Here is a 136,449-nt window from a genome sequence, read left to right as displayed (position 1 = left end):
AAAAAAAAAAAAAAAACCCGGTGAAAATGATTTTTCGTTTTAACTGGTTAAACTTTTTCTGTGAAGGGCCAGATGGTCAATATTTACGCTTGGGGGCCAGATAGTTCTGTCTGAATGACTCAGTTGCCGTTGGAACGCGAAAGCGGCCATAAATGATGCTTAAATGGATGGGCGTGGCTGTGTGCCGCTGAAACTTTATTTATAGGCCCTGAAATATGAATTTTATATGATTTTCAGATGTCACAGAATATTCTTGTTCTTTTCATTTTTTCCAATTCAGATGACCAACTATATACTTCTTATATATATTTGGACTTTGTTCACAGTTTCTGGCTCATGGTTCCCCAAACCCGTGGAATTTCCTAAATGTTGAGAGCTTAAAAGTGTCTTTTATGTTAAGAAATGCCTTTTGAGAAGCATTTAAAGAGGACCTCCCCAACACACACACACACACACACACGCGCGCGCGCGCACACACACACACACACACACACACACACACACACACACTGATTGCCAGGGGAATCAACCACGAATAGAAGGTTGGATTCTTCAGTCCCACCCCTCCGACCTCTGGGGAGAGGAGAGAGGTAGAGGCTGAATCACCAAGAGCCAACGATTCAATCAACTGCGTCTATGTCACGGAAGCTTCCATAGAAACCCAACAGGATGGGGTTCAGAGAGCTTCCGGGGTGGTAAACACGGGGAGATGTGGGGAGAGCAGTGCACGTGGAGAGGAGAGGAAGCTCGGCGCCCCTTCCCACGTACCTGGCCCTGGGCGTCTCCTCTACATGGCCGCTCCCGGGTTCTATCCTTTTATAATAAATCAGTAATCTAGTGAGTCGATGGGTTTCCTGAATTCTGTGAGCCGCTCTGGCAAATTAACGGTGAGACCGTGGGTTGGTGGCTGGCATGTGAAGTCGGGGGCCGGGGGGGAGGGGGCAGTCTTGTAGGACCGAGCCCTCAACCTGTGGAATCTGACGCTATCTCTGGGTAGACAGTGTCAGAACGGAGTTGAATTATAGGACACACTGCTGGTGTCCGAGAATTGCTTGTTGGACAACACGCCCCCCCACCCCCGCCCCGCACACATACATGATGCAGGTGGGTCCAGGAACCAAAGGCATTCTTAGCTCGTGGCTATAGGAAAACAGATGGGCCATAGTTGGCCGCACGGTGGTTTTAAAAATACGACAGGTCAGCTATGGTTGGCTGTGTTCTCTCTCTCTTTAAAATGTTTTTTGGTGGGGGGGGCGTCTGGGTGGCTCAGTCGGTTATGTGTCCGACTTCAGCTCAGGTCATGATCTCCCCGTTTGTGGGTTCAAGCCCCACGTCGGGCTCTGTGCTGACAGCTCGGAGCCTGGAGACTGCTTTGGATTCTGCGTCTCCCTCTCTCTGCCCCTTTCCCACTTCCTCTCTGTCCCTCAAAAAATAAATGCTAAAAAATTTTTTTTAAAAATTTTTCCCCCTAATTGTACAGTTAGGGAACAATTATGCTCAGCTACAGAAAACTGGGAGAACACAGGAGAATATCAAGATGGGAATGACCCTCAATAAAGAGGTCTTAAACACCTGGGGAGTGAAGCGCCCCAGCAAAGCTGGGGCTGGAAAATAGGTAGGTCCTGAGGCTATCGCCTGACACCTGGCTACAGCCACACCCGAAGCCATCCCTGCATCCTGCAGCTCTGGTTCTGTGAACCTTCTGTGGGCTCGGCACCGTCCCAATGAACCGGACGCCCCAGTGACGGCCCACTCCCTGCGGGCTCACCTGCTTGCTTGCAGGAGAAGGCAAAGACGATGATGTCATCAAAGGACCAGGTGTAGTCGGGGTGAGGAGGGTAGAATGCCAAGTTCCTGGATGCCGCCTTCCGCAGGTCGATCAGGAAGGTCGAGTGCACCATGGGAACCGCAAAGCAGCCCTGACGGTCCCGCTTGCGGATGGGGATGTAGGCAGGGGTGCGTTTGTAGTAGCCCTGCAGGGAGAGGGGCAGGGTGCGGGGGTCCCTAAAGGTGAGGCGGGGGGGCCTGGGACAACGGGAGGCATGGAACAACTCGGAGAGCAAGACCCAGATGCCAGCCTCTGGCCGCAGTGGGTATTCGCTGAGTGCAGAGCTCTGGGTGCGGTCAGGCCTCATCTGCACCCCACCCCCCACCAGAACCTCGGCCACCCGGGGGTGGGGGTGGCAGATAAGGGAAGGGAAGCGGCTGTCCACCTCCACGCTTCAGATCAGGAGGGAGCCACTGGGGGGGCTCAGTCGCTTGGGCGTCCAACCTGGACTCTGGACTTCGGCTCAGGTCACGATCTCACGGTTCGTGAGTTCGAACCCCAGGTGGGGCTTTGCACGGATAGCGCAGAGCCTGCGCTGCATTCTCTGTTTTCCTCTCTCTCTGCCCCTCCCCTGCTAGCACTCTCCCTCTCAAAAATAAAGAAAGATTAAAAAATTAGAAAAAAAAAAAAAAAGAAGAAGAAAGACAGGAGACATTAGGGAAGGAGGAAATCAGAAAGTCAAGAAAGGGCTGGATCTTTGTGATCCTTTGATTTACGCTGGACAACTTCAAGGAAGTTGGGGGGGGAAATCTTCTAGAAAAGATGACTTAACAGTCGGAGGTTGGTCTCTCTCTTCGTCATACCTTTACAAACTGTAATTCTTAGAGTGTAACATTCAGGTTTCTACGACATATTTTTAACAAATAGAAACCATGAAATTGTTCACTTTAAAATGGTGAGTTTGGGGCGCCTGGGTAGCTGTTGGTTAAGCGTCTGACTCTTGATTTCAGCTCAGGTCATGATCTCACAGTTTGTGGGTTCGAGTCCCACGTCAGGCTCCATGCTGGCAGTGCAGAGCCTGCTTGGGATACTCCCTCCCTCTGCCTCCCCTGTTCGCTCTCTCTCTCTCAAAATAAATAAAAATAAACAAACAAAGCTGAGTTTTATGTTATGTGAATCACCCAACAATTAAAAAGACAGGCAGAGTCAAGAGGGGTCCCGGCTCCAGCCACCAAACCCCATTCCGCTGGCATGGTCCCCACTCCAGCACCTACCCTTTCACTCCCCCTGGAGTTGCCTGCAACCCCAGCCTCAACCCTGGGGTGGGACTTGTGGCCCAGGCTTGGTCAATCCGAACCTGGCATTTTCCTGGCTTCAGTAACTGGCTCAGGTGTAGGAGGAGACTAGACAGGGACCAAAGTGGACTTTGGCCAGATGGTGCTGGGATCATGCCTCAAGAGTCTGAAAATGAAGCCACCCAAAGGATGGAGGAAGACAGGAATGCTGTTTGAATACCTAGATCAAGCGGTGCCTGAAGTCCTATCCTGGCACTGCCCCTTCCTAGCTGTGTGAGCTTAGGCAAGTCAACTCCTCTCTGTGTTTCTATTTCTGCTTCAGTAACTGGGAAGAGGGTGGGGAGGAGAGGGCACAATCACAGCCCCTCCCCAGAGGGGCTACTTAAGGATTATCACAATGATGTTGTGAGATGCTCACATGAGGTGGTATGATAAGTTAGACTCTAGCCACAGCCCCCAGTTGCTCACCCCTCCCACCCCCGGCCCACACCCTACCCCAGAAGCCCCCTGACCTGGGAAGTCATCCCACACCAGAAGTTGGAGTACGCAGCCCGCGAATCCAGCATCGGGGCCACCACGGTCTTATTCTCGGCGATGAGGAGGCTCAGTGTGTCAGGGTTGAGGATCAGGTTGTCTGCATCCACAAACTGCAAAACACCCGATACAGCATCAGCATGCGTCACGGGACCGACCTGGGCTGGGCCACGGCTCTGAACAGCCAGAGCCCTACAGGGGAGGGGCATCTGGGGATCCCGGAGCAGCAGAGGGGGCCCTGGAAGCCACATGGTTCCTCAAGCGACAAGCCAAGTCATGCTCATACGATACACTACGCGGCAAGAGAAGGGACAGACCACACAGCACAAAGCAACATAAATGGGTCCCAGATGTAGCACTGGCAACTTTCAAAACGGGCAGCGCTGGAGGACGAGGACAGTCAGAGCAGAGGCCACCTCTGTGCGGGGAGGAACACACGCTTTTCCTAACGTCAATTAGATGCTGATAAAAAGCGTATAAAAATCAGACCTTCGCATAAGCCTTTTTTTTTTCCCTTTAATGCCTCGAATGTTGGGATAAAACGATGGTAACTTCCTTGCTGCGGCACCAGATGAAATCTACCAGCCCGGGAACAGCGTCACCATGGGGGGGGGGGGAGGGGTGCCTGCTGGTCCCCCCACCCCAAACCACGCGTCACCAACACTCTCCAGCAAGGCCACGCCAGGATGCTCACCACAGTGTTATTTATCACACAACCCGGGGACGACCCAAGAGCCTGGTGGTGGCGGACCAGCCAGGGGGGTTCGGGCCGCGTCCCACCGCGGAGTGAGCCAAGACGGCTGGGAATCGCGCCGCAGAAAACGATCAGGTAAGGGTGGTCCTGTCCACCGGGGATACGCAGGTCACGATGCGATTCCACAGTCCGAGGCGTGCTCCAGGACAACGGGGAACAGGGATGAGACATTTGCACACCCAGGTTCCCCGTGGCATTGGCCACAGCAGCCAAACGGCGGAAATGACCCAAGTGTCCGTCGATGGCAGAAGGGATGAACAAAACGTGGTCCATCCGTTCAAGGAACATGACTCAGCCACAAAAAGGACTAGAGTTCTGGCACACGCTACCACATGGATGGGCCTTGAGAACATGGTGCACGGTGAAGGACGCCAGACACAAAAGGCCACCTGGTGTTATGATTCATTTACATGAAATGTCCAGAACGGGCGCATCTATAGACACAGAAAGCAGACTGGTGGGTGCCAGGGGCTGGGGGACGAGGAGTGGGGAGTGATTGCTCATGGGGACAGGGTCTCCTTCTGGGGTGCTGGGAATGTTCTGGAACTGGACAGAGGTTGTGGTTGCACAACATAATGAATGTACTAAATGCCGCTGAGTTGTCCGCTTTAAAACAGTTAATTTTATGTTATGTAAATTGCACCTCAATTAGAAAACACAGAAAAGCAGCCAGAAAGTGAGTCTCCCTGGGAGGTAAGATTATAAGGTTTGCTTGGTTTTTTTCTTTCCTAAGTTTCTTATTTTTTTCTTGTGTATTTTCACACCAGTAACACCTACATCGCTTGCAAAAGGAGGAAAAAAGAAGGTCCTTTTCTTCTCCTTCCTTCCTCCCTCCCTCCCTCCCTCCCTCCCTCCCTCTCTCTCTCTCTCTCTCTTTCTTTCTTTCTTTCTTTCTAAAGAGGTCCTTTTCATAACAATTTTAAAACACCGGACAAAGGGGTCCACATCCCAGTATGGATTTCCAAAGGCCCCAGTCACAGAAAGACACTGGTATGCCGAAAGCGGCTTTGAGTTTTAAACTAACACACTGAGTTCCGCCCAAGTTTGCTGAGGGAGAGAAGTGCAAGCCAGCCAGCCTCGAACCTGGGGAAGCAGACAAGGTGGCTCTGTGCTAGATGGTTCCAGGAGGGGCCAGTCTCCTCTCTGCACCTCACTGGTTCCGAGACTCCACCCAGCACGTGGTCACCTACCTCTCTGAGCCTCCACCTTCCCGTCTGTAAATGGGCTGATAAGACATCAACCTACAGGGCTCCCAGGAGGAGTCTGTTCTTTTTTTTTTTTTCCCCCGTTTAAGAAAAGAAAAAGTAATTTATAAAGGGTGTTCCATTCTTTCTCCTCCACCCTCTCTGCAGAGCTCAGGTCAGGGACATGGGGTCCTCCTGGCACCCTCACATCTAGTCCCCGAACAGAGCCTGTCCCCTCAGCCTGAAAAAGCATCCCCAATCCATTTGCAGTCACTCCCCACTCCTCCTGCTCCATATTGGCCTCTACCCTGGCCTCCTGCTAACCCCATTCCTGCCCCAACAGACCCTGCTTCCCCATGGGGGAAGCCACGGGGCTTCTGAAAATCATAAATCAGAACACAGTTCTCCTGTGCTCACATACCCTCCATGGCTCCCCATTACCCTCAAAGTAAAAACGAAATCTCTCCCTTGGTCTGCGTAGTCTGGCCCCCACCCACCACTCCAGGACCGCCTCCATCACCCCTCCAGCCACACCGGTCTCCTTGCCAGTGCCTGTATGCCCCACGCTTGTGCCCTACTCTGTTCCCTCTGCCTCAGACACTCCCTCAGTATCCCCCCGGAGGCCGGCTTCCTTCTTCCTTCGGATCCACTGCCAGGGTCCCCTCCTAAGGGAGGCCCCCAACCCTGCTCACTCATCACAACACCCTGATTATGCCATCTGTTGTGGACTGAACGGGGGCCCCCAGAAAACGATATGTTGAAATTCTGACCCCTGGTGACCTGTGACTGTGATCTTAATAGGGTCCTTGCACATGTAAGTAAGATGTAGGTTAAGATGGGGTCAGACTGGAGTAGGGTGGGCTCTAAATTCAATGACTAACGGCCTGATAAGAAGAGACAGAGAGAGGAGTCCGTGTGACCCCAGAGGCAGACAACAGAGCGATGTGGCCACAAGCCAAGGAACATGCGGAGCCCCCACAAGCTGGAAGAAGTGAGGAAGGACCCTCCCCTAGAGCCTTCAGAGAGAGCAGAGCCCCGCGGACACCTTGACTTCAGACTTCTGGTCTCCAGAACCGCGTGACAATAAACTTCCGTCATTTTAAGCCCCCCCCCCCCACCCAGTGCGGGCTACTTTGTCACCGTAGCCCCAGGACACTGATCCGCCACCAGCTGCCTTTGTACGATCGCAGCACTGGCTGCCTTTCAGTATGTCCTCACTCAGTTTCATTTTCTGGTCACGTCCGCCTTTCCGGGGACGCTAAGAAGGCAGGGTGCAGCCCGTGCTGACCCTCACCGTGTCCTCGGGGTCCGGCCCGCGGACGGAAGGCAGGGGACAGGCTCACAGACGTCTGCCCACTAAGTAAATAAGGAAGGTGCAGACCGCAGCTCAGGGCCCGGCGTGTAGATGGAGACCAACCACAGGTACGTCAGGCTGGCACGAGTGCACTCAGCCTCCACGGGGAGCCAGGCCCAGCCTTCAGTGCCGTCCACCCCCACCCGCACCAGGGGGGAGATCACGTCCAGATCAAGGGGATGGGCTGACGGGGCTCGCAGGCCTGTGGGGAGATACCTTAACATCACTGCACTTGCGCCTGAACCGTCCCTCCCTCCAGAGGCAACGGCCGGCCCAGAAGGAAGTGAAAGTCAGGCCCCATCGCCAGTGCCCCCCAGCCCCCCACCGCATCCTCTAGCTTCTCGGAATTCGCCCAGAGGATGTTATCCTCGGGTGTGCAGGAGGGGCAATAAAAAGGAGACGGCCCAAGGGTCCCACCACAGGGGACGGTTAGGAACACAACCTGATGACTAAGAGCCCAGGGGGCCCTGCACTGAATCCCAGCAACTCTGCGACCCAGCTGTGTCACCTCTGACAACTCACTCCCCCTCTCAGAGCCTGTTTCCCTCCGTGAACGGGGGTGGGGTTAAAGTTGGTCTGTACAGCCCACTGCTCCGGCCTCCCTTGGCCACCCAGACCTCCCCCGCCATCTGGGGGCGGCTGGCCGAGAAACTCACCAGGATGTAATCGGCCCACATGTCCCGGGCAGATTTCAGGGCTGCCTGGCGCAACTTCATAACGTGCTCGTAGCGCGAGTCGGACCAGTGTTTGGGGCCCTCCTCGTCCGGGTAGGACCTGCAGAGAGGCAGCTGTGCTGTGGGAAGCGTGGGGCACCATCGCAACCCAGGGGGCAGTGGTCAGAGAGGGCTTCCTGGAGGGGGGGATGTGTGGGCTGGATCTGAAGGCTGCGAGGAAGCAAGAGGAGAAAACTGGGGGAGGAGGCCCAGGGCCAGCTGCAGAGGAGGAAGAAAGCCCTGGAGATGGGGGTCGGGGGCCTCTATGCCTTGCAGGGTCATTCCTGAGGGTAAGAGGAGCCGCAGAAGTAAACTTGCAGCCTGTCCTCCCAGACTGCAATCTGGTCTGGGCAGCAGACGGGTTAAGAAAAAAAACCTGAAAGGATTAAAGAAACCAGGGGTCAGCACTGCCCAGGGGATCATGGGGAAGCTAAGCAGTAGAGCTGGTGCCAGGGCACAGAGGGACACTGGGGACAAAGCAGTAGGTGTCCCCACCACCAGGAGGACAAGGGCCCAAGGGAACTGCGGGGAAGAGAATGTCTGGGGCAAAGGTCCAGCTGGAGGATTACGGCCCATTGAAGCTGAAGGCGGATCAGAGCAGCCAAGGCCAGCCCTTAAGGCTGCAGAGCTGGGACAATGGGGAATCAGGAAAGGTGTGTGAATAAGGGCGCAGCCCAGTCCGGCTGTTGGGGCGTCGGGGGAGGGGGGTGGGGGGCATCCGGGCAGAAGCCGAAGCTCACCTGGGCTCCTCTGCCGGCCGCCACTCCACAGAGTGGTACCAACTCTTTACAGCCACCAGCCATTCCCGCAGCACAGCCGACGTATTGTCTGAGTTGTGGTCCGTGGCCACCCTGCGGGCAGAGCAGGACAGGCAGCGTGAGGCCGGGGACAGTGAGGCAGGGCAGACCACCGGGGCAGCAGGGCAACAACAGACTCCAGACCCCAAGCCAGCCTCCCACTAGCTTATAGCCCCGGGCAAGACGCTTCCCCCCTCGCTGCCTGTTTCCTCATCTGAAATACAGGTGAGGGAGGACTGGACCCACTTCCCCGGGCTGCAGAGGGGATCAAACGAGCTCATTCTGGAAAAACACGTCAGACGTCATTAGTTCTATTGAGCATCTAGGATCTTATAACCACCCCAAGTACTAAATAGGTACAATTTAGTTTTACCATGTTTTCAAAGTTTATTCATTTATTTTGTGTGCGAGAGAGAGAGAGAGGGAAAGAGAGAGCCCCAAGCAGGCTCCACTGTCAGCACAGAGCCAGAGGGGGGACTCGAACCCACGAACCCATGGGAACCCATGAGATCATGACTGGAGCCAAAATCAAGAGCCGGACACTTAACTGACTGAGCCACCCAGGCGCCCCTGTGCAATTTAATTTTAAAATGTATCCAGTATATCACAGACCCTCACCCCCCCCCCCCCAATTGTCTCTTATGAGCAACACCACCTTATAGTGGGCTGTGGTTACTTATTAATTCAACAAACATTTCTTGGATTATCCAGGCCACGCAATCTGGGGTGGAGGAGCGAGAGCCATTTAAGAGTTCAGATTAACCATAAAGATGAGAGCTATCCCCCCACCAAAAAAAAAAAAATGTTATGAAGTCGCCAACAACAGCAGTGATGATTAGTAATGCCAACATAAGCATAAGAGTAACGGTCACAGCTCTGGCCCATCGGGCACCAAATCAGAGATGCCAGGCACAAGGGCTTCACGGGCACCAAATCAGAGATGCCAGGCGCAAGGGCTTCGCAGGCATTAACTGGTTAATTTTCTGAGATGGACCCAACCGCAGTGACATTAACGCCCCCCATTAACTGAGGCAGGAGGCGGGAAGTCACCAGCCAGGCAGAACTCTGCCCCATTCCCCTGCCACGAAAGAGTCACTTCCCCCTTTGGCCACTAGGGTCCGGTAACCCACCCACCCACGCTGGTTAGAGGGCAGGGAATCTGACTCCGGCTGGGTTCGGGATCCAAGGCAGCAGGAGCCGTGAGGTCTTTCTGTTAGCGGAAGTGCCGTGTGGGCCGCGGGGACCCCGGGTTCCCCTTCTTTGGGGCTGTGGGTGCTCCGAAGCGGGTTTGAGGGTTAGTCCCAGGCAGAGCGGCCCAGCCCTGGGCTGGGCGCGAGGGGTCCCGGATCTGCAGAGCGCGGTCGGTCAGTCCTAATGCGGCGGGGAAGAGACAGGGGGAGGGGCGGGACGGCAAAAGCAAAGGGCCCGCGCGCCCGGCCCGCCCCGAAGAGGGAAGCCAGCGGGGGCCACGCGTGGGTCCGGTCCGGCCCGCCCCGCCCGGTGCCGGGGCAGCAGGCAGCGCGTGGCGTGGAGCCGCCCGAATGGGGGCAAGCAGGCCGGGCGGGGGCCGAGCTCACCACAGCGCCGTGCGCTCCCGCGGGTGCCGCAGCCGCTCGAGCGCGCCCAGCGTGGCGGGCAGCGCGTGGGCCGCGTTGCGCGCCAGCAGCGCGATGAGGACTCGCGGCGCCTGCAGCGGCGACTCCGGGCTCCAGCGCTCCTCGGGGAAGTAGGCGGCGGCGCCCGGCGGGCCCCCCGGGGGCGGCAGCGCCAGCAGCAGCAGCAGCAGCACCGGGCGCGGCCGCCAGCCCCGCCTGCACGCGCGTGGGGCCTTCGCCATCGCGCCACGCGTCGCCTTTAAGCCGTTTTTTCTGCCGGCGGACGCCGACCGCGCCTTGAAGAGGCCAGTGGGGGGCCCCGCCCTGCCGCGCGCCTTAAAGGGGAGGAGCGCCTGGAGTGAATCAGCCGTCTGGGCCCGTTTCCCAGGCCCCGCCCTCAGGACGGCCTTAAAGGCACAGAGAGCCCGGAGCCTTCCAATCTGACGTGACTCTCGTGCCTTCAAGGTGCCGGAGCTCAGGACAAGCCCTGCCTCCCGACACCGGCCCCCGCCTGATGTGCCTCCAGGCGGAACTGGCTAGTTAGGACCAGGTTTCACGGGGACGTCGTCTAGGGCTGTTGGGTGTGAAGCGCGCGTGGCCCCTGGCGTCCTGCAGACCCGGCTTCAAATTCAGCCCCCACCGTGGGCTCCCAGTGTGAGCCTCAGTTTGTCCATCTGTGCTATAGGGTCTTCCCGACGCCTCAAGGCTGGCGGCTGCTGGAGCCAGATACTTGAAAATGCTGAGCACGCGATCTGGGGGCAGGGTGGGAGTTTCCAGAGAAATGCTATCAGGGAATTGTTTCCCAGGACCCTTATTAATGTACTTTACGTGATATTTGCCCTTCCTCCTCCCGATGCCCTTCTCCTTGTCCATCCCCTTCTTCCAAATTCATTTCTCTCCTTTCTTCTGTTCTCCAGTTTTTTCTACAATAATCATTTGTGCAAGTTCAGTTTTTAGCTGAATGTTTTGGAAGTGCAACCTAAAATTTACTGGTTACATGATTGACCAAGGGAGTGAGGAAGGGAGTGGAGGAAGGGGGTCCGGCCACACTGGTCACTGCTGAACCTGGCCAGAGCATTCATATTAAGTTAGAAAAACAGAGTGACAAGATGTATCCCATACCCTGCTAAACTGAGAAAAGACTAGAAGGTTTTCGGACCAAAGACAAATAGCGATTTTCTCCAGGAGGACTGGATGGCACATTCCTGTTTCTCCAGTTTTGCAGGATTAACATCACATCCTGGGTTTAAAAACTACAACAACAGCTGTACAAGGCTGCGAAGCCCAAATGTTATCTCAGAAGTTGGAGCTGGAGGGTGAAGTCAGGAAAAGTGAAGAAACTCTCTTTGGGGAGGCTGAAAACGCCAGGGCGGAAAGAGGCGGAACCATCTCCACGGGGAGTCTGCATCTCCCCCTCTGAAAGCTGAACCCAGAAGGACCCTGGGGAAATCCCTCCGGAACCTGCTCCGGAAGCAGCTGTAAGGCTTGTGATACAATGAAGCTGTCAACTGCCAGGACACAGGTGGCTTCTCTGGCAGGCAGAGGGAAGTCAATCACTGCTTCGCTCTCAGCTGAGAAACTAGATACCAAGTTAAGATTCGGAGCAAATAAATCCGAAAGGTCTATAGCATGCTGCGAATTAAATAGATAGATAGATAGATAAATAAATAAATAAATAATAACCTGTACCGTATAGCAAAGCATTAATATCTTCAATATACAAAGAGTTTTTAGGGATCAATAAGAAAAAGAGAAAATCTACTGAAGAGGAAAGTAGGCAAAGCCATGAACTGGCAATACACTTAAAAAAAAAAAAAAGCACAAAGAGAAAAATGGCAATAAGCCTATTTTTAGGTTCAATTCAATCATTAAAGAAATTCAAAATGAAACCATGAAATGTGTGCGTCCCTCCAACTGACTTTTTTTTTCTCTTATGGACATTCCTAGTGTTTGGAAAGGATACAGAGAACGTGCACAAATGCTGTTGGTGGGAGGGTAAAGAAACCCAGCGTTTCTGGAGAGGAATGAGGTAGAGATATGAGGGTTATAAAAGCCTCAGAGGGGCGCCTGGGTGGCTCAGTCGGTTAAGCGTCAGACTTCTGCTCAGGTCGTGATCTCACAGTTCATGAGTTCGAGCCCCGTGTTGCGCTCTGGGCTGACAGCTCAGAGCCTGGAACCTGCCTCAGATTCTATGTCTTCCTCTCTCTCTGCCCCTCCCCTGCTCACACTCTGTCTCTGTCTCTCTCTCAAAAATGAATAAACATTTTTAAAAAATTGTTTAATAATAAAAGAAAAATAAAAGCCTTGAAATGGTATGGATGCTTTGACTTATTTATCTGATGGGAACGAAGAGAGATGCGGTCGAGACGCAGCTGTGGATGTTCCTGGAGGAGGCCGTGAGCAGAGCGGCTGGACCTCGGCACCAGAGCCTGGTTGCCTGGGACAAGTCCCTCTCTGAGCCTCAGTTTCCTCGTCTGTAAAATAGAAAGCGTCATAAGGAAGACAAAATACATCAAATGCCTGACACATAATAAATGCTCAGTACATGTAAGCCTAGCAAAAGAAACTGAGCGGAAATTATAAGCACCCAGAAGATAAATGGGCCAAGGAGAGGAGCAAAGTTTCACCAAAAAGAAGCTAAAAACAGCTCATAAACACATGAAAAGATGCTGAATCTCCTCTCCAATTAGACATGCTCATTAAGATGACGACCAGACACCATTATTCGCTCAGAAGATCTGAGAAACCCCGAGTCAGCGGATAGCCTGTGCAGCCGATGGGGAAATGGGCCACCTGCATACAGGTGAGGGGCACCAGGTGGGACCACCTTGGTGGAGAATGGTCTGGACACTGCTGTTGAAGTAACAAACACAAATGCTCTAAACCGTGAGATTTCGTATTGGGGGATTTACCCTGCACTTGCTTGGAAAGTCTGTTCAAGGTCATTTCCTGAAGCAATAACAGCTCAAAAGACTAGAAGCAAAATAACCATCACTGGTTAGATTCTGGTTAAAAACATTAAGGGGCCCGTTCAACAAGACCTCAACCTCAATTGCACATCCCCAAATATTTTGACACCCAGGAGTCTTTCTAAGACTGTTGAATCTCCATTTACGCCAGCAAGTGTGAATATTCTTCAGTTTATCTGCGCTGACCAACTATGGGATGCTAGCCCAGATCATTGGTGTATCTGTTAGCTGCTGCTGTGTAACAAATGAAACCCCCCCCCAAAAGTGAGCAGCCAAAAACAACACACATGATCTCAGAGTTTCTGTGGATGAAAAATGTGGAAACTGCTTAGTTGGGTGGGCTCATAAGGCTCTCGAAACAGTCATACTCAAGGGGGTTGAGCTGTTAGCTCTTCCAGAATCCCTGCCCCTACCCCGGGTGCTGAACATCCAGATTATAGCCGTCCTGCCTCCTGGCCTGCTTCTGGTTGGATCGGTTGTTTTCTGCCCCATTTCAGGGAAGTCCCCATGACACATTTCCATCTCACAGCTGGAGCTGAGGGCCCCGGCACCTCCCAGCAGTGTCAGCCTCAGTCCTACATGCATTTACTGCTCCAACAAAGCGCTCGCTGTAGGATCCTGCAGTAGGAGGTCAGGCTCCCCCGGTGCTGAGCCAAGGCTCCCATCGCCATGAGCTCCCCTTGAAGTGTTGGGAACCGAGAGCTACTGGGAGAGGCTCCACAGAGGCCTGGCAATATGCGATAGGACACAAATTCATGTGCATGTCAGAGGGTACCTCTGGCTCAGACAAACACTGTGGCTCCCCACTGCCCTTGTTTACCGTGAGCTTGGCCAACCTGGCTGGGTCAGGAGATAAGGTATACGCCGTTCCATCCAGGAATCCACACTTAAGAACCATCCCCCCAACAATTCACCGGATGGCCCAAGAGCTTGTGAGATCCTCACCTGCTCCTGTTGGGTCCCATGGGGCCTCCGAGCAGCCATCCAGAGTGCAGGACATGTCACTGACACCAAGGGCCTTTTTCAGTTCTAAAACAAGAGATAAGCCTTTGGACCCATCTGGGGATTCCATGCGTTCTCTCAGAGAGGCCACAAGAGGGCAAAGGATGGCAGGAAATGTCTCAACCAGGAACCCAAAACAAGTGGCTCAAATAACCCTCTCTCCATACCTGTGGCCATGGCAGACATTGCTAGTTGATCACCACATCTTCACTGAGCCCCCTACCAACCCTACCTGCCAACACCACACTCCAAGCAGACATTACAAGTCAATTAAGGATGAAACACCACCAAGGACCCCTCTAGGAAGAGAGACTCTCTGAGGTTACCTGTTTCTGGATTTTTTTTTTTTTTTTCCAATTAGAGAATAGCCTTCTTCCCTTTAAAATGCCCCTTTTCTAAGGGAACTTAGTTCTTTTTGTCACCCTTACTTCCTGGCTCCTAGAACCCTACTGTCTTCGGGTCCCCCCCCCCCACCTCTCCAACTGCTCCTTCTGTGTCCCTACTTTCTGTTTGCTCCTTCAGATACAGGCGCTCCAGGACTCCACTCTTCCCTGTAAACACCATTCCCAGTGTCGTGGCCCCTCTTGTGCCCTCAGTGACGCCCAACAACCTCAGGCTCCCACCTCAGCTTCACGCCTGGGCTCTATCCCCTTGTTTGCTGCACCTTCAGTCCATCCTTTGCCTCTAGGACTGTGCCCTCAACCTCCTCCCCTGGCTTCCGGTGTGGCCGGTGTTGCCCTCTGCTCACACACCCTCCATGGCTCCCCATTGCCTGCCCAATAAAGCCTAACCTCCTCTGCCTGTTATTCAAGGCCCTGCACACCTGCCCCAGCCGCCTCCTGCCTCCTCTCCTTCCATTCCCCTTCATATCCTCTGTATCAGCCACGCGGATGCCATGACATCCCCTGAAAGTCACGTGGCTCATCCGAGCACACATCTCTTCAGCCACAGGCAGTGGGTCACGAGCAAACTGAAGAAGCAAGAAGGAGAAGAGATGGTTCTGGAACCACTTCCCAGCCCAGAAGATCCAAGGACTCTCGGGGCTTCAATGCCAGCCCAGAAAAAAACAAAAAAAAAAAAACCAAAAAACAAACAAACAAAAAAAGAAAACAGGGAGTGGTTGCTGAATGAATAAAGGTCAATGTGTCTTGTATCCCCAGTTTCTGAATTTTGCCTCCTTCCCTTCAGCCTGAGAACTCCTACACACCCCTTACAGCCTTGCCCCAATGCCCCCTCCTTTAGGGAACCGCCATCGCTGCCCTAGTCCCCATCTCGCTCACCCTAGTCCCCATCTGTCCCAGTCCTAACATTCAGTCAAAGGTTAGTGTTCACAGGAAGTAAGAGGTGATGGGGAACCCGGTGGAGCTTGGTATATACAGCCAGGGGGCACCAGGCTTCCTTGAGCCATAGAGGAATGGGGCTCACCTCCATGAATCCTCTGCAGCAGGACCCCCCGGACAATGTCTTCATAGATCCCCTCGATGGTCAGGGCCGGGCTACCCACGGCGAGGACCTCCCCTTCGAACTCAGGCAGCTCCTAGAACAGAGGTGGGTGAGGGGTTGGGCTGGAGGAGAGGGCTGCGGTCTTGACCCTGATCAGCTGGGGGACCTTGGGACTAAGTTTCCTCATCTTTAAAATGAACTCCTGGATCCATATGCCCTCAGGTTGTTGCGGGCATTGATGAACCACAGCACGGCACATCTCAGTGGGAATTGTGCGGGGATCTCTGTTGGCCAACCCCCCTCCCCAGCTTCTTCTTCTAGAGGATCCTGTGAGCGCCTGAAGCAGACCCCTGCCTGGTGTCCCCGTGTGACCGGGCCCCTGTGACCTTCTCTCTCATTGCCTTCCAACCCCCTCACTCACTGAGCACCAGCCATGCTTGCCTCCAACACACGAGGCATAGTCCTACCTCAGGGTCTTTGCACATGCTGTGTCTTCCCCAGGCCATGGCTCATGCCATCAGTTCACTGCTTGTCAGGTGTCATTTTCAGGAAGAGCCTCCCTGGCCACCTGGCAACCCCTCCCCCCCCCACACACACACATTCCCTCTCTGCCTCCTCCCTTCTCTGAGATACAATGCATGGCCCCCCCATCCAACACAACCACAGGGCTCAGGGAACAATAGTCTCTGAGAGAGAGAGCATTCTGCCCGCTTTTATAGAAAGACACAGGCACATGGCTGTCCTCTGGGCCCTGCGTGTATGTGCCCCATTTCTCACCGCTTTGCAGCTACTCTTCAGCTGGCTCAACACAAAGGGCAAGAAGATACAGAGCAACCATCCACGGATGAACCTCCTCCGCGCTGAGCTGCTGTCCGACTGGAACTTCTGCGGGAGGGGGGGGACAAGCAGCAGCGGCCAGTCCAGTGGCCCTCTGAGCGCCCGGGCCCACTGCCATCTGCCATCTGCCATGCCCTCCCGGTGGACCTCTCACCTTCAGCACACGCCCCCTGACTTTCTCCAACTGCTGGGCAGCCTGGGTGCAGTCCAGGGCTGCGGTCAGACACTGGTCCGCCAGCTGTAGGAAGGTGGCCACGGCGTCAGCCATAAGCTGCGGGAAGAGTAACCTGCTAGAGCCCCGAGAATCACGCTCCGGCCGACGGAGCCCTGTGCCTGCCTGGCTGACCCTTCTCAGCACGCAGACTGACCCGACCAGTCACTTTTCCCCAGCCTCCTTCTTGTTTCAGGAAACAGCATCCCCTTCCTCTCAGGACTGGGGCATCATCCAATCAGTGGGGATCTGTGTGTAATCTAGCAGAAAGTGCCCTCCGCTCTGGAGGATGGTGCCTGGGTGCTCGGCCTGGGGAGCGGAGAGCCGGTCAGAGTTCAGCCTCGTTGCCTGAGCGCTCTTGTGCAGCGTACAACTTGAACAACTGTACCAGGCAGCACTCGGTCTTCTCCATCCCCGTCTCCTTCACTCACCACGTCAATTTAGCAGGTCCCCTTCCCTTGGCCTTCAAACACACGCCACTTCTCTCCACCAACAGTGCCCGTTCTGCTTCAGGCCTCCTTCCTGCCTCCTCTATTCCTGCCCCCAACAGCCTCTCTTCCCCACAGCAGGTAGGGCTTCCTAAATTTGGAATCTGGTCACGCCCCTCCCCTGTTCACACACCTGCTGTGGCTCCCCATGGCCCTCAGGGCAGAGCCTGGCCCCTTCACCCCATACTCAAGTCCCTGACCCACCTGCCCCTCCACCTTGCTGGCAAATCTCCCGCCTTACTGCCCTCACTTGAAGCCTACAGCCCAGTGTCTCTAAATGGCTTCCAAATGCAGACGAACTCCCTCACCTCCCAGTGCTGTTCCCTCTACCCAGGACGTATTCCACCCCCCATTCCTCCCACCGCTGCTTCAGTTTGAAAGTCCTCTCCTCCTGGGGGGTCCTCCTAGCCCTGGAGATGAATCAAATGTCTCTTCAGAGCTCCCAAAGCACCACGGCCCTGTCCACCACGTGTGGTCACAGCCTGCTTATGGGCTGATGTCCGCAGGATACCCCCCACTCGCCCTCACCTGCTGTGCGAGATCCTGGGCCCCAAATACCAGGCTTCGTGTGCCAAAGAAGCCAAATGGCGCCACCAGCTGCCCCAGGCGCTTCTGGCTTCGCTCAGCCTCACGGTAGCAGGCGTGCATCAGCTCTGAGTCCCATGGCATCTCCCCAAATGAGTAAACCTGTGCCCCGATGGCAGTCAGGTGAGAAAAACACCATCAGTCGATGGAAAAGCAGGGCCAAGGACCTCACAGCCAATTCGCAGCAAGAGAAATGCAAACGGAAACACATCCCACCTCAGCCATTACCCCCAAAATGCATGATAAAGACAACAGGTATGGTGTAGGACATAAAATGGTAAAACCTGAAAGAAATGGATAACACGCCGTGCTGGCACGACTGAGGGGCAACAGGCACACCAGCCCTTGTCACACCCGCACCCATCACCTGATCCCCTCTCTGTCCTTGGCTCTGGGGCCACCGAAATGGAGTAACCCGATATGGTCTCTGCCCTCAAGGAGCTCACAGAAAAGCTGGGGAAGATAAACTATCGACAATCAACTACAGAGGTGTATAAGAGGAAGGAAGCACAGGTGGCTGTGGATGCAGAGAGGGAGCAGGGAAAGTTCCTAGAGGAAGTGATTCTGAAACGGAGGCCTAATGAGTTGAAGTTCTCCTGGCACTTAGTAGGTGTTCATTTAATATCAGAAGAACAGTGGTGACCTGCATGCAGCAGAAGTCACTGGCTTAGGGGATGGGGGATGGGCTCTGGCAAACAGAGGAACGGGAAGAGGAGGTATTTGAGGGTAGGTGATTCCAGACCCATGTTGCTAAAATGCTTCTCTTGTCATTTTGCTCCTCCCCCGACCGTGTTTTAAACTGTACCCCTCAACGACCAGAGCATGGTGGTCTACAATAAGAAAAAAGCACCCTAGGGCAGAGTTCGGAAACGGTTTTTAAAGGAGGCTTTCAAACAGAAAGTGAGAGGGTTCACGCAACTCTTCTGTGAGGTTAACACGCCGCACGTCCGTCGAATGAACCCCACCCCGGGAGCTCACCTCCTTGCGCAAGCGGGTGCTAGAGGGGCTCCCACGCAGGTGGCGAGACAGGCGGTCCATGCCCTGGGCTAGGAGGGTCTGCACTGTTGAGAGCACAGCTTCCACGGTGCTCAGCAGCTTTTGCGTGACCCGGGACAGCTGTGTGTCCACCCTCCCGCGCAGGCAGGTCTCCAGGGGGCCCTCGACCTCCCCTGGAATGGGAAGACACTAGCCCGGGTCTCCTCCGCAAGGTGATTCCGCAAAGGGGGCGCAGGCGGCCCGGGGCTCAGCACGAGGAGGACAGGAGCTCAGACTCTGAGCACCCTCTTCGACCATTTTACAGGTGAGAAAACTGAGGCTTTGCGTGCGGCAGCAATGAGCTCAAAGCCGTACGCCCGAGAGGCCAGAGTCTGGATTCCAAACCGGTTGTCTTTGTCACTGAGCAGAGTGGGAGCCTCCGCCGTCTGACCGGGACAACCCGGGTCAGGTCTGCCACTACCTGTGCCTCCACCCCTCTCCCGACTGGATGTCATTAGCCCCATCCCTAGCCCGCCGCCTTTCCACGGCCGCGACCTCGCTCTTGACCCCGCCCTTGTCTGGCATCCTCCAGCCTTGGCCCGAGGCCACGCCCATACTCCAACTTATACCCCGCCCCTCATGCCCCGCCCTTTCTTTGTCCTGCCCTGTCCCGCAGGGTCTTCGGTCCGGATTCTCGGCCCCACCCCTTACGCCCACCCAGTTCCCCGCCTACCAGTCAGGCCCCTGGCCCCGCCCCTCCCGGCCCTGGCCCCGCCCCTCCCGGCCCAGGCCCCGCCCCCAGGTCTCACCCCGCAGCCTCCGCGCCACGCGCGCCCGCAGCTGCAGAATCTGGTCCACGTCCGGGCGGATGGTCTTCTCCAGGGCCGCCAGCAGTTCGTCCTTTTCCGGCTGGAAGGCGCGGAGCCCGGCGGAGGCCCCGGCCAGGACGGCAGCGTGGACTGCGTCTAGGAGCTGCCCGGACCGGCCAAGGGGACCCCACCCGGGCCAGAGGCGCGACAGCGAGCCGAGATGGGGCGGGATGGGGGAAGAGAGAGACAGAGACGGAGAGCCAGAGAGACGCGCAGAGAGTTTAGGGGACAGTCGCGGGGAGGGGGAAGACGGGCCCCAGGGTCCGGCCCCTATCCCCCTGTGCGGCCACCCGCGTGTACCTCGGTCCAGGCCCAGGCACGGTTGCGGCTGGCCCCCCGCAGGCCGGGCAGGGTCTGGGCTCGCAGCGCCGGCAGCAGCTCCCGCATCAGCACCCCGGTCAGCACCTGCGGGAGAGGGGGCCGTAGGCGCCCGCGGCGGGCCTAGAGGGGTCCCAGGGGTGGCCTTGCACCGCACTGACCTCGGCATCCGAGCCCAGGGTCACGTCGTCCTCGCCGAAGTGGCCTCGGCGCTGCCGATAGAGTCTTAAGGCGTCCAGGAAGGCACGGGCTGCGGGGGCCTGACTGCGCTGCAAGACTGAGGGGGCAGTTCCTGAGTGCCAGCCCACTTCTCCCCTGCTCTCACCTCTGCCTGGCTCCCTCTCACCCGGGCAGGAAGCCCTCCACCTCCTCACCAGGTCCCCAGACACCTAAATCTCACCCATCTCCAGACGCTTGCACAAGCAGGGCCCTCTGCAGGGAACATGGTGCCCCAGGACCATCACCGGCCCATAAGGCACCTTGATACTCCGATTTAGGAAAAAGCATCCCCTGTGGGCAGTCACAGGCCAGGCTGCACGGCCCCTCCTGATAGGCGCATCTGGGCGCTCAACAGCCTGCTCAACATGCATGTTGGTCCTGTTCCCCTTCTTCCCCTGGCTGGCCCCAGCTTCGACACACCCTCCTCTGAGCAGCCCTCCCTGATCTCCCAGGCTAAGCTCCCACAGGGCCCTGTCCCCATCACAGCCTGTTGTCACGTCTGTCTCCCCCCACAAGCCATTTCGTAAACAAACTGGAAACTTGGGAGAGGACCCCACAGGCAGCAGGGGCAGAGCTATCTCGCCTCGGACCCCAGGACACGCAGCTGCCTGACCTTTCCCGGGACCCACCTGTCCCACGGAGCCGGATGCCACCCTGGAGGGCCAGCCTCCAAGCCCGCCGCGCTTCCCCCGTGGCCGCGGAGAAACAGAGGTGCCGGCGGAAGGGGTGCTGCAGGAACAGGGGGAAGTTCACGGGCATTTCCAGGAGGGGTTCGGGCTCTTCCTGGGTATGCTCTCCTGGAAGCAGACGGAGGAGGCTGTGTCATCCTTCACTCACTCACTCTACAATCAGTCGTTCATTCGCTGGAAGAAAACACCCATGAAAGCACCCCCACCCCCCACCCCCCCCCCCCCGCCCGCTCGGGCAGTTGCCAACACTATCCTTATTCTGGCTCGGTCCCAGGGGGAGGTGCGCCCAGGGGAGACATCAGCGAGCCATCCCAGCATCATTTCTGAGCCTCAGCATCCTCCTCAACACGGAGGCCTGGACAGCCACCACCAGTCTGTCTGAGTTGGCGCGTCGTCATCTGAGCCCTGCTTGCCCTGGGAGTCAGCCAGGGCCAGATTCAAACCCGGCCAAGTCACTTGCTAGCTCTGTGTGTAGGGCACGCTTTTCCTACCTGGACCTCGGTTTCCCTGCCTATAAAATGGGCCTAAAAGTGATATCGATGACCCGTTGGGAGAACTGTGGGGGAGCCAGGGTGAGTGAATTTGGGGGGAGGGGGTTAATTTATTGCAGGGGGAGGGCCCTAAATCCTCACTTTTTTCTTCTGATTTCCAGAACCGCAGCAAGATGCGGTAATCCAGAAGGTGGAAATCCCTGGGCATCCCGGCCCTTCAACGGCAGCCTCCGGAGGCAATAACAGCCTTTAACGCTTTGTTGGGGGGCATTACCCCAGATTTTAAAATCCGCACAAAGCGCATGATGTGCATCTGAGTGAGAAGATGAACTTTTCCGGTCTATAACTGGCCTTTTTGTTCCTGCATACGTCTGGGGCACCTTCAGCGGCTACCCAGCTTTCCTTTCTCAGGGCTGGGCCATAATTGATTTCATCAACCCCTGAGGGCCGGGTATTCGGATAGATTTTCTTCTTTCCGCTAGCACCAACATTTCTGCAAACTGTCCTTATTGCTACCTCTTTGCATCGTTTGGTGGCAGGATAGCGCCACAGGGAAGCAGAAATGCGATTCTGGCTCTGTCCCTTACTGTGTGACAGTCCTCAGCCTCAGTGGCCTCATCTGTGCAATGTGGTAGTTAGCGATGGGGCCGGCTTCTGGGCAGGCTCAGTGAGATCACACGAGCCCCGCGCTGAGCACTCGTCATACATATGCCAGTCCAATAATGCGGTTCCTTTCCCTATTCCTGCACGGTATTGTGGTCATGAAAGAGAGAGGGGGGTAGAGAGAGGAAGTAGAAGGAGGAGGGAAGGGAGGGAGGGTGGGAAACCCTCCTGGGAATGCTAGGCTGAACAGTACCCCCTGCAGCAAATCTGTGTGATAGTCCCGCCCACCCGTGACTATCTCCCCACATGCTTGCTAACATCGGGTTTTATTGTTTTTACCCTCGCTACTTTGATTCCGGTCCAGTGTCCCAACTCTCCTTCTCACTCTAGTAAGAGTGGATATTTCTCTTGCTAGAGCTGGGGTACTCACCCAAAGGGCAATGCTGCCCCCCGGGGACACTTGATAGTGTCTGGAGATATTTTTGATGGTCACACCTCGCGGGGGGTGGGGGGTGTCCTACGGGCATCGAGTGGGTGGAGGCCACGGATGCTGTTTAACATCCCGCAATGTATGGGGTGCCCCGCCCCTTGCAAAGAATGATTTGGCCCCAACTGTCAACAGTTCTGACGTTAAGAAACGTGCTCTTGAGATCTCGGGAACCTTACCTGAGGGGACTGGGCAGAGAGCATCCAACAGGCAGAGATAGTCACGCTGGGAAGTCAGGACAGTATATCCTGTCAAGGCCACGGAGCTGAGGGGATGGCCCCCATTCTCATATTCCTATGAAAGGCATCCAGAGAACCAACTTGGGACAGGTCTAAACCACGGCTTCCGTGTCCCAACTGTGGGATCAGGGGAAGGCTTGGGGTTAGCTAGGGAAGTCCCCCACCCCTCCTCCCTCCCTCCCTCCCTCCCTCCCTCCCCTGTAGTCGAGCACCCAGTACCCACTGGGTGCTAGGCCAGTCCTAAATATTATACGAAGGTTATCTCCTTGAATCCTCATGGCCCCATATGACATGGACCAGCACCAACCCATTTCACAGAGGTGGAAACTGAGTCCCAGGAGCACAAATGACCTGCCCGAGCTCCCCAGCCAGGCGTGATGTGCGAAGGCCTCTCGGTTTCAACCTCAGCTCTGCTGATGACCATGAGGAAGTCGCGACTCCTGGCCTGGACCTCGGTTTTCCTACCCAGCCCAGCGGGGGGTGGTTGCCCACCCCAGGCCCATCTCATAGGGACCCTCAATTCATACTAGGTGACTGAAGACAGGAGAGAGGACCATGTTGGGAGCTGGACCCCAAAACCCATGCCGAGGAGCGTGGCCCGGCGAGGCCAGGAGGGAAGGGAGGAGAGCCGCTTCCTTACCTCCCTATGGCTGAACCACTCCAGGCGGCCATCCCCCCGCAGGACACAGAAGATCGGCTGCCACCGAGGCGGGTGGCCCCACAGCTGGGTCAGAGGCCCTTGGTGCTCACGGACTCGGGGAAGCTTCTGCGGGAAGAGGGACCAGTGGGTGTCAGGGGCACAGACCGGTGTCCCCATGTCCAGACCGCCTGGAGAGCACCCCACTCCACACCCCCCATCCCAGGCTCTACCAAGTCCAGGGTGCCCGGGTGCTGCTGAAGTAGCCCTGTTACCTTTCTAAGCCTGCCCACGGCATGCACTTGTTTGGGAGAGCTCCAAATACACGTGGATTCAGTCCTCCCCACAGTCCTGGGGGCAGACACCTTGTCCCCACCTCCCCCTGAGCCTCAGATGACACCCCAGCCCTGGCCAACATCTTTTTTTTTTTTAATTTTTTTTAAGGTTTATTCATTTTTGAGAGAAACAGAGTGCAAGTCTGGGAGGGGCAGAGAGAGACGGAGACACAGAATCTGAAGCAGGCTCCACGCCCCGAGCTATCGGCACAGAGCCCGCTGTGGGGCTCGAACTCACGAACCGCGGGATCATGATCTGAGCCGAAGTCGGCCACTTAACCGACTGAGCCACCCAGGCGCCCTAGCCCTGGCCGACATCTTGATTGCAGCCTGTGAGAGACCCTGAAAGAAGGAAACTCAGGAGGCTGTGTCTGGATTCCTGACCCACGGCAACTGTGATACGTGTGTGTTGTTTCCAGCCACTGGTTGTGGGATGTTTTGTTATGCAGCATTAGCTAACTGATACAAGTGGGATTGCTGGGTCGTGGAGCCGGTGGAGTTTACCTTCATGGGAGAAACAGCCAGTCCTCTGCCCACAGACCCCTCCCTTGGGCAGGATGGGGCATCCCTTTGTTTTATTACCTTTGTTACTCTTCTCACTACCTGGCCACCTGAACCGTGTGCCTTTTATTTCATCACCGGGTCCCAGAGCAAGTCCCGGTAACCCAGACGGTGCTCGATAAATATCCTGTGAATACGCTAACTGCATTTGTGATGTTTTCATTCTTTGATAGAAAGTCACGTGTTGGCTAAATGACTCTCCAAACCTTTTCTGAGGTCTGAGATTTTTCCTAGTGATATTGTTAAAACATGATTATAGAAATGATATATGATAAGTGTTTTATAAGATGTTCAAACTGAAGCCAGGGGAAAGCCCCCACACTGTCAAACCCCAACGTCAACTGTGCCCTGGCCCCCGTGGCCGGAACCTACAGGCGGTAAAGGGGCAGGTGGGGACCACACCCGCGGTCCCATGATGCCTTAGGCAGGACAAGGAGAGTCCCGGGTGAGAGAGGGCTCTGTGTCCACAGTGTCGGGGAGCCTCCACCCCAGGGCAGGCAGAGCTGAAAAAGGAGTCATCTGAGAGAGGTAGGAACAACTCAGAGCCCTGATCCGGGAAGTGTCAATAACCAGCATGGGCTCCAGGTTCAAATCCTGCCTTGCCTCTTGTTTTTTGTTTTTTGTTTTTTTTTTTTAATGTTTATTTTTTAAGAGACAGCATGAGCATGAGCAGGGGAAGGGCAGAGAGAGAGGGAGACACAGAATCGGAAGCAGGCTCCAGACTCTGAGCTGTCGGCACAGAGCCCGATGCAGGGCTCGAACTCACAGACCGTGAGATCATGACCTGAGCTGAAGTCAGATGTTTAACCGACCGAGCCACCCAGGCGCCCCTCAAATCCTGCCTTGCCCCTCGCTGGCAGGGCGACCTCGGGTGCTTCAGTTTCCTCACTAGTCAGAGACTCATTTCCCAGGCTGGTGAGGACAGGGTGGGTGGTACAGGGCATGTGGAGTCATTTGTTGGCTTGGCAACATCTGGAGCTGGGGCCAGGCAGCTCTAGGCTCTTACGTCCTATCAAGAAACGTCCTGAGCTCCTACTGTGTGCGGGCACCACATGGACGCAAGGGATTTGGGGTGGGGGGTGGGGACAAAGCCTGGCCCCTGCCCTCCCAGGGCAGACAGATGGGGGAGGCAGACGTGTGACCCAAGGCTTCCCTGGATAAACAGCGGGACGGGGATCCCAGAGGAGGCACCCAGCCCAGGGAGGGGCTGTGCCGATCAAGGAAGGCTTCTTGGAAGAAGCGGTGGCCGAAGCACGAGGAGGAACCGGGAGGGTGCACCAGGCAGAGGGTGCCGCACGTGCAAAGGCTTGAGGGTCCAAGGGGCATGTTTCATGCCCAGTAGACAAGACGAGCCTTTCCCAACTTCAGAATTTGGCTGTGCCCTCCCCCTAGAATCCCCTTCTCATCCCGGGCTCCGCGTCCAGCAACTTCTCGTCCTGTACATCTCCGTTCAGAGGGGGCCTCCCTGCCCCCCGACTCCCCGCCCCCGCCCCCAACACTGCCTCTCATCTTGTCTTCATGGCACCTAGCGGCAATGATGCTGCAACGCGACACAGTAGTCTGTCATTCCCTCCCCGTCACGCTGTGAGCCGGCGGGGGTGGGGGGCGGGGGCGGGGAGGGGTGGCGCATGGCAGGACCCACCCCCACCGCCACTGTGTCCCCAGCGTCCGGCCTAGGACGTGGCATGCAGTAGGGGCCCAGCGCACGTTTGTTCAAAGGATGCATTTTAACAGTCTTCCCGGGTCTCGGCGCCAGCAGGGGCGAAGGCGTCAGGAGGGCCCCCAACCGAACCGGCGCCCCCTCCCTTTGTGGCACCCACTTTACTGCGCATCAGCTGGCATCCGGCGGGCTCCTGGGGCCCCAGCTCACGGGAGATCTGTCGCAGGACAGAGGCCGCCAGCTGCTCGCGGTAGCAGGGCAGGAAGTCCCTCAGCATGGTGTCCACCTGGCCTGCAGGGACAAGGGGACACTCAGGCGGTTGAATCAGACCTGCCTGGGGCGGGCCGAACAGGCGGGGAAGCCGCTTGTGAGCTCCTACCCTTGCCCCAAAGCTGCCCAACGAGAGGTGCTCCAAATTCCATTCACCCTTAACCCTCCACAGACTGTTTCCATCCACGTGGGAACAGGGGGTGGGGGAGTTGGGTGACCCGGGCTTAATTTATAACAGACGTACAATAAATTTTAATCGTATAGAGCATCCGATCTGATGAGCTTTGACACCTTTCCAGCCCAAGAAACCATCGCCACAATCGAGGCGGTGAACGGAGCCATCCCACCCGAGTTCCCTCTTGCCCCTTCCATGGGGAGGTTTTCAAAATCTTTTAAGAGCCTCACCCTAGCCCCAGGGAATTTTCCAGGGTGACCCCATCTAGGAAGCAACCACACAAGTGTTAAAGTCCGTCAAGCGGTTCCCCTAAGATGTGTGCACTTGGCTGTATGTAAACCATGAATCCATCCTGCTGCCTGGAATGTGGACCCAACGGCCGGAGCATCAGCAGGCATTATGCACCATGAGGTGGCCTTAGGCACAAAAGCCATGCGTGGGAGAATAATGAAGCGAAGGAGTTCGGGTGTCTAACTTGTATCAGCCTGCCTGCCACTGTACCTCCCTATAGGAGAGAGAAATGAATCTTTATCTTGTTTAAGCCCCTACAGGAAAAGAAAAAGAAAAACACGGCATAGAGTAACTTACTGAATCCTTACAATGGTTCCATGAGATAGGGATTGTTGCTATCCCTGTTTTGCAGATAAGAGAATGAGACCTAGGAGATGAAGTCATTCACCCAAGGTCACACAGTAAGCGGCCGTGGTGTGAACTTGGATGGTCTGGGTGTTGGTAAGACTTGCCACATGCCGGTGCACATGCTGTTCCCCCTATCTGGGATGCTCTTCCCACATCTGCCCACCAACTCCGTCACATCCCTCCAGCCCCGGCTTGGCCCTCATCTCAGTGGGCAGTTGCCCACCCCTCCTTCTTCCCCTGATGTGGGGAGCGTGGGGGTTCTCCACCGTGCTCATCAATCAACTGCCATTCTTGCAATGATAACTTGGCTTTCCTTCCTGGTCTAGATCACGAGTCCAGGAGGGCGGAAGGATTCTCGACCCCACCGTGTCCCCCGCAGAAAACTCGTCCCAGGAGGTCTGGCTGGGCTTGGGACACCTCCCACCTGGCCCCCCGCCCTCACCCCGAACCCACGCCCTGAATAGGGCTATCAGATTTACCGAGTAAAACTACAGGACGCCAATGAAATTTGAATTTCAGAGAAATGAGGAGTCATTTTTTCGCATAAGTATGTACCCCAGGCAAAATGTGGGACATACTCATACAAAACAAGAATATTCGTTGCTTATCTGGAACGTAGGGCATCCTGCTACGGTCAGCCACCGTGTCGGACAAACTTGGCCCTGAACCCCACCTGGCCCCCGACCCACCTCACCCCGTGCCGGCTCACCTCTCAGGTGCTGTTGCTGCCGCTTGTCCAGGGGGCTCGAGGGCCGCCCACCCATCCTGCTGCAGTCACTGGGGGCTCCCTCGAGAGCAAAGCAGACACTCCCTTCCCTCCCACCACCCCCAGGTTTCTGGGTTCAGGGGCACCCCGGGAGCAGGGCAGCCCGTAAGAGGCCTGGATGCCGCTGAGACCAGCCGCCTGGGCTCAGAAGCCAGAACATAGCCCCTGCGTGAGTGTGTGCGTTTGTTGGGCTCAGTGGGGAATGCCCACCCCTGCCCTGCCCCACCCTGCACCTGCATCCTCCTGGGACCAAGGCCTCCAGAGCTGCTGGTTTCTGCAGGGGCTGCTGGGGCAGCCCCGGGGGTGCTTTGGGGGTATGGCAGACAAGAGTCCCAGCTGGCTTTGGAGGAGGGACGCAGGGCAGACACCCGGTGGGGCCAGTAGCTGTTGTTGGGGTGTGGGGCAGGGATGGGTGATGGGCAGGGACGAGGTGTCTAAATCCTGGTGCCCGCTCCCACTCTGCCAACCCCTTGCTGGGTGGTGCCGGGTTCTGAGAGGATCCGGCCCTGGCCCAGCCCCCAGCAGCCCCCAGCCTGACAGCCTCAGTTCCTGGGGTCAGTGCTGGCGCAGGGGGAGAGGGTGGGGAGCTGTTGGTATGCCATGGACTGATGGGATATGTCCCTTGTGTTCCTGTCTTGTCAGCCTGTCCTCCATCAGTGCACATAGCACTGGACTGGGTTGGGTTAGTTGGGTCTCCCTACCCCTTAACCTGTCTCTCCAGTGCCTAGCAGACAGCAGCCCTCAGTTTAGTGAAGGGAGGGAGGGAGGGAAGAAGCAGAGTCGGCACTCCAGGCTGAAATATGATCAAATGGGAGTTTTGCAGGCTTTCAGATGAGGAGAGTGTTGAGTGCACGTGGCCAGAATGTGGATGTGATGGCTGGAGCAGGTGCAGTCCACCCTGGGCCATGAGGTGAAACCCACATACGGACAATGGCACAACTATGATGTAGGAACCGGGGATCCCCCCCAAGAGTTCGTGACATTGCTCCACCGGCCCTGGGTGGCCTCCCTCCAGAAAAAGAGCTAACCCTCCATTTGTTTAAGCCACCAGGGACATCTGATTGTAACCCTCACCAATGCCCCCGGATCCGGATTCGTTTCTTCTGTCAACGAACATCACTCCTTGCCTGCCTGAGTGTCATCCTTGAACTATGTGCCAGGGATGCAGAAGTGGGTAAAGCAGACCGTGGTCCAGCCCCCACGGACCATCCGTTGGCACACCAACAAAACTGTCAGGTAATGAGAAGGGTGAGGAAGAAAACTGGAACAGGAAGAGGTAGAAAATACCAGGAGTGGAGAGGGATCGGGGACGTGATTTGCGCCATGACCTAAAGCAAGTGACAGCCCGAGCCATGCAAAAAGCTGGAGGAAAAAGAATACTGGGGAGCAGGCACAGCACAAGCAAAGGCCCTGAGGTGGGAACGGGCTTGACAGGTTCCGATATAGCCCGAGGTGGGTGGGCTAGAGGAAGGCAAGTGAAGGGCAGACAAAACAGGTCTGGATCGCTGCGGCTACAGGGAGAGGAGCAGAGGGGAGAGGCCCCCCACATGGTGTCCCCATGCCCGTCTCCTCACTTCCCTTGGCTTCTTGGCACCCCCATCCTGCCTTCCGCCTGCAGCACTGGGGTCACGGCCACCTGCTGTTGCCCGAGCCCACGGCTGGGTTGCTTTCGCTGCTTTTCTTCATGTTTCCGCTCTGGCCCTGGCGCACTTCCTCACTCTCACATCTGAGTGACTGACCCAGACAAGATGTTGGAGGAAAGTTCAGTTTCTGTGGTTTTGGCTTCGGGGTTTCAATCCCCATGGCCCCGATCAGGTGCCTCTGCGGGACGCCCCCAGCCCCCAAACGTGGCAAAGCTCAAACACGGCTGAGAGGCACCCGTGCACCCACCAGCCTCCCCCACTGCAGCCTCTAACGCCACAAAGCCGACAGGTGACCCACGCGGGGTCACGCTCTGGGAAAATGCTACGGCGCAGGCACATCACAGACTGGGGTGTCTTGGCACATTCAAGGCTCTGAGAAGGTCCGCAGCCCAGGGGGACACGGCGGCTGCTGCTGGCCCCACGTGGGCCAGGAGAGCCCGGTCAAGTGTACAATGGGCTGAACCCTGTGCTCCAAAAGGATATGTCCACAGGCTACTATCAAAAAGCCCAAACAAGCGTTTGTGAGGATGCGAAGCAACTAGGACCCTTGCGCCCTGTTGGCAGGAATATAAAAGGGCACAGCCGCTACAGAAAACCCTACGGAGGCTCCTTGACATTCAAACACGGAATTACCATGGGAATCAATAATTACACTTCTAGGAATATCCCCAAAGAACTGAAAGCAGGTTCTGGAGGAGGCGTTTGCACACCCACGTTCACAGCAGCCCTCTCACAAGAAGGAGAGCGTGGAAGCAGCCCAAACGCCTCTCGGCAGACGAACGGGGAAAAAAACGTGACGCGTGCACGCAGTGGAAGAGGACGGGGCCCTAAAAAGGAAGGCAATTCTGCCCCAGGCTGCAACATGGAGGGACCGCGAGGACGTGACGCTGAGTGAGATAAGCCAGCCGCAAAAGGACAAATCTGTAGGACTCCACTCACAGGAGGTACCCAGAGTAGTCAGAGTCATAGGGACAGAAAGGAGAAGCGCGGGTGCCAGGGCCTGAGAAAGGGGAGCGTGGGGAGCTAACAGGGGTAGAGTTTCCCGTCTACAAGTGTTCTGGGGACGGAGGGCGGGGACGGCTGCACAGCAGTGTGGACGGACTTAAGGCCACTGCACGCGACACTTAAAAACGGTTAGGGTGAGGGGCGCCTGGGTGGCTCAGTCAGTTAAGCGTCCGACCCTTGATTTGTGGCTCAGGTCATGATCTCACGATTGAGCCCCAAGTCGCGCCGTGTGTGTGTTGACAGCAAGGACCCTGCCTGGGGTTCTCTTCCTCTCCGCCCCTCCCTGGCTCATGTGTGCATTCTCTCTCTCAAAATAAATAAATAAATAATAACTTTAAAAAATGGTTAAGATGGTAAATTTTGTTATGTGGTTTTATTTTTAAATGTTTTATTTATTTTTGAGAGAGAGAGAGAGAGAGAGAACAAGCAGGGGAGGGACAGAGAGAGGGAGACACAGAGGGGCACCTGGGTGGCTCAGTCGGTTAAGTGTCGACTTCAGCTCAGGTCAGGCTCTGGCAGTTTATGGGTTCGAGCCCCGCGTTGGGTTCTGTGCCGACAGCTCAGAGCCTGGAGCCTGCTTCGGATTCTGTGTCTCCCCCTCTCTCTGCCCCTTCCCTGCTCGTGCTCTGTCTGTCTCTCTCTCAAAAAAGGAAGGAAGGAAGGAAGGAAGGAAGGAAGGAAGGAAGGAAGGAAGGAAGGAAGACAGACAGACACCGTATCCGAAGCAGGCTCCAGGCTCTGAGCTGTCAGCACAAAGCCCAACATGGGGCTCAAACTCACAAACTGTGAAACCCTGACCTGAGCTGAAGTCAGATGCTTAACCCACTGAGCCACCCAGGAGCCCCTGTTACTTGGTTTTTAACACACACACACACAGGGTATGTCCATCCCTTAACCCCTAGAACCTCAGAATGTGACCTTATTTGCAGGTGTAATTCCTAAGGATCTTGAGAATTCATCCTGGATTTAGGGTTGTCCTATAGCCAATGACCTGTGTCCCAACGAGAACAGGAGAGGACACAGACACACAGGGGGGACACATGACAACAGAGGCAGACATGGAGCGATGTGTCTAGAAGCCAAGGACAGCCAAGGAGTGCCAGCAGCCACCAAAACCCAGAAGAAAGGCATGGGACAGATTCTCCCTCAGAACCTCCAGAAGGATCCAACCCTACCGACACCCCGATTTCAGACTTCTGACCTCCTGCTCTGGGGGACCACACATTCTGTGGCACTTTGCTCTGGCAGCCCAGGGTGCCCATCCCTGCCCTCCACCCTCTGGGACGAGAGCTTTAGGTCACACGCACAGCCTGGGCATCCCTGATCCCGCTGCCCACCAAGGACCACGAGACAGTGCAGACTTCAAGCACACGCTCCCTTTAATATCTGGTCACCCAGAGCCACGGCCGGTGGGCTGAGGGCCCCCGGGCCGGGCCGGTGGCTGGACCCCGGGGGCTTCTGGCGGCACCACGTGGCTTTTCGAAAATGAAGCCTGGAGCGGCGGCGGGGGCAGTGGGGCCCAGCCCAGGAAGGTCCCGGCCCACGGGGGGCCGTCTGTGGTCCCAGCTGCGGTGTCCCTCGGGGCCAGCTACAAAGTGGAATGCTTCTCAAAGGGCACAGTCAGGAGTCGCGCCGCGGCCTCGTCCAGGAACCAGCAAAGTTTCCCCGTGTGGGGCTGGACCAGGGCGGCAGGGAGGGGGTTCTCCTCCTTGGCCTCCAAAATGCGCTGCATAAAAAAGGCAGGATCGTGAGGCCCCCGACCCGCACCCCCAGCACCCCTCGGAGCTCCCAGGGCCCCCCACGGACAAGACTCTCCTACTCTCAGAATGTGATGTCACTCTTCCGGCTGTCCTGGCTTTAAACGATCAGCAGGGGACTGTGTAATCCTGGGGTCGGCACACACCTTTCCGGCACAGATCAGAGTCACTCTTTCGGCTCTGCAGGTCGTACCCTGTCTCTGTCACAACTACTCAGCTCGGCTGTCACAAGCGGCAGGATGTGGTCCCGTGGGCTGTGGTGTGCTGATCCCCTGATGTGACCTCACGATCGGTGGGAATTATAAATACTGCTTTCTGATGGCCAGGCCTGCCCCCATGCCCTCTGTCATTTCCTCTGACCATCGCCCTGTGAGGTCGCCTCATTTTCCACCCCAATTTTACAGTCAGGGAAAGCCTGAGGCTTGGGCAGTCTCACGTGAGCCTACTCTGAGCTAAAACCGCTGCACTGATCCTCAGGAGGACAACACGGAAGGGCCTTCCCCGACCCACCTTGCAGATGGGAAAGTTGAGGCCTGAGGGCTTAAGTGGCTGCCCAAGGCCATGCTGGACGTCACAGGCAGGGATGCTGGCCTGTTGGATTCTTTACAGTCTGAACCCTTAATCCCAACCCAAGCCACTCCTGTGAGGACATCTGGGCTTAACAGTTTGGGAGGAATAATTATTACTTATTAATTTAAAAAAATATATATTTCTGGGGTGCCTGGGTGGCTCAGTGGGTTGAGTGTCTGACTTCGGCTCAGGTCATGATCTCAGTTTACAAGTTCGAGCCCCAGATCAGGCTCTCTGCTGTCTGTGCAGAGCCCGCTTCAGATCCTGTCCCCTCTCTCTCTGCTCCTCCCCTGCGTGTGTGTGTGTGTGCACATTCTCTCTCGAAAATAAACATTTATTTAAAAAATTTTTTCAATGTTTTATTTATTTTTGAGAGAGAGAGAGAGAGAGAGAGAGAGAGAGAGAGGGAGGGAGGGAGGAGGGGCAGAGAGAGTGGGAAACATAGAATCTGAAGCAGGCTCCAGGCTTTGAGCTGTCAGCACAGAGCCCGACGCGGGGCTCAAATCCACGAACCGTGAGATCATGACCTGAGCCGAAATCCATTGCTTGACCAGCTGAGCCACTCAGGTGCCCCTCAAAAGTAAATATTTAAAAAAAAAAAAAAAAAGTAAAAGTAAAAAAATATTTCCTGTTTCTTCCATAATTGGACTTTTCCACTGATGGCAATTAAAATAGATTTTTTATTATTTAGTTTACTTCTTTTTTTTTATTAAAAAAATTTTTTTAACGCTTATTTATTATTGAGAGACAGAGAGACACAGAGCATGAGCAGGGGAGGGGCAGAGAGAGGGGGAGACACAGAATCGGAAGCAGGCTCCAGGTTCTGAGCTGTCAGCACAGAGCTCGACGCGGGGCTCGAACTCATGAACCGCGAGATCATGACCTGAGCTGAAGTCGGACGCTTAACCAACTGAGCCACCCAGGTGCCCCTTTTTAGTTTACTTCTAATATCTTATTTGTTTTATATTTTCCTAAAATATTAAGTAAACTTTTTTTTCTTATTCCTCCTTTTTTAGTTACTCCTCCTGCATAATTTCCCTCCCTGATTAGTTTTGCCAGGGATCTAACTTTGGGATCTATTACCATTAAGCTTTTAAGAATATTAACCAATCCAGGGCTGCCTGGATGGCTTAGTTGATTGAGTGTCCGCCTTCGACTCAGGTCATGATCTCATGGATCGTGAATCAACCCTCACATCAGGCTCACTGCTGTCAACACAGAGCCCACTTCAGATCCTCTGTCCTCCTCTCTCTGCCTCTCCCCTGTTTTCCTCTCTCTGCCTCTCCCCTGCTTATGCTCTCTCAAAAATAAATAAACATATAAAAAAAGAATATCAACCAACTCATTAATTTCTGACTTCAATGTCACTTATTCCTTCCACTGACTTTTCTTGGATTTTTGTTATTGTTCTTTTTCCTAAGTCTAGAGTAAAGCACTCAATTTGTTTAACTGTTTTTTTATTTAATAATTTTTTTAAAAAATTATATTTTTAAGAAATCTCTACACCCAATGTGGGGCTTGAACTTCCAACGCCAAGATCAAGAGTCGTCCCCTTATTTAATAATTTTTGAAAGTACACCTTAAAGCTACAAATTTACCTCTGAGTGCAGCTTTGGCCTCATCTCATCAATTTCACTTCATTTCATAATTATTTATTCCTAAGTAGCCTGTAATTATAGTGGCCATCTCCCCTTCAAACCAAGAATTACTCAAGTCCCTTGGGGCCTGGTGCTTCTAGCACAATAATGTCTGGGGCCATATTCCATCCCTGGGCCCACATGCCATGACCTTCCTGGGAATGGGGCCCTCAGCCATTACCTTCAGAACAGCTGCCTTGCCTTCTCCGGTTGCCACAAAAATGACAGTTCGGGCTGCATTTAGCACAGGAAGCGTGAGGGTCACACGCTCTGGTGGTGGCTTTGGGGAGTCGCTGATAGGGGCCACGATCTTCTCCCGCTCCTGGGGGAGGGAGGCCCCGGGGTGGAATGTCACTTCAATTTCTCGAGCACTCACATACACCAGGCATGATCTGTCCATCAGTCCATCACCCCGCCCCCACCATTAATCTTGTGGTGCTTGATTTAAATCCCCATTTTAAGATGGGTAAACCAAGGCTCCAGAGTTGGCTAAGGCTTGCTAGTTGGCAGAGGCTGACTCAAACCCTGCTGTGGGCACCTCCCGGTCCCCCAAAACTGGTCCTCCGTCCGGAAGTTCTAGTCGGCAGAGGCCCATGTGGATGTGCTCACCTGCAGGAGGGGGTGGTCTGGGAAGAGTGAGCAGGTGTGGCCGTCAGGACCCACTCCGAGAATCAGCAGGTCAAAAACCGGAATGGCGTCCCCTTGGAAGGCCTGGGTGGGGAAAAGACAGTCCTGAGAGGTTGGGGGCGGGGTGGGGCTCAAAGGACACAAAGAGACAGTGGTTGTAACACAGGGAGCAACAGGCAGCCTCACCTGCATGAAAGGGCCTCTGTGAGGCTCCACATTTCACCCGTGTGACTGGCCAAAAGCCTGGGGACACAACTGTCCCAGACCTGCTCCCAGAGTGTCAGAGGATGGGCTACCTTCAGGGACCCAACGGTGGGGCTGTGGACCCCCGGGAAGGGGGAGCGGGGGTGGTCCTGAAAGTCATCTGTCCAGGGTGGGGCCGTATTTGCAACCACCCCCGGGGCGGGGCGGGGGGGGGGGGGTGCTAGTTTTTGCTGGTGATAATCATACAGTGCCACCCACAGGCCTGCTCCATCACCACCGCATGGACCAGGCCTCCCTGGGGCCACACCATGGGACTCACCTGTCTCAGCTTCTTGGCATAGTCCTCGGCCGCCTCCTCCACAGGAAGCTGGGGGTTAATGGTGATCACCTGGCTGTCGGGAATGGGCAGCCTGGAGAGCAAGTGGGTCTGCAGCAGAGGGAGGGACAAAGTCACCAACAGCCACACATGGTTCCCAGAGGCACAAGGTTTGCACGCGTGACCACCTGGATTCTCCAGGTGAAGATGCCTCCAGGACAGGACTGTCATACACCCACCTCCTGGGTGAGTCGGGATCCCGGGGGCGTTTCCGCCAGGAGTCCTTCAAGGCCAGCATGATTGGGGGCCTCCTGGCCCCAGCCTGCACCTGTGTGGCCACATCACAGCCCTGTTTCCAAGTCCCCAGGGTCCCTTGGACCTCAGGATAAAACCCAGCCCCTCTCTGCCCTCCATGATGCCCAGCTGACCTTGTCCCCCTGTGATAGCACGCACCCTGGCCTCTGCAAGATGGGTTTAATTTCTGTGGAAGTGGCCGGAGTCGGGCCTCCTGCCAGGTGGAGGGCTCTGGCCTGTTCCCTCGTCTCCCCAGGTGAACCTCAGGGCCTTTGATCTGCTCTGGGATGGACCCTGGCGACCCCCACCTTGGTGCCTCCCACCTTGGTGCCTCCCTTCACACAGGATCTAGCCCATGGACGCAGCGCCAAGCTGAGTCACAAAGGAAAAGCAGGAAGCAGCAAAAATATAGTAGTAGAGGGGGAAAGTGACAGGGACATAGAGTAAACAGGCCAGGGGCGCCTGGGTGACTCAGTCGGTTAAGCGTCGACTTCGGCTCAGGTCATGATCTCACGGTTCGTGGGTTCGAGCCCTGCGCAGGGCCCTGTGCTGACAGCTTGGAGCCTGGAGCCTGTTTCGGATTCTGTGTCTCCCTCTCTCTGTCCCTCCTCCACTCGCACTTGTGTGTGTCTCTCTCTCAAAAATAAATAAACATTTAGAAAATTAGAAAAAAAATAATTTTAGAGAAAACAGGCCAGACACACAGTCCTGAAGAGTAAGAGCGATATACTGAGGGTAATGGGGAGCCAAGGAGGGTGTGTCAGCTAAGAAGGGACACGGTCAGATCTGTTCTCGGAAAGACCGCTCTGCTTTGTTTGTCCAAGGTCCCCATCTATACACACGCTCGGGGATTATACTAAGCAAGCCAGTGGGGAATATCAGGGCCCTATTTCCGTCCCACGATCGTCTCCTTAGCTGCCCTTCCCCTACGGGCTCACAGCCATTCCCTCCCCCTCCTGCTGGGCTCCTTCCAGGGAGCTCAGGGGTGGAGGGTCAGGCAGACAGGTTCCCGGAAGCAGAACTGCTGGTTGATCAGACTGTTTCTCTCTTGACATTCTGCAGGCACCGAGGCACCATTCCCCCCGAAGGCAGCGCCTGCAAATCCTTCCAGCGGAGACAAAGCCCTGGCCTCAGCAGCAGAAGACCCACGGAGCACGCAGGGTGCACGGAACACTCACACCGACAGAGCCCCAGGGTATGCGAGATCCGTCCTTGAGGACAGAAGAGCCTCTGCATCCCTATACTGGGTTGACCAGTGCCCCCCCCCCCAATTCATGCCCACCCAGAACCTCAGAATGTGACCTTATCTGGAAGCAGGTCTTTGCAGATGTGATTAGCTGACTTCATAGTAGATTGGTGTGGGCCCTACACCCAATGACTGGTGAGAGACTGGAGGCCAGGGGACACCCGGAGCCCCCAGAGGACGGAAGAAGCGAGGAAGGGTCCTCCCCTTGAGCGTCCGGAGGGAGCGTGGCCTCGCCAACACCTGGATTTCAGGTTTCTCCGGGGCAGAGAAAATAAATCCTTGTTTTAAGCCACCCAATTTGTGGTCCTTTGTTAACAGCAGCCCCAGGGAATTCACGTGACTCCCCCAGAAGGAGTAAATCCTGGCCCCACATTTGCTCCTGTGGCAAAGCGTAGGCCTTGGCCATAACCTCTGCCCCAGCTCTGCCCATGGCCAGGTCCTCATACCTCCAGGCCTCAGTTCAAACATCACCCCTCAAAGCTCCCCCAGCCCCCACCATCCTGGCTGAAAGGTCATCCCTGGGCTCTTTCTATCATCTCACACAATTATCTTTTGTCCACACTGCACTACGTGAATACTCTGCGGGGCTTCCCCTCATTTCCTGCCCTGTTAGTGCCCGATGCCCCACTAGGAGCCCCATGAGAGAATGGCCCAGCGTCCCATCGTGTCCCCAGCGTTGGATACAGAGACATACAAGGAACATCCCCGCAACACTTTTACCATTTTGTTAGAATTTTGTTACTAGAGCAAGCACAGTTTTCCTAATTTAAAAAGAGTAAAAGTTCTGGGGCGCCTGGGTGGCTCAGTTGGTTGAGCGTCCTGCTCTTGGTTTCGGCTCAGGTCACGATCTCAAGGTTCGTGAGATCCAGCCCCGCTGGGGACTCTCCCTCTCCCCCTCTCTCTCTGTCCCTCCTCCCCCTTCTCAAACTAAATAAACACACTTAAAAAAACAAAAGTAAAGTTCTTCAAATGTATGCAAACTAAAATGAAGAAACATGAGCCCACTTTTTAATTAAACTCTTGAAAAAGACCCACAGGGAGGCCCCCGCCCCTGAGACGTGTCCCAAGTGCTATCTGGGGCGTCCCTTCAAACTCTGGCTTCCCTACTAGTCTGGCACATAAGCTCTCCTCCTCTTCTCGTTCCGGTTTCTCCACCTATGAAATGGAGGAACTAACAGCCCCCACCTCATAGGTTATCGTGCAATTTCATGAGCTGATGTGGCTAAAATGTTTGGTAATCAGTAAGCCTTCCTTCTTGTGACAAAACAACGACAACAGAAAATCATCAGCTCCAACTTCTACCTAAAGAGGGGGAAACACACCCAGGACCTGAGGGACCAGAAGCTTCTGGCCACGCCCGCCCCTTCCACACCTCCCTGGGCGCGTTATCCACGTCTAGGGCAGGAGGAGAGAACTCAGATGCAGCTGGGGAACCCCAGGGCAGGCCACGACCCCCTCCAAGCCTCGGTTTCCCGGATTCTATAGGATCTGAGGCCACAAGCGAAGAATAACCACCCCTGCAGGTGATCAGCACCGAAAGCTCGAGGTAGCTCGAGGTAGATCACGAACACGTCCAGACTGGAGATGACAAAACCGAAGCCCAAGCTTCACACCAGATACCTCCTGCCTGGCCCTTCCCTACCTCTGCCCTTGCAAGTTGCCAGGCTGTGGCGCCTGAATTTCTCTAAGTCCCTGGCATGGGCCACTCTGTTTCACCTCCACGCCTTTGCCGGGCCACAGGATAAAGCATTATAGGACCTCAAGGTCCCCACGGGCCCACTCGGGTGGCAGTGGAGGTGGGAGTTTAGGGCACGCAGCAGACCCCTCCCAGACAGTGGCAGAGGGGACAGTGTGACCCTCCGTGACCCCCACAGCTGGGTTCAGGAGGTGGGCGCGGCCTTCTTGAAATGACCCCCGGCGGCCCCCGTAGTCAGGTTCAGGCGGTGGGCGCGGTCCTCTCGGCGGCATGACCCCCGGCGGCCCCCGTAGTTCTCACCCGATAGAGACCGTACGTGCTCTCGGCGTGCTCGAAGGGCACGAGGCGCTCGTCGCAGAAGCCTACGGTCCAGCGCGCGAGGCTGGCGGGGCCGGCGGGGGCGGCGGCGGCGGGCAGCTCACGGGCCAGCATCGAGACGAGGCTGCCGCCCGACAGGCCGAGCGCGAAGCGGGCGCGGGCCCCCGCCAGGCAGCACGCCGCCCGCTGCGCCACCAGTTGCGCTAGCGACGCGCCCAGCTCCTGCGGACTCGAGAAGACCGAGATGAGGCCCGGGGCCGGCGCGGCCATGGCGACGGCGGCGGCGGGGAGGCGGAAGCGCCCCGGGCAGCCGCCAGCGCGCCTGCGCGAAGGCTGGCCCGGCCGCACCGCTGTCAGTACCTCCGGGCGGCCGCCTACGGCACATGCGCAGTCCCGCGAGTGAAGTCGCGGCTCGTCCCGGCGGTCGATCCGAAGGGGCTCGTTGATTCTTTGCACGCTGTGCCTGAGCTCTTTGCTGGGCCGGGGCAGGCGGAACCGGTGCGGTTGATCTCAGCCTCGCGGTGTCAGGGCGGGGTCGGAGAGAGGACCCCACATCTGGGGTCCCCAAGAGAGTGGCGTGGGGGTGGAATGGAAGGAGGAGATGGGAGATTTCCTGAAGGAGGGTGCATTTTGGTGGACTTGGAAGTTCCTGAACCTTCTAACATACTGATCTCGTTGCTCGTTGTTGTCTTCCTCTTTCATTAAATTACAAACAACATGAGGTCAGGGTGCGTTTTATTCACTCGTGTCCCGAAAGCCCCCTGAACTATGCTTGTTGCAGAATTGGGGCTGGAAACATACTTGTTGAATTGCTTCTGAAAATGCTCCCTGGCGATTTGTGTGCCTGAGGACCCTGAGAGGCCTCTACCCTGGCTCTTGGCTGGAGGAGCTCCTAAAATGGGGCAAATGGGTCTTGGCTGATGAGAAAGGGTATTCCAGGGAATAGCATGGGCAGGGAAGCCTGGAAGCAGGAGACCTGGTGGGCCTGGCCAGCTGGGCCACTTATCCGGGTCAGAGAATTCAGGAGCCTGTGGTAAGTGCCATGAGACTTGCATGGGTAGTGCGTCTTTAAAATCAGTAACAAGTTAAGAAAACAGTCTATTTACAAAAGCACCAAAAAGAATAAGATACTTAGTAATGAACTTAATGAAAGAATCGCAAAACTTGTGCACTGAAAACTACAATACTTCACAAAAAAATGATTTAAAGATGATCTAAGTAAATGGGAAGACATCTTCTGTTCATGGACTGGAAGATTTAATAGCGTTACGATGTCAGTACTCCCCAAATTGGTCTACAGATTCAACGCAGTTGCTATCAAACTGCAGACTTCTTTTTTTGGGTAGAAATTGATAAGCTGATCCTAAAATGCGTATGGAATCGTAGGAGGCCCCAAGTAGCCACAATAATGTGGAAAGAAAAGCAAAGTTGGAGGACTCACATACCCTGATTCCAAACTTGCTTGCAGAGCTGCAGTGATCCAGACCTTGTGGTATTGGCATAAGGAGAGAGCTATCAATGTATTAGAACCTGGCAACGCAGATATAAACCCGTACATCCATGGTCAGTGGATCTTTACAAACAAGGGTGCCAGGGATCATTCAATGGGCAAAGAATGGTCTTTTCAACAAATGGCACAACTGGATAGTCACATGCAAAAGAATGAAGTTAGATCCTATAATGGCAGAACAGTAGGACACCCCCACCCCCACCCCACCGCTCCTGGCAAAGGTGTCTACACCATGATCCCCAGAACCTGGTGAATAACGTTAGGTTACTTGGCAAGGGGAAATAGTGGTTGCAGATGGAATTAAGTTGCAAATCAGCTGTCCTTAAAATAGATAGCCTGGATGGGCCCCATGTAATCACCAGGGTCCTTGTAAATGGAAGAAGGGAGCGGATGAGGGAGAACCAGAGGAATGACAGCATGAGAAAGACTCAACCCACTGTTGCTGGCTTAGAAGATGGAAGAAGGGGCAATGAACCAAGAAATGTGGGTGGCATCTAAAAGCTAGGAAAGGCACGCAAGTGGGATCTTTCAACCGCTCGAGGAAAGGCAGCCACAGGCCAATGCCTTGATTTTAGTCAAGTGAGCTCCATTTCTGACTTCTGACCTTCAGAACTAGAAGATGGTAAATTGGTGTTATCATTTTAAGCCAGTAAGTTTGTGGTAATTCGTTACATCTGCACTGGAAAACAAACACAGATCCCCCACCTCACACGATATACAAATTAAAATGGATCGGGGCTCTTGGCTGGCTCAGTCAATAGAGCATGGAACTCTTGATCTCGGGGTTGTAGGTTTGAGCCCCACGTTGGGTGTAGAGATCACTTTAAAAAAAAATGGATCGGGGGCGCCTGAGTGGCTCAGTCGGTTGAGCGTCCGACTTCGGCTCAGGTCATGATCTCGCGGTTTGTGAGTTCGAGCCCCGCATGAGGCTCTGTGCTGACAGCTCAGAGCCTGGAGCCTACTTCGGATTCTGTGTCTCCTCCTTTCTCTGCCCCTCCCGTGCTCATGCTCTATCTCTCTCTGTGTCTCTCAATAATAAATAAACGTTAAGAAAAAAAAAATTAAAAAAAAAAAATGGATCAAAGGCCTAAATGTTAAGGGCTGAAACGAAAAACCCTTAGAAGAAAACAAAGTCATAAATCTTTCTAAAAAGCGTATTTCTTTATTTTGAGAGAGCAGAAGGCAGGCATGTGGGACTGGAGACTGACCACCCAGGCCAGACTGGAGATGAGACGAGGAAGGGAAGGGCCACACCCCTTAGCAGATCCTCTGAAGGGCTTGAGTAGGGGAGAGGCCTGGGGTATGTTTTTAAAAGATCACTTTGGCTACCACGTAAAGGGATTGTGGAGGGATGGGGTGGGAGTAGGGAGGCCAGCCAGGAGCCACGTTTAGTGGGTTAGAGAAATCTAGTGCTGGCTGGGTTTGGTGGGTTTAGGGTCTGTCTTGGAGGCAAGGCTCCTGATCGATCCTTCCTTCCTTCCTTCCTTCCTTCCTTCCTTCCTTCCTTCCTTCCTTCCTTCTTTCTCGCATATCGCATTTTTTATTTTTATTTTGTTTTTAATTTTTTTTTCAACGTTTTTTATTTATTTTTGGGACAGAGAGAGACAGAGCATGAACGGGGGAGGGGCATAGAGAGAGGGAGACACAGAATCGGAAACAGGCTCCGGGCTCTGAGCCATCAGCCCAGAGCCCGACGCGGGGCTCGAACTCACGGACCGCGAGATCGTGACCTGGCTGAAGTCGGACGCTTAACCGACTGCGCCACCCAGGCGCCCCATATTTTTATTTTTTAAAAATGTTTATTTATTTTTGAGACAGAGAGAGACAGAGCATGAACGGGGGAAGGTCAGAGAGAGAGGGAGACACAGAATCAGAAGCAGGCTCCAGGCTCTGAGCTGTCAGCACAGAGCCTGACACGGGGCTTGAACTCACAGACCGTGAGATCATGACCTGAGGTGAAGTCGGATGCTCAACCGACTGAGCCACCCAGGCGCCCCATTATATTGCTTTTTAAAAGATCTACTTAAAATTCAAGGAAGCAAATGGTTCTTTGGATAGGTTAGCCTCAAATAGCCCCACTGTTAAGTTTGCAATATAGATCTGACTTCAGGATGGATGTTTTTCAGCGTCGCTTCATCATGGTGTTCAGTATGAAAGCTTTCCAAGTGTGTCTTCTTCTTCTTCTTCTTCTTTTTTTTTTAATTTTTAACCTGATCCTTTCTAATGGATGGGCCAAGGAGTATGAGGAAAAAGAGGAATCAGGATTGAGTCCCGAGTTTCGAGCTTACTGAATTAGATGCCTGGTGGAGCTTAAGCTAACTGAGACACGGAAGCAGGTTGGAGAGAACACGCAGGTCCATTTGTTGCCCGTGTTTTGTCTGAAATAGACATATTTCCCAAAGAAAGTGCTGGCAAGGACATGGGAAATTGGAACTCTTACACACAGCTGCTGGCGGGACCATAAAATGGTGCAGTCACTTTGAAAAACAGTCTGGCAGTCCCTCAAAATATGAAACAGTTGCCATATGACCTAGTATTTCCACACTTTGGTTTGTACCCCCACCCCAATTAAAAACATATGTTCACACAAAGACTTGTACACAAATGTTCACGGCAGCACTATCACAATAGCTAAACAGGGTAAATAACTCAATGTCCATCAACTGGTCGATGGTCAACATGTGGCCCATCCATACACCGAAATATTATTTGTCCATAAAAAGGAACGAACCTGGATGAATCTTAAAAACATGACGCCAAGCGAAAGAAGCCAGACATCAAAGACCATATGTTGTATGATTTCACTTACATGAAATGTCCAGAACAGACATCCATGGAGACAGAAAGCCAATTAGTGGCTGCCAGGGGCTGGGGAGAGAGACTTCTAATGGGTATGAAGTTTCCTTTTAGGGGAATGAAAGTGTTCTGGAACCAGAGAGAGGTGACGGCTGCACAACTTTGTAAACACTCAACACCACTAAATCGGACAATTTAAAAAGATGGATTTTAAGGTATGTGAATGACACCTCAACTGAAAACAAGTCAGTAGGGGCGCCTGGGTGGCTGAGTGGGTTAAGGGTCCAAATCTTAATTGCGGCTCAGGTTGTCATCTCACAGTTCGTGGGACTGAGCCCTGCATTGGGCTCTGCCCTGACAACACGGAGCCCGCTTGGGATTCTCTCCCTCTGTCTCTGCCCCTCCCCTGCTCTCACACAAGCGCTCTCTCTCAAAATACACAAACATTTAAACAAAACAAAACAGTAGGAGTTGGCCAGGCATGCAGCGGACGAACAATGGTTCAGGCACAAGAGACAGCAGGTGCAAAGGCACCGAAGGGAGACGCAAGCTGGGAATGACCACTCGCGGTGGAAAGAAAAGAGCCTATAGGATGGCAAGCTCCGGCCAGGGAGCCTGGACTCTTTCCAAAGCGAGGGAGACCCTCGAAGGGTAGGAGGCAAGGTCCCAGCCTACAGCTACCTCTCCTTGGAAGGCTCTCGTGCCCTCAACTCCCCCTCCTTCACACGCCCTCTCTGGCACGGCTTCTCCCTCCTTGTCCCTCACACACCACTGCTCGACCCCACGTGCCGATGCCAGACCAGGACGAGTCTCTTCCCACGTCACAGGGACGGACATCCCCTCCGTACACATCCTGCCGGGGCCCCTCCATGAAGGGGAGGCTTGAGGCCACAGATGGCCTCCTGATCCCAGCTCTTCCTCCAGACTTAACCCCGGTTCCTGGGGCAGGGCGGGGGTGGGGAGAGGGCGTCCCAGACCGACTCGTCTCATCTGGCATGAACAATACAAAGCTCTCAAGCCATGAAACGTCGTGGAGGGCGCCTGAGCGGAGCTTCATCCGGCTAAGTGAAAGAAGCTGGTCTGGAAAGGCTATCTACGTTGCGTGATTCCAAGCGCGTGACCTGGAAAAAAGCAAAACTATGGAGACGGGGAAAAGATCGGCGGCTGCCAGGGGTTGGGATAGGAGGGGCGGAGGGACGGAGCACCGGGGACGTTTAGGGCAGAGAAACTAGGATACTATCACAACGGATGCACGCATTTGCTGAAACCCACAGAATGCACAACACGGAGTGAACGCTAACATAAACCGTAGGCTTGAGATAAGAACGCACGGACACAAGGCCCATCAACCCTAACAAATGCAGGGCGGTGATGGTAAGAGAGACAGGGGGCGGGGTGACAAGAGTATATGGCAACTCTGTACTTTCCACTCTTTTTTTTTTTTTTTTTTAATAAACCTGACGTTGCCCCAATAAATAAAGTTTATTATTAATTAAAAAGACAGACACAGAGCCTGACGCAGGATTATTTTCTCGTCAGCTCGGAGCGTCTTACCCTTCTGGGGCTCACAAGCTTTGGACCAAGAAAGGTCCTGCTGGCCCGCTTTCGCACCGGGAGCCGCTGGCATTGACTCCATTCCCCTGCTTGTACCTCAGTTTCCTCATCTGCACAATGGGGACCACGGCGGTTGAGGTCTCGGGGCACGTTATACGGAATGCAGTCGTTTGGTCAGCACACCAGGGGCGCTGCACCCCCAGAGGCAGGATCCTTCCCCTGCCTTCTTCTCCTGGCCGGCTGTGGGCATCCAAGGACAGCCCCGCCCATCGATGGTTCATCCATTCTTGAGCCAACCAGGGCCTGATCCATCCCCAGGGCCGCCGCTCAGTGCACCCACCCAGCAAATGCCCAGTCACCACAAACCTTTCCTCCTCTGTCCCCTGAAGCGGAGACGAGCGGAGGCAGATGTTATAATACTGGAGGAACAGCAGAAGTTGGGGCTACGTGGATAGACCCTGGCGCTGGATGTCCTGGATTAGAACGCCAGCTCCAACAGCCACCTCTGAAGCTCTCACTCAGAGCTACGGCCACGCTGGGCACCCGCCAGAACCTACAGGCACCTCCTCTGGGACCGGGGCCGGCGCAGGGCTTCGTGAGGCCCCAGAGGCTGCAGGGAGGCAGTGAGAACGCTAACCCGAGGCCCCAGAGGCCGTGCCGATGGGCTTACAGGCAACAGGGGACAGCAAGAAAAAGCCATGTGTCTGGCTCTTGCCTGGTGAACATGAGTTCCCCAGCGGAAGTCCTGCCTTGTGAAACTCAGAAAGCGTTCTGTGCCACACGGGGACAGACAGTAAATAACTGGGATTCAGGCACTGGACACTCTGCAGGTTTATTTCTTCAATTCAACTAGGAAACAAAACCTTGGTGCTTGGAAAGGCCCATGCGCAACAGCACTGGCCCCAGTGTTTGAGGGGCTGGATGCTACTGCAGAATTGGGGGGCGGGACGGACAGTCTGAGTGGCCAGGAGTCCGGGATGAGTCCGGGATGAGCCACCAATGAGGCCGACCACCAACACGAGGTCTGAACTGTCACCAACAAAGCCAGTGGGGATATTCAATGGGCTGGAACTTCCAAGGCCCCGAAGTCCATCTCAGACACCACCCCCAGGCGGGAGACCTCCCCCTGCACCACCGCTGCCACTCCTGTGGGTCCCACCAGCAGCGGCATCAGATGGGGACCCCCTAGAGTCCTCTGCCAGGGTGAGTGTCTGGATGGGGAGCCGAACAGCCACCCAGCGCAGTCTTCAAGGCTCCTCTAGCAAGAGCTCCGTGGAGGCACCTAAAAGGAGACATCTGGGCAGGGGCAATGTCTAAGGGGTCACAGTCAATTCTGGAAGCTTCCGGGCATCAGGAAGGGCAGACAGGGGACAGGAGGGAGGCCCACCAAAGATGGTTAAGTGCAAAAGAGAGATTTCTAGCTGGCCTGGAGGTCCCTTGACAATGACCCCCCCCCCCCCCCCCGCACCTGGGTGGGCGGGGCAAACCACGTGGATCCTCTGCTCGGGAAGGGTCATAGAGGGTCTGTCTGGAGCTCAGACTGGCCTGTGACGCCCTGGGGCCCAGCAGCCTGGGGAGGCGCGGACTGTCGCTCCTTAAGGCACAGCTGAGACTCGGGAGGCTGAGAAGCTCCACTCTGGGTCCATGACCCAGCAGGGAGGACAGCTGCGCCCTGCATGCCCGCAGATCTCAGGAGAGAGCAGGGGAAAAGAAAGAGGGAAGAGGTGTGGGCATACGGGACAGCGGGGAGGCTGAGAAGCAGGGAGGAGAGAGACGCACAGAGACACAGGCACGGGAACTCAGGCAGGAGACAGCCCCGAGGAGGAGAGAGGAGAGAGAGGGTAGCAGAGCCGTGGGCTCTTCCTGGGCTACTCTGGCTGCTGAACACCAGGGTGGCCCCACCTGGCATAGCTGGGCCAGCCCCCCAGCCTCACTGGCAGGGCCGGGCTGGGAGTCTCTAGTGGGCGGAGGAGGAGTGTCAGAGGGCAAAGGCACCCGAGCAGATGCGAGTGTAGACACTCTGGTCGAGGGGCAGGTAGTGGCCCTGCTTCAGGTCCAGGAAGAAGAGCCGGTCCGAGGTCTGGCGTGGGTCAAAGCCCTCATGCTGCAGCCGAGTCTTCTGGATCTTGAAGGTGCCTGTAGGGGTGAGGATGGGGATACTCAGCAAGGGGGTTCCAGGGACCCCCAACTCACCATCCTCTCCTACACCTCCAGGCTTCTGCATAGGCCATCCCCTCGGCTGGAAACATTCTTCCTCATTTTGTCTGCCTGATTCTCCTTTGCCCTTCAGATCCTGACTTCATGCCCCCTCCTCCAAGGAGGCCTCCCTGACTACCCCCATCACAGCCGCATACTCTGTGTACTCCCTGCCTGGTCACATGTACAGCCCCTAGACCAAAGCAGGGCTGAGTCTGTCACACGGTAGGTCAGGGGGCAGCAGCCTGTAGCCGAGGGCCAAATTTGGCCCATCATCTGTTTTGTAAATAGTTTTATTGGCATGAAGCTATGCCTACCCATTTACACATTGTCTAGGACAGCTTTTATACCACAGAACCAGAGGTGTATGGGACAGAGACTGCATGGCCCCAAAATTGAAAATACTTACTATCTGGTCCTTTAAGAAAGAGTTTGCACTCCCTACAGTGAACAAGTAAAGGAAGGTTTCATGAAAGATAAGCCTAGGAGCACCTGGGTGGCTCAGTTGGTTAAGCATCTGACTTTGGCTCAGCTCATGCTCTTGAGGTTCATGGGTTCAAGCCCTATATCGGCCTCTCTACTGTCAGCACAGAGTGCTCTTTAGATACTCTGTCCCCCTCTCCTTGTGCCCCTTCCTTGCTCTCTCTGTGTGTGTGTCTCTCTCTCTCAAAAGTAAATAAACATTGGGGCACCTGGGTAGCTCAGTCAGTTGAGCATCTGACTTCGGCTCAAGTCATGATCTCACAGTTGGTGAGTTTGAGCCCCACGTCGGGCTCTGTGCTGATGGCTCGGAGCCTGGAGCCTGCTTCAGATTCTGTGTCTGTCTCCCTCTCTCTGCCCCTTCCCTGCTCATGCTCTGTCTCTGTCTCTCAAAAATGAACAAACATTAAAAAAAAATTTTTTTTAAGTAAATAAACATTAAAAAAAAAAAAGATAAAGCTAAGGGTTCGGGCTAGTAGGAAAAAATGGACGAGGGATACCTGTATGCTTTAGAGTTGAGAAGGTGTCTTGTTCTAAATAAAACTTCAAAAGCATAAACCATAACATTAAAAAAAGGGGGGGGGTAAGTTTGTATCAAAATTAAGGGCTTCTTTTCAACAAAAGCCCCATAAACAAGGTTAACGGTTCGACTCCCAAATAGAAGACTTCTGATGTCCGAAACTGCTATGGAATTAACATCTGGACTATTAGGAGAAACTCTCACAAATCGAAAAGAAAAAGACAGCAAGGCTATACAAAGATGGGCAAAAGATACAAACAGGCAATTTACAGAAGCAGGAAATCTCCCAGATAACAAGATGATTTGCTCAAAGTTCCTAGTCACCAGAAAAAATGCAGGAAATGGAAGAAATGCCCCAAACACTGCAGAATGCCTAGTGGGGGTAGGATCGAGGAATGGAAATAAATAACGATGCTAATGAAACAAGAGAAAGGCCCTGCATGAGCCCACCGTGCCTGCTGGCCACGAACCATCGTGTCAGACTTGGCACAAGGATCTGAACCAGGACAAATAAGCAAATGGTCGTTGAACCAAAAGACAGATGGACGGACAGACAGAGAGGCGAGAGGCCGCACCTGTAGTGTCCACTTGGGGCAGGAGGCGTAGGAAGATGGGCCGGGCATAGGGTGCCAGCACCTTCTGCAGCTCTTGGTACAGCACATTGGGGCTCAGCTGGCCGTGGGGGTCCGCGATGGCCGCCATGCCTGCTTTGCCCTCTACTCCTGGAGATAGAGGTTTCACTGAGAACACCCCACCTTTTGTGCCGCCGCAGGACTGAATACACCCTCAGACAGAGGCCCCTGGTCTCTGATCTCTAGTCCCTTCCGTCTGAGATAACACTTGCTGAAGCAGCAATCATTATTATTATTGAGCTTTTGCTGTACTCGCTGCAACTCTGAGACAGTCACTTTCACGATCCCATGTACTGGATAAGGAAACCGAGGGGTTAGCATCCAGGAGGGGTAACTCCAGCTCCAGTGCCCCGACGCAGGTTGCTATGTGCAGTTATCCGAGCTGAGCACTGCCCAAGAGCACCTGTACCTCCAAGCTCATGCAGGTTGGGCTCCTCTGGGGCTGCCATACCCTAGGACCACCCCCACAAACCCAGCTTGCCTGGCACAGCCACCCCGTACACAGCCACATCTGTCTGGCCCAGCAGGCGGCTGAGCACGCCCTCCACCTCAGTGGTGGAGACATTCTCCCCACGCCAGCGGAAGGTGTCCCCGCCGCGGTCCCGGAAGTACATGTAGCCCAGCTCATCCATCACCAGCACGTCACCTGGGAGAGGGGAGGAGGAGAGGTAAGATGGTGGCCCGCCGTCCCCACAGCCGGCCCCCAGGACCTTCGCACCTGAGAGGTAGGCGCTGTCGCCCTTGCGGAAGACACTGTGGGCGATCTTCTTGCTGGTGGCGCTCTCGCTGATGTAGCCATCGAAGCGACGCAGCGGGTCCTGCTGGTTGATCTGGCCCACGAGGAGGCCAGGCTCCCCTGGAGAGGAGGCCACCCTCAGGCTGCGCCGGGTGGGCAGGGGGCGGGGGCCCCGGTTCCCCAGGGGACTGGGCAGGGCCTGGCTCACCGGCCTGACACGGGACGCAGAGGCCCTGGGCATCCCGCAGTAGTTCCATGGTGTCCTCGTTGACCTTCACCAGCCGGATGGGGTACACGTGGGGCAAGATACGGCTGTTAAAGCCACAGGAGCCGACCTGGGATGGGGCGAGCCACGTCGGTGAGGAGCCCCCGTGGGGCATGGTGTCCTCCCCACTGACGTCTTGCCTCTCCTGCCCCAGGGCCTGGAATTAGCACGCCGCGTCCCTGAACTCTGTGGCCTTGGGCGATCCGAAAAAGGGGGTATTAAGGGCAGTGCCGCCTTCCCAGGACTCATGCCCCTCCTCCCACCTCCCCGGCCTCCTTTGGCCATCATCTCGTGAGGAAACCTGCTGACCGGTCACCACTTCCTGGTCCCTAAAACCCTCTATGCTGGCAGGAAGTGAATGCCTGGGGTAACCCCGGAGCCACGTGGGGACACTGGCAGAGCTTCTGCCCGCTCCCCGCTGCATGCCACCTTGCCTGGCTCAGTCCAGTGAGCACAAATCCCTGTCTAATGGGTCTGTGCTGCTGTGTGCCGTTGGGTACGTCTGTTACGTACCCAACACAGCAACCTGTGTTAATGCAGCCAGAGTGTCTTCAACAGACATGCACGGTGGGGGCAGTGCCTTGTTCTCAGGTCCTGAGGACCCAAAACAGAGACAGACAGGAAACAAATCACTGCCCCTCCGGTGCTTGCTTTATTGTGGTGCTTGCTTTATTGTTATTCTCGTTAGCTGTGCCTGGCTTAGGATGGGAGGAGTTTGATAAGGCAGCAGGGTCCTGCTAAGGTAGGATGGAAACATTAATTGCGAATCATAAAAGCAATTGCAGAGAGTTTGCAACCTGGGGGTGCCGGGCTGAGCTCGTGATTACGTCGGGTGATTAGAACAGGCCCAATGGGCTGTCGTCCCCATGTACAGAGGAGGAAGCCAAGGCCCAAGGAGTCTGAGTGTCTTACCCAGTAGGAGGGGATGGGCACCCCAACCCTGGCCCCTGGATCCCCCAGAGTCCCACTGTCCCCCCCCCCCACCTCCACAGGTGCAAACAGAAAAGGCTGAGCCCTTTGCCCAAGGTACACATGGCCTCACCGAGGACTTGAATTCAGGTCAAGCCACTAACTGTGCATGCCGGAAGAGGGACCCCGCTGCGCGCCCTGGCAGTCCCAGGCGCCCCCCGCCCCCTTCCCCTGCCCTGTGCCACCTGGCCGGGCCCTCCCAGCAGATCAGGCTGCTCTGGGAGAACGCGGGGCCGGGGAGGCAGAGGTAGCAGCGATCCCGGAAGGTCAGAGCCTGACCCGCGCCGCCCCACCGCCGCCCACCTTCCCGTCCACGTTGGCAATGCTGCAGTTACACTCGGTCGCTCCATAGAACTCGCCGATCTGGCGCACGCCGAAGCGCTCGGTGAACTCCTCCCAGATGGCGGGCCGCAGCCCGTTGCCCACGGCCAGGCGCACGCGGTGCCGCCCCTCGGCCTCGCGCACCGGCTGCTTCAGCAGGTAGCGGCAGATCTCCCCGATGTACTGGACCACCTGGGGGCGGGAGAGGGGGGGAAGCGAGGGTTGGGCGGCCACGCCGGGCCCCAGCCCCCGAGCCACCCCTCCAACCTGGGCGCTAGGGACAAAGCGCTCTTAAGGGCGATGGTAACAAAACAGCCCAGGCCGTGTACGCCTGCCCCTCGCCCGCATCCACGCCAGGGGCAGGGGCCGAGAGGATGCGGTCAGCGTCCCCCATGCCCCTCCGTGCTCCGTCCATCCCCACGCTGCCTCTCTGACCCGAACCTCAGCGCCCCCCCCCACCTCCACAGGGCTCCTTCCCTCCCTGTCTCAAGGCTCCACCCCCGGGGGGGGGAGGAGTCATCTCCCAGATACCCCAGGTGCCTTCAAGTCCTTATCTGAGGTTTGGCTTCCTAAGGATTACCCCCGATCACCACCACCACCAATTTTACTAGGGGTCACAGACAGTAAGTAACCGGACCAAAGCTGGTAAGTGATAGTCCTTGATTTGAATCTGGGCATCGCGGCCGGAGTGTGAATGAAACAGTTACACGCTCAGGATGAAGCGCCAAGTTGATCATGACATTTCCAAAGTGTTCACAGTGTCCCCTCATCAACAGGATCAAGTCCAAATTTCTGCCAGTGGTCAATTCCCTTCGCCCTCCCCCCCCCCCCCCCCCCGCCCTCACTGCCTCCCTCCTTCCCTTTCACACCAACACCCTGTGCCACACAGGGCTCCTCAGGGCCTTTGCACATGCTATGCCCACTGCCTGGAGCGAAAATCCTTCCCCAGGGATGCATCTGGGTCCCCAGGGTTTGGGCCAAATATCACTGCCGCGGAGAGGCATTCCCTGCACAGTGCTTGTTGAATCCCTGATGAATAAACACATGTGCTGAGTATTCTACCGCCAAACACAGAGCTCATCCGTTTAATTCTCCCAACACTCCACGCGGGACAGGAAGGCATGAGATTCACAGAGGGAAACAGCCTGTCCAAGATCATCAGCTGCTGGACACGAGGCAAGCCCAGGATGGGGCAAGGGCAGAGCCTGAAGGTGGGGAGTTCTCTCCCTCGGTCCCTAGGCTCAGGTCAGTGCTTTTGCGGGGGGCCCAGCCCACGCCAACCTAAGACACAGCGGGGCCAACCAGCCCAGTCCGTCCCCAGCTAGTAACTGGTTCAAGGGTGAGCACATGACCAGAATTAGGCCAATGAGAATCAGCCCCAGACTGTCGCTACCTGAGCTGCTGAAAACCTGCCAGAAGAAACAGGGCTAAGAAGGAAGCTGCACACCTAGGAAGGAGAAAAACAAGAAATGGACAGAGACAGAGCACCTCCTGGATCAGGTTGTACCTGAAGCTGTCGAGCTCTCAGCTGTCCTCTTCAGGCCAGGGGAGGGACAACCCAGCCACGATTGAGGCAGCGGAGGGAGACAATGACACTGTCCCCCCCCCCCCCCCCACCAACCATGGCCCTGAGTCTGTGTCACGCTGAGAGCAAACAGCTGATCTTTACCTCTGCCTGGACCCCGGGACAGACCCAGGGCTGAAGAGAAGACAACTCAGGTCAGCTCAGAGAAGCAGACATCAGATGGCCTATGCCAACACCTCCAGCCTGCACGGTGGCACCTAGATAGAGGCTGGGAGCAGATCATCGACCAGGGACCCTGCTACAATTCCCCCGCGTCAGGGTGACCTTGTACACTAGGTGCACTCACCCCAGTGGGCAGGGAGAGACACAGGCACCACACATTCAGCGCCCCCCCCACCCAGGGATGAGGAGGGGTGGAGTCACCTGTCCCCTGCCCGTCTGTTGCTACACAGCGAAGAAAGTGGGGTTCTAATGTTTATTTATTTTTGAGAGAGAGAGACAGAGACAGAGCGTGAGTAGGGGAGGGGCAGAGACAGAGGGAGACACAGAATCCGAAGCAGGCTCCAGGCTCCGAGCTGTCAGTGCAGAGCCCGACGTGGGGCTCGAACCCACGAACAGGGAGATCACGACCCGAGCCGAAATCGAATGCTTAACCAACTGAGCCACCCAGGAGCCCCGAAAGTGGGGCTCTAAATGATAGCCCGCTGCCTCCCCTGAGGATGGATGGACTGTTGTTTGGGCCTGGGGCCACCGCTGCAAGTAAACAGCAGCCAAGCAGTTTCCCTGTCCAACAGCCAAGGGATGGGATTCCCGAACCCAAATGCATGCACTGGTTTTGTCAATGTCCTTGTTAAACTTGACCTCTGAGGATTCTGTCCTCTATTCCTTAAAGAGCCCCTCAGTGTTTAGCATGTACCTTCTTTTAGACACAGAAATTCCCCTTCTTAGAAACAGACTACCAAGGGTCCAGAGACGGTGAATGATGCCCGATGCAGCACAGCATGTCAAGGACAAAGAGGGGGACCACCTGACACCACGGGCCTCCCAGTGGGAGGGCACAGCACCACGGACAAGGAATCCTTGCCAAAAGAGTTGAACTTGAAGCTGATCAAATATCTAGACCAGGGGTTCTCAACCACAGGCAATTCTGTCCCCCCAGAACACTTGGCAACATCTGGATGCATTTTGAACGGTCACGACTGGGGGGGGGGGGGGGGTGCGTGGGATGCTCTTGGCCTCTAGTGATGTCAGGTCAGGAATACCTGTCAATATTCTGCAGTGCACAGGATGGCCCCCAGAGCAGAGACTGATCCAGCCCCAAATATCCCAAGCATCATGGTGGAGAGACACTGTGCTAGACCCAACAACTCCCAATGGACAGGAAATGCCAGGGACAGAGGAACACGTTAAGAGACACTGTCTCCAGATCGGGAAAATACTACAGGACAAGCAACTTCCTTTCTTCAGTAAATACACACGAGATGGGGAAAAAAAGAGAAGCAAGAGGTTCCTACAGATGAAAGGATTCCCATGAGACACATCGATGGTCGAAACGTGTGGGTCTCCTCTAAAAACGGATTTTGTCCGAATTCTAGAAACAGGGGAAAGACCACCTTTTTGACAAGGCGAGTCCCTGGGGATTGAGCCTCTGCCCAGATTCCTGATGACACTGCGGGGGTCACTGTCACTTTTTGGCTGTGATGGCGGCGCTGAGCTTACAGGTTTTTTTTTTCTTTTCTTGTTGCATTCACGTATACCTAAAATTGACCATCTGAAGGACTTTTAAGTGCACAGCTCGGTAGTATTAAGTACATTCACACTGGGAGCCAGCCATCACCATCCACCGGAACTCCTTTCGTCTTGGAGAACCGAGACTCTGTCCCCACTAGACGCTGGGTCCCCACCCCCTCCGGCGGCCCCATTGGCTTCCATGTTTCAGCCGTTGTAAATTGCGCTGCTGTGAACCTTCGTGTGCAAATATCTCTTCGAGACCCTGCTTTCACGCCTTTTGTCTTAGAAACAGCCCTCACCAGACACAAAAAGCCACACAGTATCTGATCCCATTTACAAGAAAGGTCCAGGACAGGCAAATCCATAAAGATAGAGAGCAAATTAGTGGCTACCCCAGGCACGGGGGTGGGGGAACAGGGCTGGGGAGTGACTGCTGATACCGGGTTTTCCTTCAGGCATGATGGAAATGTTCTGGAATTAGAGGTGATGGTTACACAACATGGTGAATGTACTAAGGGTCACTAACTGTCCGCTTTAAAAAGGTTTATTTCGGGGCGCCTGTGTGGCTCAGTCGGTTGTACGTCCGACTTCAGCTCAGGTCATGATCTCGCGGTCTGTGAGTTCGAGCCCCGCGTCGGGCTCTGTGCTGACAGCTCAGAGCCTGGAGCCTGTTTCCGATTCTGTGTCTCCCTCTCTCTCTGACCTTCCCCCGTTCATGCTCTGTCTGTCTCTGTCTCAAAAATGAATAAATGTTAAAAAAAAAATTAAAAAAAAAAAAAAGAATTTTGCCTCAAAAGCAAAACAGTCCTCATCTTTCAGAGGTTTTCCAGAAACATCTATGTAGGAAACACACTGCTCTCTGGGGGTTGTTTCACAATGATGCCGAAGGAGGGATGTGGGTGGGGCTAGAGGGGGCAGGATGGGGTGTTTGAAGGCCCCTGGGGCCAGTGACAGGTGCAAAAGAGAAAATCCTCCTCGGATTTCCTTTGGTTAGTGAAATCAGGTACTGATGTAGGTCTTTCCCCAAAGCAAAGCACTGTCACTCGAACTTTCAGAAAGCGGTGGGGGGTGATCTGTATTCACAACTCTCAATAATCAAGTGGGTCAAACAGACCCCCTTGCACTTCAAGACTTGGTTTAACAACGTTCCTCAAGGGCCGCCGCAAGGAAAAACGGAAAATCCTCAAAAGGAGAGCAAATCAGTCATTGCCCCGCAAAGACCCCCAAGATGCCAACCCAGAGACCCCACCCTGCCTAGCTGTGTGACCTGGGCAGCTGGCCTAACCTCTCTGGGCCCCACCCATCCAAGGTGAGGTGGGCACCTGCCAACTTGCCAGTCCCTGGACACATCCCATTCTCTCTTCTCCTCACCCCTTCTTCCTGGAGGCAGGTGATAGCACCTGTATTTCTATCCTCATCAGGACACTGAAATCCGCAGCCTGGTTTCCTCTCACCGTGGAGGGGAGAAGAGAGGAAGGACCGGGTCCTAGCGCCCCCCCCCCCTCATTTTCTACAGGACTGTGGATGTTCTCACCCCACCTGAGCCCCACACCTTGTGGCCTTAACCAGCGCAGGGCGGTGACTGCACCCACAGGCCTCATTTCCTGCAGCCACCAGCAGGGAAGGCTGCTGGGGCCCAGGGCGGCGCGTTAGAGAACTCAGGAAGCCTGGCCCCAATTCCAGATGCGTTACACGCCTCAATTTCCCCACCTGCAAAATGGCCTCTGCGATGCCTCTGCCCACTCTCAAGCAGTCCTAAGATTCCATGGAGTTTCCGTGTCGAAGTAAGGTTAGCCTGGGGCTGACACGGAGCACGTGCCCAAGAAGCACGTGCCACCTTCCTGTCCCCCTCTGGGGCCCTGGAGAACGGGTCGGGGGAGTGGCTGCCCTACAGCGGAGGACCTGCAGGTGGAGGGCGGGGCAGCGCGCGGGAGGGGCGGGGCCTGACCGTGCAGTTGTACTTGACGCAGTCATCCCAGAAGCGGCTGGCTGAGAACTTCTTGCGGAGGACCACCGTTAGCCCGTAGAGGAGACACTGCCCCACGCCCATGATGTTGCCTGAAGAGGGCGGGCTCGGTGAGGGGTCCCCAGTCCCGGCCCCACCCCCGCCCGGCCTGCCCACAGTACCTGCCGTGTGGTACAGGGGCAGGCAGTCATAGAGCACGTCTGCCACCTGCATGCTGTAGGCGTAGTGGCCGAAGGCTGCGATGCGGTAGTACCTGCGGGGGGTGGGGGCAGGGAGTGCAGGGGCTGGGGCTTACGTCCTCCAAGGTATGGGAGTGGGGGGAATCTGTGGCGGGGGAGGGGACACAGCAGGGACCCAGGCAGAGCCAGCCCAGCTCACAGCGGGGGGGGGGGGGGGCGGGGGGGCGGTCTGGTTTAGGATTTGAGACCCTCCCGCTGACGGAGCGGCAGTGTCCTGAGATGGGCCGTGCGTCTTCCCCGGGGGTGAAGACAGAAATGTCCCCAAGATCCCAACAGGAGCGGAGGGAAGGGGTCGGCCGTAGAGGCGACCGGGAGTCACCCTCCAAAGCTGGGGTGATGCCCACGGGCCCCCCTCACCTGCTGTGCACTACAATGGCGGCCTTGGGCAGCCCCGTGGTCCCCGACGTGTAGATGTAGAAGAGTCGATCTGCAGGAGACGCATGTGTTGGGGTCCGAGGAGGAGGGGGTGGGGGGCGGGGGGCACTGGCGGCGGAAGGCGGGTGTCCGTGCTAGCCTCACCATCCATTCCCTTGTCAGGGGGCTGTGCCAGGGGGGCGGTGGAGGCCTCCTTCAGCAACGGGTCCAGGAGCCGGGCGTCCGGCAGGATGCCCTCAGGCCCCAGTTCTCCAGAGCAGAACTTGAGCAGACTCTTCCCCAGCTGTCCGCTCACCTCGGCCACCGCTGCAGCCCAGAACAGACGTCACGGTCAAGGGCGGCCTGGGATGTACACGCCATCTCGCTGCTCCCCGCCCCCCGGAAGGCCCCAGACCCCCCCCCCCCCCCCACTCAGGATGCCAGCTGCGCCCGGCCTCACCTGCTGCCAGCTCCCCTCCGAAGATGAGGGCCTTGGCACCCGAGGTGCCCAGGCAGAAGGCCAGGGGCTCCCGCCGCAGGTTCACATTGAGCAGCGCGGCTTCCACGCCCGCCTTGGCCAGGCCCAGCCACAGCCCCACGAACTCGGGCCGGCCCTCCAGGAGGATGGCCACCACGTCACCTGGAGTGAAGCCCAGCCGGCAGAAGAGGTTGGCCACCGCATTGGAGTAGGCGTCCAGCTGCGCAAAGGTCCAGCACCCGCCGCTGCCCGCGTCCACCAGCGCCAGGCGATCAGGCTGCCTCTGTGCCACCACCTGGAAGATCCGTGGGATGGTGTGGCGGGCACGCTGGTGCCGCCGCAGCTCCAGGCGCACGCGCATCAGCACAGAGAGGCCGCTGGGAGGGGGAAGGGAGGAGAGGCGTCACCGGGTGCCCCGCCCGGCCTCCAGGAGACCTCTCCAAGCCTCAGCATCTCCATCTGGAGAAAGCAGAGGGAAAGGTCCCTGCACCTCCGAGGACGGCGAGGCTTCGATAAGGACGCTTTGGTTGCTGGGTCTCTCGGGGGGACTGAGAGCGTGAGAAGGGCTGTTGACTGACCAAGTACCGCAGACCGTCCTTGTTTCTCTCTTCTGGGACGTCCAGAGCCTCCCGCAGTCCCCACGAGCACCTGCAGCCTGGACTCCTCATGCTCCACCCACCCGAGCCTGGGGTCCTCGTCATCTCCTCCAGGAAGCCTTCCGGGGCTCGGCCCCTGCACTGCGCCCACTGCTTCCCCATCAAAGCGTAGAGTCCCCCAAACGGGGCCAGGCTGGGGCAGACACCGGCTGGGCTCAGGGAATGCTCTCTTGTTCACCTTGGGAAACCTCCCCATCCTCTGTGCTCCCCCACCAAAGCCCCTGTGCGGAGCCACTCGGTCATGGGTCTGTTCCCCCCACCCCTGGGTCGTGAGCCCCCCGGGGAAGTCACATCTGCACCGGCCGCATACCCGGTACGTACTAGGTCCATACACAGAGGCCGGACTGTGTTCGTGTCTCCCAACCTGGAACTCGAGGTAGCGGCCAACACAGAGGCAGATTCTTCCACTCACCTCCCAAATGATGAGCACCTATTGGGTGCCAGGTCCACGATGGGCGAGACAAACCCAGCGGTAACCCAGACCTAACCCTTCTCCCCCTCCATCTTTCTTCCGCTCCTTCTCCTTTTCCTACCCCTTGCTCACTCACTCCAGCCACAGGGCCCTTCTTGCTGTTTTCCTGAAGACACCACCTGGCATGCTCCCACCCCAGGGCCTTTGCATGGGCTATGCCCCCTGCCTGGACCAAGACAGATCAAGGCCCCACTCTCCTGGAGCGCAGTGAGCCTGCCACAAGCAATCCCACAGGACAGTCTTGGAGGGAGAGAGAGGCGTCTGGAGCTCCCGGGCCGGGCCTGAACCCCACCGCCCACGAGAGCAGCCAGCCTGAGCCTGGCAAGATCTTCGGTGAGAGGAGAGGCCGCCACACGTGAGCACGGTCTCAGGGCAAGGCCGCACTGAGAAGAGGCGCAGGCATAGGGACAGCGGTGAGGAGGCTGCTCCCCAACCGGTTCCCTCCGGGTGCCCGCCCTGTTACTCTCAGGGTGACGACGGCCTCCATGTAGATGAACACCCCTAATCGGAGAGCCCTGCTCATCGAAGCCCCTGTTCCCGCCGCAGGTTAACATCGAGCAGTGCGGCTTCCACGCCCGCCTTGGCCAGGCCCAGCCACAGCCCCGCGAACTCAGGCCGGCACTCAAGGAGGATGGCCACCACGTCACCAGGGGAGGTAACCAGGGGAAGCGACACCTGCATCTGATCAGGAGCCTGGCGCATAGTAGGTGCTCAGTAAACAGAGGTTGAAGGACTGCTTTCAAGCCCCTGACCCTGGAGCCCAGCATCCCGCCCCTCCCTGGCGACCAGTGCAGAGGCCCAGATTTCTTCAGGGCCCCAGACCTGAGCACCTACTTTGCACAAGCGAAGCTGATCGGGATCAGGTGTGAGAAGTCCGATCGGTGGAGGAAGGGGACGGGGGCTGGGGTGGCCAAGGATACTGATGGCAAAGGGGCAGGAGTCATCTTGTGGGGAGATGGGAACGTTCTCCAGGACCTTTGCCCGTGCGGTTCCCACTGTTGAAACATTCTGCCCCAGAGCCCCCACCCCCACCCCCACCCCCATCAGGGTTCCTACACATCCTTTACCTCTCAGCTCCAATGTCCCCTTCCTGGAGAGGTCTCCCCAGCCCTGCCCAGCGTGGATCACTATATAGCTGTTTGAAAACACGCTTGCAAATTCTTTGACAGTCGTCCCTTCAAAAGGCAGGTCAGGTCCTATTTTCCCCACCCCTCAGGAGTGGGCAGACTCAGGGACTCGCTTCTAATGAAGAGAATGGGGCAATAGTCATGCTGTGTGATTTCCGAGACTGGGGCTCAGAGACAGCACCTCTCCTCCAGGCACGCAGATGTTCTCACACTCTTTCTGGACGCTGGACCTCGGAACCCAGCGCTGAGTTGTAAGGAAAGGAAGCCAAGACCACATGGAGAGGCCACGTATAGGGGTTCTAACAACATGTCTGAGTGAACAGAGCTTTGGGTAATTCTGGCCCCGGATCCTGAATCTTCCACCTGAGGCTCCAGACACAGCAGAGCAGATAAGATGGTGACATCTTGGCGACATCTGAATTCCTGACCCACAGAAGTCACAGGCAAGGATACTGATCATTGTCTTAAGCCTCTAGGTTCTGGGGTAATTTGTTACACAGCCATGGAACTGACGGGTAACTGATACACTCCCAGGCCCTGTTTCACTCCTTCGGAGCGGTCATCACAATCTAAACCTGTCATCTTCCTTTACCGATTTCCTGAACTTTTTGTTAATTTCTACGAGAGCGAGCACCCAGTTTGTCTGTCTGTTGTGTCCAGGGATTCGGTTCCAGGACGAAGCACAGGACCTGGAACGTAAGGACGATGCTGATATATCCTGTGGGCGGACTCAAATGCAGCCCCGCCTCTTTTGCCTGCGCACAACTGTACTTGTTTGAAGAGCATCCCCCAAAATTCGTGTCCACCGGAAACCTCAGACCGTGACCTTCTTTGGAAGTAGGGTGTTTGCAGATGTAATTAAGGGAAGTCTGAGATGAGGTCATCCTGGTTCCCCAGTGGGACCTAAATCCAATGACAGGTGTCTTTTTTTTTAATGCCTAAAAACAATTTTTTTTTAATGTTTATTTACTTTTTGAGAGAGGCAGAGACAGAGCGTGAGTGGGGGAGGGGCAGAGAGAGAGGGAGAGGGAGAAACAGGATCCCACGCAGGCTCTAGGCTCTGAGCTATCAGCACAGAGCCCGAGATCGTGACCTGAGCTGAAGCCGGACGCTCAACCGACTGAGCCACCCAAGCACTCCTTGGTTCTTGCAGTTTGTGGGTTCAAGCCCCGTGGCTCCAGCTTCGAGCCTGGAGCCTGCTTCGGCTCCGGTGTCTTCCTCTCTCTCTGCCCCTCCCCTACTCACGCTCTCTCGCACCCTCTCTCTCTCCCTCAAAAAGCAAATAAATATTTTTTTTAATTTAAATAAATAAATAAATAATAAAGTTTATTTATTTTGAGAGAGACAGAGACAGCGCGAGCAGGGGAGGGACAGAGGGAGGGAGAATCCCAAGCAGGCTCCATACTGTCAGCACAGAGCCCGACGTGGGGCTCAAACCCATGAAACTGTGAGATCGGGACCTGAGCCGAAACCAAGAGTTGGATGCTCAACCAACTGAGCCACCCAGGCGCCCCCAGGTGTCTTTTTAAGAGAGAACACACAAACACAGGGGAGGAGACATGGGGAGACAGAGGCAGAGACTGGAGTGACCTGGTCACAAGTCGTGCGATACCTGGAGCCCTCAGAACCGCAGCCCAGAGGGAGGAAAAAGCGGCCTGGAGTTCATGGCCTTAGTTCAAATCCTGTTCCACCGCCTACCAGTGGGGCCTGCCCTCTCTGCAGGCCTCAGTTTCCTTACTTGGAATATCAGGAGACTGAATCCAACAACCTCCAAGGTGTTCTCCATCCAGCTCAACAAAGTGTCAGTCCTGCCACTGCCTTATTTACAAGCAGGAAGTGGGGCCCAGAGCAGCAATTCTCAGCCTATTGGGTGTGAAGTGTGTTAAGTGCCCAACCAAGAAGAAGGGCTGAACCAGAAGGGATCCATTGTTACTCTGCCCAGAGAGAGCCCGCCTCTGGGCTTTGTAAGTATTCTTCTACCTAAGTGCTCTTCCTCTCCCCAGGTCATGGCAAGACTGGCCCCTCTCATCTGCCCACTTGTGCCGGGTGCCCTAACCACCCTGGTTCAAGGAGTCCCTCGCTATCCCCGCCTCGCCCCTACGTGTTCGATCCTTCTGGTCACTGTCTGATGTTTCATCATTTCCTTCTCGGTTATTCTTTTCCCTCACTAGGCTGTGGGCTCCAGAGGACGGGAGAAGTATCTGGCACGTTCACAGCAGGTCACAGTGAACATGGTGTCCCCCCAAGCCCAGATGGGGTGTGGCTCCCAGGAGGTCCTTGGGGATGGATGGAACAAATGACAGTGGCCAGAATCTGACCATCTCACCAGCCCGGCCTGGCCCCCACCAGCACACAACGGGACCCGTGCCCTAGTCAGCTCTTCGTGGTTTCCTGGGTCTGCTCTGGGCCAGGCCCCACTCCCTGCATAATGGGGTGAATGGTGGTCCTCAAAAGATAGACCCAATTCCTGGCCCCCAGAACATGTGGAAAAAGGGTCTTTGCAGGGTCTTTGCGCGGGATACTCCTCTGCTCAGTGTTCAAAGCCCTGGAAATCTGGCTCTGTCTGCTGACCCCCTTGGCTCCTTGAACTCCAACACTGCCCAGCCCATACACCTCCCTGCAACACATCAGCCCCTTTCCCACAATCCCTGCACCATGGGACATGGCAGTCCCATGTTCCCTTTCCTCTACCCAGAGAAGCTGTCACTGGCATGTGATGGCTGGAACCACAGCAGGCAGCATGAGAGTATGAGGGTACTCGGCTGGAGATGCCAAGCCTTTGCAGCAAGTATGGCAGAGCATAAAGACCGAAGGAACCCGGGTCAATGACAACATGCTGCACTGGGAACTGACCAACCTCAAGCCATCTCGTGTCAAAACTCCACGTTACATGTGGTTGTAACTGTTCTTTACTGCCAATGCCACTCCTAGTTGAGATTCGCGCTACTCGCAGCCAAAAACCTCCTTCGAGAGTTTAGCTCCCTGGAGGGGCTGATCCACTCGTGCACCATACCTCCACGGAGCACCACCACGTGCTGGACATCACGACAGGGACAGGGACACCCAGGTGACTAAAGTAGGCGTGATCACTGTCCAAATGGGGTTTACAATCTAAGGAGGGGAAGGGAACTAATAACCGAGGAAAAAGCGAAGAAAACCGATGATAGTTTGTTTTTACTGTTTTGTTATTTATTTTTGAGAGAGAGCGGGGGGGAGGGTCAGAGAGAGAGGATCCCAAGCGGACTTCGCGCTGTCAGCACAGAGCCCGACGCGGGGCTCAAACTCACGAACCGTGAGATTATGACCGGAGCGGAAATCAAGAGTGGACACTCAACCAACTGAGCCTCCCAAGTGCCCCAATCCGATGATAGTTTTATGCTAAGTTTCCTAAAAAGGAAACAGGATGATGTGATCAAAAGCTTTATCCACAGGAAGGGCGGGGGGGGGGGGGGGGGGGGGGGAGACCACTTTGAGGAAGCGACATTTGTGCTACATTTTAAAGAATGGGAAGGAGGGGCGCCTGGATGACTCATTCAGTTGGGCCTCTTGGTTTTGGCTCAGGGCATGATCTCACGGTTCGTGGGTTCTAGCCCCGTGTCAGGCTCTGCGCTGACGTCGCGAAGACTGCTTGGGATTCTCTCTCTCTGCCCTTCCCCTGTGTGCTCTCTCTTTCAAAATAAATAAATAAACTTTAAACAATTAAAAAATGATAAAAAATAAAGAACGGGAAGGAGCCAGCAGTGGGTAAAGCGCGGCCGGTAGGGGGAAAGCATTCCAGGTGGAGGGTACCGTGAGTGCAAAGGCCTGGAGGTGGGAAGGACAAGGCCAGCAGGCTAGAGAGGAGTGAGCAAAGCAGAGAGTGGGAGGAGACTGCATGGCAACAGGACTTTCTCCATGGTTCTGGATCGTTCCACTAATTAGAAGATTGATCTTGGCAGGTTAAAGTCACCTGGGGGAAATGATACTGTTATTCATTTGTAGCTTCCAATGAGCAGAAGACAGAAAAGAGCCCAAACGATCTGTAGTATAGGAGGGGTTCGATGCCCAATGGCCGATCCTTACAACGGAAGGCTGTGGGGCCCCGACGCAGGTAGATGAGGAAGGAGCCACAAGGTGAGAAAAGCCACGGGTGATTTCACGCAAAGGCAGCAGGCAGGTCAAACACCCAGACACTGACTGATCATTGAATTTCCCTGTTTCCCCCCAAAATAGCCAGTAAAGAGATTTTTTTCTTTTCATTAATTTTTTGAGAGAGAGAGAGGGCACAAGTGAGCGAGGGACAGACAGAGAGAGAGGGAGAGTCCCATGAGGGGTAGAGAGAGGGGGAGACAGGGGGAGAGAGAGGGAGAGAGAAGGGGGGCTCAAACTCAAACCGTGAGATCATGACCTGAGCCAAAGTCAGATGCCTAACCGACTGAGCCAACCGGGTGCCCCAGTCAAGGGATTTTTTAAAAGTGTGAACACAAAGACTAGGAAAATGGGAAAGGCAGGGGTCCTTGGAGGTGGGAGAAAGCCGAATCCTGGACTCCAGCGCGAAATGGGTAGAAATCTGTCTGGGAAGCAAGCCCCTACATAAAATCAGTCACAGGGATGTAACGTACAACAGGGGGACTGTAGTCAATAAGACAGATCTTCCTGGACTTACAGTGGGGTTACACCCAAAAAAACGCAACGTAAGTTGAAAATACCATAAGTCAAAAATGCATTTAATACATCTAACCCAATAAACATTATAGCTGAGCCTGGCCTACCTTAAACATGCTCAAAACACTTACATTAGCTCACAGTTGGGCAAAATAATCGAACACAAAGCCTATTTTCTCAAAAAATATTTTTTCTGATGTTATTTATTTTTGAAGGAGAGAGACACACAGAGGGAGGGAGGGGCAGAGGGAGAGAGGGAGGCACAGAATCCGAAGCAGGCTCCGGGCTCCGAGCTGTCAGCACAGAGCCCGACGCGGGGCTCGAACCCACGAACCGCGAGATCATGACCTGAGCCGAAGTTGGACGCTTACCCAACTGAGCCACCCAGGAGCCCCTACAAAGCCTATTTAATAAAGTGTTGAATATCTCACATAATTAACTGAATACCGTACTGAAAGTGAAAAACAGAAGGGCTGAATGGGTACAGAACGCCTGTACGGGTCGTTTACCCTCGTGATCGTGCGGCTGTCTGGGAGCGGCGGCTCACTGCTGGTGGCCAGGATCAGGACAGAGTCTCATACTGCCTGTCAGGGAGTCTGGGAAAAAGATCCAAATTCCACATTCAACGTACAGCTTCTACCGAATGCACATCACGTTTGCATCATCGTTAAGGCAAAAAATTGTAAGTCAAACCACTGGAAGCCAGGGAGTGTCTGTACCGTATTCCATGATGAGCCCCCAACCTTCGTCTCCTCTGCATGGTTTCCCGCAAAGCACCCTTGGCCGGGTGACCCCATCATGAAGCTCGCAGTTGAAAAGACACCCCCCCCCCCCATAGGCCCATGCCGAGAGCTTCTAACCAGATTTACAACTAAGGATTATCGGACCCCTGGGGATTTCCTCTACTAGGGATGAGGGAAACTAAAGGAAACAAAGGGGCGCCTGAGTGGCTCAGTTGGTTGAGCGATTGATTTTGGCTCAGGCCATGATCCCGTGGTTCATGGGTTCGAGCCCCACGTCGGGCTCTGTGCTGACAGCTCAGAGCCTGGAGCCTGCTTCGGATTCTGTGTCTCCCTCCTCTCTCTGCCCCTCCCCTGCTTGTGCTATGTCTCTCTCTCGAAAATAAATAAATAAATAAATGTTAAAAAGATTTCAAAAAAATAAAATAAACAAAAAAGAAAATTTTTGAGGAAATAGAGATTGTGCAAAGAGAAAACAAAACTAATAAAGTCAATGATATTCTGGGAGATGTAAGAAAACATGCATGCATGAAACAAGAATGAGATGCTATTTAAAAGCTTTCAGGGGCGCCTGGGTGGCTCAGTCGGTTAAGTGTCCGACTTCGGCTCAGGTCATGATCTCGTGGTCCGTGAGTTCGAGCCCTGCGTCGGGCTCTGTGCTGACAGCTCAGAGCCTGGAGCCTATTTCAGATTCTGTGTCTCCCCTCTCTCTACCCGTCCCCTGTTCACTCTCTGTGTCTCTCTGTCTCTCAATAATAAATAAACATTAAAAAAAATTATTAAAAAAAAAAAAAAGCTTTAGGGAATGAAAAAAAAAAATCCTGGAAAATTGCAATGTGAGGGCACCACAGAATGCACAGCACACAGAGTAAACCCTAAGGGAAAAAAAGAGCTTTAGTTAATAAAAACGTATCAAAAGGTTTCTATAGTTTTCAGGGTATACATTTTTCATCTCTTTGCTCAGGTTTATTCCTAGGTATTTTATGGGTTTTGGTGCAATTGTAAAGGGGATCAGTTCCTTGATTTCTCTTTCTGCTGCTTCCTTATTGGTGTCTAGAAATGTAACGGATTTCTGTGCACTGATTTATATCCTGTGACTTTGCAAATTCATGTGTCAGTTCTAGCAGTGTTTTGGTGGAGTCTTTGGGTTTTCCCCATAGAGTACTCCTTGCTGATTTGGATACATTTTATTTCTTTGTGTTGTCTGACTGCTGAAGCTAGGGCTTCCAACACTATGTTGAACAACACTGGGGAGAGTGGACCCCCTTGTCGTGTTCCTGACCTTAGGCGGAAAGCTCTCAGTTTTTTGCCATCGAGCATGACATTAGCTGTGAGTCTTTCATATATGGCCTTTAATAATCTTGAGGTATGATCCTTCTATCCCTACTTTCTTGAGGGTGTTTTATCAAGAAAGGATGCTGTATTTTGTCAAATGCTTTCTCTGCATCTATAGAGAGGATCATATGGTTCTTATCTTCTCTTTTACTAATGTGATGTATCACATTGATGGATTTGCAGATATTGAACCACCCTTGCAGCCCAGGAATAAATCCCACTTGATCATGGTGAATAATTCTTTCAATGTATTTTTGGATCCGCTTGGCTAGTATCTATAACTATAGAAAGCTTACAAAAGAAATTGAAGAATTCACGGAAAAACATTCCATGCTCGTGGATTGTAACAACAAATATTGTTAACATGTCAATACAATCCAAAGCATATGCAATGCAAACCCTATCACAATAACACCAACATCCTTCACAGAGCTAGAGTAAACAACCCTAAAATTTGTATGGAGCCAGAAAGACTCTGAATAGCCAAAACAATCCTGAAGAAGAAAATCAAAGCTGGAGGCATCACAATTCAGGACTTCAAGCTGTATTACAAAGCTGTAATCATCAAGACAGTATGGTCCTGGCACAAAAACAGACACCTAGATCAATGGAACAGAACAGAGAACCCAGAAATGGACCCACAAACGTAGGGCCAACTAATCTTTGACGAAGCAGGACAGAATATCCAATGGAAAAAAGACAGTCTCTTCAGCAAATGGTGTTGGGGAAAAAGACAGCAACATGCGGAACAATGAACCTGGACCACTTTCTTACACCACACACAAAAATAAACTCAAAATGGATGAAAGACTAAACATAAGATAGGAAACTATCAAAATCCTAGAGGTGAAAGCAGGCAAAGACCTCTTTGACCTCGGCCGCAGCAACTTCTTACTTGACATGTCTCCAGAGGCAAGGGAACCAAAAGCAAAAATGAGCTATTGGGCCCTCATTAAGATAAAAAGCCTCTGCACAGCGAAGGAAACAATCAGCAAAACTAAAAGGCAACAGACGGAATGGGAGAAGATATTTGCAAAAGACATTATCAGATAAAGGCTTAGTGTCCAAAATCTACAAAGAATTTATCAAACTCAGCACCCAAAAAACAAATAACCCAGTGAAGAAATGGGCAAAAGACATGAATAGACACTTTTCCAAAGAAGACACCAGATGGCTAACAGATGCATGAAAAAATGTTCAACATCACCCATCATCAGGGAAATACAAATCAAAACCACAATGAGATACCACCTCACACCTGTCAGAATGGCTCACATTAACAACTCAGGCAACAACAGGTGTTGGTGAGGAAGCAGAGAAAGAGGATCTCTTTTGCATTGTTGGTGGGAATGCAAGCTGGTGCAGCCACTCTGGAAAACAGTATGGAGGTTCCTCAAAAAATTACAAATAGAACTACCCTATGACCCAGCAATTGCACTACTAGATATTTATCCAAAGGATACAGGATTGCAGATTCAAAGGGGCACATGTACCCCAATGTTTATAGCAGCACTATTCACAATAGCCAAATCATGGAAAGAGCCCAAATGTCCATCAACTGATGAATAGATAAAGAAGATGTGGGGGGTGTGTGTGTGTGTATGTGTATGTATATATACATACACATACACACACATAAATATATATATGTAAATACATATATGTTTATATGTGTACATATATATACGTACATATATAAACATATATATATAAACATACGTAATATGTTTTTATATATATAAACATATACACATCTTTATATATGTAAATATATACAAATATATATGTATATATATATATACATACACACATATGGAATATTACTTGGTGATCAAAAAGAATGAAATCTTGCCATTTGCAATAACGTGGATGGAACTAGAGTGTATTATGCTAAGCGAAATAAGTCAGCCAGAGAAAGACAAATATCATATGATGTCACTCATATGTGGAATTTAAGATACAAAACAGCTGAACATCAGAAAATGGAAGCAAAAATAATACAAAAACAGAGAGGGAGACAAACAATAAGAGAACAAACTGAGGGTTGTTGGTGGGGTGGTGGGTGAGGGGATTGGCTAAATGGACGAGGGGTGGGGCGCCTGCGTGGCTCAGTCGGTTAAGCGTCCGACTTCAGCTCAGGTCAGGATCTCATGGTCGGTGAGTTCGAGCCCCGCGTCAGGCTCTGGGCTGATGGCTCGGAGCCTGGAGCCTGCTTCCGATTCTGTGTCTTCCTCTCTCTCTGCCCCTCCCGCATTCATGCTCTGTCTCTCTCTGTCTCAAAAATAAATAAACGTTAAAAAAAAAATTTAAAAAAATAAATAAATGGACGAGGGGCATTAAGGAGGACACTTGATAAGATGTACACTGGCTGTTATATGTAAGTGATGAATCACTGAATCCTATTCCTGAAACCATTATTACACTGTATATTAACTAACTTGGATTTAAATTTTAAAAAATAAAGAAAAATAAAAATGTATCAATATTGGTTCATCAATTGTAACAGGTATACTACACTAACACAAGATCTTTTTTTTTCTTAACGTTTATTTATTTTTGAGACAGAGAGAGACAGAGCATGAGCGGGGGAGGGTCAGAGAGAGGGAGACACAGAATCTGAAACAGGCTCCAGGCTCTGAGCTGTCAGCACAGAGCCCGACGCGGGGCTCGAACTCACGGACCTCGAGATCATGACCTGAGCCAAAGTCGGCCACTTAACCGACTGAGCCACCCAGGCGCCCCACACAAGATCTTAATAATAGGGAAACTGTGGGGAATGGGAAGGGGATATATGGGAACTCTACGTACTCTGTGATCAATTTTTCTGTAAACTTAAAACTGATAATAAAAAAATGAAGTCTATAAAAAATTAAAAATAAAGTCTATGAATTTAAACAAATAATGATCATAATAAAAAATTTTAAACTTGTAGGCATAAGTCAAATATTAACAGAGAGATTAGAAGGTGTATTTGAAGAACTATCATAGAAAGTAGGATAAAAAGATGGAGATGGCAAATTAAAAAAAAAAAAAGAAAGAAAGAAAAGAAAATTAGAGAACCAGCCCAGAATATCCAACATAATATTTATTCAACAAATAATTATCAAGCCAAATGCTGTTCCAGGTACTAAATAACAGGTGTTCCAAGAAGAACAAAAGAAATAAAGGTGAGTAAATCATCAGTACCATTTAAGAAAACTTCCTTGCCATGAAGCTAAACAACAGACCATACAATGGATGGAAATAGCTCACCATCTTGAAAAGATCCCACAAACTTCCAGAAAGAAAAACAGATCACTATAAAAGATCAGGAATTAGGAGGGTTTCAGACTTCTCAACAATAATTATGTGAGAAGAAATGCCTTCAATACTGAAGGAAAATTATTTCCAACCTAGAAGTTTAAACCGAGACCATCAATCAAGTGTGAGGGTGGAAATAAAAATGTTTTCATACATAAAGGGTCTCAAAAAATTAACTTCTCAACCACATGTCTCCCAAAGCCAATAAGAAGGTGCTCCAACAAATCAAAGGAGTAAACCAAAGAAGAAAACCACCAGGGACCCAGGAAACAGTGCATCTAACCCAAGACAGACGTAATGCCAATCCTTAGGAAGGTGGCTAGAATCAAGATTGGAATGACGGCTATTCACCAGGTGCAAAAAGTCAGTAGCCCAGCCTGGACAAATTGGAGGCTAGAAGAGAGACTTCTCCAAAAAAGGGGAAACTGAAAGCCCATCTTACGCTATAAAAGTCATGAGAGAAGACAGATACAACTGTCATTTGGTCTTGAAGTATAGATGAATGCAAAGAAAACTAACAAATACAAAGGCAAGTAATAACCCCCCCAAAAAAACACATAAAGGTTAAGAAATTAAAAAAATGATCATAGTACACTAGTGGCTCAACTAAGAACACTGTTGCCATCAAAACAATGTAAATACTGATTACTTACCTGGCCAAATTACAATAGTCAATCCTCATTACTCACAGATTTCTTAACTGCAAATTTGCCTGCTCACTAAAATTTATTTGTATCCCCAAAAATCAATGTTCATATTTCTTTCACAACCATTTGAGGACGCACACAGAGTGGCAAAAAAAAACAAAAACGTGCTGCCAGTGTGCACATTCCCAGGTTAGTTCAACAAGACAGCACTCTGCCTTTTTGTTTCAGCTCATATTGTAAATAAGTATCCTTTTGGAAGTCTATTCAGTGCCACATTTTTTTTTTTTTTGCATTTTTGTCCTTTCTTTGGTGATTTTGAAGCTTAAAATGGCTCCCAGGAATAATGTTAAAGCGCTATCTAGTGTTCCTAAGTGCAAGAAGGCTGAGATGTGCCTTACTTAGATAAGTTTTGCTCAGGCATGAGTTATAATGCTGTTGGCCATCAGTCCACTGGTAATGAATCAGGAATATACATATATATATACATATATATATATATATTAAAAAGAGATATATATATGTATATATATACATATATATATCTCTAATGTTTATTTTTGAGAGAGAGACAGAGTGCGAGTGGGGGAGGGGCAGAGAGAGAGGGAAACACAGAATCTGAAGCAGGCTGCAGACTCCGAGCTGTCAGCACAGAGCCCGATGTGGGGCTAAAACCTGTGAACCACGAGATAGGGACCTGAGTCGAAGTCGGTCACTTAACCAACTGAGCCACCGAAGAGACCCAAGAATATATATATATGTATTTTTTTAATGTTTTACTTATTTTTGAGAGAGAGAGAGAGAGAGAGATGTAGAGTGTGAGTGGGGGAGGGGCAGAGAGAGACAGACACACACAGAATCTGAAGCAGGTTCCAGGCTCTGAGCTGTCAGCACAGAGCCCGATGCGGGGCTCGAACCCACAAACTGTGAGATCATGACCTGAGCCGAAGTCGGCCGCTCAACCAACTGAGCCACCCCGGCGCCCCAAGAATATATATTTTTAAAAAAGGAATATAGGGGTGCCTGACTGGCTCAGTCAGTAGCACATGTGACTCTTGATCTCAGGATCATGAGTTCAAGCCCCATGTTGGGCCCAGAGCTTACTTCAAAGCAAACAAAAAGAGATGGGCATTGAGGAGAGCACTTACTGGGATCAGCACTAGGTGTTGTATGGAAGCCACTAAATTATATTAAAAAAATAAAAAATAAATAAATAAAAAGAACTTCTATAAAATGAGGTGTCTTTAAATAGAATAAACATAAAACAAGATCATGTATTGATTGGTTGATAAAAATGTCGTGACAGGAGGTTTGCAGAAACCTAACCCAGTATTTCCTCTAGGAATGATAGCTCAGTATTTGTTGATTCAATGTTTGCAGTGGCTTTATGAGGTAGAGGGCTGAGAATCTTTCATCTGGAAGCTTGCATGATTTTCATAAAAGTAAAAATTACAAGTAAAAATGGAAAGAAAGTGCCAGTTAAGAAATATGACAGAGAATGTGCGGCCACCTGTGGGCACGGACGGCAGGAAGGTCTGTGCAGATTCTGTAACTATATCTTGGGAAAGAGACAGAAGACGCCCTCCCTGGTCAGATCCTGATATCCCACCCGTTCGGTAATAAGTAGACTAGCTGAGGTCAGCAGCCTCGGCATTTATTGCGCACCTACTATGTGCCGGGCACTGTGCGAACTTTATGGCCACCCTCTGAAGCAGAGTCCTAAAATTCCCATGTGACAGATGACGGGATGAGGCGGGTGCTCAGAGAGGTGCATTAACATGCCCGAGGTCACACAGCAAGTCAGGGCAGAAGCCCAGAACCAGGACCCCCGCCAGGGTCCCTCTGCTCCTCCTGAGGCCTAACAAAGCATTAATAAAGCATTCGCCACATATGCCCACGCTGCACACAAGAGGTGTTCAATTCATGCTTCTTGAGGGAGAGACATTACATAAGGACTATTTTTACAGATAAAGGAACTGGGACTCAGAGGGCAACTTTCCATGGGCCAGCAAGGGGCAGAGCTGAGGTCCACCCTGGCTCTGGCCATCAAGCTCCCAACCATCCGCTTACACAGCCACCAAGCCCCCCCCCGCCCCCCACCAGCCGACAGCAACCAGCACCAACGCATCTGAGTACCGACCGGGTACCCAGCTCTCCTCTAAGAGCTTCCCGTGAGTGAACTTGACAGAGCACCCCAAGAACCCCAGAAGCTGGTATTATTTTTATAGCCATGGGGAAAGGACCTTCAGCAAGGCTGGGAACCACAGGAAGCAGCCCCTGCAAGGAGGGCCCCCCCCCCCCCACCCCGTCCACCGGTGATACTGCAAGAAACAGGAATTGAGGCTATAGCCGGTCACGATCAGGTTACATGAGCATTCGGGACGGGCCCAGCTCTCACCGCCTGTCCCGTCCTGCCCTCGCCCCCATCCTTTCCGGAGTACACCCACGTGGGCAGACAGGAGACTCCAGTGCTCAGCTCCAGCCACATGCCTGGGCTGCCCCGGCCTGGCAGCAGCCCAAGCCACCCCCACCCTGGGGACAAAGAAGCCACTGTGCGCCTCTGGGCCCTTCCTGAATGAGACTTCTTCTCATCCTTCTGTTCCTTCTGCCCCCTCATGTTTTCACCCTGAGCTCCAGGACACCCGGGCAGAAAGAAACCAACAAGAATAAATGTGATCAGATTTCACGCCGCGAATACAGGATACAGAACGAGGTGGGAGAGCTGGAGTCGGGTGCTTACACGTTTTCTGAACCCTGGGTCGAAAGGCAGCTCCCACGGGGGTTAAGAACATGAACTCCAGTGCCCTGCCCTCCTTGCCTGTGCATTCCCGGGTAAGGGACCTCGTCTCTCCGTGCCTGTAAATGGGGTTAGTAGGCATCCCTTTTTTTTTTTTTTTTTAAGGTTGTATTTATTTATTTTGAGACAGTGAGAGAACGTGAGCAGGAGAGGGGCAGAGGGACAGAGACAGAGAATCCCCAGCAGGATCCGCACTGTCAGCACACAGCCCAGACATGGGGCTCAAACCCATGAACCATGAGATCACGACCTGAGCGGAGATCAAGAGTCGGACATTTAGGGGCACCTGGGTGGCTCAGTCAGTTGAACATCTGGCTCTTGGTTTGGGTTCAGGTCATGATCTCACCGTTTCGTGGGTTTGGGCACCACCCTGGGCTCCATGCTGACGGGGCGAAACCTGCTGGGGATTCTCTGTCTCTCGTCTCTCTCTCTCTCTGCCCCTCCCCGACTCATGCTATCTCTGTCCCTCTCAAAATCAATCAATAAATTAAAAAAAAAAAAAAAAAGAGTTGGACACTTAACCGACTGAGCCACCCAGGCACCCCCTTTTTTAAGTTAATTATCTATTTTTGAGAGAGAGAGAGAAAGAAAGAGCGCGAAGGTGGGAGGGGCAGAGGGGGAGGTGGAGAGAGAGAATACCAAGCAGGCTCTAAGTTGTCAATACAGAGCCCGACGTGGGGCTCGATCCCACGAACTGCGAGATCATGACCTGAGCAGAAACCAAGAGTCGGAAACTCAACCTTCTGAGCCACCCAGGCGCCCTTCCTTCTTTATAGGACTGTGAGAACACAAGGCCTGGTCCACGGAAAGGGCCACACAAGCTGTGTTAGTTAGCTATTGCTGTGTGACAAATTGCCTCCAAAATTACCAGCTGGAAACATTTATTATCACACATTTTCTGAAGGTCAGGAAGCCAGGAATAGCTTAGCTGTGTGGTTCGAGTGTCTTATGAGGCTGCAATCAAGGTATTGGCTGGCGCTGAGGTCATCTCAAGGTTTCACTGGGAGAGAGCCTACTTCCAAGTTCAGTCACGTGGGCCTCTCCCCAGGACTGCCTTGCATAACAGCAGCCAGCTTTTTCCAGAGGGAATGATCTGAGAGAGCACCACAGTCATGCACATTACAAACCTCGGAGGTAACAGCCCATTTCTTTTGCTGTATTCTGTTCATTAGAAGCAAGTCTCTCAGTGGGGCGCCTGGGTGGCGCAGTCGGTTAAGCGTCCGACTTCAGCCAGGTCACGATCTCGCGGTCCGTGAGTTCGAGCCCCGCGTCGGGCTCTGGGCTGATGGCTCGGAGCCTGGAGCCTGTTTCCGATTCTGTGTCTCCCTCTCTCTCTGCCCCTCCCCTGTTCATGCTCTGTCTCTCTCTGTCCCAAAAATAAATAAAAAACTACTCCCCCCGACCTGGGCGAGCGACCAAACCTTGCTGTGCCTCAGTTGGCTCGTCCGTAAGGTGGGGACAAGAGAGTACCCACACCATAGGGTTGTTGGGAGGGCTTCAAGAAGTCATGTTTAGCATGGTGCCTGGCATGGAGCGGGCACTCAGCAAATATTGGCCATCCTGCCAAGGAGCAACAAGGTTGGAGAGTGTACAGAGACGCAGGGTCAGGAGAGGGCTCTCTAAGATGACATTTAAGCTATGGCATGATGACAATGAATAAATAGCAAGGAAGAGTGATCCAGGCAGAGGGTGCAGCACGTACAAAGGCCCTGGGGCCGAGCATGTTTAGGAACAGCAAGGCCAGTGTAGCTGGAAGAGTGACAAAGGAAAGGAGAAGACGTTGTGGACACAGTCAGGAACCTCAGGTGGTGTCGATTCTAAGGGCAACAAGGAACCGTGGGAAGGTGTTGAGTAGGAAAATTCTGCAAAGGGTCCCGAGGGAGGCAACATCATAAGGCATCACCAGGCAAGAGGCGGTCCAGCGTGTGCCAGGCAGAGGGAACATCCTGAGCCTGACAAGGCAAGTTGATATGAGGGCCAGATGACACGATAGAGGTGGGGAGTGGCGAGTGGGCAGATCCCAGGATAGGTCACAGTGTCCAGCTGGAGGGTGAGTCTTTTTCCTGCAGAGGATGGGGGTCGTGGAGGGTAGGCGAACAGAGTGCATGCTCAGATGTGCATGTCAGAAAGACCAAGGCAGAGGCAGGGACCAGCGCATGGAGAGGAAAGGACGGGTGCTGGAAGGTTCAGAACCAGTCAACTGGCAGTGGAACTTTCCCCAGCTGCACACCATCCCTGCTGCTCACAGAGCCTGTTTCTTCACCCTTAATGGGTCAGTCCCCCCACCTCCCTGAAAGGATCAGCCTCGCAGCCACAGCAGGTGCTCAGGTATTCCCATGTGGGGACTGTTACCAAGATTTGCTCGGATGGGAATCCCCCACGACACCTATTCCCCCCCACCCAGGAAGACCCCCCCCAACAGCTTCTTCAAGCAAGCCCCTCAGAGACACCCCAGAGACCTTCTTCCAGGGATACCTGCCTAGGACACCAAAATCCCCTCGGGTGAGATCACAGTCTCCAGAGATTCCCCAAACAAGTCTTGAAATACACAGCAACCTCTCCACAAACCCCGAACCCCCCAAATCCTGCACAGACTCCAAACTCTCAAAGAGCGCTCCTGCCACAGAGAAACCGGTAAATTGTCCTGTGGAGACACACACCCTTCAGGAACCCTAAAAGTCCCTTACAGGTACCCCAAAAGGCCCCTTCATCCATCACACCCGAGAAAGCCCTAAGTAAACCCAAAGTGTCTTGGCAGCCCCCAGAGACCACTGGGTCACCACTGTGGGACCCTAGGGACCTACCAGAATCCCTGAAGAGCCCCGAGAGGCCTGTCACAGTCACCAAGTCTCCACAGAGACCCCCAAATACCCAGGGCCTCCCAATCAGCCTCAGCTCTCTGGAACCCCAACCAGCTTCCCCAAAGATCTCCAAGTTACCTTCCAGTCCCCTGAAGTCTCCAGAGCAGCCCCTAGAAGCCTGAAACCTACTCATCTCCCTCCAGAGACCCTCAAATTGTCCCCTGCAGCTCCCCTCAGTGACCCCCTACCCGGCACTCTTTCAGGTCCCGGCCCCGCCCCTAACCCCGCCCTCACCTAAGCCTCGCCCCCAGTATCCAAAACCCCTCTCCCCAAGCCCTCAGGACCCCCCCAACGCCGCCGCTGCAACCTCCACCTCTGACCACCCCCAGGACGCGCAGCCGGCGGGGGACCAGGCCCCGAATGCACTCACAAGAGGTCCCGCCTCGCGGTCTTGCAGACGATACGCAGGAAACGCCAGCCGCCGCCGCCCACGTACACGCCGAGCGCCGCCGCTGTGCTCCAGGTCCACGGAAGCCCCAGCAGCCACAGCAGCACCAGCGAGACCACGGAAGCCGAACCTGCACCCGGAGCCCGCATCCTGGGGAGGCGGAGAGCGCTGAGGCCGCGGGCCTCTGGGGCCCCGCCCCACAGCCAACCGGGCCCCGCCCCCCGGCCCCGGCTCCGCCTCTTCGGGGAGCCCAGGCCACCGCCTTCGGGTTGGGCCCCGCCCTCCTGCCTAGAATTGGCCCTGTTCCGGACAGGCTCCGCCCCTGGATCAGGGCCCCGCCCCCATCCCATGTTGGATACAGGCTTCCTGGTTCCTAACCCTCCTCAGGCTTCTTTGCCAATCATTATTACAGGCCACGCCCTCAGACGCAGCTCTTCCCCTCCGTCAGTCACTATCAAGCCCTGCCCCACTTCTTGACCTAGAGGCTGGACTCTGAACCCAAGCTCCACCCTCACGACCTGGCTCCAAGCAAGGGCTCCACCTCTTCCCTACCACGGACCCAGTCCCTTCCCCGTAACTTGACCAGCTCTTCCCCATGCCTTGACCTAGCCGTTGTCTTCAGTTACAGGATCTTCCCCGTTCCCAAGCCTGTCCAGCCAACAGGTCCTGAGCTTTCCCCCGAAGTCCCGCTTCTACCCTTCCTCCGCCACCCATTGGCCCCGCCCCCAGTTAACGATCTGGTCCCGCCCACAAATGTATATCACGCCCATTCCACGCTAGGCCCCTCCCCTAGCCCCGGGCTTCGCCCGCCCCCTATCCCAGGCACAGGTTCCACCCCGGGCCACTGGCTCCTCCCTCGAGCTTTACCCCAATCGTCACCCTCCGGGCCCCACACTGGCCCACCTAGCGCCCTAGGCCCCTCCCCACCTGCCAGCCCAGGCCCGCCCCAAGGCCCTCTTCCGACTTGTCAAGCGCCGGAGCTCCTCAGCCCCTTAGCCAAGGCCCGCCTCTTTCCGGAGGCCACGACCATAGAGAGAGGTCCCGGGCCAGAGAGACGACGGCCAACGAGACCCCGGGGCTAGAACGGCCCAGAGACGGCCGCAGCTGTCTTCAAGACAACCAAACTGCCCTCCCTCCGCCCGCCCCCGCGCGGCGTTTAGAAAGCACGTGCTCCCGCAGCCTAGGGGCGTGGCTTCGGGTTGAGCTTTAGATGGCACACGGATTCCTAGCCCCGGGCACCAGAAAATCCCAGTTCACACTCAGGGCCTGTGTGTACTGGATTCTTGCTCCAGTTTGTCCTATATCCAAGCACCATAGCCTCTTGGGTCTTAAATACACATTCCGGGGACCCTAAACTCACAGCCTAGGACCCTCAGAAGGTTCTAAACCCCATCTGTCTTAATGATCCATTTCAAGGACCCAACTAATCCCAAACGTATATCGCAAAATCTCGTCAGTTAAATCTCTTTAACACCCCAAGAGCCCAGGGAGGGCAAAATCCACACACCAGGGTCCCCACACCCTCCCGTACCCAAGGTCCTAAATGCCCACCGAGACCCAAAAGCCCTCCTCCTGATCAGGCACGGGCTAGCGCCCGCCTGACTGCCCACCACCCTGGTCCCTGGCTGACCTGGAGCGGCTCACAGACCCTCAGTCTTGGCCGGTTCCCCGTGGGTTCCCAGAAGCTCAGGCGGGGACGATGAGGCCAAGACAGAGAACTCCAAACCTAGCCCGAGAAGGTGGGTCCTCCAGACCCTCTGTTTCTGCAGACTCCTGGGCCCTGCTCTGCCTGCGCTATGCCCATGTAGGCCACTGCCTTGGATCCCTCCCTCCAAGCTCCCCCTCCTCTGCCCCCCTGCCCACCCCACCCCTGCTTGTTTTCTGCCTTGGCTTTGGCCGACCTTCCCAGCGCTCTCCTTGGGAGGCGGCCAGGGCCGGCTTCCAGCGCCATTTGGAGGACAGGGCTGGGCAGGCTCCCACCCCTCCCACGTGCTACCATTGGTGCCTGCGGCTGCCCAGGGTGGGTGGAATGGGGGGCAAGGAGGCAGATCGGGAGGACAGGCCCAGAGCCAGCCACTGGTCTGCTACTTCCTTGGGCAGGGATCGGCGGTCAGCAGTGACCGGTAACTACAGCTGCACTCTTCTCCTGCCAGGTAGCACTATTGTGATCACCCCATTTTACAGGCCAAGAAACTGAGGACTGGAGCTGTCACACTAGCTACAGTTGGGAGTCATTCATTCACTCACAAACGTGGGCTGGAGGCTTGCGCTTCCTCCTCTCCCTCTTCTTCCCCTTTTCTCCTTCCTCAAACTTCTCCTCCCCCTCCTTCCTTCCACCCAGATTCGCTCATTATTCCCCACTTCCTCCCTCTCACTCCTCTTCATCTCCCTCTTCAGGTTTCTTCCTCCCCTCCCCCTTTCCTCCACTTTCCCCCTTCTTTGCTCCTCCCCCGCCCCACTTCCTTCCCTTTCTCTTCTGTTCTATCCCTCTCCTCCCTGCCCCTCCTCTTACCTCCTCCCCTGCCCTCCCGGCTTCCCTCCTCCCCCCTCCTCTTCCTCTTTCTTCCTCTCCCTGTTCCTCCTCTTCTCCATCTTACGGAGTTTACTGAGACCTGACTAAATAGTGCCCCAGACAAGCAATCTCTCCCAAGTGTGCCCACAGCTCCTGGAGATACTCTTATGGGTCCTCAGGCTGAAATCCCCAAATCCAAAAGGCTCTGGAAACCCAACTTTTTTCTTCAGGCCAGAACTGCCAGAACTCCAGATGTAGGTGTAGGCAAATAGGGCGAGAGGTTCCCAAAAAAAGAAAGACAAGGCTTTGGGATGCCTGGGTGGTTCAGTCGGATGAGCGTCCGACTTTGGCTCAGGTCATGATCTCAGAGTCTGTGAGTTCAAGCCCCGCATCACGCTCTGTGCTGACAGCTCGGAGCCTGGAGCCTGTTTCGGATTCTGTGTCTCCCTCTCTCTCTGCCTCTCCCCTGCTCATGCTCTGTCTCTCTCTGTCTTAAAAATAAATAAAGATATTAAGAAAAAGAAAGACAAGCCGTAACTTTCTTAACATAAGAGAAGTCATTTTAGGTCCCCAGCCACTTTGACGTCCTGGGATCTGTTAAAATCACAAGACCTCCATAGTTAACGATTTTAAAGGAACAAAAGGAATTAAAAACAAACAGCCACTACCCGGCCAGGGGAGAACCTCACCACATCAGAGACAATACATTGGTGGTAAAAAAAAAAAAAACTCCCTCTGCTGTTTCAGAGGGAAAGATGGACCCACCACACTCTTGAATCTTTGCAGGGTTTAAACCCCTGGAACACTCAAACATTGATGACTTTTGCCCCACTTCTCTACAGCGCTCTCCTTTGCCAAGCCCCTTCATGAATATGCATGTACCCTTAGTTTCAAACTTCCCCAATTTTGTTGTCTGGGGGAGGGCGGGGACAGTGCTTTGGGAGAAGCACTCAGTGGTCTCCCTACTTGTTGCAAATAAAACCCTTCCTTTCCCCACTCTTGGCTTGGTTGTCTTTCAGCTGGACACCCACCAGGAGGAGAACCCAGTTTCCGGTTACAGAGGGACCACCTCCCCCTGTGCTGACCCAGTCTGCTGTCACTGCTTTCAGTGGTCAATTATTCCTTTGTATCCCCGTTTATCCCTTATGTATCCCTTTGCTTAAGGGCTGTCCCGAGAGCCCCAGGGGCATCACGTAACATACAGCAGCTTTCACCCTCAATTATCTTCTTAAGCTACCAAAAACTCCCAGTTCTGAAATACAACTGTCGCCTGGTTTTCCAGATGAAGCCCTGTCTTACCTCCATTTCACAGAAATGGAAACTGAGGCCTGGAGCCGGGGACAGACTCAGGTTCTACCCCTCTCCAGCTGGTGGCCTTGGACTGGTCACCTCTCCCTCCCCTCTGTACCTTGGTTGCCCTTGGGTGATAATGCCCGCCTCCTGGAACGCCGTGCATCAAATATTTCTTGATCACCACTGCGCCACGGCTGACTAGGGGTTTCGCATCTGCGGAATGAATGGGCCAGGCACATGCTGGGTGTAGGGGCACAGCCAACCGTGCATCTCCCTCCCTGGGGTGCAGGCCACAGCGAAGGGAGTTCTTAGAACTTTCCAGAAGGAGAGAAATGAAGCATCCATTGAAAGTAAAATACTGAAAGATCATGGCTTGGGGGTTTCATTATAAACAGACCATGAGCACCGCGTGGGAGTGAACAATTTCTCTCCGCCAAATTCGTGTGCCCACCACAAGTAGGGTATTAGTTTCTTGCGGCTGCCATAACAAAGTATCACAAAGTGTTAAACCAGGTGGCTTAAAACAACAGAAATTTATTCTCTCACAGTTCTGGAGGCCAGAAGTCGGAAATCAAAATGTCAACAGCCACACTCCCTCTGGAAATTCTAGGGGAGGATCCATGCATTCCTCAGCTGTGGCCACGTCCCTCTGCCTCTGTCTTCACATGGCCTTCTCCCCGTGTGACTCCTCTTCTGTCTCTTACAAAGACACTTGCCATTGGATTTAAGACCTCCCTCCATAATCCAAGATGATCTCATCTTGAGATCTCATCTTAATTACATCCGCGAAGACCCTTTCTCCAAATAAGGTCACGGTCACAGGTTCCGGGGTTAGGACTCGGACAGATCTCTCTGGGGGCCACCACTCAACCCACTACAACAGAATAAAGGGTTAGAGCAGTAGTTCTCGGGGCACCTGGGTGGCTCGGTCGGTTAAGCGTCCGACTCCGGCTCAGGTCATGATTTCGCAGTTGGTGAGTTCGAGCCCCACATGGGGCTCTGTGCTGACATAGCTCGGAGCCTGGAGCTCGCTTCTGATTCTGTGTCTCCCTTTCTCTCTGCCCCTCCCCTGCTCATACTGTCTCTCAATAAATAAATAAATAAATAAATAAATAAATAAATAAATAAATAAGTAGTAGTTCTCAACTGCCCCTGGAGACACCTGGCAATGCCTGGAGACATTTTTATTTATTTTTTTTAAATGTTTATTTCTTTTCTGTTCTGAGAACAGAAGCCCGGCACCTCACAAACATTACAGAAGAGTCCTCTGTCCTTGAGATCATTTTGCTCTTGGTGCATCTTTTGCACCCACGACACGACAGGACTTCCTGGGGTTTGGGGAGAGTGAGGAAAATCTGGGGAAACCATTTCTAAACAGAACATAACAAGGACATATCGGGACTGAGGTCATTCACAAAACCTTGACGACATGAATTACGTCTTGGGAATGGAGATGTCGTGACTTCCTTTCTTATGGTTTAAAGCCAACCCGAAGTTTCTTTCAGAGTCTCTCATGTTTTTCTAAACCTGGAAAAATCTTCTAGACCTGGTGTCCCAGTTAGCTATTGCTGTGTAACAGATCACCCCGAACTGGAGTGGATTCATACAACAGGGATCAACTACATGTGTCTGCCTGGGCAGTCCCCCTGCTGGACTCAATCGCCTCAGCCAATGAGACACCATCATCACCCTGAACTCCAATGGACTTCCCTTCAAAACAACCCCTCCCAACTTCCTCTTTCTCCAAAAAATCGCAGTGTTTTTTGCGTAGCTTGCTTGTTCCGAATTGCAATTCTCTGCTATTCCTGAACAAGCCCATTTTGTGGGTAAAATAATTGTTTTCATTTGAAGGTCAATACCGCCATGTGACCTCTTATCCAATAGGCTAGAACAGGGGTCTGCAAACCACAGCTCACAGACCACATCTGGTTCACCAGAGGCTGAGAATGGTCTTTACACTTCGGAATGGTTGAAGAGTATCAAAAGACTGGTATTTCCTGACACGTGAAAATTCTACGAAATTCAAACTTCGGCTTCTGTAAGCAGAGTCCTATTGGAACTGTGGCCATGGCACACAAAGCCAAAAACATTTACCACCTGGTCCTTTATAGAAAAGCTTTGTCAGCTCCTGGGCTAGATCAGCTTCCTTACATGGGGCATCAGGAGGCAGCATTCCAAGAGAATCAAAGTGGGAAGTAAGGATAAGACATATCTTCCAAACTCACACCTTCTGCCGCATTCTGTTGGTCAAAGCAAGTCACGAAACCAGTCCAGATTCCAGGAGAGGGGAACTAGTTTCCAACTCCTCCTAATGACAAGGGGCTGCAAAATACTGTGGCCATGGTCTTCAACCTTACCGAGGGATCTTAAGGTGGGCTGTCCAGACTGAATTCGGGAAGGTGGAGAAAAAAACCTAAACATGTTTATTTTCAGTACCTTCCATTAACTTTGAAGATAAAGTTAGTGGGGTGCTCAGTCTGTTACGCGTCCAACTTGGGCTCAGGGCAGGATCTCATGGTCCGTGAGTTTGAGCCCTGCATCTCGCTCTGTGCTGACAGCTCAAAGCCTGGAGCCTGCTTCAGATTCTGTGTCTCCCTCTCTCTCTCTCTCTCTCTCTCTGCCCCTCCCCCCACTCACACTCTTGTCTCCGTCTCTCTCAAAAATGAATAAACGTTAAAACAAATAAATAGGGGCGCCTGGGTGGCTCAGTCGGTTAAGTGCCCAACTTCGGCTCAGGTCATGATCTCAGAGTTTGTGAGTTCGAACCCCGCGTTGGGCTCTGTGCTGACGGCTGGGCGCCTGGAGCTGCTTCGGATTCTGTGTCTCCCTCGCTCTCTGCCCCTCCCCCACCCATGCTCTGTCTCTCTCCCTCTCTCTCTCTCTCTCCCCGTCAAAAATAAACATTAAAAAAATTAAAAATAAATAAAGTCAGTTTACTAGCAAAAAAAAAAAATGGGTTTATTTGCTATAGCAGAGAATTGTGATTCGGGAGAAGCAAACTATGGCGAAAACCGTAGGCTATTCCAACAAAGGAGATGAACATTATTTTATAGAGAAGGAGGAAGTTGGGAGGGGCTGTTTTGAAGGAAAGTCCATCAAAAAGAAGCAGGAGTTCAGGGTGATGATGGTTAATTGGCTGAGTTTCAGGGGTAGTTGACTTATTGCAGGAGAGGGAATGTCCCTCTTTTCCTGTTGAGAACTGTAACTGATCATTCTTACCTGTGGATTCCCCTGTTGGAGGTTCTGAAATTGACACCGCTTCCTGTAATTGATATGGAGTGGTGGGGTGTGAGCTCCCCCTTCTGGCCTCACGCTTCCATTTTAGTGTGGTTTCCCATTATTAATTTTTACACTTAAAAAATATTTTATTTATTTATTTATTTTTAAGTTTATGTATTTTGAGAGAGAGAGAAAGCACGAGTGGGGGAGGCGAAGAGAGAGAGACAGAGGGAGAAAATCCCAAGCTGACTCTGCACTGTCAGTGAAGAGCTCATCGTGAGGCTCTATCTCACGAACCGAGAGATCATGACCTGAGCCGAAATCAAGAGTCAGACGCTTAAGGGACTGAGCCACCCAGGCGTCCCCATCTTTACACTTCTAACTGGAATTTAGCCTGTGTTTTTTAATGTCCTGTCAAAGCAGGTATCAGCCAGCCCTGTGACTTTGTCTCCCGTGGAAATCAAAGGTAATTTCATATCACAGCCTGGCCGTTGCAGGCAGACACCTCAAAATATCACTAATGCTCATTTTGATGTAGAAATCACAAGGGGCGCCTGGGTGGCTCAGTCGGTTGAGCGTAAGACTTCAGCTCAGGTCATGATCTTGCAGCTCATGAGTTCGAGCCCCGCATTGGGTTCTGTGTTGACAGCTCAGAGCCTGGAGCCTGCTTCGGATTCTGTGTCTCCCTCTCTCTCTGCCCCTAACCCACTCACATTCTGTCTCTGTCTCTCTCAAAAATAAACATTTAAAAAAAAAAAAAAGAAATCACAATACTTGGGGGCACCTGGGTGGCTCTGTCGGTTGAGCATCCGACTTCAGCTCAGGTCATGATCTTGCAGTCCGTGAGTTTGTTCCCTCTCTCTCTGTCCGCCCCCCCCCCCCCACTCATGCTCTGTCTCTCTCTCTCTCTGTCAAAAATAAAAAATAAAACATTACCAAAAAAAAGAAATCACAATACTTTGTAGAGCCATCATGAATCAGGATTACTGAATGCATTCAGTTCACGAAGAAGCACATATATTTTTATGTCACAACGTAATAAAATATTTTCACACCCGTATGTCAGTATGACCGTTTTCCTTTGCAATCCTGTGCCTTAATGGATTGGGTTTCTAGCTGTCTCCAGAGAAGGAGCCCACAGGGGCCTGTCTCTGCCCTTGGAGGCAGCACAGAATCAGGTCACGGTGTAGGCAGATTAGTGAGGTCCTGAACTGGCCTCCTTAAAGATACCTAATCCTGGACCAGAAGCCAGCCAGCAGTCCCAGGGCCACACAGAGTCCCTCCACCCTGTCCCCAGCTCCCGGCCAGGACTGCCATGGCCTCCCTGTTCTCTGGCCGCGTCCTGATTCGCAACAACAGCGACCAGGACGAGCTGGACACGGAGGCTGAGCTCAGCCGCAGGCTGGAGAACCGGCTGGTGCTGCTGTTCTTTGGCGCTGGGTCATGCCCACAGTGCCAGGCTTTCGCACCCATCCTCAGGGACTTCTTCGTGCGGCTCACAGATGAGTTCTACGTGCTGCGGGCAGCCCAGCTGGCCCTGGTGTACGTGTCCCAGGACCCCACAGAGGAGGAGCAGGATCTGTTCCTCAGGGACATGCCGAAAAAGTGGCTCTTCCTGCCCTTCGAGGATGACCTGAGGAGGTGAGATGGGAGAAGAGGCCAGGGAGGGTTTCCTGGAGGAGGAGCTATTTCTGCTGAAAGTGAAGTATTCGTTCATTCTTGCCTCCCTTCCATCTGGAATTGATGAGCACGGCCTGTGTGGCACTCTGTACCCAGCCTGGGGGGTGCACAGGGGGGAGGGGTGCATATGCCCATTTCCATTTAGCTCCCAAGGAGCTTACAACCTGGGAAGACAGGCATGACACAAAGACTCAAACACATAACAAACTGCAGTTGTGTTCCTGAGGACAAAGGGAGGATACCACGTGGGAACATCACGGGCAGACCTTGCTGAGGTTTGGGGTCAGGGGATGTTTCCCTGAGGCAGTGCCTTTAGAGAGACCCCAAGGCCAAGGGAGGATAGGAGGGGAAAGAGTGGAGTGAGGGAAGGGCTTCCAGGCAGAGGGCACAGATAGAGGCTGGGAGGCCATCAGGCAAAGAACAGCCAAATCGGGGACCTGTAAGGAGTAACAGGCGTGAGAGGTCCGCAGGTCTCAGGTGGCGCCACAAACTGCATCTTTATAAGTATGAGTGTGGTCCTCAGAGTAGCTGGGAGCCAGGGAGGGCATCGGAGCTGAGAGAGAGGTGCGTGGATTCGAGCTTTGCACCGAGCTGCCCTATAAACCGTGTTGCAGTTTGCTCCTACTTTAGAACCTTCCCCAGGGATGCCTGGGTGGCTCAGTTGGTTCAATGTCCAGCTTCGGCTCAGGTCACGTTCTCATGGTTCATGAGTTCGAGCCTCGCATCGAGGCTGAACTAAAAGCAAAGCCTGCTTCGGATTTTCTGTCTCCCTCTCTCTCTGCCCCTCCTTCACTCCCGCTCTCTCTCTCTCAAAAATAAATACACGTTAAAAAAAAAAGAAGAAGCTTCCCCTTTTCTGCGGTAAAACTTTCCTTCTTTTTGAGGTGCCCGTGTGGCACCTCAGTCAGCTGAGCGTCCGAGTTCAGCTCAGGTCATGATCTCACTGCTCATGGGTTCGAGCCCCGCATCAGGCTCTGTGCTGACAGCTCAGAGCCTGGAGCCTGCTTCGGATTCTGTCTCCATCTCTCTGCTCATGCTCTGTCTCTCTCACTTTCTCTCTCTCAAATATAAAATAAAACATTAAAAAAATTTTTTTTAAGTTGGGAGAAGCATGCAATGAACAATTAACAATACAATTGTTAACATTTTGCCAGATTTTCTTTCTCTGCGCACATGGGAGCATGCACTGAACCATTTGAGCGGGCGTCTCAGACTTTGTGACACTTTACAGATTTCATTAATTTTGTTCCACAAGTTGGAAGTTTCCGGAGACCTTCGTTGTCCATCCAACATTATCAGATTTGGACACTTGCTCACTCCCCCTGGCCTCTCTGCAGCCGAGGGGGATCTTTCTGGTAAACTGGTAACATTTCCCTTCCCAGGGCAGAAATGCCAGCTGTGAGGGCATCATAACCAAACACTGACCTGCTGACTTTGTTTGAGGCAGGGTCCTCTCAATCAAACCTTCACTGGGGCTAGATGTCTGGACAGAGGGTGAGCGAGTCCCCATCGCCCTACTCCTTACCCTACCCACATACGGGGTCCCCAGATAAAACACAGGATGCCCAATTAGAAACAAATTTCACAAAAACAATGAATATTTTTTTAATTTTACGTATTTATTTTGAGAGACAGCGAGCACGAGTGGGGGAGGGCAGAGAGAGGAGAGAGAGAGAAAATCCAACTCACCAACTGTGAGATCATGACCTGAGCCGATCCAAGAGTCAGACTCTCAACCAGCTGAGCCACCCAGGTGCCCCAATGAATAATTTTTTAGTATGTGTTTTTAGTATAAGTATGTCCCGCATATTGCATGTTGTTATATAAGTCTTATTTTATTTTATTTTATTTTATTTTATTTTATTTATTATATCAACTTTAACAGGTGTCCTGTATTTCTTTTTGCTAAGTCTGTAAAGTCCTGTGTGACTTTACAAGTGCCATGCATTCTCTGCGCAGAGGCCCGGAAAAGGGCCACCCAAAAACCCAGTGGATGGAAATTAACAACTGTGGATGCTGGGCTCAGTCTGGTCTCCCCTGTACTTCAGAATGTCTGTGCGTGATTCTGGTCCAGATGGGACGTTTGGTCTGGGGTCTCCTGGGATCGTGGATGGCTCCTCACTGGCTTCCCCTCATACTGGGGACAAAATGGAAACTCCTTACTATGAGCCTGCAGGGCCTCTGATCAAGGTTACACTCTAATCTCCCTCTCATCTCAGGGCCTTTGCACGGCTGTGTCCTCTGCCTGGGACCCTGGCCGCCCAGTGCCCTTCTCATCCTGCAGCTTTGAGCTCAAAGATCACCTCCTTGGAGAGGCCCTCTCTGACCACCAATCCCTTACCCAGCTTGGTATTTCTTTATGACATTTATCAGTATTGATTCATTCATTCATCCCACACAGTTTCTGAGCCTCAATTCTGTGCCCTATACTGTTTCAGGCACTGGGGACCCAGGTGAATGGCGACAGAAATCTGTGCCCTAGTGAAGCTACATTCTATGGTGGGCAAAAATGATAAAGGGGAAAAATAGGGGCGCCTGGGGGGCTCAGTCGGTTAAGCATCTGACTTTGGCTCAGGTCATGATCTTACAGTTCCTGAGTTCGAGCCCACATCGGGCTCTGCACTGACACGTGTGGATCCTGCTTGAGATTTTTTATCTCTCTCTGTCCCTATCCTGCTAGCACTCTCCTTCACACTCTCAAAATAAATAAATAAACTTAAAAAAAAAAAAAAAAAAAAAAAAAAGGAAAAACAAACGGTGCAGTGTGTTGGATGCTAAAAGGCACAGAGCAGCAGACGGGAGAGCGAGGCATTGAGATTTGAGGTTGGCTACCCAGCATACAGGGTCTTAACCCACAGAAGTCCGGGGAGAGTGCTCCAGGCAGAGGGCATGGCCAGTGCAAAGGCCCTGAGGCGGTAGCATGTCTGAGGTATTGGACACCCAGTGCAGAGGCCACTGAGGCCTGGCCTGGCCCGGTCTCTGGGCTCCCCCAGCGCCCGGCACGGGGTAGTGCACACAGCAGGTGCTCAGTAAGTACCCGGAGGAGGGCTGTGTGGCTCCCCAGCTCAGGGGCGGGTACGGGCTTCCAACCGGACTGACCCGCCCACCCCGCAGGGATCTCGGGCGCCAGTTCTCCGTGGAGCGCCTGCCGGCTGTCGTGGTGCTCAAGCCTGGAGGGGACGTGCTCACCCGCGACGCAACTGACGAGATCCGGCGCCTGGGACCCGCCTGCTTCGCCAACTGGCAGGAGGCGGCGGAGGTGCTGGACCGCAACTTCCTGCAGCCCGAGGACCTGGACGACCCCGCGCCCCGGAGCCTCACCGAGCCGCTGCGCCGCTGCAAGTACCGCGTGGACCCGGCGGCTCGGGGCAAACGCCGCCCCAGGAGAGGGAGCGACCCCGAGGGCGAGGGCGGGGCGGAGGGCGGGGACGGGGAGCTGTTCTGAGATCCCTGCGCAGAGCACACGCCTGAACTTCCCAAAGAGTGCCCTCCCAGACCCTACAGGGACACAGCAGTGGACACTTGAGGCAGACCTCCAGCTGTCCCCGAAACAGCGGACCCACCCCCAGCGCGGGGGCGGGGCGGGAGGGGGCGCTCAGACCTCCGGGAAACAGCAGGGCTTCAGAAGATTCAAAGTGCTGCCTGGGGGGAAGCAAGAAGACAGACCACCCATTCAAAAATAAGCAAAGGGCATGAACAGGCAGTTTTTTTCTCCAAAGAAGATACACAAATGACCAACAAGCGCATGAAAAGATACTCCACGTCATTAGCCATTAGGGACACGCAAATCAAGAGCACCGTGAGATACCATCTCACACCCAGTGGGATGGCTGTAATCAAAAAACCAGAAAATAGCCAGCGTTGGCAGGGAAATGAAGACATTGGAACCTGGCTCACTGCTGGTGGGCAGGGAAAATGGTGCAGTCGCTGTGGAGAGCAGTCTGGGGATTCTCGATAAGTTAACTATATAATGACCTCACTTACCAGCAATTCCACTAGTAGGTATGCGCCCAAGAGAAATGAAAACAGACTCAGACAAATAGCTGAATGTGCATGTTCACAACGTAGAAATGAATAAACGAAATGTGGTCCGTCCACCCCGTGGAATGCTATTCAGCCATAATATGTGCTCTCAACATAGATGAACATCCAAAACATGCTCAGTGAAAGAAACTGGACACAAAAAAGTCACATACCGTCGGGCTCCATTTATAGAAAATGTCCAGAACAGGCAAACCCAGATACAGACAGCAGATCAGGGCCAGGGGCTGGAGGAGGGGGGTGGGGAATGGGGGTCTCCCTTAGGGATGATGAAAATATTCCGGCACTAGACAGACATGATGGGTGCACAACATTGCGTATGTACTAAATGCCTCTGAATTGTTCGCTTCAGTATGGTTTATGTCATGTAAACTTCACCTCAATTTCTAAAACTGAAAAATAAATAATAACCAAAGACTTGTAGCAAGATATAGGGGTGCCCACTCAAGGGGGGTGCAGAAGGGCCTCACCCAGGAGGCAACATTTCTGCAAAGCCTTGAAAAAAGGTTGGACAGAGGGGAAATCACAGCCAACTGCAGGTAAGAGACCAAATATCAAGGTGAATTATTTAAGGGGCGCCTGGGTGGCTCAGGTCATGATCTCAGGGTTGGTGGGTTTGAGCCCCCCCCCTCCCCCCCCTCGCCGGGCCCTGTGCTGACAGCTCAGAGCAGGGAGCCTGCTTCGGATCCTATGTCTCCCTCTCTCTCTGCCCCTCCTCCACTCACCCTCTGTCTCCCAAAAATGAATAAACGTTAAAAAAGAATTTTAAAAAGTGAATGATTTAAAAATTTGTTCAAGCTTCCTTCTTTTTGTTTGTTTTGTTTTAAACAGTGAAAGGACAGTGGGCGGAGTGGGGGGTCGCTTTAATGAATTTGGGGACTTGTGGGGCTCCCTGGATCCGGCCACCGAGCTTTTGCAGCTCTTGGGGCCACCTCGGTTTCTTCTTCGCCCCGCCCCGCGCCGGCCCCGCCCAGCCAGGACCTGGAGGCCGGGAGGGGGCGCCCGCAGGGTCCCCAGAGGGAGGAGAAAAGACTTTGTCCCAAGTTTTCGCGGAGCTTCCTCATCCCCGCTGCGATCGGCGTCCCAATCCCCCTACGGCCCCCCGATTTTCAGACACCCCTTGCGGTCCCGCCCCCTTTCGGAACTCCTGGGGGCCCCTGGACTCCCGCCCAACTTCTCTGCCGCTAAAAATCTCTTTTATTCCTTGACCGCCCCCCACCCAGGCCCGCGGGACCCCTACCATGGCCCGGTCTTACGGGGGCCGGGTGCTGGCCGCGATGACCCTGCTGGGCATCCCAGCGGCGGTGCTGGCGGCGCTGGGAGCGCAGCTGCTGTTCCAGCTGCAGGCGGGCCGCGCGGAGCTGCGGGGAATGCGCGCCGACGGGCTGGGCCCGGAGCTGGACGCCGGCCCAGGGCTGCCCGAGGACGCGGCCGGGGCGCTGCTGCCTCTGGCCGCCGCGCTTGCTGCGCTCGCCCTGGTGTTGGGCCTCACCAGCCTTCTGCTCGCCGCGCTCTGCGGCCACCTGGGCGCCGAACTGGCGCGGGGGCCGGGTCCCGGCAGGTAGGACAAGCCCCTCCACCCCGACGCCCGGCTGGGGGCTGGGCGAGCCCGGCGAGCCGCCGCCCCTCTCTGGGCCTCAGGTTGCGCGGGGGGGTTTGGCGGGGGGAGTGGATCTTCCCTTATCCCCTCTCCCCTTCTCCTTTCTTCCATCCCTCCCTGCCTTCCTCCCCTCTCTCTCCATCCCCAACTTCTATCACCTCTCCCTCCCTCCATCCTATAGTAGTTGAAAATTTACCGCAGGTGCGAATTTTACAGAGGTGGAAACTGAGGCTCATAGAGGGCCCAGCGTCAGCTAGCTCCTGCGCTGATAGCGCGTGTCATTTAGGGAACCCCACACTCTTCGTGCTTCTTGCTTTCCAAGGATTAGCTCAGTGAAGTCCCCCCACCCCCTTCGCCCCGCGGCGGCTGAACGTTACTGCCTCCCTTTGTAACCGCGGCTCCGACAGGGGCCAGAGTCGGCTGATCTCTCTGGGCTGCCTGATTTGGAAGTGGGCGGACTGGATTTGAATTTGATTCTGATAGAGCCAGAGCCTGTGCCCTGGCTCGCGCATCTGAGCTCCGGAACATGAACCCTGGGGAGGTGGCGGGGGTGGGGCGGGGGGCGGGCAGTGAATGTAGAGTGAGGGACCTTCCTTGAGTCGAGGACTCGGCTGCCCCACATCCAAGTGTTTCCCTCCAGGATGCCCCGGGGAGGAGAGCCAGAATCATTGGTCCAGGATTCCATGGATTTGAGCAGATGGGAACGTCCACCATTTGGAGTAGATTCCACCTAAACTATTCATTCGATAGCTCAGGGAGTCAGTCGACAAATATGTATTGGGCACCTGCAGGGGGCTGACCCAGCACTGGAAATAGAGGACACAGCAGGAACCAGGTGGACCCAGACCGGCCCTGGTGGGGTAGACAATAGCGACAAGCCAGATCAGAAATATCAAGTGAGGCTGAATGCTGGGAAAGGAAGAAAATGGGGTGATGGGGTGGAAGCGGAAAGGGTAAGTGTGGTTGAGGCGGGACCATCCGGGGAGGCTTGCGCTGAGACTTGAAAGAGGAAAAGAGGCGGCGGATCTAGAGGCCTGTGATGGGGGGAGGGAGGGCAGCATGTGCAAAGGCCCTGGGGCAGGAATGAGCTTGGGGGATCTGGAGGACTGTGATGGGGGGAGGGAGGGCAGCATGTGCAAAGGCCCTGGGGCAGGAATGAGCTTGGGGTGTTAGAGGTCGAGGTGATTGGTGTGGCTGGAGGGAGAGATGAGGGAGATAAGGGTAAGGAAATCAGGGGAAATAGACCATCCTGGGCTTCTGTGCTGTGGTGCAGACTTTGGGGGTTTACTCTGCCTGAGAGAGTTGTGAGCAAGGAGGGGCATGTGACCTGACTTAGGTTTGCAATCACCCCCTCCAGCCACTGTGCAAAAAAGGTGAGAGCAGAGAGGAGGCCACTTCCACCGTGTCGGTGGGAGGTGAGTGATAGCAGAGGCTTTCCTAAGCCTCGAGGAGTGGGGAAGGAAGAACGCACCCGGCGAAGCACTCAGCCCAGCGCCAGGCTCAAAACTAAGTCCTCGGTCCATCTCAGCCCTCGGGAATCCCTGTTTCTGTCACCTCTGATGGCGAGTTAAGCTCCGTCTCTTCGTGTCCCAAATAAGTTTGTGGTCTGGAAAACAACGGAAGGCAGGTGTCTAACAAGTGTCCCCGCGTAATAGCTGCTTCATGAGTGCTGGATGTGTGAATGGACTGATGTGCGTGGATGGGTCGCAGGAGACGGGTGGTGGATGGGTGCGTGGTGAGCGAAGGATGAATGGCCAGGTGGAGAGTCGGTTGGATCGATTTGATGGTGAGCGGGAGGTGGGCGGGTGAAGGATGGGTGGACAGACGGGTGGGTAGATGGGTGGTGAATGGCCGATAGATGGATGGACGGACGGTGGCTGTTTAAATAAGCGGGTGGATGGATCAATAGGGCCTTGCTAAATGGCTGGCTGGCTGTGTGGTTGAACAGCCGATGGAAATTGGTGGATAGTAAATGGTAGTGGATGGATGAGCGGGTAGATGGAGAGACCGATGGCTGGATAGATGGTCAGGTCCTCACACAGAACTCAGATCCCCCAAAGCTCCCCCTCCTTCTCCTCCCTGGCTTCCCCCCACCAGCCCCACCCCCTGAGCCCTTTTTCTTCCTGCCCCCCACCCTCCTAGGTCTGACTGGTTTCTCTATGACTGCCGCCTCCTCAGACACGTGGCCCTTGGCCTCTTCTGCTGCGGGGTCTCTGTCTACTTAGCAGGTGCGTGCCGGGGGGGGGGGGGGGGGATGTGGGGGGGGTAGAGCCCCGGGCTGGGGTGGCTTTGTCTGACACACTTTCTTGCTCTGGGACCTTCGGCAGACTCCCTTGCGTCCCAGTTTCCTCACCGGTAAAGTGGGGACGTGTACCGTCCCCGCCTTAGAGAATCGCTGAGGGCATTCAGGGTGAATCCCCGCAAAAGCCCATGAAAGCATCTGACTCCAGTGGGGGTGGCGGGGGGGGTCCACGAGCAGTAGTTGCCTTCAGAACCCTTTTGGATTCATCAGCTTTTCTACGTCTGGTTTGAACAAAAGTGTCCATGTCCTTGGTGGCTTTCTAGAGATAGTGTTTTACAGGTTGGTCTTAGCAAAAACCATTTGCTTATAAATATCAGAACCTCCAGCTCAAGAATGCCTTAAGTTAAAAAAAAAAAAAAAAAAAAGCTTTATAAACCAGAAATTCAGTTGTAAATCCCAAAACAGGAAGCAGAGCAAAAAAGAAAGAACGTGCCACACTGGCTTTCCTTCCCTGACTTGTAATATAACTTTTCTTAGCTCAACAGTCTCTCACCCACGCTTGCTGGTAAAGGAATCAAGTCATCAAGTCTCTTTAAAGAGACTCCTGACATCTTCTGTTTTGTTCTAATCTTGGAAAATGTGTTGATGGGGCTGCAGGTTCGGTGCTGAATCACACATTAGATCACTAAGCAACCTGTTTTCCTGGAAGAAAATAATTTCCAGCTGAATGAAAACCAAGGAATTTGCTATGATTGCCTTACTCTTATTCCTGCGACAGAGAAACAGAAGTTTAGAAGATATATTTAAAATATTTCTTTGTGAGATGCGAGCCTAGGGTTCATTATGGGAATACAGGGGTACATACGCGTATATCACGTGCAGGGAACTCTGCAGAACTTTTGTTGCTTGACTTAATAAAATGCTCCAGATGTGAGTTTTCTTTAAAAAAGGAGAGTGGAGGGGCGCCCGGGTGGCTCAGTCGGTTGAGCGTCCGACTTCAGCTCAGGTCACGATCTCACGGTGCGTGAGTTCGAGCCCCGCGTCGGGCTCTGGGCTGATGGCTTGGAGCCTGCTTCCGATTCTGTGTCTCCCTCTCTCTCTGCCCCTCCCCCGTTCATGCTCTGTCTCTCTCTGTCTCAAAAATAAATAAACGTTAAAAAAAATTTTTTTTTAAAAAAGGAGAGAGGAGGGGTGACTCGAGCCTTTTCACAGGCTGGCAAAAAAAAAAAAATGTTGGAGACTTGGAGAATAAGATATGCTCGCTCTAATATACAAGAAAACTCACAAAGAGAGAAAAAAAAAAAGGTAACCACGTCAGCCTCATTAAGTGTTAAATTAAGAATTTGTTCAGCTCCCATTTAGATTCTTTTTTGAGGTTAGGTGACCTCACTCAGCAAGAATTCCTGACCACGTCCAGCCAATCATCCAATTAGCCATCGTTGCTGACCAGAGCCAAAAGAATAATTAAAAAAAACAAAACAAAACACACACGCTTTAAAAAATGTTTAGAGCAAAAAGGGTCCTTGGCCTCATTTTAATATGTCAAACGTGATGCAGTGTGGCATCTTAAAAGCCAAAGTGCAGGGGCGCCTGGGTGGCTCGGTCGGTTAAGCGGCCGACTTCAGATCAGGTCACGATCTCACACTCCGTGAGTTCGAGCCCCGCATCGGGCTCTGTGCTGACAGCTCAGAGCCTGGAGCCTGCTTCAGATCTCCCTCTCTCTCTCTGCCCCTGCCCCCCCCGAAAAATGAAATAAAAACAATTTTTTTTAAAACAAAAGTACAGAGCTGAAGAAAGCATAAAAACAGCCCACAAAGTGTGAAGAAGTCTTCCATTCACTCTGGGCTTCTCCACTACCAAGTCCCCTGCTGCTGCTGTAAGAAAACTCCTCCCTACCCGTATCCCAGTCAGCAGTCCCAGGACAGGCTCTGATTGGCTGAGCTCAGATCATGTGCTAGCCCTGCACCAATCACTATAACCGGAGGAATCAATGCTCTGATTGGCCAAGCCTAGTACCATACACAACACTGATGCCAGAGAGGTGGGTCAGTGCTCCTACCTTAGCAATCAGGGTGAGGGTAAGGACTAGACCAGGGGTTTTCAATGGGAACTGATTCTGCTGACCCAGTGAACATTTGGCGATATCTGGAGACGTCTTTGGTTGTCATGACAGGGCAGGAGGGAACGCTATTGTGCCTCGTGGGTAGAAAGCTGCTCAGTGTCCTACAATGCACAGGACGGTCCTCATCAAAAAGAATGATGCCAACTGGGCGTTGGACAGGCCAACAGAAAACTAGTACAGGTCGGTCCTCAAGGTCAGGTCAGCAACAGTCTTGTTCAGACCGGCAACCTGAGGCCAGAGAGGGGCTGTGATCCACTGAAAGTTAATCACCAGGATTCAGAAAGCCTGAGATCTGGGTTGTTTCAGTTGTAGTCAAGTACACACGATAAGGCACGGAAGTTTACCATTTTATAGGAAAATGGATGTGACAACGATGTGACAACGATGTGAGAGGATTAGATGGGTGAAGGTGTGTGCCTAGCATGTTGTATGGGTGTCTGTGACTGCCCTCTTTTTGGGGAGCTCTCCCAGGGTTTGGGGAGCAAACGTTTGTGGACTAAGTGAATGAAAGCCGTTTGTTTTTCCAGCACTGTCCATCTACGCCCTGCTGCTCTTTGAGATCGAGACAGGTGCAGCCGCCGCCTCCATCCTCGGAGTGGGTGCTCTGGTCCTGGTGGCGGCACTGACCCACACCCTGGTCCGAGCTGCCCGGGCCACCCGCCGTGGCCTCCACGAACTGTCCCCACCGCACTTTGAAGATGATCCTGTCCGTCCTGCTGAAGTCTCCAAGGCCAGCCCCAGGGCTCAGCCCCAGCAGGGTACCCACCACCGGACCCCCTACTCATCCTTCCCAGAACCTGGGGACCCCGTCAGACCCACGGGTGCTGCTACAGTGCCTACGGCCAAGGGAGGAGGCTGGGAGGGCAGCCTGCCTTTATCCCGCATGCACCGGACACTGTCAGCTGGCAGGGGGCACTGGGAAGGGATCACCCATGAGATGCGCAGCATGCTGGGCCACAGGCCAGGGGGCTCAGGGAAGGACTCCACCCTGGTGTGAACCCAGGGACCAGGGACAGAGACCTGGGATCAGGCAGCAGGAAGAGGATTCTGTAAAGATAAGTCTAGGCTCAGCCATAGTAGCAGTATGACTTGGTTTCTCAGTTCACAGCATCCCTGGTTTTTGTCCTGAAGGTTGCTTCATGGCACAAAATGGCTGCCAGGGCTCCAGCCTTCATCTCCTCTCAGAGGGAAAGGCAGAGGCCAGGGCAGGCTCGGTATCTTCTGGAAATCTCCCCGGGAAGCCTGGGGTCCCTCCTGTTTATACCTCACTGGCGAGAACAGTCACATGGCCACATCTCGCGGCAGGGGAGGCTGGGAAATGTAGCTATCCAGATGTTATAGGCAGGAGGGAGGGTTGGGCTTATGCCGTGGTTCTCTAAATGTCTCCATCCATTTTACAGATGAGGAAACCGAGGTCCACAGAGGGGCAGTGGCTCACCAGGAGTCCCATGGCCAGTACTGAGCGTCAGAGGCAGGATTTGAACCTGGGTTCTGTAACCCCCATGCTGCTGACAGTGCAAGTCTCAGACTCTGCAACGTCTTCCGGGCTGTGAGCATTTGAAATCTGTGTGTGCTGAGCTCAGAGCAACCCAGGGCCACGGGTAAACCTGAGGGGCTGGACCCAGACTTCTGGCTGTGGCAGAGACTTCGCTGCTCTGTGTCTCACTTTCCTTGTCTATAAAATGGGGACAGAAGCAGCTTCTTCTCCTAGGGTTCCTGTGAGACTCGGTGTAAGCCATTCCAGGTGCCTGTGCACAGTAGGTCCTCCACGCATGTCAACCTGTGCCATTGTCAGTCGGGTGGGGTGCGCGGTGGCAGGAAAAGGCGGGGTCGATGACCACTTTCTGGGGCTCACGAAACTGACAAGGCTTGGAGTGGATAACTCAGAGCCCTCAGGGTCTCCAGAGGCCCTGGCCCCACCCCTCCCGTTCTGCACGACCCTCAAATAAACTCCGACCCTCACTATCTCCTTTGTCACTTGAGCCACATCCAAACATGCTGTGTGGCCAAGCCCAGGCCCAGGGTGATGGATGGAGTGACAGGAGTGGGGGTGAGGAGGCAGAAGTGGGGAGCAAGGGTATGTTCCTTGTAGACCTCAGTCAGGGACCCAGGTCCCACAAATCCTCATGTATGTAAATTTCACCGGGGGCGGGGGGATGGATGCCTGGCCTTCATCCCGACCCCAAATAGACAGATATCCCCAGAATTCTCCCAGTATGTCCCTTCCTGGACCACAGAGGTACTCCAAGGCTCGCGGAGTAGAGGTGACTCAGCCACATAGTGGCTCAAAGCCCCCCTAGGACCCTTTCCAAAGGTCAGAGAGGTGACAGCACCGAGCGGTGGCGACGGGGGGTGGGGGGGTGGGGGGCGGTTAGTCCCCAAGCGTGACCCTGGCAGGGACCCTGCTGATCAGATATACCCAGACCCAGGTGGCCCACTGTCTCCGGCTGCCACCTCCCAGAGCCACCAGGAAGCTGCACAGAACACCTCCTTGCTGGGGGAGTGGAGAGAGAACACACACGAACATTCCACAGGGTGCCTGACATGTGGGGTAGCCAGTAACATAGGTTCTCGGGGAGCATGATAAATATCAGTGAAGATAAAACCAGAATAAATGTTGGGGCCCCTGACAGGCTGTCAGTAGATCATGTGACTCTTGATCTTGGAGTCGTGAGTTCAAGCCCCACGTTGGGCATAGAGCTTACTTTAAAAAACAAACAAAATAAGTGTCCCATCCTTCTCACAAGCCTGGTTCTGCGGGCACATGCCAGGCACTTTCCTGGCCTCGGTGAATCTTCAGGACAACCCCACTTACAGATGGGAAGACCGAGGCCCAGGCTGTGAGGCCACGTGGTGGCGATGGCTGGAAGTTCACAGTGGGCTCCAGGCCAGAGCAGGTGACCGAGAAACCCTGGAAACTGCGGTTTCGGAGAATCCCCTGGAATGGGGCAGGCCCCGAGGGCTCCGAGAGGGTGGGAGAGGAGCAGAGGAGGGAGGACCACAGCTGTCTGCCAGGGAGGAGTGCCTCATCTCCTGCAGCGGGCAGGGGAACCAGAAGCTGGACCCCCTCAGCCTCGTCCCCAGGGCAAGGACCGGGGTGTGGGTACAAAATTGGAGGCCTAAAAGAATTGAACACAGGGATTCCAACAAACTCTTTCGCAAACACGTTCACGGCAGCACTAGTCACAAAAGGTAGAAACAACCCAAGTGTCCCTCAACAGGTAAGTGGGTAAAAAAATATGATCGATCCATACAATGGAATATTTACTCAGCCATAAAAAGGGACGAAGCATTGACACAGCACTGCAAGGTGGATGACCGTGAAAACATCACGCTGAGGGAAAGAAGTCAGACACAAAAGGCCACGCAGTGTGTGATTCCATGCATAGGAAACGTCCAGAGCAGGCAGATCCGTAGAGACAGACCAGTGGTTGGAGGAAGAGAATGCTGCTAACTGCTCGTGAGGACAGGGTTTCCTTTCCGGGTGATAGAAATGTTCTGGAACTAGGAGCGCCTGGGTGGCTCAGTCGGTTAAGCGTCTGACTTTAGCTCAGGTCATGATCTCTCAGTTCATGAGTTCGAGCCCCGCCTCGGGCTCTGTGCTGACAGCTCGCAGCCTGGAGCCCGCTTCGGATTCTGTGTCTCCCGCTCTCTCTGCCCCTCCCCCGCTCACATTCTGTCTCTCTCTCTCAAAAAGTAAATAAACATTAAAAAAGAAAAAAAAAAAGAAATGTTCTAGAACTAGACAGTGGTGACGGCTGCACGATCTTGTCAGTGCACGAAATGCTACTGAATTGTCCGCTTTCGAATGGCGAGTTCTGTGTGATGTGAATTTCACCCCAATTAAAAAATAATTAAGGAGGCACTTGCTCTCAGGCCTCCTGCGGGAGCAGATGGGCCTCTGAACTAAAACGAGCTCCTTGAATGTTGCACCCCACGAGCTCGTGAGCCTCATCCCAGTCTGACCCCTGCTCATCCTCTTGGGAAGCTATGCAAGGTTCCGGCTCAGAAGGCCAGCTGGGAACAATGCCCATAGCCCGGCCGAAATGTGCCCCCCTTGCCAGCCGTGCCCTGGAAGGGGTGCCAAGCGTCCTCGTATCTCAGCCGGAATCAGGTTGTCCCGGGGCTGGAACCAGATGCTCAGGTTGCTCTGCGTCCTGGGTACCCGATAAGGGTTTGGTGCTCCAGGAACTGGGACAGATCTGGCCCAGCGAACAGTCATGCAGCCTGCAACCTCAGTTTCCTTCTTTATAAAATCAGGTAACCTTGGGGCGCCTGAGTGGCTCAGTCAATTAAGCAGCCAACTTCGGCTTGGGTCATGATGTCGCGGTTCGTGGGTTCGAGCCCCGCGTCGGGCTCTGTGCTGATAGCTCGGAGCCTGGAGCCTGCTCCGGATTCTGCGTCTCCCTCTCTCTCTCTCTGCCCTTCCCCCCCTCATGCTCTGTTTCTCTCTCTCTCTCTCTCAAAATCAAATAAGCATTAACACAATTTTTTTTTTTTTAATAAAATCAGGTAACCTCCACTCCACCAAACAGCTGTGAGGACCAAATCAGAAAGGGTATCGATGTCTCCATTCATTTCACAGGCCACGCAAACAAAAGCAGTGGTTGGCATCCCCGTGGGACTTAGCGTGTGGACAACGTCTCTCAACGACGTAGCCTTGGATTGGGATCCTCAGAATCACACCTTGAGATGTTGGGGGATGTGGTTTGCTTATGTGGGAGGTTACGCCAGGAAGTCCCAGAGCCCGTCAAGGGCACCAATGAGGACACAGTGCCCGGGGTGGGGGGTGGGGGGGTAACCAGGGTTCCCTCCTGCTGGGGAACTCTGGCAGACAGCCTAGAGCACACCCAGCAGAGTGGTCCCAACACAAGGGATCAGGGCTGGGGTGCTTATCCTCTGACCACCATCAGGCATTGCTTAGAGAGAGATTAACCCCTCATACTTCTGGTCTTCCCTACGCACCAGCTGGACACCTGTGGCCACACAAGCCCCAGGCAAGGTTGCGGATAATTGCTGCGAATGACATTCATCATGTGGAGAGGAACATGGATGGGATGGATGGGAGGGGGGGCACAGACAGCATCTGCTTGAGCTGTGTTGCATTTTTGCAACAGTAGGCATGAGTGGGGCGGGGGAGGGATACCGAAAGCACTTAACCACGCTATCTCTGGATGAGAAGAACTATTGATGTTTAGATGCCCACCATGTGCCAAACACCATGCCTGACTCACACAGGCATCACTGTTGTTGTCCCCTTGAGGCAGCAACCGGTCTCCCTCCTTCACTTCTTCTGCACACGCAATCTGCTGAAATTGGCAGAATGCAGCTGGCGTCCTCTGTGCTGGTGACATTTAGAATGGAAGGCCAGAGGCCACCTTGAAGGAAATGGCTCAGCACAACAAGGGGCGTATCCCCCCTCCCCACACACACACAAAAAACCAATTTATGAGCATGTTATTTTTTAATGTTTCTTTATTTTTGAGAGAGAGTGAGTGCAAGTGGGGGAGGGGCAGAGAGAGAGGGAGACACAGAATCTGAAGCGGGCTCCGGGCTCCGAGCTGTCAGCACAGAGCCCGACGCGGGGCTCGAACCCACGCACCGTGAGATCATGACCTGAGCCGAAGTCGGACAGTGCCAAGTGTTGGTGAAGACTGGAACTCTCATTCCTTGTGAGTGAGGGGGTGCGTTGGTCCCAAGAGCCTCGGACATCTGCTTGGCTGTATCTGCTGAAGATGAACCCAGGCCTCGCCTACCACCCACAATCTCCACTCAGGGCATTTGCACAACGGGAATGAGTGTGTTCCTCAAGAGACGCGTACAACAGTGCTCGGAGCAGTTTTGCTCAGTGGCCACGAATGAGAGACAACCCACGTGCTCATCAACAGGTGACCAGACTGGTACATCCATACCATGAACTCTAGCAATGAAATTTCAGCTCAGGTCATGATCTCCCGGTTCATGGGTTCGATCCCTGGGTCAGGTAAGGTTAAGGACCTTTGAGAGGTAAGGACCATTGAGATTCCCATTGGAAAGATGGAGAAACTGAGGTATAGAGAGGTTAAGCCACAGCTCAGGGTCACCAGCTAGTGAGCAGTGCAGCTGGGACCTCATCTTGCCCTGTGACGCCTCAGTCTCAGTGCCTGGGCAGGAAGGATAAAGCTTTGGCTCCCTTCTCTGTAGCCCACGATGTGAGCTCAGTCATAGCAGTCAGGATCGATGTGGCCCAAGTCAGGAGTGGGTGGGTGGGCTCCATGGCGATTCTCCTGGACCTTCCCCAGGCTGTCCTGAGGCCCTGTGGGGCCCAGAGGGTTGGGATTTTGCAGGGTCATTGGCCTAGCGATGACAGCAAGCCCAGTTGGATCCTAGGCCAGGATGGCTCATCTGGGGGGCCCCTGGTCACCCGCGGATGCCCTGGAAAGTGATCTGAAGCTGGTTTCAGGGTGGCCAAGAAGGCGACCAGGGAGAACAAACAGCCTTTACTTCCAGGGCAGATCAGATTCCACGGCCGGCGCCACAGCAGCCTGGGCGGGACCTGGCAGGTGCTGTCTGTGCCCAGAGAGGGGAGAGGTGGGGAGATGTCTTCGACCAAAGGCCTAGTTTTCCCAAGGCAGCTGAAGTGTATGGGGGAGGGGGCACATTTTACAGTTTCCCCTCGCCCACCTCTCCGGGACAGCTTGCTGTCTCTCCCCTCAGATCCCCAGGACAGGGGGTACAAGTGGGTGGTACAGGGGCGCCTGGGTGGCTCGTTAGGCTAAGCCTCCGGCTTCAGCTCAGATCATGATCTCGCCGTTCGTGGGTTCAAACCCCGCGTCGGGCTCTGTGCTGACAGCTCAGAGCCTGGAGCCTGCTTCCGAATCTGTGTCTCCCTGTCTCTCTGCCCCTCCCGACTCGCACTCGGTCTCTCTCTCTGTTTCAAAAATAAACATCAAAAAAAAGTTATTTTATAAAAAGTGGGTGGCACAACCCTTCTGGGAGCCCAGTGGGGCGCGTTCTGACCGATGACCCGTGAGCAGAACTTTGACAAAGGCACTTCCAGGCCCGGGCATTTAACTGATGGTGCAAGAGCTTTTGGAGTCCGCCCCCCACTGTCGCCAGGGGATGGTGGCAGCCCCTTCAGGCGGATTTCAGGCACTGTGACCAGCCGAGTCTGGGGCTGCTCTGCCATGGGCCCGTGGGATGAATGAAAACTAAGCCTTAGCCTTTCGAAGCCACAGAGATCTGGGGATGTTCCTGACCGCAACAGGACCTGGGCCACCCGGAAGCTGTGGGGACCTAGAGAAGACAGAGCATTAAAGGAAGGAGCACAGATGTGGGAGAAAAATGGTGTTAGTCTGGGGCTATTCGTTTAACAAATGGGTCCAGACTATTCTTCACGGATTCCGTATTTGTGAGTTCTACTGGCTGAAATTCACTTGTACCCCACCCCCCAGCCAATACTTGCGCACTTGGCGGCCATTCAAGGACACGCATGGGGGGGGGGGTAGTTTGAATCACTGGGGGACCCATTCCCAGCTGAGGCGGAACGTGGTGACACTCTGGCGTCTTGTTTCACCCCTCAGACCATAAACAGGTGGCCTTTTTGTGGTCTACCTAGTGGCAGGTTTTTCACATCGTTGTGCTTTTTCATCGGCAACTTGGTTGTTTAAGAAAGCCCCCAAGGCGCCGGATCGGTGCCTCGGACTTGGCTCAGGTCACGACCTCATGGTTGGGGGGTTAAAGCCCTGCACTTGGCTCTGCGCTGTCAGGGCAGAGGCAGCTTGGGAATCTCTCTCCCCCTCTGTCTCTGCCTTTCCCCGCCCCCTCAAAATAAATAAACTTAAAAATAAAAATAAAAATGTCCCCACGTGTAGTGCTTCGTGCTACCTAATGTCCCCACACGCAAGAAGGCAGGGATGTGCCTCCTGGAGAAAATGTGTGGGTTAGATGAACTTTGTTCAGGCGTAAGTTAACAGCGCTATCGGCCGGAAGTTCAACATTAACTAATCAGCGGTATGTATTAAACACGGGGTCTTGAAACACACACAAAACAAGGCCCGGTACCGATTGCTTGACAAAAATGTGACCAAAGGCTGGTAGGAACCCCCCACGGAATCCGGTACTCCCTAACTCAGTTTTCGCTGTGACATTAAGGGACCTAACTACCGCCAATAATGAGAATGGACGGAACGTACCGGTCACCCGGCAGAGGAAAAGAGACACGTAGAGCAGCTCGAAAGTTCAGACAGCAGGCCCTGGGTTCAGATCCCAGCTGTGACCTTAGCGGCCCCTGCCTCTGTTTCCCGCTCCGTAAAACGCGACAAAACCCGGGCTTCCCACCGGGGTGCGGGAAGACTGAAAGAGACGCTGCGCATCAGGTGTTGAGGCTGGGGTCCCCGCAATATAAATGTGACTGAAACGATTATTCGCGTTTTGCACAATGCTGGAGGGGCGGACCAGGTCTTCTCTGTGACCTACGTCCCCGGCTCAGGCACTCGCGGAGCCTGATTCCCCCTCTGTAGAAGGCGAGTGGTGGCAGCGCCGCCTTAGATGTCCTGCACTGGGGTCACCTCCGCCCCCTGGCTCGAGCTGCGCGTGCGTGGTGAACACCTTGAACCACAGAGGACCGGCGGCCGGGATCAGGACTCCAGACGGCGAGCACAGGTTGGTGTTTATTGCCAGGAGGACGCCCGCGTGGCCTCCAGGCACCAGAGAGTTTTGACACAAATGACTTGAAGGCACTGGTTTCCGTCCAGCCCCCACCCCTGCCCTGCAGGGCCCAGGGGCGAGAGACCCCATCACCGAGCAGACCTGTCCTGCTCCCTTCTCCAGGGCTGTCCCTCCGCTGCGTGGCGGAGGGTCTAAAATGCCCTGCGCCACCGAGATTCCCAAGATGCTGTGGGGCGGGGTGGCTGCCAGTCCCGGGTGTCCGGCAGGGGGGGCTCTTCCCTGGGGCTGACCTAGGGCTACGAGACGCTGGGGGGCAGGCGCGCAGCCGCAGTCTTCTCCACCACAAAGCCGTAGTTATACTGAGGAGGCGGAGCGAGGAGAGCACAGAGTGAGTGAGGGGGTGGAAACGACTAGGGACTCGGCGATCTCCAGCCTTTGGGAGACGGGGTGTGGCTGGGGGAGCCTGGGGCGACGGGAAGGGAGGGGAGAACCCCCCACCCCCCACCCCAGCATGCCACCCTGGGCCCTGCACCCACCTCCTCCTCAATATCCGCCAGTGACTTGATGGTCAGATCGGCAAAGGCAGAGAAGGCCTGGCGGGCAGAGGCAGATCAGTCCCGGGCGGGGACCCCAACCTGGAACCCCCATTCCTTGAACCTCAAGGAGGGTCTCCCTCAGTATTGGCCTGAACATCCCCTCACCCTTCCTGCCACAGCCTGGGGAGTTGTCCCTCCTGATGCCCCATTCCGAGCCTGAGACCCTCCAGCTTCCTCCAACCCAGGAACGTGGACCTCTGTGCTGGGGCACTGGAGGCACGGATGACCCTCCCTGCCACTGACAGGGGCAGACCCAGGCGCCCCCAGCGCCCAGCGTAGACTCACCAGGGGGCCACAGCTCTTGCCCTCAAAGCGCGGGTGCAGCGTGAAGGGAACACCATCCATGGCTGAGGAGAGCGAGTGAGGACAGAGGCTGAGGCACAAGAGACTTGAGGCCCGCCTGCCGCCCACCCTAAGCAGAGAGGCTCACGCCATCCCCACCCCCCAATCTCTACAAAATGGGGGAGGCCCAGGCCTGGTTCCAACCCTGGTTCCACCCCTTCCTGGCTCTTCAACCTCGGGTAAGTCTTGCCCTCACCCCCCCACCCCCACTCCCGTGCCTCAGTTTTTTGCTCTGCGCTCACCTGAGATGCCATAGAGGTTGGAGGCCTCGTAGATGGAGTCGCTCCTCCGCAGAGTAGATGCCCGAGAGCCAACCCGGGACAGGGTCCGCTCTGGAAAGCCGCCCTTGCTGGTGGAGGCAGGACAGCACAGGTCAGGCCTGACTCCCCCCATGGCCGCCCCCTTCCCAAGCCTGAGGACTCACCTGGGCTGGGCAGGTGGGTCCAGGGAGAGGCCCCGCATGTCCCGGCTGAGAGCTCGGGGCTTGGGCACCGGCCTGGGGGCCTTGGCCTTCTTGCACCAAATGGCAAAGCCTCCCATGTCCCTAGAAGGAGAGAGAAGTAGGGAGGGGTCCTAGCCTGATGGGGTGACCCCAGCCCTCTGGGGGATTTTCCTTTCAGCATCGCAGCCCGCACCCTGAGCAACATCCTAGCTAATATTGCTGGGTCAGATCACCACAGTGTGCGTTTCAGACCCATCAACTCACTCTTTACAAGAACCCTACAAGATTGATACAATCACCCCTGTTTCAGCATGCGGAAATTGAGGGGGTGCCTGGGTGGCTCAGCCGGTTAAGCATCGGACCCTTGAGTTCAGCTCAGGTCCCCATCTCATGGTGCATGAGATCGAGCCCCACGTGGGGCTTTGAGCCGACAGCACAGAGCCTGCTTGGGATTCTCCTTTCCCCTCTCTCTGCCCCTCCTCCCTCTCCAGATAAAATAAATAAGTAAGGAGACTTTAACACGTGGAAATTGAGGCACAGGTAAGCGGTAGAAGGCACAGGAGAAGGCCTGGGTGGCTCAGTCGGTTAAGCATCCAGCTGCTGGTTTCAGCTCAGGTCATGATCTCAACAGTTCATGTGGGGTTGGAGCCCCAGGTCGGTTTGCGGGGACTGCTTGGGATTCTCTCCTTCGCTCTCTGCCCCTCCCTCACCCCCTCGTGCACTCTCTCTCTCTCTCGAAACAAACTTAAAAAATTTTTTTTAAAAAGGCAGCACAGGAGGCCTCAGGAGACTCCCTGAGGGTCAGCAGGGCAGATATGGGACTTGGAGGGCAAGGGAGGAGGCCAGAGGTGGGGGGAGGGTAAGGGGGGGGGGTCCTACCCTACTCGCAGGTATCCAGGCACCGTCTTGGTCTTCCCACTCAGCCGGACATCAAACACAGCTGTGTCTGCAGCCCCCAGGGGCACCAGCTTCATACACATGCGTTTCTTCTTGGACACAGAGGCCTCTGGGAGTGGGGGGTGGGGGGCCAGGGAGTGAGAAGAGGGAAGAAGCAGAGAAGGGACCCAGAGATGGCTCCAGGATGACGCTTGCCAGGGTGCTATTTAAGGCAGCTACCTGGATAGCTTTAGGTCAGTGGTTGAGTCTTGAATGGTATAGCCATAGGAGGGGACTCCATGTAGCCTTTAGGAGCCATTGGGGCAGGCTTATCTTTGGTGACATGGAGAAGCATTCATGGGGTGACCGTGCACACCTATGGCAAGGGTGGGTAGCTGTGGACTCGGATGGAACTGAGTGCCCATCCTGGCCCTGCCAACCTCACTTTTCCTTAGTCCTCTAATCCAGGGGTCAGCAAACTCTGGCCCGTGAGCCAAAAGACGCCAAGATCTGCTTTTGCACAGCTAAGAATGGTTTTCACATTTTTAAAGGATTATGGAGGGAAAAGGCAACAGACACTATCTGGCCTGCAAAGCCTAAAATATTTACTATCTGGACCTGTACATAAAATGCTTGCCCCATGAGTTCGAGCCCCGCGTCGGGCTCTGGGCTGATGGCTCAGAGCCTGGAGCCTGCTTCCGATTCTGTGTCTCCCTCTCTCTCTGCCCCTCCCCCGTTCATGCTCTGTCTCTCTCTGTCTCAAAAATAAATAAATGTTAAAAAAAATTAAAAAATAAATTAAATAAATAAATAAATAAATAAATAAAATGCTTGCCGACTCTAATATCAATAGATATACCCTGAGAGTCAAATACACATGACCAGGGGTGCTTGGGTGGCTCAGTCGGTTAAGCGTCCGACTTCGGCTCAGGTCATGATCTCATGGTTTGTGAGTTCGAGCCCCGTGTGGGGCTCTGTGCTGACAGCTTGGAGCCTGGAGCCGGCTTCAGATTCTGTGTCTTCCTTTCTCTCTGCCCCTCCCCTGCTAGTTTTCTGTCTGTCTCTCTCAAAAATAAAAGATAAACATAAAAAATAAAAAAACCAAATACACATGACAAGACACAGTGAGAGGCAGGGAGAGCCAGGTGGCTGGAAAGCAGGGTGGTCAGGGCTGGAAGGGCAGCACCAGGGCTATAGGAGTCAGAAGGTGTGGGGACTAAACAGAGACCTGAGGGAGAATCAAGCATTAACTAGCCCAAGAGTCGAAGACAGGTGCTCCAGGCAGAGGAAACTGTGTGCAAAAGCCTGGAAATGAAAAGGCGTGGAAATGGCGAGGGTTCTACTTGGCTACCAGTTAAGAAGATATAGCAGGAACAGTAATAAAACATGTCATGACTCTTACTCTGGGACAAAGGCTGTGCCAATGGCACATTTTTACGCAGGGCAGGGCATGTGGCTCCGCCCTGGAACAGAGCTCGACGCCTCAGCCAGCTCTGTCATTACCCAGTGCATCGAGTGGGCAGTCGAGGCTCGGAAAACAAGTGCCTGTCGTCCCTCCGCCCCTCCCTGGTCCTGCCCACAGGGACCCGAACGCGGCCCCCCACCCCGCCCCCAGTCTCGGACGCGGGCCTCACTGGAGTCCAGGGGGTCGCAGACCGGGGAAAAGCCCGGTGGGAGGGGGCTCTTGTCCACCAGGACCTGGATATCGGTCACCACATTTTCCTGCGGATTCTGAGGGAGGAAGGGGAGGACACAGCGACAGTCATGCTGCAGCAGGAACAGCGCCCCTGGCGGAGGGCCCCGCAAATGGACGGGGGAGTGGGCTGACCCCGGGGATTCCGAAGGTGGGCGCCCCTTACCTCTAGGCTGCCCAAAGAATTGAAGCACAGAAAGTAGCCAGACTTCTGCGCGAAGCTCTTGCCGAAGTTGGCGGGCGTCCCTTCCACGGTGCAGGAGATCTACGATGTGGACGGGAGTCAGCGCCAGGCTCCTACCCCGACGCGGCCGCCTGTGCCCCCACTTGATCCCGTGCCCCCACTTGATCCCCGGCCCCCGACGTCGCTCACCGCACTGAATCCCCGTGGCGGAGGCGCCGAAGCCGACGACCAGACCAGGCCAGCCAGCGGCGCCGTGTCGGTTCCGGGTCCTGGATCCATCCTTCGAGCCCAGAGCCGAAGGCCAGGACGGACTCAGATGTCCGAGCCGACGACCCGCGGCCGGGTTAGGGCAGGAGTCTGAACTACAACTCCCAGAAGACCGTGCGAAGGCGGGGCGGGGAAGGGGTGCTGTCTGCGCGTGCCTGGAAGACGGCTGACCAATCGCGTGGGAACATGAAGCCACGCCCCCGTGCACCGCGCAGGCGCACATGAGCGACGTTTGCGGAAAATCGTCTCGTCCCCTTCTCACGCCCAGCGACTTCCTCCAGAAGTGTTTCTACTCAGCGCCGAGGTCTTGCCTGCCCCAAACCAGAACTACGCTCCCCAGAATTCCTTGCGGTATCGGCTTCTCCAGGGACACGTTTGGACATTTAGGGAAGAGATTGGAAAAACTGTAATTGTAGTTCTAGGAAGTCATCCCAAAGGAAACGTCCATGGGTTATGCAGCTATTAGTTTAAATAACAAAAAGTACGGACCACCGTGAACCATGAAATCGTGTGTAACTTGAGGAGTTGTTCATGTTACCGGTGGGAGATTCTGCATTGTGTGAATGGAGATCTCGGTTCTTGGATTCCCCACGAAAGAATAACCTGAGGATCCGCGCTTGAATAAAGACAGCTAGAAGGAAGGCAGCAAGCACAAAGCAGCTTTTTAAGAACCGTACACTTTCAAGGTAGGAGAGCGGGCAGGCCCAGAGATGGCAACTGCCAAGAGGCTAGGGGTGTCTTTTCTTTTTCTGTTTGTGGGTCCTAGCTAGGGTGGTTTCCAATCATCTAAGGGACTCCTCCTATTTATTGGGAGGGGAAGTTTGGGGCCCTACAAGTTTCTTGCCGGAAGTGTCATGGCCACCTTCCCCCCAGAAGGGTAGCGGGTGGGGGTCGAAACCGCAATGTAAATGTATTAGAATGAACATAGGCAATCACCCTGCGGTAGAGGTTGGAGAGGAGACCGCAGGTTCTGCACCTGTGGTTCTTGGTTGGCTAACCTTGGTGGAAGCCACAAGGCCAAGATGTTGAAAGCCACAAAGTCAAAATGTTGTGCCCCCAGGCTTCTAATGTGTGACCTATGTTTCACAGCCCCTGCCCCCAGCTCAGGTCTAACTAACTGCCTATTCCATCATTCCCAGACACAATTAGGTTTTTTTAATGAGATATAAAGTATTTAATACGGTAACATGCTTTTACACCCCTCTGGGGGGAAAATACGAAAAATTAGGGAACAAGGTATTATCTACTCTAACATATTTTTCAGTTTTCTGCAATATCACGGGTTGGCCCACTGTCTGGTTTTTGTATGCATAAATGATTGAAGGGAGGGAAAAAAAATAAAGAGTATTTAGTGACGTGTGAAAAGTATGCAACATTTGAATGTCGATGCCCATAAGAAACAAACATCTTGGAAAAGATGACCCAATAATGAGACACAGGAGTGAACTAACCATGGGCTCCCCTAGAAATACCCCATTTTCCTAGTACTTAGGAGGAATGTGGGTTCAAAACCTGGAGAGTTCCCTGGGTGAAATTTGAAACTGGACCCCACACTCAGAGGACAAGGAGAAAGAAGTCAACTACTCTAGATTGGTAGAGGGCAGGGTTTTTGTTGTTGTTGTTGTTTTGTTTTAAGTTGTTTTTGTTTTTTGAGAGGCAGAGAGAGAGAATTCCTGCCCATGAACATGCAGAAGAGGGAGAGAGGGAGGGAGGGAGGGAGTGAGTCCCAAGCAGGCTCCACACTGTCAGCACAGAGCCTGGTGTGGGGGCTCGAACCCATGAGCTGTGAGGTCATGACCCGGGACAAAGTCAGCCACAACTAACTGAGCCACCCAGGAGCCCCGGGAGGTGGTAGTCCCTTAATAAGGAGGGGATTTACACAGGAGGCTAGTCTTCAGTGGCTGTAAGACAAGTAGATCTCCTTACCGCCCCCCACCCCACCCCAGAATCTTAAAAGTTCATATAAAGGCCTTAACTGGGTTCAGTCACATACAGTGTCCGGAAAGGCTGAACAACACCTTACTCTCTCAAGGCAGATCCTTGAAAATAGCTCTCACTGTGGGAATGGTGAGCAGAACATACATTCCAAGGACAGGGGAGGGGGTTAGGAGCCTCTGATTGCCTGGTTCCACCTCAAGGGTCAACTGGCAATCACATCCTCTTGGTGACCTCCTCTAACCCTCCACCCCTCATGACCAGCCCTTACAGTCCTACACTTCCCCAAACCACAGATTTATTAAGTCCCTTAGGATGGGGGTGGGATCATTCAGGGCATTCATTCACTTGTGTGTCTTCATCTGCTTTAACAAAGATGATATACATTGATAGACTCATCAGGTACGAACACACAACATTCTGCTCGGATAATGGCACAGGTGCCTCTTTGCAAGGCAATCATAATACCCAAGGCCATTCTAATCTGGAGGACAGATTTTCTCATTAGAGACATTTCAGTGTTCAATAGGACAGGCTTTGTTGGGTAAACTTAGTAAGGGCTTCTATGCCTGCTAGAACTTCCTTCAGGCCAGTGGAGGGAACAAACATGGCAGCCGAGGGGGTCATACCAGTGGAAAACAACGTGCCCTTCTGGCCTTACGAAGAGAGAGGTTGATAACTTTGGTTACTGTGGGTCAGAGTTTGGGGAAAACCCAGGGGGTAGCGGCCCCGCCACCCAGGAGGAAGCCGAGCCAAAGATCTGTGCCGCACACCCCCTGGGTCCCATCTGGAATTACCCGGTCGATACCTGGGTGGCATAACAGTGCCAAACCAGTCGCGATCCTTCAGAGTGACAGAATGACTCCATCCCAGGTCTCTGCTACACTTGGTTTGATTCTGTTCAGAGTGGTGTTTTTCTGTTCCCGAGCCCACGAGTGCTCCACCGTCTCTAACCCAGGGTAAGCCACATTGAAGCCACACGGGGCCATCCCACATCTGAGCGAAACCACCTAATGGCTCTGAGAGTGGTGTTTTGGGGACCCTTCCGGTCGGCGGTGCGATGGGCTGCCTGTCTGACTGACTTGACAGAAGAAGAACGCCCGTGCCCGGTGTTATTGATAGTGTCAATAACCAGTCGGGTTTCTGGATCGGTGCTGGTAAGATCCGCTGAATTATGAGCACCTGTCCTCGCTTGTGCTCCCTTAATGTACTGCTCTAATGCCTTCTAATCCCCTCCCTGGAGTAGTGGCGGGGGGGGGGGGGGGGGGGGACATCACTGGCTGGGTACACCACGACAATCCTGACAAGCTAAAGGGCAGCCGCCTGCATCCCCAACCGTTTGGACTGTATTCCTTTGCCAGGCACGCAAGTGGGCCCTCTGTAGAAAGGTATTTCCATCAGGTGCCTATCCTGTGAGCGGACCCCACGGGAGCAGGAGTCTAAGGTCAAAAAGACAGATATTTTGTAGAAATTTGTATGGGGAACCCTTCTCGTTAACGTGACTGCAGCTAGAGGGCGCCTGGGCGCCGTTAAGCGTCCCAACTCTTGATTTCGGCTGCGGTCCTGATCTCATGGGTTTGTGGAATGGAGCCCCTGCATCGGGCTGACAGCGCGGAGCCTGCTTGGGATTCTCCCTCTCTCCCTCTCTCTCTCTCTCTCTGCCCCTCCCCAGCTTGCTCTCGCTCCCTCTCTCTCAAAATAAAAAAATTTTTTTTTTTTTAAATATGTGACTGTGGCTTCAGGAAGTTGATCAGGTTGTGCACACCATGCAGGTTGGCCGGGGGAGGCAGCACTGTCAGGCGTGGGGAGATGGGCGGGGGGCAGGATGTGCTAGACCAGGGTCCCCGTCTTCTCCCCTTTCCCAGTGGGGACTGGGCAGCTCCCCCCCGACCCAGGGTGTGAAATAACTCTCCAACCCTGGCGGGATGTCCCATCACACATCTTGTAGATAAATGCCTCTCCCCGGGCGTGGTGGGACTCGGTGTCCTCCTCAGCCCAGCACGTTGATGTACAGGGAGAGTCAGGGCGATAGCTCTCCCCTGAGACTCCCACACCTTTACGATATTGGGTGCTTTGACAGGGGTCCCAAGTCTGGCATATGGGGCAATTGGTTGTTCATCCCAATCCATTAAGCCTGGGACGGTACTTTGGCCACCTGGCCAAGGTGGTTTGACCTGTTGGTAATTTCATCCGCTGCTTTAATATTTCATTCTTCCTTTTGCCAATCCTGCTGCTTGTGGGTTACACAGGAGGCGGAACCTCCATCCGCTGTAATGTTCTTTTGCTCAGTCTCACACATCATGACTCTTAAAATGCGACCCCAGCCACTTGTCTGTTTGGTGAGGGTATCCACACATCATACTCAGTGTTCTCTAATCCCCTAATGGTGGCAGCCTGGTTTGCGTGGTGACAAGGGAAAGCTTGGGTCAGAGCAGACACAATGACCACACCACCCAAGCCATAGTTAGAACCCTCCCTCAGAGGGAAAGGGCCAATGTAATCAACTTGGCTGTCCCTTACCGGTTGAGAACTCTGATGGATGGCCCCAGACTTTTTTGTCAGTTGCCTTGGGCATTGTTTAGAACACACAGGGCATGATATTACTGCATTAGAGGCGCCTGGGTGGCTCAGCGCCTCGGTGGGGTATTCGACTTCGGCTCAGGTCATGATCTCACAGCTCGTGAGTTCGAGCCCCGCATCAGGCTCCATGCTGACAGCTCAGAGCCTGGAGTCTGTCTCGGATTCTGTGTCTCCCTCTCTCTACCCCTCCTCCCTTCATGCTCTGTATCTCTCTGTCTCAAAAAAAACACTTGAAAAATTTTATGATATTACTGCATTAACCAAGTCACTGGTTCTCAGGAGCAATCTGGTATCCTTGGCAATACAGCATCCCACCCAAGTGCTGCCGTGGCCACTCTTCCCCTGCAGCCAATCTGCTTTATCTACCGAAGGGCCGGTTGCCAGGGCTCATACCTGGGCTAGGGCATCAGCTTCCTTGAATGCCAGGGGGGATTCAGCGCCTTACAAGCCCGGATGTGGGAGACAGTGAGGGTGCCTCAGGCTCCTGCAGGTGAACCCAAACGTCTTTCCAAACACCCTGGCCCCGCAAAGGCTTACTCATGATCATCCACCTCTCAGCTTTCTGTTGTCCAGGGTTCATCCTTTTAAAACAGCCCCAACTATCGGGGTACCCGGGTGGCTCCGTCGGTTAAGATCCGACTCTTGATTTTGGCTCCGGTCATGATCTCACGGTTTGTGAGTTCGAGCCCCGCATCACGCTTTGTGCTGACGGCGTGGAGCCTGCTTGGGATTCCCTCGCTCGTGCTCTCTCTCTCTCTCAAAATAAATAAATAAACATTAAAAAAAATGAAAAATAAATAAAAGAGCCCAACTATCAGCGCAGAAGGGTTAACGGCCTGGGCTCCTGTGTGATCGATCACCAGCCAAACGGCTCCGAGGTCAGCCCACTGCCTTCTGTGGTTTGTTTCCGTTTCCACCCAGATGGTGGCAGTGTTGAGCTGAATAGTGGCTGCAGCTCCCATGGGTAGGTTGCCCCGACTAGACTAGACCCATCTGTATACCGGGCATCAGCAGAAATGTGCCACTCTCCTTACGGGCCTTGGGGCCACCACGGGACCAGGGGTGGGGGCACTTGGAAGATGTAGGTCCTCTACAGGGCCTAGAGGCACCCTCTTTCTGGTGGGCTGGTAGATAGGGTGCTCCAGCACTGTCAGTCGGCTTCCCTTAGTCGAAGTGGGAGTTTGAGCCAGGACAGAGGTGAGTCCGTGGGCCCTATTCTCAACCTGCCCCTTGACAGGCAGGGAAGTTCCTCCCACGACACGCTGTCCCTTCGTGAGAGGTTCAGCGCGAAGGAGCACAGTGTATACACCTGGGAGCTGTTGCTCTTTGGGGCATATCGGATTTCTGCCCCTTCCATGGCCGAGACCAAAGTCCTAGGGCATTCTCTCCTTCTGTCGTCTCTGGCACAGCACCCAACCCAGACTCTGTGAAGTCACAGGCACGTCTAACTCAGACAGTAGCCTTGCTTGGGAGCTGCCCAGAGCCTTCGTTGGCTTCATGAGTAGCTTTGCCTTCTCCAAGGCCGCTTTTGCCCGGATCCCCAGTCCCACATGGGCCCTCTCTTTACCAGGCGGTATAAGGGACGGAGGAAAACAATGCCAGAGAGGGAATAAAGGTCCTCCTAACCCCTCCAAAGGCCTGCCCCTCTTCCACCTTAGGAGCTGGACCGGCTCGCAACATGTCAATAACAGCTTCTGGGACAATGTGCATCTTACCCAACCAAGTGACTCCCAAAAACTTCATGGTGGTGCCTGGGCCTCGAGTTTCCTGTAGGTTCACCACCCATCCTCCCACTCACGGATGGTTCCAGGAAATTCTGTAGAGGGCTCTGCAGCAGAGGCAGGTCTTTACATGTCAACATCCTGTCATCAGTGTCACGGGCCCGTTTTCTGATGTGAGGAGAGAGATCGGGGACTACCGATCTTGGGCTACCATCCTGTGACAGGTGGCGGGGCTGGCAGACAGCCCTGGGAAGCAGCTGCAAGGTCCGCTGTCGTCCCTCCCACGTGAAGGCAAATTGACCTCACGTCTAGTGGCCAGAGGTACACTGGGAAAGGCATTTGGTGAGTCACGGCCGAGCTGTCTAAGATGGTGGCAATGTCGGGGGACAACACCTTGTTCAGTACTCAGCCGTCTGCCATGAGCATCTGTTTTTTCTACCAGCCGTACTGGACCAGTAGGAATCGAAATAGAAGGCGCTGGGGGCAAGGGGCACCATACCAACTTGGTGAAGTTCTTGGACAGCCCCTCAGGCAACTGATCGTTTCACAGCATCACTCTTTCCTGGGGGTGGCTGGCTTACTGGTTCCCAGTTGGTACTTCCCCTCGGCGCTGGTTTGGTAACTCTAACCCAGAGGCACACTTCACTGTTAGAGGTTCGCAGACTTTGACCTTGTAGGCTGTCCGTGCCCAGGATGTTCTCTGGTACTGGAGAAATAAAAACCTCGCATTCTCATGGGGAGAACTCTCAATCTACAGGGTCAAAGAGATCTTCCTGGCCGTAACTGTTTGCCCTCTGTAACCATCGATGGCACTGAAGGAGCTGGAAAACACCTGAGGGTCACCACGTGTTAGAGCACCTCCAGCTCCAGTACCCACCAGAGATGTCAACTTCTGTTTGTTTCTGGGCGACCAGTAAAGAATGAGCTCACTATGGGGCCTCCAAGTGCCCCCACAACCCTCACCTAGAGGTACTCTTGGCCTGCATCCCGTGGCCAGGCTGTGGGAGGCAACCCACCCTGACTAGGCCTGTATCCCCGAGGCCTCTGCTGGAGCAGCGAGGGGCATCAGGGATGGGAGGGTCAGGCTGGGCAGATCCGAACCGTTGTTCAGGGTTGAAGGCTTTCCACAGGCCAGCCGGCACAGCACTGGATTGCCGACCCGTCTTTCCAGGTGGGGTCCTGACAGCAATTTGCTTCCAGGTTACCTTTACTGGACCCCCAGATCAGCAATGGATTGGCCCAGTGTCATAAATGTCTTGTCCCACAGCGCACCTGGGTGGCTCAGAGGGTTAAGCATACAACTCTTGAGCTCAGGTCGGGTCGTGATCTCACAGTTCATGAGATCGAGGTCCTGTGCTAATAACTCGGAGCCTGCTTGGGATTCTCTCTCTCTCTCTGCCTCTCTCTCCCTCCCTCAAAATAAGTAAGTAAACTTAAAAACTTTATCTTGGCCTACAGCTAGGCTCAGCATGGGTATCACTGTCCCATGGTAGGTTCTGGAAGGGGACCGGAAAATTTTAGCTTTCATTCCTGCGGTGACTGACTGTGGCCCGATCAGGGCCTTCAGAGAGAGGGGTATAAATGCCCTGTCTCCTTCCCAACTCCCTAAGCATTTGCTGTACCTCTCCTACAGATTTCCAGGGCCCCGTGCCCAGGGAGGCCCCCCTCATTTGGCCGAGCCTCCCTGCAGGCTAGAATAACCTAATCTAGAAGGGAGTGAGTACCTGAGTTCCCTGGGCATCACCCAAGTGCTGCCAGAGGGCAGGGAGTGTGCTGGCGGTGCTGCTCGTTTTCTCTGCGTCCTGCCCAGTAAGAGAAATGCCATCGCGCCCCCCCGGATCTCATAGGGGCACCACCCATGCCTGGAGACTTTCCCTGGCCTTATGCTGGAACTTGGCAGCTATACCTATAAACAGGCCCAGTGGGGGTATATTCGCTCCTTTTTTTTTTTTTTTTTTTTTTGTAATGTTTATTTATTTTTGAGAGTGAGAGAGCAGGGGAGGGGCAGAGAGAGGGTGAGAGAGAGAATCCCAAGCAGGTTCCGCACTGTCTGCGCAGAGCCCGGCGGGGGCCTCAAACTCAAACCGTGAGGCCGTGACCTGGGCCCCAAACCACGAGTCGGAAACTTAACAGACTGAGCCACCCAGGCGCCCCCGGAGTATATCCGCTTATCATGTACATTTCCGGAATTGGGGAGCTGCCCCACTGGCTGGGGCCCTCGTTGCTTTCCTTGGTGTTCAGGGTCCCCGACACGCTGCCTGCACCCTCCCAGCGACGCAAAACGGCGTGCTAAGGCTTCCAACTTAAGTATCCTGCCGTCCCACCCCGTCTGCCAGCCCCTAAGCCGGCAGTCGCTGCCCATTCTTTAACCTCAGCTGTCCTTCCAACCTTGTGACTCAGGGGGCCGGCGCGCACAGCCGCAGTGGAGCCCAGCCCACCGCGCTTCCTTTCTCCGCCACCGCGCGGCGTGCCGGTCACACCAGCCAGCATTTTCAGGGCGTCCCCATACTCACATGACAGTCCACAAGCATCTGACATACGAGCCATGCCCCCCCCTCCCCCCAATCCCAAACGGGTCGATGGCCAACTCCGGCTTGTCCCTGCAGGTGCCTCTGTCCCAAGGCCCATTGTTCTGGTCTCCTGGCCGCCTTCTAGCTGTTGTCTCCCCACCTCCGGAGCTGGGGAGCTGCCCGGGTGAGATCTGAAACGGGCCCCAGACCCGGAGGGCAGGGAGGGACCGAAGAAAGAGGCAGGCAGCTCCAGATCCTAGGAAGCAGGTTAAATAAGGAGGAAACTCCCTCATGAGGCTTGTCTGGGGAGGCAGCGGGGTGGGTAACTCTCTTCGCCCGCCCACCAGAATCTTAAGGGTTTCTACAAGAGACCTCAACACGGATACAGATGGATGGGCTCAACAACACCTTGCTCTCTCTCAAGGTTGTGTCCTTGACGTGGTTCCTAATGTGGGAGAAACGGGCAGAAGGTACATGCCAGGGATAGGGGAGGGGGCGAGAAGCCTCCAAGTGCCTGGGTCCGGCTCATTGGTCAACCAACCCGCACATCTTCTCCGTGACCTTCCCCAGTGTGAAACGTGCTTTGAAGGCCAACATTCAGCCCTGGGGCCGAGTGAGAGGCCGGGACTGAGAAGCTGGTGCTGACTGAACCGTGGACCCAGGGCAGTGGCCGCAGCGGGTGGGGGCCACCTCGGAGCCGGCCTGCCCTGTGGCAGAGGAAGGCCTGAGAGCCAGGGACGGGAAGCGGCTGGAAGGACACAGGCGCGTCGGACACGTGGAGAGACGAGCATCCACTCCCTGCAGGAGCAGGAACAGACTGAATTCGGGATTCCTCTTTAGGGAAAGTGAGAGTCAGGGAGACACATATCCCCTGGGACCCAGTAACCACATCCCTGGGAATTCGGTCTAAGGAAAGAACACACTGGATCCACAACTTATCAAAGGATGACACGGACGGACAGACAGACAGGGCAGCGGGGAGGAGTCGAGCGCTGAGCTCAGTGCTTTTCACTTGCGCCTTGCCCCTGTCCTCAGAGCAGCTGGGGACAGCCGCCGTCACAGCCATCCTACAAGCAGGCAGGCCCGGCGGGTGCAGGAGCTGGCCCAGGGCCAAGCGGGCCAAGCCCAGCGGCCTCCCAACCTGTACCAGGAACTGGCCAGGGCTTCTCCTCCGGGGTCGTTCTCTGCAGCAGGGCCGTCCTGGGCGCGGGAGGGCACTGACCAGCATCCCTGCTCTTCACCCACCCGATGCCCGTAGTACCCCTCCACTCAATCCTAATATGAAGTTTGTGACAAGCAAAACTGTCTCCAGGGGCGCCTGGGTGGCTCAGCCAGTTAAGCGTCCTACTGGATTTCGGTTGACAGTTTGTGAGTTCGAGCCCTGCATCTAGCTCTGCACTGACAGGTGGAGCCTGCTTGGGATTCTCTCTCTGTCCCTCCCCTGCTCGTGCTGGCTCGCTCTCTCTTTCAAAATAAAGCAATAAACTTAAGAAAAAACAAAAACAGAAAACTGCAGACAACGCCAAATGTCCCCTGGGGGCAGAACTGCCCCTGAGTGAGGACCCTTAGGCCAGTGCCTTCCTACCAGGCAGGAGAGGACCCACCCAGGGCTATGCACAACTGAAAACACCTCAAAAGTAAGGCATTTAGTCAGCTCAACGAAATACGTGTGTAGTTTAATGAACAGAAATAAAACACCTGAGGGGCCCCTGGGCGGCTCAGTTGGTTAAGTGCCAGACTTCAGCTCAGGTGATGATCTCACAGTTCGTGGGTTCGAGCCCCGCGTTGGCCTCTGTGCTGACCGCTCGGGGCCTGGAGCCTGCTTCGGATTCTGTGTCTCCCTCTCTCTGCCCCTTCCCCACTCAATCTCTGTCTCTCTTTCAAAAATAAAGAAATGTTAAAAAAAATTTTTTTAATAAAAAAAAGAAGTTTGTTTCTTCAGTGTCCCTACATTATCCTGTCAAGATTGAGCACAAAACGTGGCATCTGGGTGGCTCAGTCGGTTGAGGATCCAACTCTTTTTAAATGAAATGTTTTTATTTATTTATTTTGAGAGGGGGGGGAGGGGCAGAGAGAGAAGGAGAGAGAATCCCAAGCAGGCCCTGTGCCACCAGCTCAGACGCGGGGCTTGATGCCAGGAAGCGCAAGATCATGACCTGAGCCACACTGAGAGTCAGATGCTCAAGCGACTGATCCACCCAGGTGCCCCTGAGCATCTGACTCGTGATCTCAGCTCAGGTCTTAATCTCAGGATCGTGAGTTTAAGCCCCATGTTGGGCTCCATGCTGGGTATAGAGGAAGGAAGGAAAGAAGGAAGGAGAGAGAGAAAGAAAGAAAGAAAGAAAGAGGGAGGGAGGAAAAAGAGAAAGAAAAAGAAAGGGAGGGAGGGAGGAAGAGAGGAAGGAAGGAAGGGAAAGAGGGAGGGAGGAAGGAAGGAAAAGAAGAGAGGAGAGAAGAGAAAAAAGAAAAAGAGGGAAGGAGGGAGGGAGGAAGGAAGGAAGGGGGAGGGAGGGAGGAAAAAGAAAGAAAGAAAAAGAAAAGAAAGGGAGGGAGGAAGGAAGAGAGAAAGAGGAAGGGAGGAAGGAAGGAAAAGAGAGGAGAGAAGAGAAAAAAAGAGGGAAGGGGGAAGGAGGGAGGAAAGAAGGAAGAGGGGGAGGGAGGGAGGAAAAAGAAAGAAAAAAAAAAGAAAGGGAGGGAGGAAGGAAGAGAGAGGAAGGAAGGAAGGAAAAGAGAGGAGAGAAGAGAAAAAAGAAAAGAAAAAGGGAAGGGGGGAGGAGGGAGGGAGGGAGGAAGGAAGGAAGGAAGGAAGGAAAAGATTAACCACAAAAAGAAAAAGTCCTGTTTGTGCTTCTCCCTCCTGCCCAGGATGTGGGCTTAGGCATGGGCTGCACACCCTGACTTCCTTCCACAGGGCACCGCACCGAAAGGGGGCAGAGAGTAACTTCACAGTGGAGACACCTGACGGATGCCACCTCAGCCCGGTGGTCAAGGTCAACATCGTAGTGAAAAGTCACGCTGACGGCATGTGCCCTGGACACAGCGCGCCAAGAAGGACACCTCACCTCTGCGGTCCTCCCCCAAACTGTCACCCCTAGGCCAACCGTGGAAAAACACCAGACACATCCCAACTGGGGAGCATCTTACAAAACACCTGACCAGTCCTCAAAACTGTCAAGGTCATCAAGAGCAAGAAAGCCCGCAACTGTTTTTCAGCCCAGAAGAGCCTAAGGAGGTGTGGCGACTAAACGTACCCTGGGGTCCTGGGTCCGAAAGAGGACATTAAGAAAAACTGAGGGAATCTGAATAGCGTATAGACTTTAGTTACTAATAATGTAAGACGTTAGTTATCAGTATTGGTTCATTCATTATAACAGAGGTGCCATAGACCTGGAAGATGTTAAAAGGAGGAGAAACTGGAATTGGAGCATATGGAACATTTTTGTACCGTCTTCACTATTTTCCTGCAAATCCAAAACTATCCTGAGATAAAATGATCCTTAAAAAAAAAAAAAAAAAAAAAAAGTAACAAAGCTAAAATCAGAAAAATGGCAGCCCGTTTCCCCCGGAACGTTAGAGGGAAAAACTTACTGTTTGCCAGGGCCAGGGCCAGAGCAAGGGGAGTAAGGCACTCGCGTCAGCTGCAGAAATTAAGGGCGCACCGAAAGGTTCTAGTATCAGTCACACCCATTTTATAGCTGCAGAAACCGAGGCTGAGAGGAAATCACTTGCCCAGGTCCTACAAGGGCTCTTCACCCACGTCCTCGGCCTCTGACCTGCAGTTGTGGTCCCGAGCCGACCCCAAAGTTTGAAGGCCAGCGCGGGGCAAAGTCAGCTTTGCCAAGGGTCACGTGTTTGCACGTAGGGGCCTGGCCAGGGTGGGAGACCGCTCCTCAAGGCGCTTCAGCAAGATTCCCCCCCGCCCCCATTCTTTGTTATTTGGCTGCTGAGTCCGGCCCCTTCTGAGGCCTCTCCCTAGACCCCCGACACTCCCCGGGCACTTTGGGTTCACCGTATCCCAAATGGACCAGGTTGTCTTTCCTCAGAATGGCCGCATTTCTGTGTTATGCACCTTTCTTCCTGCTCTGCATCCATTGAGCGCCTACTGGACACCAAAGCACTTTGCTAGAAACTCCTCACTGGCCCCTACTGACGAGGCCGCTCCTGTTATTGCCCCACTTTACAGATGACAAAATGGAGGTTCAGAGGGTTTACTTGGCGCCCTGGGATAGAGAGGCAGAATCTAGAAGTCGGAGCCTGTTTCCTGCTGGAGCCAGGACAGGGACCCGGGCGACTTTATTTGTTGGCTGTGGCGGCCCCTGGTGGCCAAGTTGAGAACTGCGGCCTGCGTGGAGGGCGGGGTCGGAGGGTGGGGGGCATCCAGAGCCTCTCTGGGCTTGGGCTTTCATTTTCCCAGCCTCCAGTCCCTCCTCAGACACCCTGCATGGTTTCCTATAGTCCCCTCGGTGGGCCCAGGGACGCTAAGTGAGCCCCGGCTGGGTCATCACGGAGACCCCTAAACACAATATCCAGCCTGTTGGGTCAGAGCCAGGCCCTGCCCCCAGTCTTCCACACACCTCTCAGCCTCAGTTTCTCCGGCTTGAGGCTGAATCAACGGCAGCTTCTGCCTCCTCAGGTCCTGGTACACGTGAACAGCAGGCTGGCATGCACCAGATGCCCCATAACTGCTGCTGTCACCCTCAGTTACCTGCAGGGGAGGTGCAGGAACTTGAGATGGGGTGCCCCAGGCAGCCCTAGCTCTCCGCCCACAGGAACTCAGTCGCGGACACCAAGCCAGAAAAGCTAGATTTTAATTCAGCACAAATAACCCACCTCTTTCCTGGGAAATAGAAACTGAAAGCTGAAACTTCTGCCTGCAAATACCCACTCGAGAGTCTCCAGGTCAAAGGATGCTCTCCAGCCTTTGTCATTGGCCAGGACGGCCGTCATGTTAATAAGGGGGCAGCCTCAGCCAATAGGACGTCCCAGCATCCCCCTAACTCCTGCCCAAACTCACTCATTCAGGGGCAGATCTAGAGGCACCTGCTTTTTACCACTATTGGCCTGTGCCCAGGACTGACTACTCAGAGTCAATGATGCCATGTCGGAGTCTTGTGTGGCAGAGGTGGCTGGGGGGCTTCCTGATCCTGGCGGTGCTGGGTCTGTCCGTGGCCCTGATCATCTGTGCTGTCAAGGCCAACAGCAAAGCCTGCAAGGATGGCCTCCTAGCAGAGGAGGAGTGTCACGGTGTCACCCGCCTCCTGGAGATCCAGCTGACCCAAGCCCGGGAAGGCTTACTGAGGACCGAGGTCCAGGCCGCCACCTGCAACGAGACTGTGGTAAGCTACTGCAGTTCCTGGAGAGGCCCCCGTGCTTGGGTGGTCCCCACCGGTCTAGATGGAGATAAAGACAGACCTTGAAACTGCCCCTGGACCCTCATATAGGGACCTGAGTCCCAATAACCCCCGATCAGGCTTTGGGGACCTCTGAATTCTCTCAGCAGTGCTGGTGTGGGGCAGGGCCTTAAAACTCCTTGGAGCATCCAAATCGGGTGTGTCAGTATCCCCGCTAGGATGTGCAAAAACCTCCAGCCTGCTGTGGGCGGGCTAGAAACTCCTCTCGGCACCAGTCCTGTATAGCAGAGATCCCATCTAGGGGTTGGGATGGGAAGGGGCTCTTTATACATCCACTGAATGAGAGAGAGACTTTGAAACTTTCATTTGGGTCCCTATATGGGGGACCTTGAAACTCCCGCTGACGTCTAACTTGGGCTCAGAAATCCCCCTGTGTTCTGGGCTAGAGGGGACCTCTAAATCTTGGGCAAAAAGAGGTCTAGGAGTTTCTCCTAGGGTTTGGGCATAGGGAGCCTCCAAATTCCCACGTTGGGGGCCTCAAACCCCCTATTTCGAGGATCACATCCTTAGCGGCCCTGGGAGGATGGGAGGTTGTGGCCATACTTGGAGGCGGGAGACTGGGGTGCAGGGAGGATCGGAGGTGAATCTGAAAGGGGTTTGGACCTGGACCCCTCTGAACCTAGGGCCTGGGGAGGGAGTCTGGGGCCCTGGTCAGCAGCCCCCCCTCTAGGCCAGAACCCCAGTCGCTAGCCCTCCCCTCTGTCCCAGGTAACCCTGTTGGCTTCCCTGGAGATGGAGAAGGCCCAGAGCCAGGAGTGGCTCTCGAAAAGGGAGGAGTTTCGGGGTAAGAAAGCACAAGGCTTTCCAAGGAGGCGGATTCGGAGGGATGGGTCAAGTATTGAAGAAGAGGGGAGAGGGAGGGCCCCAGGGTTGGGGTCGCTAGGGAGCTGCCAGAAAAACCCAGTGGAGGGTGTGAAAGGAGGACCCCAGGTTTCCAAGATGGGGTGGCATGGGGGCGGGGCGGAGGCGGTCTTAGGTCCCAGGATGGAGCCGGGTGAAGGACGGTGCCACTGTGCTGACAGGTTCCCCCCCACCCCACCCCGCCGTTTCTCTCCCACCTTAGGAGAGATTGAGGAGTTGAAGCACAAGCTGCAGAACGCTTCGGCGGAGGTGGAAAGACTGAGGTTGGCGCCACGCCCCCCGACCACGCCCCTTCCACCCGCCTGTCCTACCCCCGTCCTACCCCGAGACCCCGGACCCCCTTTGCACGCAAAGTTTGAATCCCATCCTGTCCCTCTGGTCCTACAAGCCCACTCTCCTCCCCACTGACTTGGTGCGGGGGGAGAGGGGAGATTCTGAGGGGCGACGAGGCTAGAGCTGGTGGCAATCAGTCCCGGGCGGTTGCCTGAGTCGTGCCCACATCTTCCCCCAGAAAAGGGACTGAGACCTCGAGCAAGAAAAAGGAAATCGCGTCTGCCAGCTCCTCGGAAGCGCTCAGCCCCTTGGTGGTCTCTGTGCACCTGCTCCTGGCCTTCGTTGCTCTGCTGGCCTGAGGTCCCTGCGGGTAAGAAGGGGGCGGCCTGGGGTAGAAGAAAGCTGGGGACGGAAAGGAGGGAGTCCAGGATGAGCCAGGATTTGGGGAGGCGGCCTGCCTGCACAGAGAGGGGTTTGGGGGAGGGAGAGCTCACTGAGTGGGGAGGAGGCCTGGGGCCCGAGGTGAGGCTTAGGGAGGGGGCGGGGCGTCTTTTGTTCCCCTTCAGTCCACCCTGAGTCCCTCTTCTGATGCCTCTTAGGCCACAGTCTGGACTGGTCCGTTCCTGCTCTGCTTTTCCCTTGGAGGCTTGACCTGACCTGACCGGTTCTGAAGAGGCCACGCTGTGGCACAGTCAGGGAGTCAGGGGAAGGGGGCGCCAGGCAGCAGCTGGAGGTACACGGAGAAGCCTTGAGGTTGGACAAGCAGGGGAGCTGGCCCAGGGCTGCCTCCCCCTCGGGCCTCCCCGCCCCCTCCCCCTTGCAGCGCTGGGCAGGGCAAGGGATGGGGAGACCTGCTTCTTGCTGTCGCGGTTTCTGGAAGCTCACTGTCCTCTGAGGTCTTTGACCTCCTTAAAAAGTAAACACCCCTTCCGGGGAGAAAGACATTGCTCTGAAGTTCTTGGAGTGCCATTGTGTCACCCCACTGCGTCTGGGGCCTGTCCTGCAGGCAAATGTGGACACCCACAGACATCCACACCAAAGCTTCCCTGTTCCAGAATGTTCCCAGGAACCCCTTGGGTTTGGGCAGGCAGCATCCCACCGCCTCCCTGGCCCTCCTCAGTGGGACTGTCTTAAAGGACTGTACACCCTCACCAGCTGTGCGCGGGGCAATCTATTCTTGCTCTCCTATCTACTCTCACTTCCTCACTGGATCTTCCGAGGCGTGTCCCAGTAAGGAAAGCAAGGCTGTGACGGGGGACATCCTTTTGTACTTTCCAATCCCATCCCACAGAAAATTCGGGGCTGGTACTCAAACCTAGATCTGCAGACACACACACGCCAGGTCTTTGTCACAAGGCTCGCCCCCGCCCCAAATTCCTATTCATCCTGCAGTGCCCCACTCTGGGAACCCCTCCTACAGAGAGTCCCTCTGGTTCTTCAACATTGAGAGCTGTTGTCCCGATAGACTCTTCATCTGCTTTCTGGGATCCTCGCAGGCTCTACAAAGCCTTCCTCCTCTGTTACCTCCCTTTCTCCAAGTTCTGCTGGAATCCCAACCGCTGTCCAGGCAGCTTCCTGCCCTTGGCACAGGAGCCAGGACCTTTGTGTCTATCAGCACTGCCGACTTTTGAGCTGGATTGTTCTCTGTGATGCTGGGGGATTTTGAACAACGCCCCTGGCCTCCACCCACCAGATGCCTGTGCCCCTACCCCCGGGCGGCGACGACACAGATTGCCTTCGGGCATTACCAAGTTCCCCGTGGGGGTGCAGACTCCCTTCCTGTGAGAATCTCTGCTCTAGAAGCGGAGATTCTGGTCTTCCTCATCTCTTGTGTCCCCAGCTCACAGGAGGGCTCAGGAGGTTGCTTTATGATGACCAAGTCATTTCACCCGTGTGAAATGAGAAGTCCTTGGATTTGCTCGGGATTTCTCAGCTGCTCGAGCAATCGAAACTCCTGATGCCCAGAAGCAAACCCTTCTCGCGGGACCCGCGGCCTCCCCCCACCTGTTACCGCAGCCCATCGCCGGACGGGCTCACATTCAAGAGACAACTTTTGATTGGAAAGGAATATGAGTCTCGTTCTGGAGGCCGGCCACCTGGGGAGAAGGCCGACTCTTGTCCAAAAGCCAACTCCGAGGTTTCTGCCCGGCCCAGAGATTTTTAAAGGGATTGAGGACACAGTTAATCAGTTAAGGGAGTGCAGGGGACTGTGACAATTCTTAATTATGTGCCATCTCGATGGTGCCAGCCACAGACCTTGCTAGTGTGGTGCTCAGAGGTTGTGCAAGGGATCCTGGTTCCTTGGTGCCCCGTGGGGGGCGGGGGGGAGGGGAGCAGGGGAGGTGCTAGAGGGTTTTGGGTCCTTGGTGCCCAGGGTGGTGCAGAAGCGCTCTGTTCTTTCTGGGAAAGAATGCATGATCTATAAATATACAAAGAAAGGCTTAGTTAATCATTCACATGGGCTCAGCATTCTCTTGCAAAAATTTAATGACTACTAGGGTGGCCTGCGGGCCCACCCACCTCTGTCCTCAACTCCCGCCCCCAGAGCTGCGTTTCATTGATAAAGGGGGACAGGCTTGCCCAACATGATGGACTCAACCTGTTCAGAACATTTCTCCTCCCAAGCCCCTATACCTGTCTGAGTATAAATTTCTCTCCCTCCTAAAGACGCCCCTTTCGGGGTCAAGATGGGCCACTTTGGCAGGAAGACTATTTTGAGTTAAAAAGCAATCAAGCAGCGCCTGGCTGGCTCCATCAGGAGAGCACGCGACTCTTGGCCGCGGGCTCGTGATTTCGAGGGTGATTTCGAGGCCCACGTCAGGCGTAGAGCCTACTTGAAAAAAGAAACTAAAATAAAAAGTAAAAAGCAATCAGGGGCGCCCGGGGGGCTCAGTCAGTTAAGCGTCCAACTTCGACTCGGGCCATGATCTCATGGTTCGTGAGTCCGGGCCCCACGTTGGGCTCTGCGCTGACAGTGCGGGCGCCTGCTTGGGATTCTCTCTCTCTCTCTCTCTCTCTCTCTCTCTGCCCCCCCCCCCCACTTGCGCTCTCGCTCTCAAAAGAAATAAAGAGACTTTAAAAATAAATAAATAATAAAAAGCAATCAAAGCCCAGCAGATTCAGGAAAAGCTCTGTCCTCCCCACCTCCCCCCCCCCCCCACCCCCGCAACTGCCTAAAAATAATTTAAATAGAGGACCCGCTCCAGGAAGAGAGCTATCACCACAGATGAAAACATCATACTGCGAACTGGATGCGGTAGACAAGAACTGAGCAAGGCCTCTTTGACCCGAAATCCTCTGTGTCCCATTGTTTCTGAGTGGCCCAGTGCCGGAAGCCAAGCTATCCAACCAGCCTGATGGCAGGGCCCGGGCGGTGGACGGATCGGGACTGCACGGCGGCCCACGCACAGTGAAGCTTCTTGTACTCCCGCTTTTTATGTAATTTGGCCTTAGCGTTGGTCAGGGCAGCCCCCCCTACCAATGAAAGTACCTGGGGATTTGTCAGTTGGGGAATTGCCCGCGACTCGCCACACCGCCCCCCCCCCCCCCCGGAAAAGAACCATTGGGGGAAACAAGATTCCGCAGGGAAATTATGCCGCCCCACATCCAGCCCTTGCCACCCCCTATAAAGACTCCTCTGCCTGGGGCGCCTGGGTGGCTCAGTCGGTTGGACGTCTGACTTCAGCTCGGGTCACGATCTCGCGGTCTGTGAGTTCGAGCCCCGCGTCGGGCTCTGGGCTGATGGCCCGGAGCCTGGAGCCTGGTTCCGATTCTGTGTCTCCCTCTCTCTCTCTGCCCCTCCCCCGTTCATACTCTGTCTCTCTCTCTGTCTCAAAAATAAATAAACGTTAAAAAAAAAAAATTAAAAAAAAAAAAAAAAAAGACTCCTCTGCCTAAAGGAAGGATAGCCTCCTACACTTCCCAGCCAAGGAGGGGGACAAATGGGTTCGAAATCCCCACTCCGGCGACAAAGGAATGTATCTGTGGATACAAGTTACTCCAACCCCTAGGCCCACTTGGCCCCCAGGAGGCATTCCAGGTGATAGAAGGACCTGGTGGGTTGAGGTACAGAATGGTTCATTAGTTCCTAGGTATACGTTGTCTCTCTGGGAGCGTATAAGGCGTGGGTTCCCGGGGCCCTCTTGGCTCCCTCCCGGCACCCCAGACCAAAGCGAATACTTCTGTTCCTTGTACCGCCATGGTTCAAAGGAACAATCAAGAAGTCATGTCCTTGTAAACGCTCCATTTGACGAGCTAAATGACCTTTGAGTGTCGAGAGCTAGATGACCTTTCGTGAAAACGGCAAAGCAAATGCTTTAGAGACCGTAGATAAGCGTAGATACATAATGAAAGCAGTATGAAGAAATCAACCAGTAAGCAAAGGGCAGGAGGGAACGTTACAAGAAAATAATCATGACGCTCCCTAACGGGTGATTGCACAAAGGGACGTTTCTAGAATTAGGTCACGCCGAGAAACAGAGAACGCGCGCTACACGAAAATCGCTAACAAACATAATGCCACGTTCGCCACAATAAAGCGGCCAGTCTAACACGCTGCCGTTGTCTGCATCCATTTGTTATTTTCGCTGACGCCGTTCATCCTTCGGGAACCCCTGCACCTGCTGGGGCTGGACCCCGGCAGCCCAGCACGTATTTGTCTAGTAAACGTTCACTCTTTTTCATCTTCCTGTGACTTGTGTTCCTTCCCTTTGAAGTCCCAGACCCCTACCCTCCTCCTCTCTTCAGTTTAGAGTGACTTCTATACCCGGGGCGCCAGGGTGGCTCAGTCACTTAAAAGTCCAACTCTTGATTGGGTCTTAACTCAGTCAGTTAAGGGTCCAACCCAGCTCAGATTGTAATCTCACAGGTTCGCGAGTTCGAGCCCAGAGTCAGGCTCCGTTCTGACAGCGCGGAGCCTGCTGGAAACTCTCTCTCTCTCTCTCTCTCTGTCCACCTCCCCGCTCTCCCTCCCTCTCTCAAATAAATAAACAAACTTAAAAAAAAAAAAGGCATAGAATGACATAAATACCTGATTTTGCCTGGCTTTGGAATTTCCCTGTCTGTGTGGATTCCCCATATGTATGAAATTAAACTTTATGTTCTCTTGTTATTCTGTCTCGTGTCAGTTTGATTCTTAGTCTGGCTAGAAAAGATGTAGAAGGGGACAGGAAATTCTTACTCCCTGATACCCCCCTTTTTTCCCTCACTGGCTGTGACTCAGTGGGGCCTTGGAAAGTCAGTCTTGCAAGTCTGTGGGGTTCCGGCTCCAGCAGGAATCTCCCAGTGGTCAGCGGCTGCTGTGTGACCCTGCCCTGCGACCGGGCCTCTCTGGGCTCTGGTTTCTTTCATGGGGAATGGGGGCAACGGGGAAGGGAGGACACTGAGCTTCTAGTTCACAGTCTCCACTCAGCTCACATTTCACATTTACTGCATGACTACTGTGTGCCAGGCCCTCGCAGTGACAGTGATAAGGGCGCGCGTGGCCTTTGCTTTTAGGAGCTCACCCAGTCCGGTGGCGGAGGTGATGTGGTTTTTGGAGTGGTGAGCGTCGGAGCTGAACGGCCAAGAAAGAACTCTTGAAGACGTCTTTGGTGCAAAAAGGGGATCTCATTAAAGCACAGGGACAGGACCCGCGGGCAGAAAGAGCCCGCACTGGGGTCGTGAGGAGTGGCTGATTATATACTATGGAGTGGGGGGAGGTAAAGGCAAAAGAGAGTCCTTTAAAAGGACTTTCACAGGCTAACGAGGGCTTTTTTCTTTTTTAATTTGGAGAGAGAGAGAGAGACAGAAACCCAAGCAGGTTATTCTGAGCTGTCAGTGCAGAGCCCCATGTGGGGCTTGAACTCATGAGCTATGAGATCATGACCTGAGCTGAAACCAAGAGGTGACTGCCCAACCGACTGAGCTCCCCAGGGCCCCCCAAAGAGGACTCTTAAGATTCCAGAGGCCTTGCTATTGTCAGGCTGAGGTTGTTTTTCCTCTAGTAAGGCATTAACATTAAGACAGTAGGAAGTTCCTGGAGAAATGTTTCACTCTGAATTTGCCTCAAGTATTTGTCAATGGGCTGCAGGTTATAAGGAAACTCAATTTTATTTACCATTTCCTTCCTGCCTTTGTTCCCCACCTCGCTATGGAGGAGAGGGTGGTGTTGGGGATCCAGGAAACGGAGTCTACAGTCTACGGGTTTCTGGAGATTAGGCTGTTGATAAGATTGCCTTTTTCTTGTAATTCACTAAGACATCTGTAAACCGATGGGGACTCCCGTCCTGCAGGACTGTGATCTCTAGCAGTTCACCATCAGGTTTTCCCATTCCTCTGTTCTTGGGCAACCAGGGGTGCCCGAGGAATGTCACCCGTGTCCCACCCTGGGTTGTGGGGGGGGGGGGGGGAGGGCGGTTTGCAGAGTGTCAGCGTGCCTTATGCTCCCTCATCAGCTGGGAATCGAACACCTAAAATGTACAATTACAAGAAGAGCAGAGACAGTCGAAAGGGGCCTGAGTTAGTGATGAGGAGGAAGGATCAGGTACTCCTGGCTGCCTTAAAGCGAAGAGAAAGAGAAAGCCTGATGGTTAACTGCTAGAGATCTCAGTCCTGCAGGGCGGGAGTCCACATCTGTTTACAGATGTCTTAGTGAATTACAAGAAACAGGCAATCTTATCAACAGCCTAATCTCCAGAAACCCATAGACTGTAGACTCCGTTTCCTGGAGCCCCAACACCACCCTCCCCTCCATAGCGAGGTGGGGAACAAAGGCAGGAAGGAAATGGTAAATAAAATTCAGTTTCCTTATAACCTGCAGCCCATTGACATACTAGAGGCAGGCAGAGTAAAACATTTCTACAGAATCCCTCTGTCTTCATGTTAATGCCTTACTAGAGGAAAAAACAACCTCAGCTTGACAATAGCCAGGCCTGTGGTATCTTGGGAGCCCTCTTTAAGCACGTGGAAGTCATTCTAGGTGTGTTAGGAAAACGCCGTTTATTTACTGTTTAGTAAAACTTCAGTCGTGAGACCCTTCAGATGTATATCAGGGGCCATATGCTAGGAGTACGATTGCCAGCATAGACTTGGGGGCTAAGGATATAGGAGGTTTGCAAAGGAATGTTTATGGGTTTAAGGAGACTCACAGGATCCTGGGGGGTCAGGATAATGTTAAGTCAAGATTCTCTTTTGCCCCCAGCAAAGTGTCATCATCGAGGCAGCTGAGCTCCTAGAGGAAGGTCACTCTGCCTGTTTCAAGGACTCGCCGACGGGCCGCAGGCAGTAAGGGAATTTAATTTTTCATTTGCCTTAGTTTCCCACATCACCGTGGCAAGCACTTAAACCCCCCCTTACATCTTGATGAGGGTGATTTTAGGGCTCCAGGAAATGGAGTCTATAGGCTTCTGGAGATTAGGCTGTGGATAAGACTGCCTTTTTCTTGCGGTTTATTAAGTTCCCCACAAACTGAAGGAGACACCTGTCCTGCATGGCTGTGATGTCTATAAGTCAACCACTCGTTTTTCTTTCCTTTCCTTTGTTCTTGGGCTCGAGGTAAACGGGGTTGGAGCTGATTTACAGTGTCAGATCGCCCCCTGGCTGCCTAGTGGAGAAAGGGGCTGGGAGTTGGGACCCATCCCCTCCAGTGTCTCACCCTCTCTGGCCCTCGCAGCCAGTCCCAGAAAGTGTGGCAGCTTGAGCCAGGCAGACCTCCGTCGGTCGTGTAGCCTCGCGTCTTTCAGCCTCAGTTTTTCCACGAAAAAACCCTTGCCGTGGGCCCCGCATGCAAATGGGCGCTTTGTGAGGATGGGCTCTCATGGTTTCCACTAAGCCTGATGGGGCAGGAGCCAGAGCACCCCCACTTCAGTGGGGGAGACTGAGGATGAGAGGACAGCACGTGCTGTGCTGGGCACATGCGATGCAGAGGCAGAACTGGAACCCAGGACCCCCAGTCCGGTCCTGGGCGCACGGGTAGCCTAGGCTGGCCCCTGGCAGGGGTCCAGCCCCTCCCAACGCACTCGGGAAGCCACGGCCGGGCAGGGCGGAGCCGTGGGTGTCCCTGGCGCCCCAAGGTGCCAATTAAATGCTCGTGGCTGTCTGGGGCCAGAGCTGTGGACGGAGGCATGGCCGAGCTGGGCCCAGAGCCGGGACGCGCCTGGCGGGTGCTAGCCCTGTGCGGGGCTGCGGTGTTCCTGGCGGCCGCGGCAGCCGGCGGGGCCCTGCTGGCCTGGAATCTGGCCTCCTCGGCCTCCCGGGGACCTCGCTGCCCGGAGGCAGGTGCCAACGCCACGGCGCCCCCCAGGGACCTGGCGCCAGAGGTCGAGGAGCTGCGGCGCCAGCTGGCAGAGGCTACCCAACGCCAGGAGGCCCTGGCCAGACAGCTGAACCAGGCCAACCGTGTCCGTCGGGAGCTGGAGGAGGCACTAAGGGCCTGTGAGGGCCGCCAGGTAGGCGGGCAGGGTGGGAGACTGGGGAATCCAGAATCGGGGGAGAGGGCCTGCACACACAACCCCAGGGTTGCCCCCCACCCCCACCCCATGCATTCGTCTCCCTAATTCTTCAACCGAGAGTGGCACCGTCACCCCTTCCAAATCCTACTGGTTCCCCCTTAAGTCTCCCTGCTGACCAAGGAGGCCCCATGATTCTCTGCCATTTGCCTAGTAAATGGTGGTGGCTAGAAGCCCCAGACCCCTGAGTCCACCTGGGGAGACCCTGTGCTAACCCTCCCCCTGGGTGCCCACTCAACCTCCCCCAGCCAGTGTCCAGCAGCCCTATTTCCAGAGAGGGACATTCATGTCACCTGTAATTAGGAGGCTAAAGTTGGCCTCTTGGGGGAGGTACTGGCCAGGTCCTCCCTTTTCCTCCAGCCACCCCTTCACAAACTCTTTCTTAACCCTTCCCAGCCCTGGGCCTTGCAAAAGAACCATTCTCAAAGTCCCAATCTTTCATTTGCTACTGTGGATCTCTGGGTACCAGGCCCAGCAGGGGCTGGGCAGTGTGAGTTTTAGAAATCAAAACAGACCTCCACCCTTTACCTGCCTGCCTGAGGGAAGGGCCCCAAGCCGCCGAGGTCAAGCGCAGCCTGCTCTGGGTTCAAATTCTGGCTCTGCCCCTCAGTGGAAGATGTTCTGAGGAGGCCAGCCAGGCCAGTTGTTTCGAAGAACGTCTCACAGAGGTGAGGAAGCATACTCCAGAAACCCAGTCATTGTCAACCACCGGATTGGCTTGTGTTGGTTTGAAACCGCAGGGAGCCTAGATGCAGCTGGGACTGGGACCGCAGAGCTAAACGGTTTCCACATTCGGTGGCTTCAGGTGGGGGGGGGGGGGAGCGGTGGGCCCCGGGCAGAGCAGCAGTCACCACTCGGAACCCCAGGCCACTTCTGTTTTACAACCACAGGAGTCCCAAAGGGCATTGCAAGTAATGTCAGGGAACGGAGTCACCAGGGTCAGTTCAGTCCTCCCCAGAAAGAGGGGAGACTTCACTTCTCTCGTGGCACCCCGCCCCTCCTTACTTCCTCTCCACTCCCCAGAGCCGGCTTCAGACCCAACTGATGACCCTGAAGACTGAGATCGAGGAGGCGAAGGCACAGGGGACCCAGATGGGGGCTGAGAACGGGGCGCTCACAGGTGTGTTGGGGCGCAAGCGGTGGCCAGGGCTAAGGGGGGAGGGGCCTAAAAGGTTCCTAGTTATGCAGATGACATGCACAAGTGCAAACGTAATGTAAACGACATGCAAATAAACGCGAAAACTTACGAGGGAAACGCACGTCACACTCACAAAGGCCACGCAAATGTCAGAAACACAACGCAAATGCAACCAAATACGCAAACGCCACTTACACGACTCCCAAAAGCAACACAAGCCTATGAAAAGCTCTGCAAATGACACGTAAAGGTCATGCAAGCAGCGCACACACTTAATTCAAATAAGGCAAAGCTGCAAATAGTATGCAGACTGTAAAAAACTCCCAACGTCGGCGTTAGGCGGGCGGGAGCGAGGTCTCGGACCTGACCCGGCTCCCTGGACCCGCAGAAGCGCTGGCGCGCTGGGAGGCGGCGGCCACGGAGTCTGCGCGGCGGCTGGACGAGGCACAGCAGCGCGCACGCGCGGCCGAGGCCGAGGGCGAAGCTTGCGCGGCCCGGGAGGCGGCGCTGCGCGAACGCGCGTGAGTGAAGGGCGGGGCCGGGGGCGGTGGACGGGCGCGGCGCGTGGCCAATGGCTGCGCAAGACTTCGTTCTTTCGGCCCAGCGTCGCCTGGTGGGGAAGGAGGGGAAGGGTCCCCGGGGATGGAGCAGCAGCCTGGCCGTGTGGGCGGGGCCTTGGGGTGTTGCGTGACAAGAAGGTCAAAGACGGGATCCTGGAGTTGGAACCTAGGGGTGGTCAAGGATGTAGGCTGTCTGGGGGCTGGACTCCCCAGGCTGGGGCCGGCACTCCGGAGGCATGAGTCCCTGGGGTCTGGCGCGCATAGAGGAAGGGCGAGGAGCGGAAGAGAAGGACGCGAGTAAAAGGAAGTACCGAGGGAGAGGAGGGGGGTTCTGGAGGCTGAGCTCCTGGAAAAGGGGATGGGAGGCCCTGGGGAGGGGTCCCAGGAATGGCTGGGGGTGGAGAAAGGTTAGGGGAGCTGGGGATCTCTTGGGAGTGGGGTTCTCAGGAAAGATGGAAGAGTACTGGGGGGAGGGTCTCGGGGGCGGGGATCCAGGTGCTGATGGACCCTCCCCACTTCCTGTCAGTAAAGCCCTGGAAGCCGAGATGGGCCCCCAGCGCAGAGTGCCGCACCCCCGATCCCGCTCCGGGTCCCGACCGCGACCCAGCCCCCGCTCACGTTCTCGCCCAAGAACTTCGGGGGGCTGCCGGCGGCCGGCGCGGCGCGCTCGAGGGTGAGTCGGCCCCTAGCAGGATGAGGGCCGAGGCCAGGAGGGCACACAATGTGGCGGCCCTGCTGGGACCCATATAGAGGTGTCCACGCTGGATGAGATGCCCAGTCGACAGCCATCAACGCTCAGCTTTGGACCCAGGAGCCACTCTGAACGGAATCTACAGAAAGGAGACTCGACTCTCTCTCCCCAACCAACTAATGCTTTTTTTACAGATGGGGAAACTAAGGCCCATTCGATGACCCAACGAGATAGTGCTGATTTGGGACTTCAGTCCCTTCTGATGACAGTGTTGCTTCATCCCACAGGCATGAAGAGTTAGGGTCCAGCCCTGGCTCAGGAGTGACCTGGAAGGGTCACTTCTCCTCTCTGGGCCTCAGTTTACCTTGTCTGTGTATCGAGTGATTAGAATCATGTTTGGCGAGCCAGCCTATCCCTGACAACACAGACCGACCAAGATGGCACAATGGGAAAACTACAGCCCCCTCTAGCTATGAGGAGGGTACAGAAGTCCCAAATGGAATTTTAGCAAAAGAGAATTAAGTACCACATTTTTAAAATACATCACAACGAAGGGGCCTTATACCTGAGACGCAGGGATGGCTCAATATTCAGAAGTCTGCTAATAAGATTTACCATGGTGATGGATCAAACGAGAAAAGTTCTGAAAAGGCCTCAAAATGAGGGCGAACGTGAGGATGACCACTGTGGAGTATTTAATATTGTTCTGGAGGTACTAGCCAACGCACTTAGAGAAGAAAAAGAAAGAAGAGGTATGGATAGAAGAGTGGTAGGGAAATTACAGTTTGGATCGTAGGTAAGCCCTGTTCACATAGGTCAAAAATAATAGAAATACCAACAATTCCATATGGCTCAATTTCACATTAATTTTGTCTTTTACCTTATATTCGACATACCTTCAGACTTACAGAAAAACTGGAGGATTAGTACAAAGAATTCCTGGATATTCTTTATCCAGATTCCACAAACATGAGTTGCCACCTTTGCTTTATTCTTCTTCCTCTCTCTGAACCTCTTCTGAAAAACACACAGAAATGATGTCTCATTACCCATAACAGTTGAGTATGCATTTCCTAAAAACAAGGACATTCTCCCACATAATCACAGTACAATGATGAACATCAGGAAATGGACATTGATAAAACACTATTATCTAATCTACAGACTTTAATCAGACTTTGCCAACTGTTCTCATAATGTCCTTTATAACAAAAGAATATCCTGGCTCACACGTTGTATTTGTCAGGTCTTCTAGCTCTTTTAATCTGGAACATTTCTCAGTATGTCTTTGCCTTTTATGACGTCGGCGTTTTTTAAAGGCCCGAGGCAGTCATTTTCTGGTGTCCTAATTTGGGCTTCTGTGACGTTTCTGTAAGATTAGTTTCAGGTTGGCATTTCGGGCAGGAAAGCCTTGGAAGCAATTTAACATAATTTTACCTGCTGGCAGTGTGGTTTTATATAGAGAAAACCCAAGAGAACTAACTGAAACTTTCTTAGATCTATTTCATATAGTTATTTATCTCCAGGAATAAACTAATTTCCTTCTTGTGTAAAGAGCTCTTATCAATTAATTTTTCAAAAAACAGCTCAGTAGAAAAATGGGCAAAGAATACAGACAGTCATTTCATAGAAATATGCAAAAAAAAAAAAAAAAAAAGCGACCAACCTCTTTCCTAGAAAAGAATTGCAAATTGAAATGACAAGGTGGTACCACTTTCTACCCATTAGTCTGGCAAAAATGAAAACGAGCAAATCACAAAGTACCATGTGCTGGCACTGCTGTGGAGAAGCAAGTAATCCCACGTGGTGCTAGGGAGAGAGCCCGGTGGTACAACCACTTGGAAGGGCAATCTTCTAGAACCTTTCAAAAGTAAAAGTGTATACATCCTTTGACCCATCAATTCCCCTTCTAGAAATTTTTCTACAACCCTATTTACATGGGTACAAAATTATGGACCAGGGGCACCTGGCCGGCTCGGTCTGTAGACCACACTCCTGATCTACAGGTCATGAGTTCAAGCCCCAGGTTGGGTGCAGAGCCTACTTATAAATAAATAAATAAATAAATAAATTAGATTGATGGACAAAATACAATGCAGAACCCTGGGTTGGATCCTGGCACAGAAAAACACTTAGTGAGAAGGTCAAATAAAGTCTTGAGTATAATCATTTTAATGCACTAGAGTTAATTTCTTAGTTTGGACAAATAAAATTTGGATGCCATGGTGTCAAAGAACTTGGCCATGGAAGAAGTTCAGTGACGGCTGTTCAGGGGCTCTGTACTATCTCTGCAACTGTTCTGTAAATCTAAAATTATTCCAAAAGAAAAGGTTTACTTTTTAAAAAGAGACTAAGGGGGCGGGGGGGACGAGGACATTTGTTGTCACATTCTTGGTCATTGTTAAAAATTGGAAACAACCTCAATGTCTTCCGGCTGGTGACTGTTATAAATGAGTGTCCATCCATCCATAGAGTGGAATACTATGCACTCTTTAAGGTGACAAAGCAAATCTC

The 136,449-nt window shown here is 54.0% G+C and overlaps 9 protein-coding genes across 13 annotated transcripts in view; 4 read left to right on the top strand and 5 right to left on the bottom strand.

Annotated features, from left to right (window-relative positions):
• Window positions 1-10,277, bottom strand: part of COLGALT1 (collagen beta(1-O)galactosyltransferase 1) — a 19,468-nt gene extending 9,191 nt beyond the window's left edge. The window contains exons 1-5 of the mRNA XM_042928864.1: window positions 9,977-10,277; window positions 8,343-8,453; window positions 7,546-7,663; window positions 3,576-3,710; window positions 1,769-1,973 (exon numbers count right to left, since the gene is read on the bottom strand). Coding sequence (XP_042784798.1) covers window positions 1,769-1,973; window positions 3,576-3,710; window positions 7,546-7,663; window positions 8,343-8,453; window positions 9,977-10,236 — 829 coding nt within the window. The 5' untranslated portion in view covers window positions 10,237-10,277. The remainder of the gene's footprint in view (window positions 1-1,768; window positions 1,974-3,575; window positions 3,711-7,545; window positions 7,664-8,342; window positions 8,454-9,976) is intronic.
• A 1,991-nt stretch (window positions 10,278-12,268) lies between these two features.
• NIBAN3 (niban apoptosis regulator 3) lies at window positions 12,269-27,642 on the bottom strand. Of its 2 annotated transcripts, none has more exons than XM_042928862.1 (15): window positions 27,406-27,642; window positions 25,773-25,903; window positions 23,060-23,185; window positions 22,360-22,474; window positions 20,540-20,707; window positions 19,853-19,968; window positions 19,674-19,778; window positions 19,314-19,476; window positions 18,508-18,698; window positions 17,473-17,631; window positions 16,400-16,516; window positions 16,186-16,293; window positions 15,391-15,502; window positions 13,909-13,992; window positions 12,269-12,468 (listed from the first exon to the last, which is right to left on the bottom strand). In XM_042928862.1, exons 1-15 carry the CDS (start codon window positions 27,458-27,460, stop codon window positions 12,323-12,325), a joined length of 1,896 nt encoding a protein of 631 aa, XP_042784796.1. In that variant the 5' UTR covers window positions 27,461-27,642; the 3' UTR covers window positions 12,269-12,322. The 2 variants fall into 2 exon arrangements, with proteins under 2 accessions (XP_042784796.1, XP_042784797.1); XM_042928863.1 differs by having other exon boundaries at window positions 16,400-16,483.
• A 3,829-nt stretch (window positions 27,643-31,471) lies between these two features.
• Window positions 31,472-39,087, bottom strand: PGLS (6-phosphogluconolactonase). Its single transcript, XM_042928861.1, has 5 exons — window positions 38,758-39,087; window positions 35,225-35,332; window positions 34,684-34,785; window positions 34,256-34,396; window positions 31,472-31,836 (listed from the first exon to the last, which is right to left on the bottom strand). Exons 1-5 carry the CDS (start codon window positions 39,043-39,045, stop codon window positions 31,699-31,701), a joined length of 777 nt encoding a protein of 258 aa, XP_042784795.1. The 5' UTR covers window positions 39,046-39,087; the 3' UTR covers window positions 31,472-31,698.
• A 6,361-nt stretch (window positions 39,088-45,448) lies between these two features.
• On the bottom strand, window positions 45,449-77,833 carry SLC27A1 (solute carrier family 27 member 1). Of its 4 annotated transcripts, none has more exons than XM_042928859.1 (12): window positions 77,642-77,833; window positions 75,994-76,161; window positions 57,030-57,424; window positions 56,735-56,896; window positions 56,573-56,642; window positions 56,138-56,229; window positions 55,959-56,068; window positions 50,737-50,946; window positions 49,408-49,534; window positions 48,945-49,319; window positions 48,407-48,553; window positions 45,449-46,771 (listed from the first exon to the last, which is right to left on the bottom strand). In XM_042928859.1, exons 2-12 carry the CDS (start codon window positions 76,158-76,160, stop codon window positions 46,614-46,616), a joined length of 2,013 nt encoding a protein of 670 aa, XP_042784793.1. In that variant the 5' UTR covers window position 76,161; window positions 77,642-77,833; the 3' UTR covers window positions 45,449-46,613. The 4 variants fall into 4 exon arrangements, with proteins under 4 accessions (XP_042784793.1, XP_042784794.1, XP_042784791.1 ...); XM_042928860.1 differs by lacking the exon at window positions 77,642-77,833 and adding an exon at window positions 76,611-76,724; XM_042928857.1 differs by lacking the exon at window positions 77,642-77,833 and having other exon boundaries at window positions 48,945-49,109; window positions 49,182-49,319; window positions 75,994-76,248.
• Window positions 77,834-84,350: 6,517 nt separating this feature from the next.
• On the top strand, window positions 84,351-88,160 carry NXNL1 (nucleoredoxin like 1). The gene is made up of 2 exons (XM_042927489.1): window positions 84,351-84,676; window positions 87,830-88,160. The coding sequence occupies exons 1-2, from the start codon at window positions 84,351-84,353 to the stop codon at window positions 88,158-88,160; spliced, it is 657 nt and encodes a 218-aa protein (XP_042783423.1).
• Window positions 88,161-89,805: 1,645 nt separating this feature from the next.
• Window positions 89,806-95,717, top strand: TMEM221 (transmembrane protein 221). Its single transcript, XM_042927488.1, has 3 exons — window positions 89,806-90,317; window positions 92,499-92,584; window positions 95,248-95,717. Exons 1-3 carry the CDS (start codon window positions 89,998-90,000, stop codon window positions 95,715-95,717), a joined length of 876 nt encoding a protein of 291 aa, XP_042783422.1. The 5' UTR covers window positions 89,806-89,997.
• A 7,636-nt stretch (window positions 95,718-103,353) lies between these two features.
• MVB12A (multivesicular body subunit 12A) lies at window positions 103,354-107,871 on the bottom strand. Its single transcript, XM_042928855.1, has 9 exons — window positions 107,692-107,871; window positions 107,485-107,583; window positions 107,260-107,356; window positions 105,629-105,755; window positions 104,732-104,851; window positions 104,550-104,656; window positions 104,251-104,312; window positions 103,906-103,962; window positions 103,354-103,728 (listed from the first exon to the last, which is right to left on the bottom strand). Exons 1-9 carry the CDS (start codon window positions 107,779-107,781, stop codon window positions 103,666-103,668), a joined length of 822 nt encoding a protein of 273 aa, XP_042784789.1. The 5' UTR covers window positions 107,782-107,871; the 3' UTR covers window positions 103,354-103,665.
• A 13,013-nt stretch (window positions 107,872-120,884) lies between these two features.
• BST2 (bone marrow stromal cell antigen 2) lies at window positions 120,885-124,007 on the top strand. The gene is made up of 5 exons (XM_042928856.1): window positions 120,885-121,851; window positions 122,635-122,710; window positions 122,990-123,050; window positions 123,299-123,430; window positions 123,660-124,007. Exons 1-4 carry the CDS (start codon window positions 121,606-121,608, stop codon window positions 123,417-123,419), a joined length of 504 nt encoding a protein of 167 aa, XP_042784790.1. The 5' UTR covers window positions 120,885-121,605; the 3' UTR covers window positions 123,420-123,430; window positions 123,660-124,007.
• Window positions 124,008-131,162: 7,155 nt separating this feature from the next.
• CCDC194 (coiled-coil domain containing 194) lies at window positions 131,163-134,463 on the top strand. Its single transcript, XM_042927486.1, has 4 exons — window positions 131,163-131,486; window positions 132,570-132,666; window positions 133,073-133,205; window positions 133,771-134,463. Exons 1-4 carry the CDS (start codon window positions 131,163-131,165, stop codon window positions 133,919-133,921), a joined length of 705 nt encoding a protein of 234 aa, XP_042783420.1. The 3' UTR covers window positions 133,922-134,463.
• The last annotated feature ends 1,986 nt before the right edge of the window (window positions 134,464-136,449 follow it).

The sequence above is a fragment of the Panthera leo genome, chromosome A2 (genome assembly GCF_018350215.1).
Source record: "Panthera leo isolate Ple1 chromosome A2, P.leo_Ple1_pat1.1, whole genome shotgun sequence".
NCBI classification, from domain to species: Eukaryota; Metazoa; Chordata; class Mammalia; order Carnivora; family Felidae; genus Panthera; species Panthera leo.
This window is presented reverse-complemented; position numbering and strand designations above follow the sequence as displayed.

What these genes read in the sequence shown, in the direction of transcription:
- SLC27A1 (XM_042928859.1), bottom strand. Translation starts at nt 76,160, where the DNA reads ATGCGGGCTCCGGGTGCAGGTTCGGCTTCCGTGGTCTCGCTGGTGCTG. An exon ending in GCGTCAAGTACAACTGCACG is followed by an intron (nt 50,947 to 55,958) that starts GTCAGGCCCCGC and finishes TCCCGCCCCCAG; the next exon opens with GTGGTCCAGTACATCGGGGA. An exon ending in GCCCCAAGTGGACACTACAG is followed by an intron (nt 46,772 to 48,406) that starts GTGCGGCCTCTC and finishes TCACCCCTACAG; the next exon opens with GCACCTTCAAGATCCAGAAG.
- NXNL1 (XM_042927489.1), top strand. Translation starts at nt 84,351, where the DNA reads ATGGCCTCCCTGTTCTCTGGCCGCGTCCTGATTCGCAACAACAGCGAC. An exon ending in TTCGAGGATGACCTGAGGAG is followed by an intron (nt 84,677 to 87,829) that starts GTGAGATGGGAG and finishes CCCACCCCGCAG; the next exon opens with GGATCTCGGGCGCCAGTTCT.
- BST2 (XM_042928856.1), top strand. Translation starts at nt 121,606, where the DNA reads ATGATGCCATGTCGGAGTCTTGTGTGGCAGAGGTGGCTGGGGGGCTTC. An exon ending in GAAAAGGGAGGAGTTTCGGG is followed by an intron (nt 122,711 to 122,989) that starts GTAAGAAAGCAC and finishes CTCCCACCTTAG; the next exon opens with GAGAGATTGAGGAGTTGAAG. An exon ending in GCGGAGGTGGAAAGACTGAG is followed by an intron (nt 123,051 to 123,298) that starts GTTGGCGCCACG and finishes ATCTTCCCCCAG; the next exon opens with AAAAGGGACTGAGACCTCGA.
- NIBAN3 (XM_042928862.1), bottom strand. Translation starts at nt 27,460, where the DNA reads ATGGGTGGGCGGCCCTCGAGCCCCCTGGACAAGCGGCAGCAACAGCAC. An exon ending in TCTCTGCCCAGTCCCCTCAG is followed by an intron (nt 20,708 to 22,359) that starts GTAAGGTTCCCG and finishes GTCTGCTTCCAG; the next exon opens with GAGAGCATACCCAGGAAGAG. An exon ending in GTGCCTGGGCCTGGACCGAG is followed by an intron (nt 19,477 to 19,673) that starts GTACACGCGGGT and finishes CGGTCCGGGCAG; the next exon opens with CTCCTAGACGCAGTCCACGC.
- MVB12A (XM_042928855.1), bottom strand. Translation starts at nt 107,781, where the DNA reads ATGGATCCAGGACCCGGAACCGACACGGCGCCGCTGGCTGGCCTGGTC. An exon ending in ATTCTTTGGGCAGCCTAGAG is followed by an intron (nt 107,357 to 107,484) that starts GTAAGGGGCGCC and finishes TTCCTCCCTCAG; the next exon opens with AATCCGCAGGAAAATGTGGT. An exon ending in CCTGGATACCTGCGAGTAGG is followed by an intron (nt 104,852 to 105,628) that starts GTAGGACCCCCC and finishes CTCTCCTTCTAG; the next exon opens with GGACATGGGAGGCTTTGCCA.
- CCDC194 (XM_042927486.1), top strand. Translation starts at nt 131,163, where the DNA reads ATGGCCGAGCTGGGCCCAGAGCCGGGACGCGCCTGGCGGGTGCTAGCC. An exon ending in TGAGAACGGGGCGCTCACAG is followed by an intron (nt 132,667 to 133,072) that starts GTGTGTTGGGGC and finishes CTGGACCCGCAG; the next exon opens with AAGCGCTGGCGCGCTGGGAG. An exon ending in GCGGCGCTGCGCGAACGCGC is followed by an intron (nt 133,206 to 133,770) that starts GTGAGTGAAGGG and finishes ACTTCCTGTCAG; the next exon opens with TAAAGCCCTGGAAGCCGAGA.
- PGLS (XM_042928861.1), bottom strand. Translation starts at nt 39,045, where the DNA reads ATGGCCGCGCCGGCCCCGGGCCTCATCTCGGTCTTCTCGAGTCCGCAG. An exon ending in CAGACCACCCCCTCCTGCAG is followed by an intron (nt 34,397 to 34,683) that starts GTGAGCACATCC and finishes TCCCTCCCCCAG; the next exon opens with GAGCGGGAGAAGATCGTGGC. An exon ending in GCAAGGCAGCTGTTCTGAAG is followed by an intron (nt 31,837 to 34,255) that starts GTAATGGCTGAG and finishes TTTTTTATGCAG; the next exon opens with CGCATTTTGGAGGCCAAGGA.
- TMEM221 (XM_042927488.1), top strand. Translation starts at nt 89,998, where the DNA reads ATGGCCCGGTCTTACGGGGGCCGGGTGCTGGCCGCGATGACCCTGCTG. An exon ending in CGGGGGCCGGGTCCCGGCAG is followed by an intron (nt 90,318 to 92,498) that starts GTAGGACAAGCC and finishes CCACCCTCCTAG; the next exon opens with GTCTGACTGGTTTCTCTATG. An exon ending in GGTCTCTGTCTACTTAGCAG is followed by an intron (nt 92,585 to 95,247) that starts GTGCGTGCCGGG and finishes TTGTTTTTCCAG; the next exon opens with CACTGTCCATCTACGCCCTG.